General features: G+C 42.7%; 3 protein-coding genes and 1 long non-coding RNA gene across 9 annotated transcripts; 3 read left to right on the top strand and 1 right to left on the bottom strand.

The window, feature by feature from the left end:
* The first annotated feature begins 19,115 nt into the window (after window positions 1-19,115).
* On the top strand, window positions 19,116-48,539 carry MFSD6 (major facilitator superfamily domain containing 6). Of its 3 annotated transcripts, none has more exons than XM_082056049.1 (7): window positions 19,116-19,252; window positions 27,266-28,862; window positions 34,080-34,177; window positions 36,859-37,020; window positions 37,589-37,687; window positions 39,931-40,211; window positions 42,621-44,809. In XM_082056049.1, the coding sequence occupies exons 2-7, from the start codon at window positions 27,319-27,321 to the stop codon at window positions 42,801-42,803; spliced, it is 2,367 nt and encodes a 788-aa protein (XP_081912175.1). In that variant the 5' UTR covers window positions 19,116-19,252; window positions 27,266-27,318; the 3' UTR covers window positions 42,804-44,809. The 3 variants fall into 3 exon arrangements, with proteins under 3 accessions (XP_081912175.1, XP_081912176.1, XP_081912174.1); XM_082056050.1 differs by lacking the exons at window positions 19,116-19,252; window positions 42,621-44,809 and adding exons at window positions 19,393-19,549; window positions 48,100-48,539; XM_082056048.1 differs by lacking the exon at window positions 19,116-19,252 and adding an exon at window positions 19,393-19,549.
* On the bottom strand, window positions 46,661-58,791 carry NEMP2 (nuclear envelope integral membrane protein 2). The gene is made up of 9 exons (XM_082056051.1): window positions 58,572-58,791; window positions 56,365-56,480; window positions 54,761-54,989; window positions 54,514-54,586; window positions 53,549-53,642; window positions 52,739-52,853; window positions 51,861-52,086; window positions 49,437-49,613; window positions 46,661-47,414 (listed from the first exon to the last, which is right to left on the bottom strand). Exons 1-9 carry the CDS (start codon window positions 58,771-58,773, stop codon window positions 47,189-47,191), a joined length of 1,458 nt encoding a protein of 485 aa, XP_081912177.1. The 5' UTR covers window positions 58,774-58,791; the 3' UTR covers window positions 46,661-47,188.
* A 15,328-nt stretch (window positions 58,792-74,119) lies between these two features.
* On the top strand, window positions 74,120-79,613 carry LOC309441398. The gene is made up of 5 exons (XR_014184366.1): window positions 74,120-74,217; window positions 75,002-75,104; window positions 75,831-76,025; window positions 76,601-76,672; window positions 76,774-79,613. It is a non-coding gene; the product is annotated as an uncharacterized lncRNA (long non-coding RNA).
* Window positions 79,614-80,789: 1,176 nt separating this feature from the next.
* NAB1 (NGFI-A binding protein 1) lies at window positions 80,790-106,315 on the top strand. Of its 4 annotated transcripts, none has more exons than XM_082055404.1 (8): window positions 80,790-81,083; window positions 86,313-87,146; window positions 92,314-92,447; window positions 93,447-93,498; window positions 98,637-98,747; window positions 101,077-101,218; window positions 102,364-102,513; window positions 103,648-106,315. In XM_082055404.1, the coding sequence occupies exons 2-8, from the start codon at window positions 86,328-86,330 to the stop codon at window positions 103,737-103,739; spliced, it is 1,500 nt and encodes a 499-aa protein (XP_081911530.1). In that variant the 5' UTR covers window positions 80,790-81,083; window positions 86,313-86,327; the 3' UTR covers window positions 103,740-106,315. The 4 variants fall into 4 exon arrangements, with proteins under 4 accessions (XP_081911530.1, XP_081911529.1, XP_081911527.1 ...); XM_082055403.1 differs by lacking the exon at window positions 80,790-81,083 and adding an exon at window positions 81,142-81,159; XM_082055401.1 differs by lacking the exon at window positions 80,790-81,083 and adding an exon at window positions 81,435-81,652.
* The last annotated feature ends 7,211 nt before the right edge of the window (window positions 106,316-113,526 follow it).

The raw sequence follows: 113,526 nt of genomic DNA, 5'->3' as shown, positions 1-113,526 counted from the left end.
TGACAAGATCCAGACCGAAGGGGTGCTGCTCCCCACCTTGGATCAGGGCAGGGAGATGAGAACATGAGGCTGAAGCAAATAACACGGTATGTAGCAATAACATAAACCACCGTGATTGATGGCCAGGGTGGAGAAAGCCACGTTGCCAAATTACCTTCAGAGCTGAACTTCATGGACTGAAACTGCGTTTCGATGATTCCTTGTTTTCAGCAGTAAAGCCGGTTTTTTTTAATTTCTGAATTATTCGTTTTTCTTCATCCTTCACACCTCTGGCCACATCTGTGCTGCCTTCTGAGCTACCGACACACAGATCAGTGAGCGAGGAGCTGCTCTGAGGTAACATCCCGCCAAGTCTGGTTATCCTGGAAGGTAGATACAGGGGTTAAGCAGCCATTTACCTACAGACACAAGTGTGAGCTCCAGCACAGCACGTGTTCAGCATAAAGAGACTCAGAAACTGCAACTGGGAAATTCTCTATCAAAAAAAAAAAAAGTACGGCCATCACACTAAGAGTCTATAGAACTAAACTTCCTTTTATTTCAGTAACTAGGACCATTAAATTAATTTTTTAGGGTGACACATACCAGCATGCCATTGATACTGAAAAGTGTGATGAACCATTGAGTAAATGACAATACAGTGCATTAAGTAGAAATGTAGCTTCATCATCTCTCCATGTAGCAAGTTCTTAGCACTGGCTGTCTTGATTCATATTCATATAAAAAAAAAAATTAAAAACTTGTAGCAAAATTATTTTGCTGGATTAAAAAAAAACCCAGCTCTTGGAAGCACTTTTAGAGAAGTCCCCAGAGGGCAACCTTGCTCTTCATTCCAAGAAATGATTCTGCCCAGGCTCATAGCAGCATCATCTGTGTTGGCATTTCTGTTGCAGTAACTCTCAGGGTTAATTAAATTTGGTTGTAAAAATCTTAAACTAAATGGGCACAAAAAAAGACACAGAATATTTCCATATTACACAGTTTCATTCTTATATGCTGTGAACAAAAAGTAACTGATAACAGGACATGAGGTGCTTTTGCAGGCATTGGGAGATTGCCTACTGTGGACTAATTAATTGCAGAATTCATTAGGCAACACAGACTAGTCAAATTTTTACCTACAGATTATAGGATCATCAAAGATGCAGCCTATTAGTGTCGAGTATACGCAGCCCAATATGCTGTTTTACATCAAGTACCATGCAATTAAATTTAAACCAGTCTAAATGACATGAAATTATCACAGTTACCAAATCTGAACCCTTATTGAGAGCCAGGCATAACCAGATTATGGGGAGTTTCATAAGTAGATAACACTTTCGTATTCTGTATTGTATGCCTGCAAGCCTATACATGTCATAGACAAATATGAACAGAGCCTTTCTGTAGGGTAATTTTTTGTCAGTGTCATTAAGAAAATAACTAAATCAGCCTGTGCAAGCTACCCTTGGGTAAGAGAAGGTGCAGGCTGTTTGAAGCCCCTGGAAATCTCAATAAATTCCACCTGTGCATTGTGCATATGGGTAAGGCTGTGATTGGGCCATGATTACATAAAATGTCTGGTTCTAGAGCCCAGAATAAAAATCAGTGGTCTGATTCATCTTTTAGTTATGCTGATTTTAATCTATTTTGCCTTCAGTATAAATAATGATGTAGACCTTTCTTTGTTGGCTTCCAGCTGTATGTTTGATTTAGAACAAGAGTGGGGCCTGCTCAGTTGTAAACACTGAAGAAACAGCAACCAGTACCTTACAATAGCTACTGATTTTTTTTTTTTCCACAGTGCTGACACTGAATTTCTGTGTAATATTTTCTTTATGTTATTTTTTTTTTTTTTTTTTTGGTGTTAATTTGGTTTCAAGAAGAAGGGATGGTAACAGAAGAGCCATCTTCCTCAAACTTAATGTTCTACTTTTATTTTAAAGCATGCTGATGCTGGCTTGAATTTACCCATGGCTTGGGGGGAGGAGGTTGGTAGGTGTTGGAAGATAATGATTTTGTCACAGAAAACCATTTAGTGACTGAAAGCCAGTCCAAAAGTAACTGGTTTTTACTAGTCCTCCTGCACACCCCATTTTCTACAGGATGGAATATCAAAGTGAAAATGTTTTCTTAAAGACTTCTGTAAGTAGAAATAGGCAAAAGAGTTAAAATAGTGGAGTTGCAAGAGAATATGCATAATGAGATTACTTTTAACCTGGGAATTATGGATGCTATTGCTATTAGGAGGGCTGCAGGAGACTGGATATACTATGGGTGAGCAGCACCCCTAAATAATCGAGCCAGAAACTCAGGGAGTGTAAGTGCGACAGGCAGGTTGTAATTCCTCCCCTTGGAGAAATTCCCTGGCAGTGTATTCAGCAGGTTTGGAAAGAGAAAACAAATTGCAGACTGTAGGAGGACGAGTTGAGCAGATGTTTTCGGGATTTGTTTCTGGGGTTTTTTTTGTTCGTTTCTTTTCCAGAAAAACATATCACTTCATGATGTGGGAGCTCTTGCTCCCAACGATTCCAAGAGCAGCTCAGCTGCATTCTGTGTGCAACCTATATAGACCTAATTAATTAATTAGTACCTCTCACTTGCCTCTGAGAGCTCCCAGTGTAGTTCACCAGGACCAAATAATAAATGGTATAATACTTCATCAAGTCCCGTGCTCCCGCAACCAGGCTTGCTGTAAATTTAATCTTTGCTGGTCTAACAGCATCTAATTTCTCTGTGTGTGGGCAGTAAGTGCATCCTCACAGTGTATGAAGGTAAGGAAAAATGTGTCTGTGAAGGCCTGAGGAACAGAATGGGAAATATCCAGTTAATCCCTGCTAACTGATTATTACTGCACTGACAAGCAATCCTCAGTTTGCTTTCTCTTAGTCCAGTCTCAGCTGACAATATTCTAAAACACCTCCACGCATGACACAGGTTCAAATTTCCTTGTGCCAACGTGGGCACCTAAAGGCTCAGGTCTGCAGTGGGGACTCTTCCTTTGACATCAGTGAGAAGAGAAGTAGAATTAAAACAAGTGGAAAACTAATCTCTTTCTCCAGTCTCCAACAATAGGCCAGCCTAGGGGAGGACTGAAACACAGAAATCGCAAAGGTAATACGTAGAAGCAAATTTTTGCTTTTGTCTGTAATGTGAGTAGTCCCATGGGAACAGTTTGCCTTTCTCAGAGACTTCAGATAATGCATCCATATAACATCTGAAGTCATAGATTTGGGATGAGGGCATGACTAATGACATACAGTAGTGAATTTCTCCTGTAACCAGAAAGTGTGTGAGAGGGGAAAGAAACAACCTTTTTTTTAAAAAAAAAAAAAAAAAAAAAAGTTAATTTGCATCTTATCAGTCGGGAACTAGAATTATTTGGAAAAGGATGAAAGCAAATCCATAATGAAACTGTGTGAGTGATTTCCATTTTCTTTTGGCCTCTGAGGGTGCCAGAGACACTGTGGGGGTGGCTGGGTGCTGCTGCAGGTGCTGCCATGTCGGTGAGGCTGGGGAGACACTCCAAGCAAGGTCCGTCCATCAGTGGGTTCCCCCCCTCCCACCATCCCGCCTTAGCCATCCGCCCTGCCAGTGCCCCCGAGGTTAGACGGGACCCTGGGCAACCACCCTCCCACGTCTTTCTTCCCTGCTGCCACACGCCATCTGTCACTCCTCCCTATGAACCACCCTCCACCTACGTAAGAAAACATAACTGTCAGGAACGCCCTCGTCCCTTCCCCCTTCCCTCCCTGTTCTTCTTCGTGGGTGAAAAATCTGGTCGCCCCTGAATTTGACTTAGAGACCCAAGCTGTTTGATACCTTTTTAGGAGCACAGCTTGGAAAGCTCTGCTTGCAGATCTATTGTGTTAGGTTTTCATTTGCATATAATTGCATGTGTGTGGGTGGGAAGGGGCTATTTGCTTCCCACTCACTTTGATGTGCTCCCTTCCTAAGAGGACCCGCTTCCTTTCCCTTCTGCTCTCGGCCTCCCACGCATCCAGCAATGAGAAATGCTGCAGAAAAGTGACCAGCTACCAGCCCGCCCACCTGAGGAGGAGGAGCACCAGCAGCAGCACATTTCTCTTTCAGCTTTTTAAACACAGTTAAAAAGAGCTGTAGCGTGGGCGGAAATAGCTGTAGGGAGTGTGTGTGTGGGAATGGGGCCAGAAGAAAGTGAATTTGCTGTTGGTAGGACGGTTAACTTCTAGTGGACGAGGAAAATCCCCCAAGGATATCTTACTGCTGAAAGTGTCTTTGGGTGTATCATTAGTTCTTAGGGTGGTTTCCCAGGTCTGGAAATAATCAAACTGAGTTTCTTTTTCCCTGGTAGTGCAAGTGGCAGCCAGCACTCCTCACTCAGGGAAGCTTGCCTACGAGACTTCAGGAGTCTGCTTAGCAAATTATATTTGTATTGCATCCCGTTGTGTCATCACGTCTCTTGTTCTGCTCAGGATGTACGTGTTTGATTCTGTGCGAGTCAGAGCTGCCTGTATGTAGGAAGAGAAAAAGGCATGTGGTTTTCACACAGTGTGGGTCTGTATTTCAAAATACCATTCCTGCCGGACCTCTTGAAATAGCATGATCCCAGAATATCAGTTAATTCAAGATTTACTCTAAATTTGTGCTTCTATAAGAAATTAAATTCAAGCTTATTTATGTTAACAGGATGTTATCTGAGGTGCTTTGCTTGTATTGCATGAAAATAGCAGTGAAACTAGTATAGGAAAACAGACCTTGTAGGAGTAGTGGTATAGAGCGCACAGTGGTACTGCTGTTTCTTGAGAAATTTCTCTGTCAGACTTCAAGAACCGATGGTACTGGACAGCTTTCAGGTTCTGAGTTGTTTTGATTTAGCTATCTGGAGTACAGGTTTTGCGGTATGTTATCCTAATCAAATTTGTCCTAACTTGATCTAGTTACATGCATTCTTCTCAATGCAAAACTCTACCCATAAATTTATTTTGACTAGATTTCTCACCAGCATCAGACTTTTCCATATATATTACTGATGCAGAATCTTATATCAGGATGTGGTCTGTAATGTTTCAAAGGGATGCAATAACAGCCAATGAATGAAACTTAGCTATTAAAGTATGGGAGATTTAAAAAAAAAAAATATTGCACAGGGCATGGCTAGTGAGTAGAAACCTCGCACTTGATATTTGAGTGGTTTTAACCCTGTAGAGTAACTTTCTTAATGGAAAATAAGTGCATACTGGAGTGCAAAATCCTGTCACAAGGCAACTTCCCTTCCAGTCAAGACAGCAGTTTGCCAGGTCCCTTTCACAGGCCAGGACCGCACAGACAACCCAGTATGGAACGGGGATTGCTGACTTTAGTGCCTCCCCCTGCTTCCAGCCTACTTTCTGTAGCTCCGGAGGTTTTACCCTAGAGTAGGAATGAAAAATGTAGGCATAATTCCTTACACTGCTCAGCTCAGAAACAAAGGAAGTTATGAATAAGGCTAATTAACACATTAGCATGTGACACAACAGAAAGATCAGCTGATAGACTCATGTTAGAAAGAGCTAGAGCAGTGCCAATAGAGATGTAACCTTAATGGAACTAATTATCCTGATGTTTTAAATGTCTTATTTCTGAATGGTGATTAATATTTTTAAAATATACTTATAACCTTCCGCTGAATCTTATGTAACTTATAATTATAATCTACTGGAATTACATAGCCACCCTAAGGAGGAACAATATTGCAAATAGCAAGTTCATGTCAGTTGACTGAATTACTTTAAAACATCACAGTCATTCCTTTGTCAGCAGTATTTCGAAGCACTATTGGCCTGCTTGTAATTCTACTGCGCATTTAGCTTTGGTTCAGTTAACTTTAAAGGTAGTGCTTTTCATACCTTTTATATCCATGAATGTATCTCAGATTTTAAATGCAGATTATATGCTTATCTTGCCAACTACTGTTAGCCTGAAATTTTCCTTATATGATCTATTGTGATGGAATGATATTATTCAAGAAGCAGTTAAAAAAAAATAATCAGAAGCATTCAATATCTTTTCTAGGAGCTCAGTCCTGTGTGTAACATCCCTGTTGGCTTTCCTGTTTTATCCCTTGTTCAGCTTGAACCATCTGGTACAAAACCTTTCCTTCTTAGGGGTCGTAGTGAACAGCTAGTTACATCGTTTCAGTCAAAATCACAGGGAACTAAGCACAAAAGCATTTGATGCTAATTAGTAGCTTTCTGACAGTCCAGGGATTTGATGAGTACAGAGAATACCTCAGATATTTATTTTAAGAATTTGATGCTCTAAATTAAAGTCAGGCTCTTCAGCAGGGCAGCGTGGCTGACTGCATGACAGTATCTTATTAAATGGATGTGTATGTATTCAAACCTTCCCATGCTACTCATCTAACATCTTGCACAGGTATTATTTTCAATTGCAAAGATCTACCTTTGACTTTAAAAGTAGATATTAAGAATATTTTTCTAAATGTCTATTTTATTTAATGCTGGAATACAACTAAAACTGTTCAGAAAATAATCCTTTGAATAACATTGCCCAGGGAAAAATGTCTCTCTCTCATTTACTGTCACAAACGATGCAAAGGACAGCAGAGCAGATTGGAGAACTTAAAAATGAGGAGAAAAAATAGGTTGGTAGGCTAAATAGAGGCTTTCAAGCTATTAAAAAATAAGCATATATAATTCCTTGCTGCAATTACATTCTGTTTGTAAATATGAGTTACCAGGCTCAAATATGGGGTAACTGTGAGCAAATGCTCTCACTTTATCAGCTCTGGATAGAATTATTAACCTGTTGGAAATGATGTGTAGCAAGTCAGAAGAGAAAGTGTGTGTTTGTTTTAAAAAAGAAATGTGGTCATCCTGAATCATAAACAAACTTGCAATGGAAGTGACAGGGACAGAGTACTTGGTTCCTGGTGCCCTTATTCAGTGGATACACTTCCCAAGGGATATGCTGCTCGGTGGAGAAGGCAGCGGCAGCCATGGCTGGGCACAATGGAGATCTAAGTTGTTCACAAGGAAATATTTGGTCTCTAATATCATTAGTTCCTCCCTGTAGTCATCTTCCATGTGCCCCATGGATTTCATGATGCCGCTCGTTCTCCTGTCTAGGCCTGGACAGTCTCTCTTTCTCTCTTGCTCTCTGCCTCTGCAATATCAGGTTAGAACGGAGGTTCATGCTGCTAAGAGCAGTATGTGGGAATATATAATTATTTCAGAAATAACATGCAACACAGTGTGATTTAGTCATACTTTGACACACCTCTGTCTGCCAAGAAAAATGCAGGCACTACCTTGTAGAGCTGTTGCTAAGAGCACTTCTTCAGGCTCTGGAAGTGAGAAGATGCTTTATTGTGTGGTTAACTGCAGGAGCTAACGGCAGGGTTTCAATCTGGGACCTGCCAAGATATTAAAGCACACAAATCTGTTGCTTGAATTAAAGACTGCACTTGTGTCTAGGAGACCTAGCACCGTATAGAATTAGCCTGGGACATTATTTCGTAAAATTAAGAAACTTTGAAAAGTTATTTTATTGACATTTGTAGCCTAAAAAAAATTCAAGAAGAGAGATAAAGTTCTGGCCAGCACCCTTTATGCTAAAGCTAAATAATTCTCTAAGACACCAGAGATTTTATGTTAAAAAAAAAAAAAAAAGGAAAAATTTCCTTTCAGTCTGAAATATTAAATGAATTCCCCCCCCACCCCCAATGACCAAGCAGGAGAATCATGAACCACATTTGGACTGTGCATTCCTTTTCCTGTGCCACCACAAGCATCCCTGTGGCTTTTATGAGTCTTTTGGAACATTCACCATCAACTAGTTTCTTCCTAGTAAGAGACTGCTGAATTTTACAGGTACAGGTGTCTGGCATCATAATTACAATAGCAACATACAATTTCCAACATTCTTTAAATAGTCAAAAGAAGCAGACATTGAGAAATAAGTTTGTAGCTTTTTCACTATTCTGCTTTAGTTTTCACTTCTGTAAAGTGAAGAAAGTAACTCTTAGCATCTCGTAGTATCAACATTTGCTTTATGGTTGGAACAGTAAGATGCTATATACTGGTGATAAATAGGATCTTGTCATTACACAAAAAATAGCTTCTATTATTGAGATAAAACATAAGTATAGTTTATATTTGCAGTGTGTATACCAGAAAATGCCACATAGCACAATGACCCAGGCTTATGGGATCCAGAGGAAGAGGATTCAGATACCACATTATTTGAATTTCTGTGTGTTGCTTTACAAATAGATACATGGAATATATTTTCTGCTTCTATGAAAAAGAAAAGCTGTTCTGTAGACTGTTATAAACAGACGTCCAGACAGGGTCTTGTATGCATGTTCTTTCTAACAAATAATCTGATCACTGTTTCACCTACAAGCCTGTAGTGCTGCCATCTATCAGTTGTTTCCCAGCTCTACAGCAGGAAACAAGGATTTTAAAAGTGTTTTGTTTTAGCACAGGACAAACAAATCCATGCTGTAATAAAATGCACTCACTCAGCCACACTCCTTTCCTCAGGAGTATTTCAGTTATCTTTTCTTCTGAGGAAATTTGCCACCAATCTGAGAATTTTCCACCTTCTTCACTTTTTAAGTGTTAGGTACTCCAGTATGCAGTTTCAGGAGGTTTGTAGGGTATTCGCACAAGCTGTCAGCTCTCCGTTTTACAATAATTTGTTTGCTTTTATTAGTTATTCACAATAAGCAGCCATAATGCTTGCAGGTAATAAAATTACTAACTACAAAATGACTGCAACAACGGATTGTGACTGGGAACAACCAGAACCAGATTTCTTGGGAATATATGGAGTTATTTCTAGAAGGTGAAGGAAAACATCCTACCCAGAAGATGTCACTTTATCTTAAATGCCTGGAAACTTTTTGCCAAAGATTTCAGTGACCCACGCTGTGTAACCTTCACCTTTCTTGGAACTGTTTGCAGATCCACATAAATCTTTCACACCTATCTAATATGTAGAATGTGGGCAGTATTTACCTATCTCATTGGAAACAATAGTCCAGTATGTTTTTAAAGTACTTCAGCTCAATAAATAGCTAAATGAAAGTTCAACACTATAGAGTTTTAACTGTAGTTTAGTTCACTTTCTGTCTCTATTTCCCAGATAGGCCTGAGTTAATTAGTAGCCAACCTTCCAACACCTGCTTCCTCCTTTTGAGCCTTTTGTGTATAAACCAGGTATATTTGTTCAGCCATTGTTGTTTCAAGGAGATCACCCCACCCAGCTCAGAGTCCAAAGGTTTAGCAGTTTTGTTTAGGTGGGTAAGATAAGACAGGTTTTGTAAACCAATTACTGCATTCCATTTTAGTGATACTGTATTGACTCAAAATTCGGTGGTGTTGTGTCAGAATTTAAAATATATTGCAGTTTGGGGTCTTTAAAATGCTCCTCCAGTATTATTATTTGAAATGGTAGATGCTTAAATTATTAATTTAGAAAGTAAGTGAGACATACAAGGTTGGCAACCTATGTGTCACAAACATTTATGTTCATAAGCATTTTCATTTTTGTCAAAGAAATTATAAATAACCCAGCTTACCGGAGAATTTTCATGATTGGAAGTCTTACTTCTGAGAGTGCTGTCTGAAGGGTTTTTAGGCATCAGGAGGGCTGGTTCGCAATTGTCCTCCAGAGGGTTTAGGGTAATGATTTAGCTTTTTATTCCACTGCAACCTGAATAGTAAAAAAAACTAAAGTTCAGAGCTAATGACATTTGCACTCTTTGTAGTGATACTATTCAACACACATGCTACGAAGGAAGAAAGAACTGAGACATTAGGCTTTCCTTAACATTCCTGCTATCCATGACCAAGGCTATGGAAGACACCAGGAACATTTGCCTACTGCTTTTCTCACTTATATATATAGAGAGACATATATAGATATGTCAACAAGGAGCCAGCTGCTGATAGCTTGCTCTGGCTTCTCCTTCTGTCACTCATGTACTGACAGACGTGCACTAGTAGGAAATGCAACTGTTTTAAGTATGTTAGAGTGGCTCTGCAGGATCATCAGTAGCCCAAAGGTGATCTGCAAAAACGGAAATAGTGTTTACTTGAAACATTTAATCATAAGAATGCCTGATATTTTGAAAAACTGAAGGGAAAATAAACCATCGTACAAAACGTTTGAGAGCTACTGATTTGTTGTTATTCTAATGTATTTTAATTGTTCCCCAGAGGATTACAGATCTTGGAAACAAAAATACATTAAAACAACCATGTGGAGTCAGCCTGAAGGATGGTCTAGCCCAGGACACCATCTCCCAAAAATGGCCCTGAGGGGCTGCATGGGGAAAAGTAAAAATAGGGCAAACATGGCTTATACTTTACTTTCAGCTTAGGAGTCTCCTGAGTTGGATGTGGTAGCATTTTTTTTCAGTCTAGTAACCTGGGGATTTCTCTTCCGTGCATTTGTCCAGCCTCCCCTGGAACTTGACAGACTTTTAGCATCCGCAGTATCTTTGCAGGCTTTGGCCATGTCTCCTACTAGCTTCATTTGGTGTACCATGTATGAGAAGAAAGAGTAAATTCATCTGTTTCCTCCAGTTCATGACTTTGTAAATCTGCTGTACCCCTGCTAAGTTACCCCTTTTCCTAACTGGTCAATACCAGGCTATTCAGCTGTTCCAGGCAGAGAAGTAATTTCAAACTTTTGAGCATCCTTGTCTGGACCTTTTCCAACACTAATATATTCTTTTTGAAATGAAGAGACCATACTGCTTTTTTCCTGTAATTCATATGGGATCCATGTCTGAATTTCTCTCTGTGTGAAAAAAAATCCATATATTATGCTAAAATAGAATTCTTTCTTACTTTGCAATTGGTTTTGCACTTAAAATATTCTTTTTTTTTTTCTCCCCTCATAAGTACTTTGACAGTTTTGAACCTTCTGGTAACAAACAGCAGCACACTATAGCAATATAAGAAATCTTCAGGGAGCTAGGCTGTACATCCTAAAAGCAGACAAAATTGTCCAAGACTGCAGGCAACAGACCTTTCCTCAACTATTAATAGAACAGGGGGAAGAGAGGGGAAAGAAGAAAAGGAATTAGTAAATGACTTAAAAACGAATAGGTACTTAGAATTCACAGTTGATGTGCTGATTTCGGAAGTAATGAGATCTGGCATAGAAAAAAAATGTAAGAAATGTTAATACTGTTACACAAAGACTTTTCGTTGTTGTTGTTTTTGTTTTGTCACCTTCCTGTGTTGTTTTTTTCTTTTCCCACCCATTTCAAAGGCATATCCTTACAATGACGCATCAATTTTCTGTCTGCTTGAGGTTTAGAAATAGCTGAGCTGGTATAAATAGATCACAATCTGCAGGACACAAAAAGAATGGAAATGTTGTAAAAGGTTAGCTGAAAAATTTAGATGTGGATTGAGATTTCAGATGTTTCCAAGAGTGGCAGTACTCCATTTGAAATGCTTTATTGACCTCAGCAGAGGAACCCGGCCAGGTGGAATCAGGTGGCACTTCTGGTCACGGTGCCAAGCAGAGAGTGACGTCCAGCCCCGTCTCCTGGAGCTCACAGCTCAGTGATGTGAGAAGAAGGCACTTTGCCCTGCTTCACTGTGAGGCAAAAACACGAGGCAACTACTCTTTTATAGACTGTAGAGCCACTAAATCAGAACGTGTAACTTTTACAGCGTAATTTTTCTGGTAGTACCCGTGTGCTCTGAATGGGAGCATTCATCAAGTTCGTTCCCTTTTTCCACTTTGCCTCCAAAACGCCTCACCTTTAGTGAAGTGTCATAGCATATGCTTGAAACCCTGTCCTTGTTCAACAAGGCAGTGGAAAAATCAAAACTGGGAAACAGTTTAATAGTCCTTTTTTGTTGTTGTTGGTTTTGTGTTTTGTTTTGTTTTGTTTTTTTCCTGAGTATGCCCTTTATAAGGTCATTTAGGTCCTGCTCACACTTCCAAACTGACTTTGAAAGATCCTGCACTGAAACCTGTTACCGGGGAATGGTATTATTCCTCCAGCAACATTAATGTAGCTGAGGTCCATGTTCTTCCGACTATATAATTCTGTTAGAGTCACTGTGAGAGAGATGATTTGGTGACTGTAGGTGAAATAAAACATTAAATGGAAGGTGCAAACTTTCTGTGCAATGTGTTTCTGTTTTGAAGGGAAGCTGCTTCCTAAAACCCAGCTGGGTTTCACAGCAGCTATATCATGGCAACTATTAATATATAATAGTTTGATGTAAGCTATATATTCTCAATCTTTACCAAATAAAGTGTCATACCACTAATGTAAGACCTGGTCTTTCCTTGAAGTGCATATCCTGCTGTCATTGATTTTAATAGAACTATGGGCCAATACACACTGCAGAATCGGGTTCTTCAAACATAAATTAACATTCTGTCGAAAGCTAAACATATGTTGTTGGTTTTTTTCACTGTCAACAATTTAGTTTCCAGGTTTGGAATAGAAACATTGCTGAGAAGGAATCCAATGCATTTATTAATGAGCTCAGTAACTATGGAACTATTAATATCTTCTGAGATTTTGTTTGTCTTATTTTTTATCTTCAACTTCAGACTCTAAAATAAACAGATGTTCAGAAGCTTTCCACTGAGAATACTACACTATGTTAAGTCCTACCTTAAATACATTGTGATTATCGAGATACTGTAGGAAATGAGTGAATAGCTGTGTACAATATTTCTGAAACAATTTGTACCATTACATGAAGTCTTTATCTCACATTGCACTAATTACTAAAAAGAAAATATCTGGAATGTTTCTTATATGTTAGTAATGATTTTTATTTCCAATCAGAAATCTGAATACAAAAATGGAAACATTTTTTTTCCTGTAGTGTTATCAGAGAACATTATATCTATGACTACTATTCCATGGGATGACTGACAACATAGTTTACTTGTCCTAAACATATTTTAAGTAGATGAGTGCTTTGTCTAAAATGGATCTATTTATTTCATAATCATTTTTGATCAGAGATACTGCTTTGAATCTCAGTGTAACTGAAGTCTATGGCACTCCTACTGACACTGAAGTCCTTTGTTCTTTATAGTGAGCAATATCATCTTGAGAATTTGAGGAGGGCATCAGTAAATTGCTCATTGTTTCCAAGCTTTGAGGAGGGGGGAGTGTTTGAAATTCACATTGAAACTACCTGTATCACTTGGCTTTTGTCATATAAGCCAAGAAGTTAAAACAGATTAACCAATCAGTTATGGTGGCGGTCCTGAGATGAAATAGGAAATAGAAAAGGTCAGTGTGCTTTCTGGAGAAAGAGATTAGTTGGCTTGGCTAACACTGTTACTCCCTTCTGCATGAAAAATGACATTTACTTCTCCTATTTATAATGAGGCAAAATTGGCCGTAGAAGGAGTTAGATGTGAGGCCTCTGAAGGCAGCTGTTGGTCTTAGCATGAATTTGGTGCAACATGTCCCTCAGCACAAAAGATTATTTCACTGCTTGCATGACTCAAGTAGTTTTCATCAAAAATTGCATTCGCATGTACTAAGTAAAAATGCCTGTCTTGGTCTTGGTTTAGGTTCACAAAGCTACATTGTAGAAGACCTGAATTTAAACAGGGAGATAAGATAACTCTGCCAGGGGAAATTTAGGCTGGATATTAGAAAGAAATTCTTTACAGAGAGAGTGGTCAGGCATTGGAATGGCCTGCCCAGGGAGGTGGTGGACTCGCCGTCCCTGGAGGTTTTTAAACTGAGATTGGACATGGCGCTTAGTGCCATGATCTAATAAACGGACTAGAGTTGGACCAAGGGTTGGACTTGATGATCTCTGAGGTCTTTTCCAACCCAGTCGATTCTGTGATTCTGTGATTCTGTGATATGACTGTGCATGTATCTGGTTCAAAAAAAACACAGTTCAGTTAAAAACTGCTTTGAGCTATCACGATTTTTTTAGCCATATAAATGGTGAGAGTAGTCCTTGGATTGAAGGAGAAGAATGCTGTGTAAAATCAGAAGTAAATTTCTTGAATAACCTTTCAATATGTAGAATACCGAATCTCAATTAAAATTTGTTTTGGTCAGGGAATATTTTGCTGTGCAGTGGTATTGCACTTTCTTTAAAGGCTGTTCTCAGAAACTTAATTTAGCCAAAAGCTGAGAACTTAAATTCCCATTGACCTCAAGTCACTGATTAGTAATTAGGAAAACAGAGCTATCTAACCCTATGTGTGTTGTGGTGGTTTGGTTTGATTTTTTATTTTTTTTTGGGAGGGTGGTGTATGTAAAGTTCAACGATAGAAAATAATTTCTAGATTGACTACCAGTATTTGCTCAACCCCTTGCTCTCAGAAGGGACAGAAGGAACTTCCTAGGGATCAGAGAGAACTGGTCAGTTTGCCACCCCTCAGTCATATGCGTGCAGTTATTAAAAACATCTTAGGCTCAATAGGTATGTAGCACACTCAGAATACAGCATAGAAGGCATCCATTTGTGTTATTGAAGCAAAGTGTGGAAGCAAGGACCCATCCTGCCAGAACACAGTGGGCAGAGGAGGTGGGTGTATATGTCATATTTTTAACTATTCTGTCTGCTGAAGTAATTTTGCATTTTTATTTTAACATTTCTAGTATTCATTTAGAAGAAATGTGTATGCATGCGGGGGCTCTTTCACTTTTAGAAGTTTGGTCTTTTCTGCAGATCCCATTATAAGAGAAGGTCTAAGCAGATCCATTTCAACACTCTGGCCAGTTAAGCTTCCCAGGCCAATGCAGAATTCAGGTTCTGTAGCTAAATTGCATCCATTGTCTCTAGTTCCTGCCTGGACTAGAGAGTCAGTGGGACTTTGTGCACTCCCCAGTCTGTACCAGTGGAGCTTATGACACAATCAAGGCCATCATGTTTTTACACATATTCAGTGGTGTCAATGTTAGTAGTAGTGGAGAGCAAAACTAAAGAAGCTTGATTTCCTATGGCAGGGGCATCAAACTCATTTTCACTGGGGGTCACATCAGCCCCACAGTTGCCTTCAAAGGGCTGAATGTAATTTTAGGACTATGTAAATATAACTACTTCTGCATTTATACAGTCCTAAAATTACATTCAGCCCATGTCCTATGGGTTTGTGTATCACACTTGTAGAATCCATTCCCTTTCCTCCACCACTTTAAAAGCCCCAGCTTTAAAAGCTTCTCATTCTTCCTATTGTTCCCTCCTCTGTTCCCTTACCGGACCCCCAGTTCTTCACATGGTAACTTAACTGTTGCTGGGGCACAAACAATGATTGATGGGCCAAATGGGAGCCCACTATGCCGTTGATGCCACAGGTTTCCTCCCTGCCTTTCTATCCTTCACCAGCCACTGGCGTTCACACAACCTTGCAGGAATTTAATATTTGTGAGACTGTCATGGCACAACAAATTTGATACCTGCCAGTGGGCTCAAAGGTTCTTGGGGTGAGGAAAGGTTGAGTACTGTATAAGCAGATACCATGCAAATGCAAATCTAATTTTGAGAGGAAAACATAGTCACAGTAAACACAATTTCTGTAAGTAGTGTTTGCTTTTGCACATTGCTGTGCCTTCTCTTTGCTAACGAATGTAATACTGCTAAAAGTGTTAACCTAAAAAGTGGAGGAAGTGAATCTTCTGTTTCCTGCCAAACCAGACAGAACACTGCAATGGCAGCTCTTGTCTTACCAGCTGTGAATATTTTCTCCTCTATTACCATTAACATTGCTTGCAGCTGCATATGATTTGCTGATTCACTGGATGACTTTCTTAGCTCCTCTGTTGGGATTTTTCTCTTACTGGTAAAACAGTTGCTCTTAGTCTTTGAAAAAGTAGGGAAAAGCCATTTTGTTCCTCATAATGACTTATCTTGTTCCCAGATTTACGCTGGGATATGTACAAACTGGTATATTATGAAGAGATTCCTAAAGAGGGATGTTTATGAAGTTGCCTCTCCTAGCAAAAGACTGATTAAAGTAGTTTTGTTCATGTTATGCAAAATATAGTTAAGTTCTGATGGAAATGAAAGCGTTTCTGTTGTCTTCATCATACTCTGGAGCAAGTCTTAGCAGCATAAATCTCAATTTCAATTTGTCATTCTAATCTGACTGATGTAAATTACATTTTTTTCTTTTTTTTGGCTCAGACTTAAAAGCTGCTACAGGACAGCAGAATACTTTGTGTCATCCAGAAATTCTTGCTTTCAAAGTACAGCTCTAGCTTATGAAAGAAACCAAGTCGGAAGTTTTTTTGTAGATTAAAATTTAAGCTCCTAGAAACCATTTCCATATGATACTTTACCTGTGCCATTACTGGAAAACGTCAGAAGCACAATATGGATCTATCATACATAAAACATACCAGAATGTTTTTCCATGAATGTTTTTTTGCATTATGTAATATTTGCTTTATTTTCCCTCTGTCCTAAGGAACAAGTCCCTAAGTCAGCTGACACCACTGAGTCATTTTCAAGCAAAACCAACTATGGTTAGTAATGTGCAGTTCCAGCAGGTATTTTAATGTCATTTTGTTTATTTTCCTTTTAAAAATAACTACTTTTCTTTAATTTTTGAGTTTATATGGGGCTTTCTTTTAGACATGAAAGTTTTTTGTTTGCTTGTTTTTTAAGCAATGAGGCATTTGTATATTTTTTTGGCAAGTATTCTCACCATGATACATGGTAAAGTGGTATAGGACATGTACCTTGAAATCTTCATAAAGTAACACATGCATTTAATCAAAAGCCCACAAAAATCCAGAGGTATTCTTTCCATCTCATGGATAAGTTTAACCCAGGTGTGGGTGTATAGTACAAAGTTTATTATATGGCATGCATATGACATAATTATATTTATTTTATAAAGTATTATTTCTGAATATACTAATGTCCAGTGGTCAGGTACATATTTATAAGCGTCACTGTATCTATTAGCTAAGAGAAACAGATTGCTGTTTGCTAGTTTCTCCATATATCACATTTTACTGTGATTCAGAGCTTGATCCAGAGCTCTTTGAAAGAAAAAATAGATCTTTCAATTAATTTCAATGGATTTTACACCTGACTCAGCTTTTTAGTTTCTGTGATGTTTTATACCAGCAACTGTTTTACTAGAAAACTTGGTACTTTAAGTAGCTTAGAACTATCTTTTTCCTTTTCTCTGAAAAATGCTTTGGCTGGAAATATGTGATAAAAATACATTAGGACAGTTTGTGTGCACTGCAGCAGTTTCTCCATTTTTGCTAATCCTCATTTTCACAGCTGAAAGAACCAAGAAAGAACTCTCTGAGCAAGTGTAATAATTTCTAACAGGCTGTAATCCAGATCTTTACACAGAGCCTCGCGGAAATAAGGAACCATGCAGAGCCCTATTATGCTCCGTTCTGCTCATGCCGGAGTCGCTTGTCAGGGCGGAATAATTCTGTTTGGTGCCGCAGCTTTTCGCAATGCTTACCAGTCTGAGGTCTGTGACCAAACTCAGTCAATACTGGATTTGGCTTCTAAATTAAATAAGAAACCATTTATATGGCTCATATATACATATATATATGAAGAAAGCATTGTAAATGACTCTGTATTGGTCATATTCTGTTTTCTGGTCATCAGCTGTAACTTCTTGTTCACGCATCAGGTGATGCAACAGCCTGCAAAGAAATGTTACACATTTTGTCTTAATTCCTCTATTCTGAGGGCAATTTTTTGAGGGGGGAAAATACCCTTGGCACTTCAGAAACCAAGCAGAAGGAAGGGGGATGATCAGGGTATAACTCCTCAGAAACGCAGCTCCAAGAAACAGTAGTAAAAGGACGGCGACGTTGAGTTATCGGAGTTTAGGGAAAAATGGCTTTTGTGGCTCCAGTAAATGTAGCCTGTGACTACAAAGATCAGCTTTTTTCTTTTCAGTTCACAGTGACTGGAAATAATTTGAAATACCCGTTCTCCCTAAAAGCATTTGTAGTAACTTGCCAACATGTCTCCATCAAGATTAAGTAATTTCAGTTGGAGCTGACATGTGGTTTATTACAGTAACATTTTGTAATAAAAACCCCACTGTACAAGTGGATAATTGTCTGTCTCAGAGTTCTGCAAGATTGTAGGAGGCCTGTACTCCTGGTCTCCTCAGACATGCTTTCTCTGTGGTTAATTAGCCAAGGTGGCAAGTGTAAAGATGAAGAGACAGATGATAAACAAGCCTTATACTACACCAGGTTATCATCCTACAAAATTCAGCTTTTGTCTCCTGTCCAATTCAGGAGAGGCCTGTACTGTAAAGGTAAAGCTTTTAATTGGATGGTGTCCTGAATGGCCTTTGTATCTGTGTGCAAAGATCGCACCCCATCCCTACACTAGCTTGGCAGGGGAGTGACCCTGAGAGAGCATTTCCTTCTGGGGACTGGTGTCCCTTGCCCTCCAGTGAGGGCTCCAATTAAATGGGTTGAACAGCCGTGGTGCCGCCATTCCTCTCTGTCTGCCTCGATTACACAAACTTGTCATGTTCTCTCAGTTTCTTCCCTTGGTCAAAATAATGTGTGGGTTTGTTGTTTTTTTTTTTTTTTTCTCCCTTGAGGAAAGGTGGATCCTCCCTCAGAAAGTACAAAGGAGAAGATGCCAGTAAGTACTATATTTGCCCTGTGATAGCCTGGTTAGCATCTGCACTCTGGTTGCTGTCCTGGGCAGAAGCTGCCCATACTGTGATGCTGGAGGGATGAGCACTGGAGCCTGCTGGCTTTATCGGCTCTGCTTGGAGCTCTTGTCACACCATCCCTTGAGCTTAATCCTCAAACAACTTCACTACCTCCTGTTGAGTTCAGGGCTGATAAACACCCCAAATCTCCAACTGGCCTTTTCACTTTCTGTCCTGGTTATTGCCCTTCTTTAGCTTAACAGTGCTGACCTTTTGATAGTGCAACACGGCTCAGCTGTTACTTGGGAAGTTTTCCTCCCTTCCTGTGCTTTTCTGCTGCAATAATTACTGGAGAGGGGATGGGGTGGCAGTTTACGTTGTTGTTGTTTTAAGCATTTACGTAATTTTATTTGTATGTAATTCTAGAAGTGGCGTTACTGAAGGGATGATGCCAGTGGCTGCGGAAGGCACTACAGGTAATAATTTGATTCCTTATGCTGTCATACGTGTTTGGAACTTCAGAGGAGCAGGAAGCACTATGAATGTTATGTCGTTGTTCAGGGCCCACGAACGCTCCCCAAACACCATTTTTAAAGCAAACGTCCATCCCGTGGCCCAGCGCAGGTACAGACCCACCAACCGCGGCCCAACAGCGCCGGTAAGTACAGCAGCTCCCCAACTCCCTTCCTCCCTCCACGGCCGGCCGGGCCGGCGGCCCCGGGGCGCGGAGGCGGCGCCGGGCGGGCGGGTGCGCGGCCCCCCCGCGGCGGGGGGCGGCTCCGTCCCTCCCGCAGCGCCCCTGCGCGGCTGCGGCGCGGCGCGGCCCGGCTAGGGGGGCGGGCGAGGGTTCGCGGAGCCGCCGCCCGCAGCAGCCGCGGCGGCTGGAGGAGGAGGCGGCGGTAGGGGGCTGCGATGCTCCCGGCTGAGCGCCCCCCCGGAGCCGCCCCCGGGCGAGGTGAGTCAGCGCGGTGTGCGGGGGCCCGGGCCGGCAGGCAGGCAGGCCCGCGGCAGGGCCGCCCGACTGGGGGCCGCCGCTCCCCCTGCCTGCGCTCCGCGGGGCGCCGACAGCGGGCGGGCCCGGCCGGCGGGGACCGAGCCGGGGGCTGCCGGCGAGCGAGGCGGCCGGCGCGCCGGTTGTGGTGCATCGAGCCGGGCCGGTGAGGCCGTTCCCCCGATCTGTGACCTGGCACCGGCTCCAGCTCCCTCCCCATCGGGGACGATGGGCCTTGTCCTCGCAGCCGCCCAGGATGCTGCCGTTGGGCCCGTGCCTCAGCCGCTTCCTTCCCTCCTTAGCGGCTGCTCGCTCAGCTCCGTTCCCGGAGGTGGTGCCTGCCCGCGCCGCGCTGGAGCCGATCAGCTGCTCCTCAGCTGAGCGGATGGTCCCTGTGCGTTGGCTGCGTTCGTCTTGAGGTCCCCTGGCGTTAGTTGTGGCTGAGCGGTGACCCCGTTAGGATGCTCATCTCCAGAAGCTCAGCATTGTGGTTGAAGTGTAACCCCCGTGCGCGGGACAGAGCCACCCAACGCCACATGCCCCGTGCCCTCCCGCGAGACCACGGGTGACAGTGTCGGCATCCCCGGAGGTGGCCACTGCGTGGGCCGTGTCCCGTGGGAACTCATGCACAGCTGTCCCAGTGTGTGTCCCTGCAGCCAGGCACGGTGGTCTGTGTAGCTGTCGTTTCGTTTCTGAACCGTTCAGTCCTTAAAATACCGTGATTTTTAATAAGCAGGTTGTCAGTTTTTCCTGCATTTGTTAAAACAAGCACAGGAATAGATGCTTGCCTAACAAGTTGGTGCTAGAGGTACCATAGGTGTTACAGATGCCTGTTACATCCTAGATTAGAGGGAGTTAAAAGCCCATGTTTGCTCAGCAGTTATAAAGTTTCAACAGCGGTCTCTTAAAATGTTGTGTTCGTGGAAAAAGTGGTGTCAAAGAGTGATAAACTTGGAATTTAGGGAGAGGAGATGGGCTGTCTTAACACTGAAGTATTTTAGTAAAAACTGCCCAAAACATTATTACATTACTAAGATATATAGGGCCTAGTTATCCACTGTATTGGGTAATATCCAAAGAAAAAGACTGTAAAATGTTAGTTTTCTAGCTGCTTGTTTGTTTTTTTTTGTTGTTTGTTTGTTTGTGGTTTTGTGTGTGTTTTGTTTTTTGTGTGTGTTTGTTTCCCTGGATATAAATAGCAGACAAAGGCAACATTTATTTTGTTGTTTGTATTTTCTGAAGACCCACTGGGAGCAGGGGAGAAGAAAACAATCTTTTTAAGGATGGTGTTTGTGATAGCAGTCATAAACCCAGTAAAAATCCTAAGCAGGTTTAAAAACAGAAAAAACACCACCAAGTAATTCAAACAGGTGGAGTGAGACTATGAGAGCAAAAGCTGATGATATGAGGAAGCTGTGGTTGATTACTAATGTGGCTGGTGCTACAGCACAACTTAAATGCAACCTAAAGTTCATCTTAATCTTCAGCTGTGACACAATGGGCCTGAGCTAAAATAGCATGAACTGGCCTGTCCCGGTCCCCAGTGGGAGACAGAGCTGTGTTCTGGGTGCTGCAGCTCTGATGCTGGGCCCTTGCCTGCTCCATATTTGAAGGCAGGTTTGTTATTTGCTGTCCTTACTGAAGCATAAACCTTGGCAGTATAGATATGTAGTTGGTAATTAAAAACTGGTTAAAAAATTAGAGTCTAATACTGACTAAAAATAAACTGGTTAAAAAATAGTCAGCTAGGACACCTTAATTTGCACATATTAAATGGAAAACATGATTGGAAAGCAGGAGTCTTAAGATGTGAATTTAATGTTTTTTCTTTAATAGATGAGGACCTAATAGTGTTCTTGTCTTTAATGTTAATACTAGCAGTGTTGTATCAACTTAGCAACTTCAGACCTATTATGAAGTGCATTAAACCTATTATAAACCCGATCTTGACATACTTCAGACATCCTGTAGTTTCACAATCTAATTGACTAACTGTGTCAAAGTATGTGGGGTTTTATAGCCATATTGAATGAAGGAGCAAAACTTATAGAGCAACACATTAAGTAAGTGCATGCCAAGCAACACAAAATAAAGCAATTTTAAGAGTTAAGTGTTTTAGAACGAGGTAGTTCACTTCATGGAAACCCTAATTATGGTGGTTAATGTTACAGCACTTAGGTCTCGCTTCAGACTTGAAACAAATGTTATTTCCAAGCACTGAGTTAATTCACTAAATGCAATTGATTCCTGATTTGATAAATTCTGAGTGAGGTGTCCGTGCTAGTCCCCCCAGGAGGACTGCGTACCTTCGGAGGGCGGGGAGGCTGGTGTGGGGCTGTGTGGCTTGGCAGGGACAGCCCGTCCGAGGGCTGCACCTGGCCTGCCTGGCAGAGCTCTGGGAACGTGATGCAAGAGTATGTGAAGTTGGTGCCCTTTGCTGTCATGATGCAAGTTGTTTGCATAACGTTCTTCTCCTTTTTGACACGGATGCAGGCAACAGCACCAGGCTGCTCCTTAGGGGCGAAACTTGCTTGGAAATGGAAAACATGGTCTATTATTCATGTTTCTTACAGCAATGCCTTGTAGGCCTGCTGGATGCGGGGCTTAATTCTGAGAGACGCTGCACAGATACTATGGTAGAAAGTCTTTGATTCAAAGGTTTAGTAGTTGAGATCAATGGGAGAAGAGGGGCTGAGTGGGAGATGTGTGCATGAGCAGTGGGCGAGGTGAGCTTGCTTTGGAAAATGGAGAATTTTTACATCTGCTTCTTTAGCACAGACCTGTTCTGAATTAATAATTAGTGACTTTGGAAAAATGTGTACTCAAGAAACATGTTTTCTATTAGCAGATTTAAAAATGTTCGTATGAAAACTTCATGTGGAATTTAATGTGTTTGCCACAAGGTCAGGTTGCTAGTCAGTGAAAGTCTGGAAGGGGCAAAATAAGATGTGATGCCATGTTGGCTGGCTTTGGTTTATCCACACAAAGCAAACAGCAAGCCAGCCTGCTTAGTTCTTACAGCTGCATGTTGCTCGAGAGATTAATTAATTATTCCTGTTTAGAATTATTGAAATTCTACTCTTAGAGTATGTTTTCTGAGACTGTAATTTTGCTAGATACTTAACAGGCTAAGCTGCTCTTGGTCATTTGCACTGTGTTGTGATCAACTGTCCTTTTTTGTTGTTTGTTTGGTATTTTGTTTGGTTTTGTTTTGGGTGGGTTGTTTTTGTTGGTTGGTTGGTTTTGGTTTGTTGTTTTGGGGTTTTTTGTTTGGTTTTTTTTTGTTTTGTTTTGTTTTGTTTGTGTGTGTTTGTTTTGCATTCAGTGCAGGTCCAAACCCTGATGTTGAGGCTCTGCTTTGTGAGTCTTATTTGTGCTTTAATTCTCAAAGCCTAGCAAATGGAATATTTATGCTGAGTTAAACTTTATTTAAAAACAGCAGCACTCGTTAACCCCAAATCTGACTTTCTGTTGGTTTGCAAGTGTAGTTTTAATGCCTTGTCCTGTAAGTGCCATGGTATTTTTGCTGAGAGGTTCAGGTATTTGCTACCCCAGTCTGATCTATTGACTGGCTTTTTTTTTTTTTTTTTTTCCTTTGGAACACAATGCAAAGCAGGTGTTTTAGGTTTTTTTTCAAAGGTTTTGGGAAGAGCGACTCCAAGGGGAGAGCTGAGTTTTTAGTATAATATTTTATATTACTATTTTCCTTACAATTTTCCTTTGTTTTATAGGAAACTTCTTGTAATGTCAGGTTGTATTGAATAGATTAACTTTTTATCCTTTCAGATCTTGAAATTGTCTTAATGATTAGGAGAGCCAGAGTAAATAAGGATCGATTTAAGAAATAAAAATGGCAAGAATGCCAAGAAGATACTTAATTAAATCTAGAATATCTGTATTTGCCTCTTTCCACCTACCCACCAAAGAGCCTCGTTACAGTCATTGAAATGACCATCACAGAATGCATTGGGACAAATGGTTTTTCCTCTGTTCCTCAGATAGTTGTTCAAAAGTACAAGTCTGTAGGAAAGATGCTGTAGCTGTTTGCAGAAGATGACAGGACGAAAGATGTCATAGATCTGAGGGTTTGAAAGTGGCTTTTTACTTGCTGGAGAAACAGACACAAACCAGGCAGCAGCAATTGGCGTCAGGAAACTTGGAGAAAATGTTAGCTTTGCAGAAGTTTTTTTTCCAATTTGCATGTTAGGGCTTTGTTGTGTGTTAGTGCACTTACCTAAGTTTAGGGAAGATGGCTTCAAAACTGTTACTCCTGTTTTTTCAGAGTGATGTTACCACTCTGCATCGTCTCTGGTCCACTTGTCCTGGCTGCACTGATGATATTCAGCAGGCCTCAATCAAAACTTTGTGCTCTGTTCAGCCTCAAATGAGTTAAAATTAACACTGGAATCAGTTCTGTTCACTCTCTGAACCATTCTTCCTTACTCCTGTTCTTTGTTGTTCTTTAAAAACTTGCTGATAGTGCTGTCTTCTATCCTCCTACTGTCTTGTGGATCAGAAAAAGTTTTTGCAAAGTGAAGGTATAGTACTTGAAGTCTATGGTTAGGATACACAGGAGATAACTAGTCTCTTCTCACTTAAAAGTATGTTGTTTTTCCATCTCTTTGATTTACTGTACATTCAATCCCTGACTGGCATGGGGTTTTTGTCAGTAGAAGGAAAGCCTTGTAGATTATTAAGTCTTCTGTAGATTTTTCAGTAACCATAACACTTTGTTGGTTTTCTCATTTACAGTCCTTTATTTTTAGAATTTAAAAAACTGCTAAATAAAATCACTTTCAAAACCATGACTGCTAAACAAACTAGTGATCAAAACATGGAAGAATGCCATATGGCTCCTACCAGTCTTGATGCTGTTATATTTCTGAAGAGTATACTCTGTGTTATTAATAATATTCAATGAAACACTCTCAGAGCGGGAAAATATTTACTGAAATTATTATGAAATATACTTTTCACAGCATTCTTACGCAAGATGCTCTAGTCAAAATACTAGGAGTGGATCTTTTGGATGAATCCTTGCACACACAGGTTAGAAGATGGATGCTGGGGCAGATAGAAGTTGTGGAGGGGGGAAGAAGATGCAGCAACTGAAGTATTTAAAGATTAGCTGTGTAACAGTTTTTAATATACCTGCTATTCACCAATGTACAAAATTGAAGTCCCATTCCAATAGAAAAGGGAAACTGAATTTTAAAAGGTTGAACAGTAATTGCTCTAAAAGCCTTTGGTTCAGAGCTCATATATAGGGATGAGGAATATGGCCCTGTCCTTAAATCAGGAGAATTTCGGTTCTTAGTTGTACAGAAGTTGTCTTCATATCTGAGTGGATGAAATGTGAGTTCTGTCTTGCCATGTCATGGTGATGGAGGAGGAGATTTATTCTTCAAAATTAAATGCTGTAAAGCTTCAATAGAGCTAGTAAGCAAGTTGCTGTACATCGATGAGCATAATCTGGTTGTGGTGGGACACAGGAACAACAGTGAAACCTCAGTTATGTCTCCTTGACATAATCGGGGCCCTGTACAAGTTCTGGAGTCTTGTCAGAGAAAGGAATAAAGCAAATAAAGCACAGATGATGACTGATCTGATTTACTCGTTACAAAGCCTTGGTTTACGGATATAGAAGCCAAAAATGAACAAATATATAAACAGAAAGCCCATGGACCTTCCAGCTGTCAGGTAGAAGTGGACAACTGAACCAAAAATCGCAGGAGCTGACTAGACAGCTGCTGGGTTTGGGTTCATGTGGCTTTTGATTGCAGGAGGTAAGAACAAGAAAATGTATTTTCACATTTGACTGTTCTAACAACTTAATTAGGACTTTTTCTAATCTTTTGACACTTTTTTTTTTTTTTTTTAATCGGATTGTCTCTGAAGGCACTGGAGAAAAAAACAGTCTATGTGTATGGGCTGGCATCATTTTGATTAACTTCTGACCTTGTCTTCACGAATATTGAAGGTTCCAAGATTTTTATGCAACCTTTTCTCCCAAAGTGAAACCAGAGATCCTTGCAGATAGTATCACATAAAAATGACATTTAAAAGCGAAAAACACACACAAACCTCATGAGTGTTAGGGATTTTAATGATGGTATTTTTAGACTGAACTGTGTAAGTTCTAGATTAATTGACTATTGTTTTTAGAAGGGTCTGTGGCTTGTTCTGTCAGCTGTTGATGTGTATGTTGGATCAGGAAGAAACAGCTAATTCAACATACTTGTGAATGTTAGAGTCTCTTTTCTGTTACTAGCATTGTATCAGTTTGCAAATCTGTTGTTAGTATTTAAATAAATTCTGAATTACAATTAAATAATTGAAAGGCACTGGCCGTATCAATGCATGACTAATTTTAGGGGGACGATACTGTGCTCTCAGTTGAGTTTTGAAAGACTGCAGTTTCATTGGAGCTCTTCTAGTGGGAATTAAATGCAGACCTACCAAAAAATAGTTCAGATTCCTAGAGAAGTTATTCCCTATCATAAATTGAGTGCTCTTAGAGAAATTTCAGGTTCTTCTGGAATAAAATTCTTTTTTCAAATATTGGTCCTGTGTGATAGTTACATTAATCTAAAAAGCAAAGCAATTACAAAACTTTCTCATAATGAGCATGAGCTAATCTTCCTAGGTTAAATTTACAGATATTAATATAGGAAAAAAAATATAATATAGCTCAATAAAATTATTTTGAGCTGATCACCTGCTGGCAGGGCTTTTTTTACCATTTGAAAGAATCTGTTAGCTAGCCTAGCTTCTTAGTAGACTGGTTTGTTGTTTTTAAATGTGCAAGCTGGTTGGTGAAATCAAAGTCTTAAGTAGTGGTGAATGTATTTTTAAGTGTCACTTGTCAGTTTTGCAATATTTTGCTTCTGTGGAGGATTAAGTGTGGCGAGCTGCAGTACAGTTACCTCCCAATGCACATTTCTCCAATTGCACAATTGAAGAGACCATTGTAGGGCCTGTACTTTTTATCTGTTCCTGTGCTTCTTTGCTCCCAGGTCTTTGCATTTGTGGTTGTCATCCTAATTTTGAGGGTCCCTTGGTTTAATCATGAAGCCCCATCCTAATTCCCACCTCTCTTCCCATTCAGCCTAGAAGTTCAAGCCTCCCACCAATTTCTGCTGTGGTTGTGGAGTGCTTAGAAAACCACATTTCAAGAGGAGATTGATTAATCTTTTGAAGGCCATCATGAGACTTCAGATAGAATTTGTTTTTATAATTAAAAAACCAGTTATATATTCAGTTGCATTATTTAATTATGAAATCATGGCTATCTTTTGGTATAGTAGGGAATACTGGAAATAAAGCAGCTTTGGGGGAGAAAAGGCAACTTGAAAGAAAAGACTTGTAAATGGTAATACTTAATTGCCACAGTGGTTTTAAATATATAAATTATTCTCTGTCCTAAACAGTAAAGGTGTTTCGTTGCACAATATTAAAGCTGCTCTTGGGAGAACTTCACAGAATTGGTCATAAACCACATTTTTATTGATGCTACCATGTACCAGTGGTCTAGACAAATGGCCTTCCCCACCCTGATATTGCATTTATTGCTCAGGAATGTCACAAATGAAAAATAAGCTGTCTTTGTCCTTCATGACTGGCATTGCAGGTCTGTTCCCATGTGGTACCTTAACCATGTTGTGTTTTATTTGTTCACAGGAGAGCTCTAGTTCCTTGACAGTGCACCAGATATTGGATGCTTGTGGTAAACCATGGCAGCTGATGATAAGGTTGCAATTTTAACCGATGATGAAGAAGAACAGAAGCGAAAGTATGTGCTTGCTGATCCTTTCAATGGCATTTCCAAGGATCAAGACTTGCCCCCCCCTAACGAATCACCTTCAACGGAGACAACCACCGTCCCAGATGAAGAGCTGGATTGGTTAGAAAAGCACTGTGTCAAAATAAACAATGATCTTCTGATCTCGAAGGTCTTCTATTTTTTCTTCTATTCTGCATATGGCTCTCTCTACCCGTTGCTGCCTGTGTATTACAAGCAACTGGGTATGTCACCCAGTCAGAGTGGACTTCTGGTGGGCATCAGGTACTTCATTGAGTTCTGCAGTGCTCCCTTCTGGGGAGTGGTGGCAGATCGCTTCAAGAAAGGGAAGGTCGTCCTCCTCTTTTCGCTTTTATGCTGGGTTTTATTTAACCTGGGAATTGGATTTGTTAGACCAGCCACTTTACGATGCGTACCGAAGGGCCTTCCCCCAGCACATCCCACCAACGCAAGCAGCCTTTTAACCACGTTTTCACAAAATGCCTCCATGCCTTCTCTGCTAACCACAGTGACTGCTGCATCCCCAAAAGTTCGCAGGAGGAGAGACCTGCTCACTTCCAGTCCAGTCGCTTTGGAAACAACAGGGACAGCTAATCCTGAAGTAACATCCTTTTTACCTACGCAGAGCAGTGATGTTGATTTTCTCTTGGAAAACAGTACCCATTTTACATCAAAAACCACCACCACGAGCCCAGTCTCACCAGGGAACATGACTCCAAGTCCCACCCCAGCTGCCATCACCACAAAGCCGCTGCCTTCTGACCAAGCTGTGCTTGTTTATGATCAACAAGAAGTAGAAGCCATCTTCCTACTCATTCTGCTGGTTGTCATAATCGGAGAATTTTTCAGTGCTTCCTCTGTTACGATTGTAGATACGGTAACTCTGCAGTACCTCGGCAAACACAGGGACCGGTACGGATTGCAGCGTATGTGGGGGTCTCTGGGCTGGGGGCTGGCCATGCTCTCCGTGGGAATTGGCATCGACTATACTCATACAGAAGTTGTCATTGAAGGTCAAGGATGTAAGGCTCCTGAGTACAAGAACTACAGGATAGTTTTCATCGTTTTTGGTGTTCTGATGACAATGGCGTTAATCGTGGCCACCCAGTTTCGATTTCATTACACGCACTTCAAGCAAGACGAAAATAAGAGAAAAGAGGTAGAAATCTCACAGGTGGACAGAAATGCCTCCAATGAATCCTCCGATAATACTCCTACCAGTATGAGCCAGTCGCAGTCTTTCAGTTTTTGGGACCTCATAAAACTGCTGTGTAGTATCCAGTACGGCTCTGTGCTCTTCGTGGCGTGGTTTATGGGATTTGGATATGGCTTTGTCTTCACCTTTCTTTACTGGCACCTGGAAGACCTGAATGGCACCACCACTCTCTTTGGAGTTTGTTCTGTGCTCAGCCACGTGTCTGAGCTGACCGCCTACTTCTTCAGCCACAAACTGATTGAATTGGTTGGTCACATCAGGTAAGATGTTAGTGATCATTCAAGAGCTGTACAAAAACTGTTGAAGAAACTTGTTGAACACAACGCTTAGCCTTGTGTCACAAAGTGAAATTCAAGCTGAGCCTTTTATTTGAAAATTCTAAATACTGCTCAGTTATGTAGCTTGCCTAATAGAGATTTTAGTATTATTTTAGGAGTTGAAAATGCTCTGAAACGCTTCCTTTGTGTTTGAGTTGCATGTTAGTACGTGCATTATGCCTGGCACCGTAACCTTCTGCAGGTGGTTCCAGAAGGCATCCTGCTTCACTGATGCAAAACTCTGCGAGTGATCTTTACAAATCACCACCCACTCAAGGATTGTCTGCTTTGACATACAAATACCATTAATTTTACAAGTTGTTTTTTTTTTTTTTTCATATGAGTAGCAGTGTTCTGGAAACCTGCTTTAGGCTGCTTCCCTTTGCGGGGCAGTTCTTTGCCCCCACGGTAGCCTGGAAAGGCATTGCTTCCAACGCTGAGAGGGGAGGAGGATGAGGTGAAGAAGCGAGATGAGCACCTCATGTGTCTGTGCCCTTGTAATGAGACTGGGGGTGTTGGCAGAATGAGGTTACAGCCTGGCAGAGCCGTTTTCCAGGTCAGCGCTTTGCTCCCTTCCTTTCAGTCCAACTGTGTGTGTCAGCTGCTGCACTGAGATAGTTTTTACTTTGTAAAGTGAAACTCGCTACTTCAAGCATGTTAGTGAATGTCGTTTTCCACTAAATTCACGACTGACTTAATTTCCACATGTTCTAAACCCCTTCGCTACTTTTTAAAAAGAGCTCAGGAGGAAAGATGGGGGAATCTGAGTTAATGAACTCGTAAAGGTTTTATATTTACTCAGATACTCTGCAACTGAATGCAGAGCAATCAGTACGATTAGCATCACATTCTCTGCAAATGCCCTGTATATGATTGTGCAGTCATTGAGATGATGCAAGTATTTTTTGAAGCTGTCTGCACTGTTCTTTTTGTGCATTCTGTTGTGTGGTTTTGCTCTTTGTTTTCTTGTTTTGCTTTTATTGGGCTGAATTTTTTGATTTGACCTAGTAAAAGTGTTTGAGCTCCTTAGCACAGTAATTTGAGAGATTGCTTAAAATATTTTTTTGTCTTCCTTTAAACTGAGGAGGATCTCTTTACTTTGAGTCAGTCTTTGGATCTGGCAGTAATTAGTGTGAGAAAATGTGACACCTTGCATGCAAAGACTGGAGGAAAGATATGATGATGGAGGAGTAGTGAGAACAGATCAGAGTCTCGATAGCTAAAGATAGCTTGGGTATGCTCTTTCAATGTATATTGTTATAGTAAAAATTCAGGCTTAGGCTGCAACTAAAGGAAGACTGAAAAAGAGAAGAATGTTAGGCTTGTGAATAAGATTAAATAGAAGGGGTTAGGAGCAATGGCCAGTAAAAAAAAAAAAAGATTATGTACAGGATTAAATCCTCTTTCTTTTATTTTTGTCTTTGCACTATTAAGCCAAGATTGGATTAAGTTGTTTAAACACCGGCTCCTATTTGCGATGAAACATTATTTACACCCTACACCTGGGAAATGCACATTAGTCATAGTTTAATGTTATCTAATGCTTACTTGTATTTAGTCATCACAGTTTATGAGATGTCTCCTTCTGGTTGCCTCTCTTGTACTTTTTGAACTTTGTATAATGCATGGTTTGTTCAAGAGGAGGCTAACTTTTTTTTTTTTTAATAAGGATGTATAGGGGTTCATAGCTCTTACTCTTTTGATAGTTCGGTCAATGTCTGTCTTATAGTACAGATACTCATTCTCCCATTAGTAAGAATCAAAAGCCTCCAACTATATGGCCTTCTTGGAACCATCTTAGCCAGAAGCGTTTGGGATAAATTATATATATATATATATATATATATATATATATATATATATATATATATATAAAAATATATAATTTTAATAGCTCAGAATTCCTCATTTGCCATTTTGGCATAAAAGTAGTTACATGTTTATAAGGTCTTGTATGAAATAAGCTGGAAGTCCCTCTTAATATACAGCTAGCTGTGAATATTTCATAGGGTATTTATTTACAGTTAGAGGGAAGATGACTTGACACCTCTTTTTGGTAAGATGCCTTCAGTGCTGAGGTTGTCTTACCTTCCATTGACTTGTCACTAATGTTTAAAAAATAAATAAAAAGGATATTTGCACTCTTCTGGGTTGTTAGACTCCTAGATGTCCAGTCTTTCTGCAGTATTTATTTGAACATTATCATTCAATCTTTTCTTCCTCTCCTAGTTTGAAGACAGGCATGAGTACCAGAATTTACAGGATTTACAGGCTTGACACCCTTGTCAGATAGAAGCTCAGTTTTCCTTTTCTAGCCTTGTGAAGCTTTCTGTTTCTTCCATTGTATGTGTTTGGTATATAAGATCCTTACAATGTCTTGAAACCTATGCTATTTTCACAGGGTTTTTTTTTTTTTGACTAATACTCAGATTATATTGTCCAAACATTTTAAGCATGACCATTCTAAACATGTGATGATGATTATGGTCAGTTTCTGGCTGGGTTAGCTTTACTGTTCATATACATGTGCACTGCACGCGTGCAGATGTTACACATGCTGCTAGCGCTTGTAACATTATATGTTAGCAGGTCGGTGGATAAATCTGGAGTAATGACAGCGATGTGTTCAGCTAGAAAGCTGTTCTGTGATTGCACAGATTTATGAGGGGCGGGAATATTGCAGATGTTAGAAGGGCATTTTTTGCCTTGCTTCCTCCATCCACCTTCTGAGAGATGACAGAGTGGATTTTCATTTAAAAGTAAACTGAAGAGTTAACAAGGAAATAAGTCCTCAGCAAGTGTGGTGGAGGGCACAAGTTCTTTGAGAGGATATTGTGACGGAAAAGTGTACAAAACTGGCTATCAAATATTTAGACAGCATTGTTGAATGGTGTCCTGTGTAGAAGCACTCACAACTGCCAGGGAGTTTAGGAACATGATGTTAATCTCTGAAAATAACCTTGTCCTTGAGGTGAAGCTTGAATGTGTTTGTCTGACAACAATTCCACTGTGTGAGTTTTTATACGAAGCAGAGGTTGGTAGTCATGGCTGTAAACAGCTCAGTCTCCCTAACATAAATATTGAGTCAGGGCTTTGAATGTTTAACCTGTAAATTGAATAGGGTGGCTCTGTGGATACTACATGTAGGGTTCATAGAGAACATCTGTTCACATTATTGATTTAGGTCTGATAAAGAGCCTATAAGTGATTGTTACAAATACATTTTTGAAAAGGCTCTGTAAATGGACAAAAATTCTCAAGTGATGTACCCATCCAAAAGCATAAATATGGAAATCTTCATAAACTGTAATTTACCTAAAACTCTGTACATATCCTAACAAATTAAAAGGTAGAACCTGACTTCTGGCTTCTCTTAAACTCTGAATCCAAATCTTTCAGCAAGTGTAACACAGTGGAAAGGCACAAGTAGCTGAGCGTGTTAGTGGTGATGGAAGGACTTTGCAGCAGGAGGCAACCTCTTCATGTTTCTGGTCTGGCTGTGACAGGAAACAGCTGAGATGGGAAGAAAGTTGTTGGTGCACAGTCCAAGTTTTTGCTAGGCAAAAGTGAAATGAAGCTGGCGAGAACTGTCCTGAAACAGAGAGCTGGGCACATCTGTACTGCTGACGGGGAAAACCAAGTATATGTTGAGGCGATTCCTTTGTGTCCCCAAGAGTGTACATCACCTTGGGCCTTACTGTCATGATGCATGGCACAAAGAGCAAGTTTGTTCTCCTTATTGTAGAATACCAAACTTTTTCATGGCTTTCCATGTTTTATTCAGTGAATGCTTGAGCTTGGCATTGTTTAAAGGCAGCGTAAATTAGCTATTCATAGACCTTACGTGCATCTGGAAGCAACACAGCTTGGTCTGGTGTGTGATTTGGGGGTGGGGGGAACTTCTTGCAAGCTTACCCAACTTGTTGAAAGTAAAATAGATTTTCTTCTGTAAATCCATGTTGTGAAACACACAGACCTATATTTATAATTTAGAAGGGTTTTTGCTGTCACTGGCATGATGAAAATTATGGTACTGGTATTTTAGCTGTTAACATGTATCATGTATTTGGAAACTTCAAATGTTAACAAGATGCTGCATTTTTATGATTGCATCTCACTCTAGACTTTTCAGTGGCTATGTACCATTTGATTAAATCTCAATGTGCTTTTGTAGAATAACTAACTAAAATAGCAGCACAGAGAATAATGAGCCCTTTCACAGTGCCTGTGTTTACACCTTAATTATCAATTGCATTTATTTCGCTTGTGCCAAACCAGGGGTCAACCAAGAAGCTGTGTTTGGACAATAAGTAATCCTTGTCTCTGAAAAAAATCTTTACAGGTTGCAACAGCATCTTTCCTCAAGCTAAACATGCTTTTTTAAATTAAGTCTTGGTTTCCTAAGATCCATCAAAAAATAAGAGAAAGATGGCTGGATGAATAAGCACCCTGGAGGTGTAAGCTAAGCTAAATATGAAAACTGGAAAGGAAAAGTCATCAGGTTAAATGCCATGGGAAATGCACTGCACAAATAGTCGTTGTGTTTCATTGTTTAAAAACTGTTATATGAGCTCTTTTTCTCCGAGTTCTGAGATGCAGCATCTGCTGCTTTTCAGTTTTATCCTGAGGCATGTTGTTATAAACCATATTGCTTCTGTGGGATGTGTTTTTAGAGCAGTTCTGAGCAATTTGCAGATACTGGGACTATAAACTTATATTAATTAGGGTAAAATTAATTCATCTAATACAAACCTGCACCAGGCTTACATTACAATGGAAGAATGAATCTCTGAATGATTAGAAGGTTGTTTGGAAGGGATGTCAAATGTGCTTAGAAATGGTCTCTCTGAAATACACTGTGTGGAGCATGTCATGGAACTACAGAGCTTAGTTTAAAGCTTAGTGGATCTGCTGTCCACTTCCTATTTTTTTTTTTTTTAATCAGGATTTTGAAGAGAATCTTAACTTCAGCCAGGGTTTGAATATTTGTGTGGAGTGGGCAAGAAGAGAGTTTATGGTTGGGCATAGGATGTAATTTGTGTTGAGCAAATGCTTTAGGCTGGCAAACTGTTTGTACATGTGCAGGTAATTTCTGAAACAGTAAGGTATATTATACCAAAAAAATGCAAACTGTCCTGACATCTCTTTTCCTTACTTTAGAGTGCTTTATATTGGTCTTGCCTGTAATACAGCTCGATACATTTACATCTCTTATCTGGAAAACGCCTGGACTGTTCTTCCGATGGAAGTACTTCAAGGTAAGACAATGCAGTCGTGCCCTTCCAGTATAACATCAGGTGCTTGTATTTATATTGTTTTCAAGTGAACTGTCATTATGTAAAAATCTGGTATTTCTTGCTTTTTTTTTTTTTTAAACTATAAATATCTCAGAAGACCCAGGTTCATAAAACATTCCTCTTTATCTTGGGAAATATTTGACGTCTGAAGGGCGGGTTTGCATTTGATTGTGCACAGTTCTGTGTTTATTCAAACAGAACTGAGTGAGACCAGCACACCCTTTAACTAAACAAAGGGGCAGAAGCATGAGCTGGATACACACCTACTGCAGATCCTGTTTGGTGGTAAATCTGAACTTCATTTAATACGAGAGGTCGTGGTTCTTAAAATGATGCTATAAAAAAAAAAGTCTGGGTCATTATGACTCTGTTAAAATATTTTGTAGTTTTTTCAGTGGTATTGTTGAATCAATACCTTTAGACTACTTATTTTTTTTTAATGGGTAGAGAGGAATTTCTTTCAATAGCTTTGTCTGTGATAACAGAGCTTCTTTAAGGAAGTCTATAAAACCTTCATTGCAATGTTAAATTTTTCTAACTTAGATTTTAAAACATTTTTTCATGTCTTTGTAGCAGGAACCACTTCTCGAAACCAAGAAAAGTCTAAACTGTTTTACTTTCTCTTTCTTCAGTATTTGAAGAATACTGAAGTATTTGGGTTTGTGAGAGAATGGTTTAAATGCAGAAATGTTTCCCTGCCTTCAAAAATAATTGGAGCAAAAAGCTTGGGTCTAACAGGCAATAATTAGGATATAAATCTTTCTTGAAATAAATTTGATGTCCCAAATCTTCAGTATTTGGTTTATATGTAAATTATCCTAAATTTGCTAAACATTATTATTATTCTAAGCTTAACACTAGGGTTGTTCCACTTGTTGGAACCGTAGTACCCACAGTGAAATGGTGGTTAGTGTGCTTAGCAAATAATGTCACTATATATATATTGTGAGCAACTTATTTTTAAGAACTGAGGTTAGCAGTAATCCAGACCAGACTTCTTATAAAAAATGTTGTAAAAACTGTTCCAAATAGTCACTGTCATATAAATAATTATAGCTAAAAACACATTAGTAATGTACAGTTACAAAAAAAAAAAAAAAAAAGACTGTACCTTTAAAGGCAAGTGCAAAAAGCTGGTTTAAAGGTATGGACTTGTTTTCAGAGGAGCTGAGAACACTCTGTTCTTTCTGGATTTCCTAGGAAAGGTGGAAACATCCAAGAACCTGTTGGTTAAGTTATGGCCTTTTGTTTTCAAACAAATACAGTGGTATTGTGCTTCACGGTTCAAATAATTTCTGATGTGTTTTTGATTTGCCTGGCTTTAAAACTTTAAAACTTGACTTACTCTTTAATAGCTGATAAAACTAAGAGTTTTACATTAATTGATGTCTTACCTAAAACAAAAACACATTTATCTATATTATATTAGCCTTGCTTTGTCATTGGGCCAGTTCTTTGTTGCTATTTTCAATGCATGTGTGGGTCTGCATTTAAAAAAGTGGATTTTTAGTGAGTTTTAAAACACATTTTGCATGCAAAATATGTGAGTATTGAAGTCCTGAACTGTAAATGGTAAGGTGAAATATACTTAACCTCATTGAAGCTTTTTATTTTTCAACAAGGCAATGTCCTGTTACCAAAACCAGCTCTGCAATGTGTAAAGGTGGTCCTTAGAAACCCAAAGCTTGAGAAAATTTTATTTAGAATTGGAATGAAATTGAAGTGTTCAACCCCATGGACATCTAATGTGTCTATACCTGAACTGTTTCAGTTCCATACAGTGCTATTTATCACTTTACAACTAAGCAAAATGCAAGTTATACTGTATGTTACAAAATTATGAGTTTTCTTCTGAGTCTTCAGCTTAAATGCCCAAGTACTCACTGAGTGTCCAGCTGTTCATTAGTAAGTCAAATGTAGAGGACAGAGGCATGTTCACTGAATCATCATCTGTGCCCACATTTGTTTAAAACTGAGGCAGTAGTGCTCAGCCATTGGTAACCTGGGATGACTATTTTTAATACCACTCAAATAAGAAAAAAACCATTCCCACTCAGTCTGAGGGTGGCAAAATAGTTCAGGCTTATTCAGCATGTAACAAGTTACAAAACTGTTTTGTTTTTCCAGCTTCACCACTGTGCCTCTTCCTGTGTTGTTCTTGCCTCTGAAATGACATGGATATCTCTGATACTGTTTGGGTTTAAGACCTTTGCACTTCCTGCCTGCATTGTGGCAGCAAGGAAACTGCTGAGGGGCATTAATTTCCTGCAGCTTATGAAATCAGGACTGTATTTCAAAGGCCCTGGGTCATTCTCGAAGGGGCAAGGAATTTGGCAGAGAGACTTCTAAGGTGCTTTATTTAGTCTTCCTAGGGACTGTATCTCAAGAAGAGAAGTGAGGACATCTTAGAGGGAGAAAGAGCTATTGATGGACTCTGCAGAAGAAGAGATCATCACATTTCCCTATGGCTTGGTTGCCAGCATCACGTTACTAAAGGCTGATTTGTACTTCACAGACATTTCTCAGTGGAGGGTTTTTGTAGTTTTCCTCCAAGGCATGCCCCAGCCCCTGAGTGCAGTTGCTCTCGTGTTGTGTCAGTAGGCTCTGGACCCCATACTCTTCACCATGTTTCATCTCTCCAGGTGTGACGCATGCGGCTATCTGGGCAGCTTGTATTTCGTACCTTAGCGCGGCCGTGCCTCCGGAACTGAGAACATCAGCCCAGGGAATCCTGCAAGGTCTCCACTTGGGCCTGGGCAGAGGATGTGGGGCTATGGTTGGAGGCGTTTTGGTCAATTATTTCGGTAAGCACAAACTGAAGATTTATATTTTATTTATTGACATTCTGGTTTTCCTGAACTATCAGCTTTAAACATATTTATGCTTAAGGTATTATTATGTTTTAAAGAGTAATACACTTTGAATAAAGCATGGAATCATAGAACTGCTCAGGCTGGGATCTCTAGTCCAAGCCCCTGATCGAAGCAAGGTCAGCACTCAGTTTGGACCAGGTTGCTTATGGCTTTACCCTGTCAGCATTACAGGTAGATTAAATATGTTATGCCTAGATATTTTTAGTGTTGTGTGAGCAAATCTCCAATCTAATCAGTAAGTAAAATGAATGAATCCTTTGTGAGAGAAGAGGTTGATACTATGCAGCCTCTTGATGAACAAATGAGAATCTAATTACTTGGTTAAAAATCCTTTGCAAAGCCTCTTGAAGAAGTGTTGGGGGAGGCAAATGTAATAAAACAAGCTAGTAAGAGTCTATATGGGGCAATACATACCCAAGGAGTCCATAATGCTAACTCATATTACTTTTATTACGTAAGTAGATTATTGGTTAAAAAAAAAATAAAAATCTCATTACAGGTCCTGCTGCCACATTCAGAGGAATAGGGATGGCTTGTTTAGTGATTCTTCTTCTGTTTGCACTGATCCAGTGGCTGTTGGTTCCTGATGAAGAAGAAGGTAAATATTCATGTCACCGACACACTACAAAATTAGAACTAGTGAAAAAAGGTATTTCTGAAGCTGCTCTCTGCAGCATTAATTTTGTATGTTTGGTGTCTTGACTCAGATTTTGACAAAACAGTTCGTTTTCAAGTGAGGAGTTTTTTCTTGAGCAGTGATAGATATTGAGGTGGTGTGTTCCTGCTGTAAGAAGGGCAGCGTTGGGTTCTTGAGTGCGGATAGGAGGAAGGCATAACATGTTTTACTACCTGTATGTCCTCTCAGTTCTGGGAATCCCTTAGGTTAGTTTTAAAAGCTACAGTGAGTCATTTCAGTTGTGTCAGTTCTTTAGGGTCTCCTGGACCACTAGACACTCTCATCTTCTACCGGTCTGAGCCGCCTCTGCCAGAAATTTTAGAGATGGCTCCAGAGGACACAGACTTGTATAGCTGCCTCAGTTCTGTTCTGGCAGCTGAGAAATCTCCCCTCAGGTGGAACCTGACTTTTTCATCTCCACCTTTATTAATGTAAAGGCTAAGCAGAAAAGGAATACTTGGTGCAAAGTTACAGATTTAGCATAAATCTTATTCTTAGAAAATCAAAACTGTGGTGAATTCTGAAAAGTCACAAATTTTTGAGCTGCCTTTTACCTGAATGTTACTTTCCCATATGAACTTTGAGTATGAAATGAAAGTTTGTTTTCTTTAGCTGGAATATTAGATGAATTGTCCTTCACTAGTTATCAAGTTGCCTGTACTGAAGTGTTCAAATATTTGTTTTGCTAGAATTTTCTTCACCTCTGTTCAAATGATAATGGCAAAATAAATTGTCCTTCACTAGTTATCAAGTTGCCTGTACTGAAGTGTTCAAATATTTGTTTTGCTAGTATTTTCTTCACCTCTGTTCAAATGATAATGGCAAAATACCGAAAGGTGAAGAGCATGTTTGCTACTTCAGTTTCACATCAACTTTTAGTTAATTACACGTGAACCTACAAAATAATAGTTTGTTCTTGGTGGCCTTATTCTATTTAGTTTGTTTCAGAGTTTGGTTTTCACTAAATATACACTGCCCATCTTAAAAGTCTGGATCTTAATTTTAAGCACGGCAGTAATGAGGTTGCTTTGAACAAGACCAGTTGGGTGAGTGAAATTAAGCGTGCAGCCAAGTGTGCAGGATTAGTCTCTTCATTTCTTCACTACTAGAGAACATCCAGCCAGTGCTTAAAATATCCAGTGCTAAGAGTCTGTAAACAAAATATGATTTTATAATAAAAAAAAAAGTCTTTTTAATCAGTAAAATATTTCTACTCCGAAAAAATGTTTTCTCAAAATTTACAGAATGTGTTATTTACAGGCTCGTAGAGAACATACAGTTTTTACTTAAAATATCCAATGGTTTCTAACAATCTGTTTGATTACTTTTCATATATAAATACTCTGGCTCTTCAAGATTGTAAGGCATGTTGTGTTGGGTCATGACAGTCGTTCTGTGGGTGACATTTTAAGACAGTTTGAAAACTATTTCAGATTATCGAAGGACCTTAGATGTAAAGGTCTGTTGGAAGGATTTCTTTCTTTACCTGAACCTCTGTGACAGATATTTTGTCTCCTCCAGTGTCACTCTAACCTTGTTCTTTTCTCACCAACTGCATAACTCCATACTAACTATGGAGGGATTGTTTGTTTCTTAAATAAAAAAGTGGTGAAGATGTAGAACAAATTCTTTAGGTCATATTGTAGTCAGATTTAGAAATTTTAAGATCAGAAACAGCTGTTTTGGTGATGTAGGCTATGGGACTCCACTGAATTGTTCCTGTTTGAAATTAGTATTTAGGGATGAGTATGAGTTATAAGCTACAGGCTTTATGCAGGGAAAGAAGTTTGCTGCAAGTCTTAAAGACTTATTTTCAATTTGCATATAACATGAAAATGACTTCTTTTAAATTTCCATGTATTAATAACATGAAAATACGTATTTCTATTAGCCAACTAGGAACCAGTGGGCCGCTTCATACTCATTAGTCCCTATGGTTTATGCACACTTCTAAAATCCCTCTCTGCTGTTGCACAACATTGATGTCGCATTCCCCTAACGAGATGGTGGCCCGTCTGGATCTTGGCTGTTTGTGCCAGTGCGCTGCCTTCTGTACAGCGATAACCATATTACAAAAGCCAGAAGCACCTACTGTTCATTGTCTGCTTCACATTCCTTTTTAAGCTTGTTGGCTTTGCTGGTAATTATGTTGTTTTAAACTTCAGAAAAGACAATGCTGGCGGAAAGGATCCCAGTGCCTTCCAGTCCTGTTCCCATAGCAACTATTGACCTTGTCCAGCAGCAGTCAGAAGATGTCATGCCTCGGACTGAGCCCAGGCTCCCTCTAAAGAAAACTAAACACCAAGAAGAGCAGGAGGATGTGAACAAGCCTGCCTGGGGCATCAGCTCTTCTCCTTGGGTCACCTTAGCTTATGCTGTCTACCAGATAAAAGAGATGGTTAAACTATCCAAAACCAGTCCAACCCCTGAGAATCAGCCTTTGCAGGTAATCTTCTAATGTACAGGGTGTTCTGTGTTTGTTAGATGCTTGAAAACCTCTATAGCTGTGTAAATCTGTTCATACCTGGCAGGTATTCTCTGTCAGCTTGTAATAAATTTGGAGATGTGACACAGTAGTTGAAATACTGCATGAAATAGAGTTGTTTCCTATGTGTAGTACAGCAGGAATAACTTTTTTTTTGGCAAGTGTTGTCTTCCTGAAGATGGGAAGAGAGGGAGAGACCTAGAAAGAGACTCTTTCATGGGCTTGGATATACTTGAATTCCCCTTAAGTTTACATTGGTTTTCATATTAGTTGGAATGTGCGGGTTATGCATTTTGAAAAATTTAGTGGGTGATGATTGAAAATGCACAGCTGCTTAACAGAGTGTAAAATGGTTTTTATTTAGTTTTGCTTCCCTGGGTGACCCTGTCAAACATCTACATGGTTGTGAAAATCAGTGTTCCAGACACCTACCGATGGGACACAGAGACTTCTGTTCAAATAATCTCTTTTTTTTTATTTGGAGTTACACCAGAAAAGAGCCATTCTGTGACTTAAAATGTTTGATTGCTCGTGTTTGCTTTACACCATTTCCCTTCTGTCCAGTATCCTCCCAAAAAAACCTTTTAATACCTTTATCAGTGGTTGGATGGGCTTGGATCTTGAGCTTTCTTCTAATGCTTCGGACATGGCTTTCAGAATGGAGCTGAAGCACACTGCTTAAGCAAAGTAGGGAAATGCTGTCAACGCAAGTTTTAGGAGAGGATGGTTAATGTTAAAACGGCTGTGTTTACCTGTCTGGACGGAGGGGGTGAGGTTCCTTTTTATGCACCCGGTAGGTGAAAACACAGAAATGCTTTTTCCACAAGGGCGGTCTTTAGAAAAGGGTAATTTGGGATGTGTGTGTGAATCAGCAGGGCGTGTAGGATTTTCACCTGGTCAGCAATCTCCTGCCTTTCTTATGTCTTTATTATTGAAAATGTATTACAGGCATGTCTGCTTTAGGTTGGTTGGGTATTTTGTTAATCTTTTCGGAGTCAAAGAATGTGGGGTTTTTTATAGTGACATTGAAGATATCACAGGGTCTTTGACATCAAAGCAATTTGTCCAGACAAACTGCTGTTTCCTATTGGTAAATGTCCTCAGGGTCTTGGTTAGTGTAAGCTTTCCCCTTTTAAATTGGAGAAAAGCAGCTGCGCAGAACTTGGGCCATGAACATGGCAGGAAAATAATGTTTAGCAAGGTGTCAGAGAGCGACTTGTCCAGTGCTGCTCGACACAACCCAGCTGCTTCACTGAGAATTGTGAAGAGGCCAGAAAGGCTTTTGTGCCTGTTCTCTATAACACATGGTCTCTTCATTATTCTTTTCTTCCTGGAAAAATACAGCACTGACATAAAAGTAGTTCTTGTTAATGTGCTCAAATACAGTGCACCCCATTGCAGTATTTTCTTCTTCATCTGCATTCTCCAAAATCTCTTATCCCTGTTTCAGTGTCCCAAAAGGACAAACCTGCTCCAAAGCATTTAAGGTTTTGTGCTCAGTCATTTATTTTAGGCTGGTGATATTAAAATACTGAAGCTAGAAAAAGGCTGCCCAACTCTCTTACTTAATTTGTTAAATAGTATAGCCTTCTTCAAATGAAAATAGATAATTTGGAAGGAGGGTCAGTGCACAGAAAATTGAATTAGTGACAAAAATTATTCCTTCTTATTAAAATTTTTGCTTGATTTTGCTACTGCTTGCTTATACTCCTTCAAGCAACGGACATACTTGCAATATTCTCTGTTCTTCAATGAAAACAAAGAGTCCTAGGGAGTGTGTCATCTTCTGATGGGGGATATATTAGTGTGAAGGTTTGCTGTTTCAGCCTTGGGAATGGAACTGGTGTTTACATGTGCTCTTATGTTCCTTAGTAAGGCCTGTTTGAGAAGATGGGATGGAATCACACATCAGTACTGCAGAAGTTCTGCCATTCAGGAAGTCTGAGCAGTATCTTGGGGAGGGAGGGAACTTTTGAGGAAAGCTATATTTAAGGAGCATGAAAAAAAAATGTTATAGAATTGTTTGGTCAAAAGAATGATCATGCCTGAACTCTTTGAAGTCCAGTTAATCGTGTGGTTTTTTTTCCCTTGAAACACAACAAGTTTGTTTTTTGCATGCTTCTTGGGAAAGTGCAGTTAGGAAAAGAGATGGAAGGTAAGCTCCTGTCTGCTTGCTCTTAGTGTCATCTGGATTTAAATGTACTACTTTTGCTTTGCTTGTTTAAGCTTGATTTGTTATGTTGCGGGCATTCCAACTAAGTGCTTTGTGAATTTCCAGAAGTGCCTGAATGCATCTGGGGGTAACTCTGGGGACAGAGTCCTGAGTGTTTGTACTTACGTTTTGCATGCAAACCTTTCCCCTCTCTTTAGAAAATCAATGAGGATTGCAGTGCTTCATCAGCCAGCTCAGCCACACAGCCCCAAAATCCGACCGATTCTGGGCAGTCCAGAAATTGTTCAGCACCAACACCTACAGCACCATCAGATTCCCAAGCAGGTGGTGACCGCGTTGTGTCGGATCATGCTGCTCAGCCTGCTGCTGCCGGGCCCTGAGATGCGCTCATCTTATCAAATCCAGTGCATGGAATTCTGCTTCTCACCTGGGAAACACTGGACTAGGAGCTCAAAAGTAGGACTGCCTTCATCTTTAACGATCATAATGTGCAAGCTTTTAACTATATAGAGAATATTCATATGACTACACAGAGCAACATGAGCAGGGAAGCCAGAAGTTCGCAATTCTTGAGGGAAGTGATGGATCTAACGGCAGGAAGAATTCTTGGCTGCTTCGCTAAAGCTGAGTCAAGTGCTGTGAGATTTCTCTGCAATCTGTAGAAAAGGGGAGTTCACTCCTTACTTGTTGAGGCACAGAGTGTCTGACTTGATTGGATCATCTTCCTTGAATTTGTTCCCAAGACAAAATGAAAAGACTTTTTAGGAGAGAAGCTGAGTTTCCCTGCATAGCCTATTAGAAAATATCGGATTCAATAAATATAGGAAGAGCATGAAACTGTCTCTGTAAGATTTCTCAGAAACGGAGTAGCTTTAGGAAGCGTATCTTCATATTATGGTGATGGATTAAGTAAAACACACACGTATTCAAAGAATATGTTTTCGAAGCTAATGTTATCTTGTTTGAGATAAAGGTTTAGTTCTGCAAAACAAAGGTTTTTGAACTGGCGTTTTAATGAAACAAAAAAGCTGCAGGAAGGCTTCTGAAGAACTTACACCTCTGTGCTTGCAGCCCTTCAGTTGGGCAAAGGTTGCGTGCGTTTGGGTCATTTTAGGCTTGATGTTGTGTTGAGACAAGAATCTTTGATCGAGATTGCACGACCTGAGATTGATCAGGGGTTTCAATGGACACACTGTCTTTTTTTATTTCATCATCTATACAATGTTTTATTTAATGCAGTGTAGTTACTGTGGTTATTTATTAAGAAAACAGTAAGCTTTAAGTGCCTAGGGACGGTGGGGGGTAGGGAGGAATTGCCTAAAAATGATTTGGATTATATGGGGCAAAGTTTTTGATGCAGAAATTAAATAGAGTGAGAAATTCTCAGGAGGAAGCAAATGTAAAACTAAATTGCAGTATGTTTAGGAAATTACTTTGCCCAATATCAAGACACTGGAAGACTTTGGATTGTTGTGTTATGCTTTTCAATATTAACTGTAGCCAGCTCGCTGGCTGGTGTGTAGTGAAAATTGCTGCTGGAGGGAAATCCTTGGGCTCAGGGAGGAGTTGGCGGGGTTTAGTCAGGACAGTGTTTTGGCCCATTTGCTGATACTAACAGCTTGTTCCTGCGAGGTTCTGAGCGCTCGGCTTCTGCAGGACTGAGTCGCTATAGCTCAGCCCTCCTTGAAATCCGATGTCCACGACGTGTCAGGCCTTTGGGGACGGTGCGTGCTGTGGGACTCTGTGGTGATCCAGGGGCACAACTAACAGAAACGCAGGGTTGGGGAGAGGAAGATGGAGCTAAGGAGGGAAGGGGATGCGCAGTGTTACCCCCTTGGACATCCAGTCAGCTTGACGAAGGGCTGTCCGGTAGCTGTGCTTTAGCTGTGCTTTTAGAACAACCTGTGTCCTGGGGGTGTCTGGGACCAACACCATAGACAAGAAAAAGAAACATTGAAGACTAGCCACTAGTTACTTTTTTTGCACTTGAACTTAAATGTACTGTACTCACGTAAATCCTCATGACTTGTCTAAGTGTCCTTTAAAATCAGAAAAGTATTTATTGTCTGTTTGTATAACTCGGGGGAGAACTAAAGATGGAACAGGTGATGGGACGGTAGGATGCTAAAAACCATCTTTAGGCAAACTGATAATTTGTTGAGTTCATGCTGTACAGTGTTACCTCTGCTGCTGCCGCATAGCACCTGGATTGTGAGGCGAAGAGCTTGTACACTCTGTTTACACTTCAGAATTGTGTATTTCAAATGCCTGCTCTTTTGGGAATTGTATAGTCATTCTATGTTGCAAAAGGAACATGTACACCTGGGGTTTGATATTTGTGAAACTGTAAAAACTGTGGTAAGAAATATAAAATATCCATAATGTATTTAATAGTATCAGTCTGAACTTTTATTACATTTGCTCATATTGTGGTGCCAGCAGTGAACATCGTGACCTAAACTGAAAATAATTCTGTGATAATGACCTTTGCTAGGTTTGCTGGAGGACAGTCAACCTAGAACCCAGGAACTACTCTTGCACAGCATTAACATCCGTTTTGTGATAAAATCTGTCTGCAGGCACAAACTCCCGTCTGTGTGATGAGGGAATGGAAGGGATGCACACCGATGTGTGTCACGTACAGGGTGACACAGAAGTGTGCAGGACATGGTGAGTGACACTCACAATGGGGTGGTTTGTCCCCTAGCAGTTTTGAGATACAGGCTGCTAAGTGCAGGTCATGGCAGCTTGTGTGATGAAGGAAATACATTTGCACTATTGCAGCTGCCCTATACAGTGGCACATTTGGCTGGAATTTATCTTTGATGTACGACAGTTTAATTTCTATTTCAGCTGTTTAACTTGTTTACATACAAAAGTGATGACAGGGAGGGATCTATAGCTTTGGTTTGTTGTTTGTGTGTACCTGCCAGATCTCACTGGTCACCTTCAGAAGTTGGCTTTGTGGTGGTTTGGATCTGTCACGTGTGGAGAATGGGCATAGCACGTTCCTTCAGGGAGACGCATTTGAGGTAGAGAGGACATTCCATTTTGGAGCAACCACAGCTAATACACAGTTACTGTTGCTTAAATCTGCAACAAGGGAGAAAACCTGGGGACATAAACACACTCAATTTGCTTGGCTCCTCCTTGTCATACATCCTGCTGTTCTGAAGCCAGTACATGCAGAACGGAGGAGAACCACATAGCTGAAAAATACTTTTATTTTAAAAAACTGTGGAAGTACAAGACAGAATACAAAAATAGTACAAAATTCTAACTTATTTTTAAACCCCACGAAACAGAAGATAAATGTAACTCATCCTTTGTGAAGGAAGAAAGGCTTTTATAGTGGTTAAGGCAATGGATTGACATTCAGATTCTTTTCCAAGATTTTCTGGCTGGACAGGACTTGACACTTGTGTTTCAGTAAACCTATGTACTCTCCATATATCACAGGAATGCTGTGCAAGTAAACGCAGTGTTGGCAACGGGCTCAAATGACAGGAGTTGGTTTTGGTGGGTTTTGTTGATGAAATGCTTCTGATGTTGGAACTGGTTGGGGAGGATTTTTAAGGTCAGTGTCAGCTGTCCATTGAAGTAGTCGTCATCTTTCTCATGTGTTGCTGCACTTCTGTCTTTGGATGTACTGAGTAGTTACCTGCTCTACTTTGGATAGTATTTACCCATCCCTGGCAAATGATGGACTTCCCAACTACACAAAATGTGGGTTGATTTTTTTTTTTTTTTTGTTTTGTTTTGTGGGAGTAGGTGCACCTCGTATTGTTAAAAATAATTTTAAAAAAAGGAACAGTGTCTTAAAAATATAATGGCCTGGTTTGCGGTGGCTTTTCCATTTAACATACCAGCCTTTTTTGCCTTCTCTGGGCTGTTGAGAGGCCTGAAAGGGACAGCAGCACCCATCTGAGGTAAGGTGACAGCAACATTGAAAGCAAGACTAAAAATACATTTGAGGATGGAAATCCTCTCCTAAATCATCTGCAGTGGTCCAAGGTGGAGAAGCAGAGGGTGAAGAAAAGTTCAGCAGAGGGACCTGTACAAGAGGGAAGAAAAGTATGTGAAGAAACAAAGATACAGAAAGAACAAAGTGCAGCATAACTAGAGCAGAGCCCAAAAGCAGAATACAAGCAGAGGGTGAAAAGTCAGGCAGGGTTCTGAAGAGTAAGAGGAGCTTAAAACAAATGTGAAGCTAAGATACAGCACGCCTAGCCAGAAGAGAAAATAAACCTTGTTCAACTGTATTAACTCTCTATTGATCTTTAGCACTGAAAAGTCTCACAAACAATAACAGTTTTATCAGCACACTCACAGCATCATTAAAATTGTTGACACATGGGGTTCTTGCTAAAACTAGAGTATTAATAATGGCTTCTCCTCCTCTAGTGCTCAGCATAGGGCTTGACAATTAAAAGGGCTAAAACAGATTCTCTGTTCTCTAGAGGTAGTATCCCTGGAAAAACAAGGCATCCTGGTGGGACAGGCTGCTGCCACTACTTGCTTTGGAAAAAAGCAACCTTTACTTCCAAAGTACCAATAGTATGGGAATCCTCTTCACTTTAACAGCCCCTACGGTTTCCTTCTGTTCTCTAGTCAGGCAACATCAGTGATATAGGAAACAGTTTTTTCAAAAATCCTTGTTTGTCCACACAAGAAATCACCAAGCATGAGTTCTCAGTCCTTCCTTTCTAGGATGAATGTGCTTTTCCTTCTCTCCTTTGTTTTTTTCTGGGATATTTCCCAAAGCTCAGAGCAACTCAGTAGCATATGGAAATGAAATTTGATTATGTACTTCATCTTCATCCTCCTCATCTTCTTCATGGATGGAATTGGCTGAATCATCTTGCTCAGATTCTGTCCTTGTCTCAAAGAGCTGCTCTTCCAGGAAGAAGCTCCCGATGCCATATTCCTCATCATGCGCCCTTATTTCTGCAGCTGAGATGTGCGGAGATCCCAGGACAAAACCTGCAAACCTGCCAGATTTTTAAAGGGAAAAGCTGATCAACTGAGAATGAAAAAATACTGTGAATACAGGGGATACTGCCAATTAAGCTGGGATGTTGTAAAAACAAACCCACAGGCAGTGCAGAGGAGGGGAAACTGCAGCACAAAACAGGGAGTCCTGAACGACAGAGTATTGCAATGGATGGCAACAACCTGAAAATTTGCTTTCCTGCCTTGTCACCTTTTCAGTCTTTTCTATATAACCTCTGCTCTCCTGGAGGTCATCTGCAAGGTCTTGTGACTAAGCAAGAAAGATTTGTTTTCACATCTTGTCAGTACTTATGGGGCAATCCAGAGTAAGCATTTGTAGAGCTGGATAGATGGTACTTTAGCTTCTAAAAATAAGGCTGTAGCATATTTATGACAAAGGCTGTAAGACTCAGGTAAGTTGATGTTACCAATAAAAGGAATAAATGGTGAGAACTTTGCATTCCTGCATTGCTGTGCTATCACCTTGCTGCTGGTGCTGCATGCACGCTCTGGGCAAGCTGAGCCAAAGTCTTACCAAAGAATTCCTGCTTTGGGTGAACCTGGAGCTGCACAGTGGGAATTCTGTAGCTGCTCCAAGTAAATGCCAAACCAGAGGTCTGGCAGAACAAAGCATGAACGTAGCACTGTCCCTACTTTTCAATTTGCCACAAATCTTACTTTCAGCGGGCAACTACGTTGAAGAGAGAGAACAGAGCTGGAGCTTTCTGGCAAGTGTGTGGCAACAGATGGCAGTTCTGACACCTGGGTAAGTGTCGACAGCATCAGAAGAATGTAAGAGAAAGGAAATGCAGCTACATTCTGGAGTTCTGGTAAACTGATCAATAATTTACATTTTAGACTTACCGTGTCTGTAAAATGAACATTGTCACCTCGCTCTTCTTGGAAGAACTGTTAGTTTAAATGGGGAACTGCTTTGGACTGGCTGCGTTTTACGGGTTTGACTCATGTTGAAATATCTTAATGGAAGCTTGAAGGGGAACTCAACTTTAAATCAGCATTCTGTTGGTTCTCCTTTTTTTTGTGGTTTTATAGTCAACAGTTTATAAGAACCATATTAACGAAGTGACAGCTAGAAAATACACGTGTCTTGTTTGTTCTGTGTACTTAGCAGTATTTTGGTTTACAAAACTGCAGCGAATTTTCACTTTTTGTGTCTTTCAATCATGCGACCGAACGAAAGTAGCTTAGAAAATATGACAGCTGTCAGAGAGGGTGGCTGTGCGCCCATCTAAGGACGATGAAGGTTCTGAAACTAGTTTTAACTTTGTATTGATTAAATTCTAAGCTGACTGGGGCTCCTCTGAAATGGTGACACTTGGTTCTGTGGAAAGGGCCAAGTCTTTGTGGCTGGCCAGTACGTGGAACTCTGCTATCTTGAAGTTTTGGTTTTGATGGAAATGCACTGCTTTTATGATTAATTTTATATTCTGCAAGATTTTCTGGCTGCATTTACGTGACCCTTCCCAACCGGTATTTGTCCTAAGTTTATATATTAAGCTGTATCTGCAGCAGCTCTTTTATCTGTTACACTTCCCAGGGGCAGGCATTGATTTCTTTCTCTATATTCTTAGTCTTAGGTGTTGGTTGATACTTCAAGTAATGGGATTCCTTGACTGTGCAGGAATCTTCAGGCTGAGCGTGTGTCTTCAGCCTGCCCCAGTTTTACACAACACAAAAATATAATGCTCTAAAAACTGAAGAAAGGGGCATTTCACTGGTTAGATGGCCACCTGGGTCACTGTGGAGGAATTTGGAGGCATTGTAGAAAGCACCTGCAAACTCTCAGAGTAATTTATTGTCAGGGAGGAACAAATGGGGTTTAATACCCCCAGCAAGTAACATCCTTGAGAGGTGTGGCTGTGATCTTTAGCAGGATTACTCAAAAAGATGAAGCTACCCCCCACCTGACTGCATGCAAAATAAAACACACAACGGTGCCTGAAACAGCAGTGGGGTCTGTACAATGTGGTTTTTGCTTTAGAGAAACCAGGTTTTCTTACCGATGTGGGGACTGGAGTTTGTATACAGCCAACCAGGATGGAAAGTTGGGGTTCCTGCAGAATGAGCGTAGCTCCTCCAGAGCTCTGATAGTTTCTCTTTCACCTTGTTCTCGATATTCCTCTTCAGTAAGCCACTTAAACACTAACTGTTTTGATTTAAAGTGATTCTTCATTTTTCTAGAATGAAAGGAAAACTATTAGTATTTCTGAAGTCTTCTAGCACATAATTATTGTCTGTCCTTTTCCTCTAGTACCTGCTATTAGCATGCATTAATCACTTTTATCCTTGAGGACAAGCTACTTTCTTGCATTAAAATTTTAAGACATCTAATGTTTGCTAGCCTGTTTACCCTAGGTCTTAACTGAAGTTGTAGAATTCCACAGAACGGTATCTGTTAAGCTTCAAATGAGCTTTGGATTGGGTCCTTATTGTGTATGCATGGACTCAAATCTCAGAGAATTAAATAGATGGCTGCTTCCTCAGCCATTTTTAAGTGCAATATGCAAAATGTGTCTGTGCAGAGACATGGGCTGAATCAAAACCCAGTCTGCATATGTAACTTTGGAGATAATCAATGCTTTAAGTCTGTTATGAGTTGTTCATGTTGTTTACTAGATCGCTTCTCTTAAATCTTGCTTTAAATCACAAAACTGAGTAGTCTGAGGCCAAAATGTTTACAATCTGATGTTTTTTTAGCTGCTGCGTAGTGATGTATAATATAATTAGATATCAATTAGAAAGTGTGCCATGTTCTGTTCCCTTCTGTCGACTGCTTTCAATTTAAATGTTGTGATGAGTTAAGATAAGCAAGGGCTGGATGCCCATAAAACCTTCAGCTCTGTATAAAAACACCTGCACCAACCAGCAGCATTCAGCTTGCCTCCTTATTTCCCTGTGCAGCAAGAATGAACTGTACCCCTTGTTCAGGTCAGATAGTAAAGGTCTTGCTGGCTCAGTGGCATCAGTACTGATGTTAACCTCAAATAATTCAAGATTCTTAGTTGTTTTGATACATCTGCTGCTCTGAACCGTGAATCTGGCATTGTGGCCTCACGGTTTGGTGCTACTGCTTAGTGTTTTGAAACAGGAAAAAAAAAACCAAGTCCTTATCATTCTCCTAAGACAGCTTTGCAGAGCTGGATTTCAGTGCTTGTTTGTTTTACAGAAGCATCAGTTCATGAAAAACAAAAAGAGATACACATGGAAAACAAACTGCAGTGTTTCAGGGTAAAACGTGTGTTCTGACTTCTGTAGTCAAATCTTACTGATTTCAGAGTGAGCTGAACCTGCTTACATCAGGTAAGTGTAGATCCTGTATGTTGCTTTTGAAACAGCTGGTGCTTCTCAGCTGCAGGCAAAAAATCAATCTTCAACAAATGATAAATTCTACCTAAGATTAAAAAAAGCTTCAACCCAGTCCGCACTTCAACATCTAAAAAGAGCACAAGAGCAAAGCAGTATGTTCTTCAAAACTAAACAATGTGTAAAGGACTAAAAATGAAATTCTTTGTTTGTTATTCTTTCGGTGATGCCAGTTCTAGCCTTTGCCTACTCCTGGTTCTCTGTGATTCAGAAGTGCACAGCTATGGAACCGTCTGCACTAAAGATTCGTAATCTGGATGCCATCACTGAAGGTAAAAACAGATGCAAATTGGCAGGGCTTTTTAGAATCTCAAGTGTTGTATTTGTGCTAAAACATGCTTCAAATTTGAGGGTGAACAGACATGTTGTTCCCGTATTGTTAATGAAAATACTTAGCGAATGAAGGTCTACATATCAAAAGCAGTTTTCCTTCCAAACACTAAGATGTAACATGGGCTCTGGGAATACAGGCGGAATGTCCCCACAGTGACAACAGGTTGTTTCCACAAAACAAAGGTAGACACATCTAGAATAACCTTGGGAAAAGAAGATCAATGGAAACCATTATTTTTACGGACATGGGTTTTCAGTCTCTGAGCTCTACATTATCTAACCTACATGGACTGTCACTTTTAAACATCTGCTTCCTCAGTGATAGTACATTGTTTTATCCCGTAAGGTTTAGTACAATACCTGCAGATTCTCTCACTACACACGAAACCAAGGCAGTATTGGTGCTGTCTAATCAATTAACCAAACAGAAATGATTTGGTCGCCATATGCTGCAGACTAGAAGGTTCTACATTTGTACTTAAGAGCAGAGTCACATTTCTCCATTCTCCATAGATCAAAAGTCATGTTTAAAACTGCCAAATGGAAAATAATTAAATTCCCATATCTCATGAATTTATACTTTTTCTATTGCGGATTTACATTTAGTAAAAATATGAACTAGTACTAGAAATTAATAAATCATTATTGAAGCGTAAGGGTTTTTCATTATCAGCCTCTGATATTTCCTGGTGCCACAGGGACCTGGACATTCCCAAGCAGCTACAAACCTGCCTATGTGGCAAGCAGCGCCAAGGGGGTAGCAGAGCCCTTTTGAGCAGAGGCTGATGGCTATGACTGCATACGCAACCTGAGGTATGGTGACACCACAGTAAATCAAGACGAAGGCTGTTAACTGCAGCGTCCACGTGAACAAGGTTATGCTCAGTTCAGTAGTAAGCGGCCCGTGCTGATAGGAAGCGGCAAAGCTGGTCATTCCAACAGCCAGAAGATATCCTGTAGAAACAGACAAGAGCATGGAGAAAAAGAGGCAAAAACTACCCATATAAACTTTATCAGTTTGGTTCACAAAGCTTGCACCTGCTGTAAAATACAGGCTGCTGTTTCTTGTGTTTTCATACAGCTACCTGCATTATGTTGTAAGTGCTTGATATTTCAAAACGTGCAAAGAGTTCAGGAGGTGACCTGTGAACAGGCTTCAGCTAACGCTACGAGCTAAACATGAATCTCACCATGCACGACTGTCAGGGCAGGTGCCACATCCAGAGATGCGTCAGCCCCTGCAGCCACATCCCGGTGACAATTTATGCATCCAGTTCCCCCATCCAGCAAAATACAAACCAGCATAGCTGCCCCTTTGCTGTTACAGGGAAAGTGCATAATGGCAAATCAATGAATGGATAACAGAGGCAAAATCTGCTCTTAAAGATGCTACTGACCCACTATATCAAACTCCTTATTTAATGATACAAGTAAATGCTCCTTTGAGTGGATTAGGAACCCTTGGAATATTCCACCACCTATGGCTTAGGAGAAAAAAATATTCTATAAATGAGTCACTTTTTTTTTTTTTTTTTTATGGGCAGGTATTCATCTAACCACCAAATTAAAACAGAATCCACAGCATGTTTTTTGATAATTTTCTTACCCAGCAAGTAGTTTCTGTGCTCAGACCACAACCACTGCATATTCTCTTTGAAACAGTAAATAAAATAGAGAGAGGACATCCAGCAGCCACCCATTAAGATCCAGAAGGTACTATGCTGGAAAGAAAAGAAAAACAATACTAAAAAATCTTCAAACTATTTCAAGTCAGAACCAGGACCATTGTGTGCACGGGACCTCCCAGGCAAAGCCAGATGTGATATCTGGGAGACCTACAGGGCTTACAGTCTGTGTTAGACTTCCACTGTACAGGGCTCTGCATGCTTCAAGTAAACAGTATCAATTCTAACTGGAGCAACTGCCTCTCTGTGTATCATGTCCTAATGTCATGGGACAGGCCTATTGCGGTGTATTCCCAATTAATGTATCCAGCAATACTGTGGGAATGCACAGAATTTGTAAAAGTGAAGGAAAAATTCACATCTGCCTTGCAATTAATTGTATCTGGTGAATGGAAGAGAATCTGTCCCACTTACTGCTAAACCAACATTTTTACTTAGATTGATTCATACATGCAAAAGTAAGGTTCGCTCCAGTCCAACAAAAATAACTTCTGCTTTAGAATAAACTCTTCTTATATATCAACAATCTCCTGTTTAGTTTAAACTCAGGAGCGAGCAAACTAGAACTTGATTCTGACCTAACGATACTTATTTGACACAAGCAATCCTGCAGTCACTTCAGCACAGTTACCTGGCCACAAAAACAGAGCAAGGTCAGAATCTGGCTCTGTACTCTTCATTTTCTATATTATGATGTTGATTATTATTTTGTTTTATAAATGTAGATTTACCCTTGGAATAAACCTTTTAAGGGTCAACAGAACAAAGACTAGCAGAGCAAGAACACCCAGTATTACTCCAGAAAGGTAAAAGAACGTGGTGCTCCTGTAAGAGAACAAGAGAGAATATGGTGAGAAGTATCATTTGTACTTGGTTAAGATGCCAACATTTGTAAAAACAGCAGTGATCTTCAAGAAGAACTTGATAGAGCTATAAGGTAGAGTTGTAGTGACATGGTTAACAGACCCAGTTTAGATATTAAATCGGTGTAAGGAAAATTCCCAACAGATACTTAAGCTCACTGAAGTTGTAAAAGGCTAAGAGATGGTGTTGGATTTTTTTTAAAGCTCGCACTATTTTCTATTTCATTTACTTTCTAGTTTCTAGTAATTTCATTTTCTTCTATGTATTGATATGGTTCTGTACTGCAAGAAAAATGTTACTTTTTAAATGGAAAATGTAAAAAAACCTCCACAAACCAGTAAGTTTTTTTCCTAAGCTTTATGCATTTGTAATTCCTGACTCTAATTCAGAGTTAACTCTATAAAACCTGTTGCTGCTCTGCTTGTTTTAGAGGTGCCTCCTGACAATTAATTTATGACTCATTTTGCTTTGAAGTCATGGGCCACATATTTTGCTATAACAACTGAGTAACCTCCATTTATTTAGCATTCGGCCAACCTCCCTGGTCTACAAAAGGGAGAGAGAATTTGTCTGCCTTGCTCACTGAGGCTTATCTTGGTGTCAACCCTGCAGGACACTTGGATACAAGAACCCTGACACAGCTCAGTGATTAATAGACTACAGCACTCCAAGACAGGTTACAATCTGTCCAAACACAAATGGCGTAAGTTTTAAATATGCATTCAGTTTCCTTATTTCACTTTCCCAAAGACCTGCCTCTTCAGCTAAGAAAACAGACCAAAGATACACAGACTTTGGGAAAGAAGGCGAAAACCCAGCAGCTAGTACTCACCTGCTAAGGCTGTTTGCAAAATGGTACAGAAAAATTCCAGCTACAAACAAAAACAAGAGCTTTCCATCTAGCACTAAAAAAGGGGGGAAAAAATAGAAATGGACTTTAGACTAATTCAATCTGAAATGCTGATTATATAAAATTATCAATAGAAAAGTCTGAAGCTTCTTACAGATGAGATGGTACGTTCAGTAACACTGGCAATACCAATCTATCTGTAATCTATATGGAAAGCTTTTTTACTTACTTTCTCGTTTGACACTCACAGTATATGGCTCAGTTTCAAGGGGCTGTATTTTGAAACAAATATCCTCTCCATATTGTTTTATCCTTATGAAAGTTTCTGTAGATGTTTCTGGTTTCCAGAAGGTCTGGACAGCACATGCAGCAAACTCAAAAACAGTTTCTGCATTACGACAGTTGCTTTTTTCTGAAATAGGCTCAAACCTGAACATTTCTCTGCTGTTAACTTTTACCTAAAAACAGACAACAGAATACAGAGAGAAGCAGCTTAGAATCATTGGGGGTTTTTGTTTTTCTGAACGCCATACTTGAGATAATGAAAATCAGTATAGGGAGCTCAAGAATAAAATGCTAGTGCAATTCTCAGTAGTTTAATATTGGCTAGTAATATTATGCAAAGATTGTTTAGGCCTTACAAGGTGATTCAGAGAACACAACATCAGCAAAGTTCTATGAAGGAGCCTCAATCCATCCCAAAGCTCAATGGGTTTGGTTTTACCATGACACTTGCTCACACACAGATTTCTAACAAAACCAGTAATATCTGACTGACCACAGTTTCTTTTGTGGATGTTCATATGCTTCTCCATTCTCCCCTGAACCATAAGAAATTGGACTTGCTTTTCTTGTAATTAATAATGCAATCTTCATGTTAGGGACAGAAATGAGGAAAATGAAAGATACCACAACCAGACATTTCAATATAAGCATGTTCCTGTTGGATGTTTTGGCATTTCTTGCTAGTTCTGAGCACCCTCTCCCACCAAAATGGTAAAAAGATCTTGTCCATTGTCTGAGATGGAATGGTTTTCCTGGAGACTGTGATTCATTGTGAGCTCTCCATCAGGGCCTATTAGACAACAAAGACCTGTCTGCAAAAAAGTGATGCAACAGGTAATAAAACAGGCTTCTATGGGGAGAAAGACAACACATCAGCAAGCAATTTGTTGTGGGGAAAAAAAAATCTTAACTTCCTGCTTTTAAACATCTATTCCAGGAAAGCTTGTGTGACTGCTGGAGGGTTTTGCTACCTGAAGTCTGCTACCATTCATAAAAACATCTGCAGAACATTCCTGAGGAAAGTCCTGGGAACAAAGAAAGAGATGTTCCACTTCCTTATAGATGTGTGAGAGAGAGAGGAAAATTTTGTGGGAGGAAAATTTTTGCTCCAAGAGCAAATTCTTCCAACAGAGGTGAAGTGAAACTGTTTCCCTCCCTTGTCTTCCCAGGAAAAAAAAAGGAACCACACAGATCATCAGTTTGTTCCTTCAGCTGTTATTGCTTCCACTAAGAGATTTTTATATTGCTTCGAGCTAATCTCTAAACATGTTTCTTGTAAGATGACCCTCTTATTCAGAAAAACAGAAATGCAGGGCTGCTGCTGTTTTTTCATTAGTCACAATCTAATACACCCTTGGTTCCTATACTGTAGCCCAGTACACTGCAGCAAGTGAGTCACTGAACTGCGTTGTGTCCTCAAATTTAAAAGTTTTACACAGGTGAGGATGATAAACAAAACCAGTTGTTACAGAGGTTAACAGTGGTCCATCAGCAGAGGAGGTGTGCAACAAAATAATACATAACACTAACGTTTATGTAGCCTCTTACCTGCACAGTTGACCAGATGTACTGTAAGTGAATGGTTCTGTTTTGCACATAGCAATAACAGTTTTCGTCGTGTTTCTGTATTACATCCATTTCCTGCAGAAAGCTACAGTTTCTACCTGGGAGGGGGGCAGAAAAGTTAATGTTAAGGATGTATCAAATATAAATGTATACTTTTTCCCCATTTCATTGTTCTGTATGCTGAGGGAATCACATGCAATTTGCAGATAATCAAACATAAAAACTACGCTGCAGGGCATCACATTCAACATGATTTAGATGAAAATTCAAATTAGACTTCAAGTCAGAGTAAATCGCAACACCTTTGAAAAAAAAATATTAATCTAGGGTGATATTTCTAAAAAATGTAATCCATAAAACCTTGGCTTCGGTATCAGTGTTTTGATGGCACTGGAATAGGCCCCCTGGGCCAAATCCACTGCCGGCACGAGTGGGAGTAACTCTGCCGGAGTGGATGCTTATAGCAGTGGGGAATGCAACTGTGGGAGTCTGAGCAGGTAAACAGGCTTACGTACAAAAATAGTCACTCAGCACATGACATGGCTGCTGATCGCAGAAATCATACCCCTCTGATGTTAAATAGCACAACTCTTTAAAACAAAATTTCCTGAGACGGTCCAGCTGCGACATGTCATCGCACAACTGCACTGACAGCTTTGCCATTAAGTCATTTATCTGATTAGGGGTGCTAACTGGTCTAACTCCCCTGAAATGCTAGTGACCCCCTATGATCTTCAGAATTAGACTGCACTTCTGAGCAGAAATGCACCTAAAAGATTTATGAAGCAAACTCCGAAGAATAACAAACATTCCAATCTATATACACGTGTAAAATATACCCTGCAGTGCATTTCCACAGTGTTCCAGGAACATAATTAAAGAGAAGAATAAAGGAAATAATTGCAGATCTGAACAGAGGGGATCATCTGGCTCACTGAATAGAAAATGTAGGTCTAAGCCAAGCTCAGTAATAACTGCTAAAAACACTGTCATACACTCAGGACAGCAAAATGAGTATGTGCAAAACAGACTAAATCCAGACAGGAGATGCTGTTTGCAGGTAAAAACCTGCTCTGTCTCTATAAGGAAGCTGAGCTTAGGCTAAATTATTTTTTAACCGATTTAATTAAGCCAATGAAAAATATGCATGTATGTTATTATTTATTAAGTCATTCCAGAATTAAGGTGTCAACAGATGATCTTGCTAAAGTAAATTGGATTAAATTTAAAATTTTGGAATTTTACTGTGAAAAATTAACCGTCTTATTAATTTTCATCCACAGCACGGAGGGAGCACAACCTTGCAGATGAGGACTGGCTGTGCTGCTTAACCAAAACAAAACAAAAAGCCATCGGATGAAGTCACAACAGGATTCGTTTGTCTCTGAGAAGTGCTGCTGACTGACACAGAGAGCAGGTGAGGTTGGGCACTACCCAGGGCTCTAAACCAAGATGATCTGGTGATGGGAACGGCAATGCCCCAGCAGGACCAAAACGTGGCCCTGAGTGCCCTCACCTTCCTGCTGGTGCATTGGGATTTTAAGGCATTTTCTTTAGAAACATTATTTGCTTCAAGCATGACATCGGCTCCATAAAGTGCAACAATCACGTTCCAAAAGGAAAAGATGCTTTTGAGCAGGTTAACTGTGAGGTGCAGGCAGATTTTAATGACCCTGAGGGCAAGTCCTAGGCTCTGAGGTAGCGAGCAGCGGGAGAACCAGCAGCTGCTGCGGGCTGCGGAGGGTGCCCGGGACGCGGGAACGCCAGGACACGGGGGAAGCGCTTTCCTGGGTTACGTATTACTGCAAATAAGAATAACCTTTAGGGAAGTACGCAGACGGCTCTGGTGGAAACCGAACTGCGATGGGACAAGCAGGAAAAAACAGCAAAGCGCCTCGGGGACGCGTCTGGCTCCTGAAACGCGCCGGCGCCGGGCCGAGGAGGCCGCGGCCGCTCCGCAGGGCAGCGCCATGTTGGGCGGGGGCGGAGGCGGCAGCCGGTGCAGTCGATGGAGGGACACGGCGCGGAGCAGAGCGCGTCCCGCTCCCTGGCCTCAGGGGGACGGGGGTGAGGACCCCCCCAGGCCTGCGACCGCCCGGGCAGAGGAAAGCGACCCCCTACCCCGGCCAAGCCCACCGCTGCTCTCCCGGCCCCGCACAGCCCCTCAGGGCCGGAGGGGAAGCCAGTACCTGCTGCCGGCGGCTCCCCGCTGCCCCCGGCCGCCCCGCACAGCGCCAGCAGGAGCAGCCCCAGCCGGGCCCGGGGCGGCCGCGCCGGCCTCATGGAGGGGCCGCCAGCTCCGGCCTCGCCCCTACCGGTAGCGGCGAGGGCGGGCCCCGGCGCGGGGAGGGGGCGGTGCGGCCCCGGCGCCTGGCTGCCCCCGCTGGGCATCGGGCCGGGCCGCCCCGGGCGGGTCTCGCCCCGCCTTACCCGGAGCCTCGGCCGCGGGCAGCGCTGCCGTGTGTCACAGCCTGCGCTTGGCCTCTCTCTCGTGTTTAGGGCTTCTGCGAGGCTAAGAGTGTGCGCTTGGAAAGCGAAATAAAATATGAATGTAACAGCTCAGCAAAAGCGTTACTTGGGGCTGTGGAGCTGTCTCTGCCTGGCTGACCAAAACCACCGACCGCCCGTGTCAGCCAAGGTATAAGCTGGTCCAAAAAACACTCATGGGAGCAGTTTGTGACACTTCCCAAACCTCAGGCAAGGCTCCACCCCAACGGGTCAGAAGAGGGTTCATATTCATCTCCTTAGGCACCCTGTTCCCAAGCCCCTCTGCCCACGGCCTGAGGGAAAGGCCCAGCAGCTCCCAGCGGCATTTGGCTTGGCCACCGACTGACACACATTCTGCAGACCTGCACACCCAGATGAGCTCCGCGGATGACGTGTTACTGCATGATGGAGGTGAACGTCCCCAGCTTGTCTGTGTTTCTCAGGCAGCCTCAGCAGAGCCTGGAGCAGGACGCCCCGTTCTCCGTCAGCGCTGCGAAGACACGAGCTGGGTCAGCTCAGCGCGGTCTCCGCTTGCTCATCGCCATCCTTTTAGATCACTGGTGAGTCACAGGCAGGGGTGGAAAGGGCTGGAGCTTTTTTCCCATTCTATGAAAATCAACAGACATGATTTTGCCAAGGAGCTCTGGCATCACCAGCCTCTATTTTTACACCAAGCATTACATTTGGCCTTACCTTGCTACAATGCATTCCCTTCCCTGTTCTGAAAACTATGCTGTTTCGCTGCATGAAGGTTGATTTTGGGCTTATTTTGGATTGTATAGGGCTGGATCCAGTTCCCGGGGATCACAGGATAAGCTTTTTTAAAGGGGCTGCCCACTGCCTCACACTTATATCTGCAGGGAGTGGGCCGTGTGGGGCTGCAGCTCCTCCTCCTCTTCTCCTTCTCTTCTTTCTTCCTCTTCTTTCTTCCTCTTCCTCCTCTTTTCTTTCTCTCTCCTCTTCTCCTCCTCACTCCTACACCCGCTCAGTGCTGGCTGGGCTCGCTGACTTGAACTGTGGATTATTCCTCTTGAGTCCTGAGGAAGTGGAGAACAAGAGCAAAAACAGTTGGGATTTGATGGCATGTGTAACACCTCACAAACTTCAGTCTCCAGAGGAAGCAGTGATTGATTTAGATCTTTGTCTTTATGTAATTTGGGTGTTGTCTTTGTATAACTTTTTGGGCTCTTCCTCTAACAAATGTGGTGAAGAAATAAATGCTGGATTTTGTGTTTACTGGCTTACCTATTAAACCCTTAGAAATACGTTACTGCTCAGTTGTGTGTCTAAACAGCAATCATAGCCAAGTTATTAGCAGAATCCCTTTCACATTTTCAATTTACAATATTTTTTTCTGTTACATTAACCTTCTTGACAATATTTTTCCTGGGAAAGCACACACTCCCATGTTCAGTTCTCACTTGTATTTTCCTTCCTAGAGCTCTTTGCACTTCACTGCTAATTAACTTTCAATAACTGTCATAGGGTTACAGTCAGTCAGCATGAATCAGAGCGAAAATGTAGCTTTAGGGGACCACACTCTGTCAAAAACGATTAGAAACCTTTGCTTCATTTCCAAGGAGAACGTACTCGCTCAAGCAGGATACAGCAGCTATTACGCAGCGTTCTACCACAGTAAGAAATCCTTAATAACAGAGACTCGGTGCTTTTGCTACAGCCCTCCTTCCAGGGCGGCTCTGAGTAATTATGCGGCGTTTTCTTCCTGTTTGCTTGTTTGACTTCCTGAATGGTGCTGTTGCTTAGGCCAAAGCTTGGGTTCTGAGCTTAAAGGTGGTATTTTTAACTGTTTGCTCACAAATATGATGCCAAATGAGGAGGTTGTTCACAGATGCAGCTCAGCTCACAGAAGCTCCGCCCTTCCCAGGTCTGAGGAGCTGGGGAATTGTTGAACAAGACCAGCTTTTGGCTAGGAGAGCTCGGGGAAGAGCTGGCTGTGGCAGGCAGCGATGCTGGCGGTACTGGGAACGGGTCACATTCCTGGGGTGCAGTGTGTGGGGCTCTCAAGCTCTGTGCTCTCCGCAAATTCCCACTTAAGGCGTTGGGAAGGCAGCAGGTGAGCAGCACAGAGCTGCTTCCCCAGCGTGTGCGTTCCCCTTGGGCTGGAGGACCTCTGGGTTATGCCACCCAATATGCACACACTGTTTATTATCATTGGCAATACCCTTATCTAGCTGCTTAAAGGCTGACTGTGATGTCAGGTGTCATACCAAACACGCTGCCGAGTCCTTTTTCTTCCACAAAGAGAGCAGTTGCTCACTGCTGATGATTTATTTGGCCTGTGCAACCACAGGAATAGGCTCCAGTTGTACAAGGTGCTGGTGGGGAAGGTCCTCTGCTCCTCCACATCTCACCTGCCATGGGCCCTGGTGCTGCTGGAGACAGCTTTGAATTCCCATGTGTACCATTAAAATCTCAGCGTGTGCTCTGGATGACTAAGGATGCTTCCTCTGATTTATTGAATTTTATTTTTTTTCCCCCTTTGCTCTCCCTTCTTCCTCCTTACGTCAGCAACGGGTGTAATTTGTTTGCAGAGTTACAGGGGTTTTTATCTTTCTTTGACCAGCCCCAAGTGGACGGGGGTTTGTTGAAGCAATGGCGTTCTTGCTTTCTTAGAGCTGGTGTGTGGGTGTTGGATTGTGTCATTCGTGGGAGGTAAACGTCAAAGGAAGTGGGATCGACTGCTGGAGGAGGTTTGTAAGCCAGGTACTTAATATTTGGTTCCCTGGAAAAGCAAGAAAAAAAATAGCAAAACAGGCAGGCTTTGTGTGTTTAGTTTTCCCATGTAATCAGAATAACACAATACCTGTGCGTGCTTAAGCACAGGTGGTGGGGGTTTTGTTGTTGTTGTTTTCCTTTTTTTTTCTTTGGTTTATTCAGGATGGGGAGCTACTGTATTTCCCTTTAAATAGTTTCAGGTGTTTTGGTGGATTCTGTTGAATGTTTATTCCAGTAATACAAATAATTCGTGTTCTGCAAGTGCCCTCGTGAATAATGCAATTTATTATCAGGTACATTATGTTGTCTTTTTATTTGATGTAAAATGGTCTCTTAGAGTTAAAATTAGACAGAAGAGCCATTTGAGACTATTTTGTTCATCTTCAGCTGGTTTTTCAGGAGTGCATTAGCCTGAAGTATTTCAACGGGCAAAATCCTGAGTTATTTCTGGGGGAGAAAAATGATCTACAAAAGAAAAGTATAGCTACTTATTTTTACAGTACTTTTATTGTAATTGCTATTTTATTTGACATGTATAGATACCGCTCTACTATACTTCTTTCTCCTAAACTAGTCTAGGTACTCTTCTGCAATCCTTGTTCGGGCTAAGCTTAAAAATGAACAAGGGAAATGATTTTTGAAAGGTTACCTGTGTCCTGTCTTATTGATTAGGCAAAAGGGACCATATTTTTCCATTATGCTGTTTTTTCTTCAACCTTTGCCTATTTAATCTAAGTGCAAGACGCCTATTGTAGCTCTCCATGCTTTTGAAAATCAATGTGCTCTGAGACAGTTTTTCCCATTGTAGTACTGGTGGGGTCAGGCATGTCTGAGATGGGCTCCATGGGAATGTTTTTAGAGAAACCCCTTGGGTAAAGCAGCTTTTCCTTCTTGTAGGGCTTCTGATTTATGCAGCTTTTTTGGCATTTTAACCCTATTTTCATTTTCTCATTGGTAGCAAAGGGACCTGTGGGTCGGGAGGAAGGAAAGCTCAGTCAGCCGACGGGAAAATATTCACAGGAGCACTTGTCTGCAATTTTGGGAGACACAAACCCTCCCTCTGACTTCAGCAAAGTATTTTGGTGTAAATTCATTGAGCTCATCACTATTATTCCTGATAAGCAGCAAGTAAGTAAGCACAACAGTAAGTGAAGGAGCAGTGGGCCTTAAATATTTGGTTTATTTTTAGCATGTTAGTTGTAGCTATTTTTATCACAAGAAAGCAGTGATACAAATCTGACTGGATTCCTCCTTCACTTTGAATCTGCAGGAGAGAGGCAGTATTTTCTTTGACTGTGAGCTCTTATTATGTTAAATTTACTCTGATTAATGTTATAGAGTTCATTTTTCAAGGGCCTCACCTCTCACTTTAGAGCATAAGGGATCTCGTTAAAGGAGCATTGATGCATCTTGTGAGATTGCCTTGGGGTGCTGTGCAGGATCTAATACCTTACATGGATTTATCCATGGGGAAAGGTCCCAAAATTGTGAGGACGCTCCACGGCAGAGCAAACAATTTGAAAGGAGCCGGTACTCTCTAATCACATCTAGTATGGCAAAAAGAAAATGCACATTTATGGTTGGTTATTTGCCTACTACTAACATCCTAGAATAAAATATATCTTCCTGTGAGAGGTTTTGCTGGATGTAGGAGCGGTGGATGGTGCATGGAGATGCTGGAAAACAACGTGAGGTTGTACGTGCTAGCTCAGAAACTGTCACTTTTGGCTCTTAGGCTCTTTGTATGTGGCTCAGCTTAGTGGTTACTGACATCTATTGCTTTCTTTTGGTTACAGATGGTCTGTGGTGAATAGGTTGGTGATCCCACCCTGGTGTTTCATTGGCAAATGACCACATCACAAAAGTTGAGACCTTCTGCTAATGTTGGTTGTCACCTTGCAGGAAAAGTTGTCCTGCTGCATCTGTCCTGCTGACAAAAAGAGGACTTGCCTGCTGCTGCGGACTTTAAAACACCGTTTCAAATCACTGTGTTTGATTTAAAAACAAATGCTGAGAGCCAGGGAAGGAAAGAGAACTAGTGCATGGAGTCAACTTCTGTGTCTGCTATGAGAAGCCACGGGAGGTGGCACAGTTTTGTAAAGAGGCCATGGGAACCAAGTCTTGTTTATGGCTGAGTATGTGTCTGTCTCGTGCCTTCAGATTCACCTTCATATTAACTGTTGTTGCTTGTTACTACATCTATGCAGTAGCCTCTAGTAATTGTTCTGGGATTTGACAAAAAACTCTTGGAAAAATGAATTGTTAGTAGTGTTAAACAAACGGGAAAAGAATTTCCAACAGTTCTTGAAATGCAGTTTTAGCCCTGATGTGCTCAACTATCTTCATGATTAATCTCTGTATTGTCAGAGGAGCCTGTCAAGCTCTTTTAGACCAGGGGATGCTGTTTTGTATTACGAAGATTCTGATAATATCTTCCAATGACTTTTGCATGAACGCAGTTGCTGGTGTGCCATTGCAGTGGCCAGGAAAAACTGAGGAGTTTTGATCAGCCATGTGCATGTTTGGTAGACACCTCTTCCAAACTGGGTCCATCCACAAACCAGTGACAGAGTTGAGCTGTCTCAAAACCTAGTCCTCGTTCGTGCTCTGAGCTTGAGTAATTGGCTAACAGCTAGTTGTTTTGTGGAAACCTTTTTGTGAGGCTATTTTTTTTTGGTGGGGGGGGCATGTCTCACTGCTTCCTGTTTTCTTTTAGGTGCTGGTCCACCTCAGCCTGGCTGTTGTTCACATGCCCATAACCAGCCTACTTCCAAACTACCTAAAACTTTTCTCCTTGCTCTCTCAGAGAGAGAGAGACAGGCTCTCTCTGGCCAGGCTGGGTTGTTGATGGTTTCTTTTCACAGCTTGTCATTGCTTACCTGTGCACTGCTGTACCCCTTCACCCAACACCAACCTCACACCCAATGCTGTGCAGCTCCTCTCACTGGAGCTGGCATTTATCTCTTCACTTCCCAGTAAGCTTGATGTTTTTAAATTTCTGCTTTTCCTGCTTTCAGACACAGTCCTTCTTCATTATAAAGTTTATATGGATCTCCAGTCAGGCTGCTTAATGACTTTGTCAACTCAGGTTTTCTTTTTGACTGCTGCATTTTTTCCTATCTCAATGTAAACATGGGAGAGACTGATAAATAAGTGCTATCTAATAATTAGGTAGTGATATGTGAGTGGCTTTGCTTGATTGATGGATTTACATTGTATGTTACTCATACCCATCCAGTGTCTTTCCCTAAAAGACGATAATTTGCTTAAAGGGCTATCTTTTGTAAAACACTGGTGAGCAAGAGATACTTGGTACATGGTGTGAATGTCTAGGTAGGGTGAGCCAGGATGTACAGTCATTTAGCCCCCGCTAGTCACCGCCGCTCCTGCAGGCCCTTGAGGAATGCAGGATGTGCCCCAAATAGGTCTTTACAAATACTCCCCCCTGCAGCCATCTCAGCCTTTCCCAGCATTCATATCAGCTCTTGCTGACAACAATAGGATCTTCCTGACAGTGACTTGCCGCAGAGTACAAATGCTTTTTTCCCTCTTTTATGCCACCCAGAAAGTGAAGGAAAAGAGTTGTTACACTGACTCAGATGAAAGGTTGAACAAGCCCGGGCTTCTTTCTCTAGCAGTAGCCAGAGAAGCTTCAGGAGAGTCAAAACCAAAGCGAGCATAAAGTAATACTTTTCCCTGCTCCATCCTCCTGGCAAAGTGAGTGTTTCCAGCTCTGGCATATATTCTGACAGGATAAGAAATAATAACTTAAAGAAACAGGGTGGCGAGGCAAGAAGAGAGCCGTTCTCTTCAAAGTACTAGCAGAGTTTAGTTTTCGGATCTGCTGCCAAACACAATGAAGGTACTTGCCAAACATCCTTGTGATAGGCTTGTCCTGGGGCTTTACAGCCTTGCACCTTGCTGTGTGCGGCTGCTCTGCTGCTGCTGGCCTCAGAGGCGTTCCTGCCGTCTACTCATGACCAACCTTGTATCATACTCCCGTTTCCTTGGCATGAGGAGCCACATTCAGTCTGGTTATAAATGTGCTAAAGGTTGTGGCGTCAGTACCAGGCTCCTCTGAGGTGCTGGCGCCTGGACAGTCTCACCTCACGATTAGATCTGCCGGACCATGTGTGTGTTTAGCGCAGGAAATGCACGAGATGGAGGCACAAGCGTGACTCTGGGTTGAAAGCCAAAACTCTGCTCCCATGAGATGCCAGCTTTTTTAACTGCACAGCGCTCTTCTGGCCTTTCCAGCTGTATAACATGGGCATTAAAGCAAAGAGATATTTTATATGTCTGTCTGTCCATTTTAATGTCAAAGGGTTAAAGTTAGCTGGAGAGTGAACTTCTGACTTAGACGTTTTCTTTCATCCCTGGAAAAAAAAAAAGCTTTTTAAGCTTTTAATCTCAAAAGCAGCATAGTCTGAAAGCATCAGCCTTCCTTCTGTGTCATTAAACCTCAAATCTGAATTTCCAGAACTCTTTTTTTTCCAGAGGAGAGCATCCATAAGTATTATTTGCTAGCCAATTTGGACCTTTGGCAGTTCTTAGCTCCAAGCAAGCTTCCTTGGCATGGAGACGCACCGCAGAACTGGTAAGCTGGCAAACACCTTTTTCTGCTTCAAAGAAGTTATGAGTACCAAACACATCAGGGGACCCTGCCAGCTCCATGAGCCAAGCAGACTGCAGCCTAAGGAGGTCAGAAACAACTTAGTCACACCTGGAAACAATCCTAAAGGACTTGAGCCTCGTCAACGTTGCTCAAGGTGTCCAGCAGCTTTGCAAACATTCAAGCGATGTCTGAGCCAGACAGGTGTGGTTTTGGCAGCTTGGATGCCCAAAGAAACTCAGTGGGCTAAAATCACACAGGTAATGTGTATGTGCTTCTATAGCCCTTAAGTAGGGAGAGAAGATCCTGGCTTATCAAGGTACTGGGGTGCAGAAAAAGCAGGAATAAAAGCACCTGTGGTTGTGTTCAAAGAGGCGGGAGAAGCAGTGCCTGCTGACATTGGGCTGGGAGAGGCTCAGAAATGTCCTGCTCCATGGGGGGTGACTGCTGCCGGTGGCACAGCTCTGCTGCCGTCCTCCCTGTCCACCCTGCCCACCACTGGAACAGCATCTTCCAGCCCCAAATGCCCGTATTTTCTGAACCGATCCTGTGTGGCTGTGTGGTGCCTCTAGAAGAATGTTAATTTTAGTACTGCCACTTATTGAGAACTGGACACTTCTAAAAAGTCTCTAAGTGACCAAAACTTGCAGTGCTCAAAATCATTGGTACTTTTTGTTGCTGCAGGTTATCAGCCTTGTACCTGAAATGAAATGGTGCTCGTTACAAAGCCAAACAAAGCACCTTTTGAGGCCCTCAGTCCTGTCAGCAGCACTGCTGGAAGAGGCATTAGAGCATGTCAAAGAGCTGTCTGGACAGAGGAGAGGTGCTGGCAGAATGAGGCGAGGCAATGCAGTACCACCGTGGACAGGATCTGAGTGAGCTGGGCCTAAGGAGTCTTGGTTTGCTGCCGGTGCTTTCAAGTGAGGCTTGGCTACAAAATCATAAACCTCACAGCTAGAAGCTGTGATTTCTTGCTTAAAACTGGTATATTTCTTTCCACAGAAACTGCATTAACTCCTTTGGTAACAGTCTGTAGCACAAATCCTGGCTGTTTAATTGGATTTATCATGGTTATTGGGAGCATAAATGTGTTTACAGATTTGTTGTGAAAGCTTTGTTGTGTGTTTTTCTCATAGCAAGTCAACTTCCATGTGGTGCAATTATGTTCAAGATGTTCCCTGTAGCACTGGAACAATGTCAGATTATTCTGTGTGTGCATGTTGTTCTTCAAAGGGATTTTATCTGAGACACAGTACACCATGTCAGAAGGAGAAGGGAGCTTAGCCTTTTATTAAGAAAGGCAGGCAAAGCTTAAAACACAATAAATTCTGTCAAATCCTATTGTCTTATAGAGAAATGCTTATCTCTGTCTATTGAAATGCGAAACTTTTTCTCCATTAACTTCCTTCTTGCTCCATCCAACTTCACCAGAACCAAGTCTGTCCATCTGCAGCTTGCTGCTTGTGTGCTGCAGCCTGAAAGGTTGAAGAAAACACAGTGGGAGGTTTCAGAGACAAGAAATGGCGGGGGGGGGGGGGAAAGCAACATTAAAAAAAAAAATAACTTTAATTTGGTTTAGGAAGTTTCTTAGTTTTCATTTGTTTTGTCATCTTGTGTAGTTTGTCCTAGAAACTTGCAGCGTGTTTGATGCTGTTGTACAGAAACCCTGTGTGAATCCTGCTTCCCGCCGAGGGGATGCCATGGTACGGGAACTGCCATCGGATGTCAGGGGCTCCGGAAAACAGGGATGAAGCTGGTTGCTAGTTCTCACTGTCAAACTTGTAGGTTTTGTGGGGTTTTTTATATTAACTTGGGTAACAATGCAATTTAACAATGCAATTTCCTGTCTGATGGCAGCTCAAATATTATATGTCACATCTGCTGAATACTTTCATTCTTAGCTATGACAAGTTTTCCCAGTGCTTCTAAGAGACAGTCGTGATATGTTTCATTCCCTGCTGAATGACAGTCAGAAACACAAATTTCTTCTGTAACCCATTATCGGTATTACTAAGTGTTGTTATTAGCAAGCCTTGTAGAGGAGTTACCCGGCACAGCAGCACAACGATTTTCCCTGCCATGTGAAAGGTCAGGATTTTCAGGTGACACCATTTGCAGCCTGTGACCTGTCACTCTCGTAGGAAGCGAACATAAGATGGGCTCAGTGCCTGCGATGCACAGAGCATCGCTGTTGCAATAGGCAGAGTACCTGTGCTGCAAAAACACGTGTACAAAGCAGGAGGACCTTGCAGCTGCAGGAGGTCCTGGCAATTACCCGCCGTTCTGCCTAAGTGCTAATGAGGGAAGGGAGCAGGAGAAACGACACGAGCAGATCAAAGCTAAGCAGAAGGGAAAATCCATATGGCAACTGCTCGCTGATAATAACGGTGAGGTATTGCTGGCAATCGGATTTCTGGTGGCCCTACGCACATTCACAGCAGCTGAGAGTCTGAGTGGGGCTCAGCTGAGAGCAGAGTAGCCGTGCATGCAAGCTTCAGGTAATAGTAATATTTCTTATTGGCTTAGTAAACCCAAATCTGCAGATCTACTTTCCCGATTTAAAATTTGGCCATGATTAAAAAAAAAAAGGCCTGAAGCTCTCTGCAGGTATCTAAGAATGTACCCAAGAATGTAGAAACACGACTTTGTGGGCTTCATCAGGTAGATATTTGCCAAATTTTCCAGAACAGTTTGTACATTCGGAAGAAAATCACCATTAAAAAGCACAAGGTATACTTTACAGAAGCTCAGTGCCCAGGCCATTTTACGGAATTCAGGTTTTTAATCTGCTTCAAGCTGGTTAAAAAGCCTGAAGGATTTCACAACACTTCGTGAGTCATGCAAAAATCCTATTGCATTTTTCCCTCTGGTTGAAATCACAGAAGTTACAAATAGTAGAAGAGCTATTAAATCACAGATAAAGAATGCTGCATGATGGGTTGGTAATAATAAATAAATTCATTTTAAAAACTAATTTTTCTTCTAGTTTATAATTCCCTGGGAATTAATTCAACAGGTAAGAGCGAGGTATTGCAGCTCACCCCCAAAAAGGAGTGGCACGCAGCTGCATCCCTCGCAGAGTCGCTATTCCTTCTCTGGCTTTCCTTACCGCTCCAGGCAAATGGATATTTTAATACCGCTCCTTTACCTAGCACAGGTAATTTCCCCACCCTGTACCAGCTCAGCTTCTCTGGCAGGTATGTTGGGGGATGGTGGACCCAAGCTTTCATCTTCTCCCAAGTCTCCTGCTAACAAAATTGCCTGTTTGGGATCCCACAGAACCTGCTCTGCGCCTGGAGCTGCTACTTCTGCAGTGTTAGGAGACCTGTGTCCCTAGATTTATTTATTATTATTATTAATATGCTTATTACTAGAGTAAATTCTGCCTAGAACTACTGCTGTGATCTGTGGGTAAGAATTGGTCTGGCATTTTAACATGTTTTTTTCCCCCCCCTGTATTCTTACGCCACTGTAATTGTTGAAATCCTTCTCCTTTTAGCTTCTTTCCCAAGAAGCACTGCGGTCAGACTTCCCAGATGTTGTGTTTGTTAGCCAGGAGTTTCTAGAGACTAAGGAGGAACTGAAGGTAAGCACTAGGCAGGGGGTCTTATGTCGCCATAACCCATAATCAGAGGGAAAGTCTCACTATTTATTTCAGTCACTGTTTTTGGAGCACATATTGGAGGTCAGAAACTACTTTTAGCACAAATAAAAGTAAATTCCAATAACAGGGAAAACATTTTTGCCAGTATTTTGTGACAAAATTGAGGGGAAACCATTATTTTTTTATTGCTTACATGGTTGAAATCTGTATGATTAAACTGTTTTTTAGCTGAGGGAAAATAGCATAGTTCAGCAACTTGGCTTGTGGCTCAGGGAGAAACAGTTGTGCTTCTCAACAAATCTGAAATGTCGTCACTATTAAATAGATTTCTAATGACTTCTCCTTGCTCCTTTCTTCAGGTTCCCATTTTCACACTTTTTTTTTTATTTCCCACAGTCACTTCATCCTGTCTGTAACCAGTTCCTGCTGGAGAAAAAAAAGAATGGAAAAAAAGAAACCCAGATCGTGTAAGTCACAAAGTTAGAATTGCAGACAATGTTTTTGATGACATTCCTCAGAGCCAGATCATTGCCACCAGCCATGTGATGAACAGGGATCCCCAGGTCCTCAAAAAAAAGTCTCAATGTAGAGAAGGCATATGGCATGAGCAAAAATGTGCATTCCCACAAAAATTTCTTCTGTTGCCAGAAACATCTGATCATCTCTAGCTCTCTGTTTCTTGTGGAGTAACACCAGACCTACTTACCCCACTCCTACATGTAGTAGGGTCTGGTGGGGGATAGTTATGTCTTATATAGCAAGGATATTGATACAAGACTTCAGAAAACAAGTGCAAAGAAGTATTGATTTTAAGAAATCAACTCAAGGTAAATATCTGGCATGGAAAACTCTAATCCAAATGTTTAAAGTTTAGCCAAGATCAAAGCTTCTGAAAACAAGGTTTCATTACAGGAAATGTTAGGCAAGAGACAAAGCTCTCAGCCCAGCCTGTAATCAGCACTTGAAGATGGATCAGCCACCTTGAGAAGATCCTGTATTGTTTTGTCTTGAAAAGCTGGTGGCTATTTTTGAAAACAAAAAGGCCTCTATGGTGATTACTGGGGTGAACCATGCAGCTATCCACATATTACTCAACAGTAACTGTGTCTTTTCTGCTTTGTTTCTCAGCAAACCCCTTGGATGAGGTTCTGCATGTGTTTTTGCTGTATCAAATCTGTGCAGAGGAAAGCAACCGTGGGCTTTGCTTGTGTCTGTTGCTAAAGGCTAGCTCTCACCTGTCTGTGTTGGCCACCAGCTGCTTTCCACAAGACTGGTCTTTGTTCAGTTCATCCAGTTGTCCCTGGTGCTCTCTGAGGCACCACCACCTGGGTCATATAGCAGGAGAAAACCCATTTTGCTGTTCTACCTCAAGGAACCTAGAAGAAGAAAAGGGTGGGACACCTTACTTGAAGTCCAGTGAAGGCAACCAAGAGACTGGTCACAGTTGTCGGAGCTGGTGATGCTGTGACGAATGCATCCAGTTGTCTCAGAGGGGTTTGCTTTGACGTGAGGACATGAGGTGACCAAATGTCTTTATGAAGAAAAGTTGTGGTTGGCTTTTGTGTTGGTGGCACCAGGATATCCCAAGCATGGGTCAGAACGCCATTGTGCTGGATCCCATTGAGAAGACAACCCTGGTTTTCTAAGATGGGAGTACCCTGTATGGATTCAGTAGGTACAGATGGCGGGGACCAATTTGATGAAAAAACACAGAGTTTAGCAGAAGAAATAAAATCTTCGTTTCCTAACAAGAGTAGCTTGTAGGCATTCTGGCAGGACTGCCTTAAAATAGAGCAAGATACTTGCTTTATACCTTTGGACAGATGTTTTGCCATGTGAAGAGCACTCTCTCTCAAGTGCAAAGCGCATGTTTCTTGGTTATTGTGCTGTGGGTTTTCCCTGTGCTGGCTTGTCACCATGGCACTGGGCTGGGAAAGCAGCAGATCAAAAGCTTTATGGAGCTGTACAGCTGAAATGATTCTGCTTTCATTGTCCATTAAAAAAAAAAAAATATCCAAATTGAAGATGAGAACCTGCCCGCTTTGGATTCAGATGCAAGTAATTACAGGACCAGGCAACAGCAAGGTACTTTCTCAAAGATGTGTACATGGTTGGGCCTCTTCAGGAAATTAGCAGCAAACAGGTGATTCAAAAGTAACTTTTTGAAGCTATGAAAAGTGGGTAAAAAGAAATGGCTAATGAAACGCTGATGAAAGGAAGTGTTTTATCTGATATCAGAAACTGTTGGCTTTCATTCTGATCCTGTTGGTTTTTTATGTAGATAGCTTTTAGAGTGCCTTTAAGTCTTCTCAAAAGGTTATTACTTTTACAGTGGCATTAGAAGGGCTGAAATGATATTTGCAATGAGTGTAAGTGACTCTCTTGAGGTTTTGGCACCCACAGCTCCAGATAAACCGGAAATGCAGGCCTTTAGTAAATCTGAAAATCAGTGCCTCTTGGCCCTGCATGCTCCAGAAAAGCCAACCTAAGTTTTGTGAGTAGGACCAGAACAGAAACACAGTATATGCCACAATGGACATACATCTGGAAAAATTAAGCCACCCAGAATGAATGCCAGCTCATAAGGTGGTGGCCTCTGTTCTTTTTGTCTCATCTTTGGAAGTCATGGAAGCCCTGCTGTCGGTTGCATCGATGGGAACAGCAAGACTTCTCTTTCTGGTGTTAGTTTTGGCTGGCCAGAGATGTAATTCTTACCAATTTCTGTACTTTAAAATGACCTCGGGTTTCCAGTTCCCAAAGTAGAAGAGCTCCTTTCAAGGTCTAGAGTTGATTAAAGCAGTGACTACTAATCCAGACCTGGTTCTTGAGATGCTCTGAGTCACCCACGACAAGGTGAAAGGCCAGGGAGGACCTGGCAATCAAAAACCAGCACAGGGGACAAAAGGAGGTATACCCATGAGATATGTGTCTATACATACACCCATATATACAGCTGTATCTCGGTTATAGAGAATGTTCCCTGCCTCACCAGCAGTTACCAACTCGCAGTTTTCATTCCAGAAAGAAAATCCGTGACAGACTTGAAGTGATGAGTAACTATCCACTTTCTTCCATTCCAGCTGCCACACAGGCACGTACATTGGTCCCTTGCTGGCCCAGCAAATTTGAACATCTTAAATGTTCCTTGTTGTCCCACGTCTGCCCTGTCACTAATTGGTTGCTCGCTGTTGCAGTGTGTGCACTCTTCAGCTGGGTATGGCAGGGTCTTCTCTTGGTTGTTACAGTGATTATTTTTACAAGAAGAAAGAAAATATCCTACTGGTAAACAGTGGTACATGTCTAGGGAAAATGTCAGCACTTAAACCCGAGTCTTGCTTTTCCCTCTGAGTTGTCATCGCTGGATCCTCTGCCCTTCCTTCCAAGTGGGTTTGAGGAGGTGGTTGTTTTGGCTGGAATTGGAGAGGCACAGGTGGTACCACCAGCTGTAAACTGGAGGAGGCACTTCCTGACCATGACCACTGCCTACACGCAGATCATTGCCAAGAGAGGAGCTGGAAGGCACAGAAGCCTTCTCCTTACTTGGAAAAAGGGCCTGGAGGATAATCATCACTCCCCTCTCCCGTGGGCTTTCACCTCTAGGCTTCAGGCTTCTCTGCAAGTGCTTGGCTTCCCAAAATGCTGCGGCATGAATAACCCCCAGCTGTCATTGAAAGGTGGATAAAATGAGGCATTGAGTATTTAAACTCATGCACCTGATATTTAGGCACTGGGATCTGCATAAAGGCATCGAGAGCTCGGGAGAGGCAAGTGCATGGGTGCATTTGTAAGCCAGACTTCAGTGTGGATTCAGATGTTTGCCTAACTACCGCTAAGTAATTGGTGAATGAGTAGGTCCTTGATCTCTGCAAGGTCAAGGTTTTGCCCTCTGGCTTTAAATGCTTGTGGTGAGAGGCTTGTCCCAAGCTGCAGATTCAGCACATGCTGGGGTCTTCTGGGCACAGTTTGGGGTGTTGCTCTTGCAGGTTTGTTTTTGGAGGACGATGCTGGCCATGTGCATAAGCAGGACCATCCTGGTCTCAACTGCCAGCACACACCCCCATTTGCAGTTATGTATTTTTATTGCCAGATTATATATGTTTTGAATGATTGTCTGGTGCTCATGTCTCCATCTTGACATAATGAAGGCTTCTGCTTCTGGCCCTGACTTGCCTTGTCTTCAGGAAATTTGGGGTGCCATGTCTCCTTGTTTGCTGAAAGCCCTTTCCCTGGTCCCTTCAGCCCATTGCTGTCTTGGTTTCCATCTTTTCGGGTTCCCTGCACAGCGAGCAGCCGGCACAGCAGAGGCGTCGGCAGATCAGCCCACCACCGCGTGCTCCTCGCCCACACGCAAGCTGAAAGATTAAAGTTACAAACCAAAATCCCCCTTGGGCAACTGGTAGAGATCTGAGTGGCTGGCGGCAAAGCCAAACACCCACTTGGGAGGTGCGGGCTGTCGCTCCTGCCGGAGCCACCAGCTCCCGCCATCCCTTCCTATTTTTACAGACTGAGAATTAAATAATAAACCTGAAGGAAGGTCCTGGGGGATGGCTCAGCAGTACCCGGCAGCTCGGCGCACTCCTGAGGGTCACAAGCCCTTTGGTGGTTTCCTGTCCCCCCAGTGAGGTCTCACACAAGGTTCACCCTATTGAACCTACCACTAGATGTGCCCACAGCTTTATATTCCTTTCTGCTGCTTGTTTGTGTAATTTCTCACTTTTTTTCCCCACCCACCCTGTATCTTCTGTAGGACTGGGCAAAGAATGGCCTTTTTGGTTTTATGGCTGGAAGGCACAGAAGTAAAACTGCGTCCCAAACCACAGTATTATTTCTGTGTCTGTAGGTATGGTACAAAATGAAATGAAATTATTTTTGTTTGACCAAAGGAGTGAGTCTGAGCCAAGATGATGATTCCATTTAATACTTGATACGGAGCTCTCAAAAGTAATTTTTCCCCTTTTTTTTATTGCTATTGTTTTTAAGTTTTGGGGTGACTTTATCAGAAACAGGCCATTTCAAAGCAAAAAGTTCAGCTCTGCTATTTTGAAAATGTTGAAATGGTATATTTTGGCATCTCAGAAGTTCCTCCTCCTCACTGTACTTTTCAGCCCTTTGTCAGACACAGACTGAAGCTGTGAAGATGTTCAGTTCTCCAGGGCTCCACGTTTCATCGTGTTTTCCAGCCATCGGATATTTTTCCCAGCTCTTCCCAAGCACTTGGGTGACACCAGAGCGGAGTGAGCACCGGGACCTTGTCACCCTTGCAAGAAATGGTGTAATTTCCAGGTTCATGCCTGTTTTGCTGAAAACTAAATGAGAAGTTTTAGTAAAGTTTTGTTTTATGAACTGTATGCTTGCACAGGTCTTTGTCAGTGATGAATCTGTAGCTTTCAACTGATTATAATTAGCACACTATTTTATTTACATAGGATTTATCTAATTCAGATGACTAGATTAAATTATTTGATCTTCAGGGTACAAGAGGTGAGACTGTGATGACTTTAAGCAGTTGCTCCTGGCCATAAAATCTATTCATTTGAAAATCAATAGGAAGATACCACTTGCAGCGTTGATGAGATAATTTCCTCTGCTACTCAGCCCTGATCCTGTTCTCCTGGTTTTCACCCTCCTGTCAAGTTTAAATGTCTTTTTTTTTTTTTTTCTGGAAGCTCTGCCCCAGCCTATCCTGCACAGCTTTGTGTGTGTGTACACACTGTCCTTTTCATCTGAAACCACTTTCTGATTTACGTGCATCTAGCATGCACTCTTCTTCAAATTGTTTTCCCAACCATGCATTCAGTCAGGTGTTGTAGTTGCCAAAAATACATCTCATTGCATATTTGTTCTGCATTGCGCTGAATGGATTTATAGGTAGTATTTTAGAGACTGTAAACTTTCTGGGATGTGGTCACTAACAAGTGAGGTTGTCTGTTCATCGAGTCGTCCCCATTGCACAATGGTATGAATATTTATGGTGCTAAATAATAAGAATAATCCTTGCCTCTGACCCAGGACTCTTCTTCAGCATATCTAGAATTGCGCCATCGAGGAAGCAGTCAGATCATTATCCAAATTTCCAGATGGGGAAACTGAGGTGCTGGAGGATGAAATAACTTGTCCGATGTTGGCAGAGGAGAGCTAAAAGGGGGAGTGCAGCCGTCTTTGGCCACAGCTATATGGTCCAGGCAGCCTGCAGCATCCTCAATGGCAAGTAACAAAATTCGTGTTTCTGCACTGCATTTTTGCCATCTCTACTAGCAGTGAACAATTGGAGTGTTTTCTTCCCAGGCATTAATAGCTTCCCTGAGAAATATGTTTCAGCCTGCATTTTCAGCAGTACTTCTGCATGTGTTAGGACCAGCTAGCAGCTGTGCCCCGCTAGAAGGTGGCAGAGTGAGGTGAGGGGGAGAGGTGGTGGCACCCACGTTCCTGCACTCTGCTGCTGCTCCTCCTTGGGTGGCAGTTGGGGAGGCTGGGGACCGACCACGGGGACATTCTGCGGGGAGCTCCCTGAGGAGCTGTACCAGCTGCTGTGTTGGCAGCCTTGGAGCTGCCTCTGGGTCTGACTTGCCATCTTGTCTCCTTCAATATAATTGCTCGCTGCTGAATTATTTTTTTTTCCTTTCTCTTTGATTCTGTGACACTTGCATCCTCATCAATCTTGCAATCTGGGGATTCTGAGGAAATGGAGAACTGATCATCTGCAGATTTCTTCGGTATATTATGAAAATGTCCCTCTGCCATGTGTGATTCCAGTCTTTTTTTTGTTGTTGTTTAATCAGATGGACCATCAAGGAGTCAGGCTGTACCGGTGAGGTCTGTGCACTGAGCTGCTTCTGCAGAGATGCTCCCGGGTGACAGCACATCTATTGCTTCCCCCTTTCTGACCCTGTGCTTTACCTCCCCATACCCCACACTGCTCAGCCTTGCAAATTTTCTCTTTCCTCTCTTGCAGAGCCTGCTGGGGCAGGACTGCTTGAAAAATGCTGGCTGTGGAGATTCCTTGAGGAGTGGCAGAGCATGTCTGCCTGCAGATCTGCTGTGCACGAGCCCCTTTCTCATTCTTCGGAAGTCCTGAGGAACCAAGCTGCTTCATGGTAGTGGCCAGAATTCTGAGAAGAGGCTTTTTTCTCTCTCCTGTGTGTAAATGAGACCCACCCAGGTACCTTAGCACAGAGGTATCATAGAAAAAGCATGTGTAGAATGTCGGGTGGGTTTATTTGAGTTGCAAGGGTGTGTGTGCTCTGCGCATCACACCGAATGTTCATCACAAACTTTTCAGCGCTCTGTAGGGCTTGTGTCATGGAGCAGATCAGACTAGATAGTCCTCACGCTAGGTAAGGGTCTTAAAATTGTACATTTATTCCCCAGGTTGCAAGCATTTTAGGGAAGAAAGGAGATCTGAAATAGAGGTTGTCTTCTGAGCTGAAGTTCTGCTATCTCCATCACTGGGTCCACCCGATTTATTTACGTTCTTTGCATTAGAATTTCTTGCTTTCACCTACCTACTCTCAGTACACTACAACTGTTTCACAATCAAAATATAACAGCGTGAAAACAGCTAAAAAATTACTGGAACGCTTTCCATCCCTCCATTCCCATTTGTGTAGGGAAGGCATCGTCTGAAGGAGACCGTTACCTCCAGATGTCAGGACATCTGGGAGAGGGGTCAGGCTTGGAGCTGGTTTGTCCTCTGTGGGATGTAAGCAGAAGCAGTACCTGGCCAGGAAAGTATTTGAATTTTAGTGGTAGGTCAGTGCTAAAAAATACCGTAAAAACATTTCCTTGCTTTTTTTTTCATTGGGGGAGTCTCTATTTGTCTCATCAGCTGCCTCTGGCTTTTTGCCCAGCATTCTCGGATCTCCTGGTAAAGGGAGACAGCAGAGCATGTTTGTCCTATTCCTCTTCCCCTTGTGCGAGATGCCAGACTGGAGCAGATAAAGGCACTGCTCCTGGTCTAAGCACACACCGCAGGGGAGGCTCCAGTCTGTTCAGCCCACTCCTACATCTGCCCTGACACATCCAGTGGCCCAGGACAGGGCTGAGTTACCCGTGTTTGCTGGCAGCCCTCAGGAGCACACCTCAGTGCTGTTGGCATCCCTGCAAACCTTTGTGAGCACTCCTGAAACAGGGTGATGGTCTCTCTAGGACAGGCACACACAGTTCCAGGTGTGCAGGATCACACTGGGTGGACTTCAGTTCCTGGGAACTTCTTGCAGTTGAAAGGATTTGCATTGAGTGTTCCTGGTGAAAATTTGACTTCCCATCTCAATGTGCACCATCCGTGCTCGTTTTCTCTGTAGGAATGGCTGTATTTCTGTTGCACTGGATGCATGGTATATAAAGCATTTAGGACGAAAAAGTCTGTAGAAGCGTGATACTAATAATATTTTACAGTTTTAATTACCATGATTGTAGTGCCTTGAGGCGTATGCAAAAACATTTTGAGTGGGAGGAGAGAAGGCAGCGCTGTGAACATTTTTGTGGTTTTGCTGGGCAATGTGTAATTGAGTTTTCTCATGGGAACCACAGCGTGCCAGGGAGCAAAGCTGCCCCTGCCTCCTCCCCTGCTCCGCCAGGATCCCGGACCCAACCCCAAAGTCAAGGAGATATAACCACAGTTACTCCAGTTTCAGGCAGAAGCTGGGCTGATGGTGCCTCCGCTTTGCAGAGGGGCTTCCAGTGCAGGTGCTGCCTGTTTCTGCAGGCAACAGGTTGTTTTTCCTCAGGCAACATCTCTTCTGTAAAATCAGTGGCAGTTTCGCCTGCGGGATGATTTTAGGATTGGGCAATGGCTGATTTGTGGCAGGGATTTGCTGGCAGCCTCGAGGGCAGCGTTGCCTGTTTCTCGGTCAGGGCACGCAATGTAGCCGCCCACCCGTCCAAGCCGTGCCTGCGTGGGCAGGGCAGGCGAGGGGACAGACAGAGGGACCTTGTGTGGCTGGGCGAGCCTCCGGCACCCGCCTCGGCACCTTCCAGCACCCTTCCTGCGGGAGCCTGCAGGGCAGCAGCAACAGGCCTAATGCAAAGTGGTCACCACTAATTTAAAGGTAGGAAAATAGCCCATGCAGGAAGGGAAAGTTCTTAGATCTAGGTGTAAGAAATAAAAATGATGTGGAATAAGGATGCTTGCATTTTCCTAGCTACAGTATATAGTCCTGCATCTTTAGAAAACCTTTTTTAAACTTTGTCCCTAGACCATATTCATTTTCAGACATATTTATGTAGTTTCTGACAGTGATTTGCCATAGGTTCATAATTAGGATGCTACGAAGGCAGTAGCCCTTTATTTGAAAAACTGCAAGAGGGTATATTTAGGTTAGATAGAAGAAGTTCTTCCCCGTGAGGGTGGGGAGGCCCTGGAACAGGCTGCACAGAGCAGCTGTGGATGCGCCATCCCTGGGAACGCTCAAGGGCAGGCTGGATGGGCTCTGAGTAACCTGGTCTAGTGGAAGGTGTCCCTGCTCATTGCAGGGAGTTGGAAGCAGATGATCTTTAAGGTCCCTTCCAACCCAAACCATTCCATGATTCTATGAAATTCAGTTTTATCTGGTTACCAGAGTCAGTCCGTGACTCAACAGTTACAACGATGCCTTTGACAGCCATGGGATTGACCGGAGGGCAACAGAATCTAAAAGGAAACCCTGGTATTGCCAGCTAAGAGAAGAGTTGGACGTTGCCTACAAGACAAGTGCATTTTACTGAGGCTGTTTTTCCCCACACTCTATTTTCCCCTTCCCCCATTCCATACTTTTCTATTGTTATCTGCATTAAATATGATTTACGCTATTGAAAACTCAGATTTTAATCAACTCTCCATCAATTAAATACATGGTATTGTTTTTCCTCACTTGATTTGACATTTGGTATTTCTTACAGATTTTTGTGCATCTTTATTGTGTAGAGATTTAAAAACCTAAAATAAGAAATTCTCATGAAATCACAGTATCTTAAAAAAGGGATCGAGTTTTGACCCCAGTGTCACCAAGGCTCCTGTGAGGAGCAAGAATGCGATCTCCCATCGTTGCATTACGTGTTGTGCACCAAGTTTTTACAAAGGTTAAAAATCTACTACCAGGTAATTGAACAGCTAACGGGGATGAGCTCGTGAAGCTGTAGAATGAAATCCTCAGCACTGCCGTCGGCTGGTGTCCCTGGGAGAACGAAAGGCAGGCAGAAAGGAAGATGGACTTTTCCCTTCTGCTTGGTATTTGAGCTCTGCCACTTGCAATGTTACCCAGAGGCATCTCAGGGGCTGGGGGTACCATCACCTCGCGTACCAGCTGTGGGCGTCCTTCTCCTGAGGGAACTTGCCACACTGCTGGTGGGGACCCTGGACCAGGGGTGGGCACCTCTCCAGGTGTGATGGCCAGGACCATCAGGTGCTCACACCAGAGGCGCCTTACACTCCATTAACCAGTGGAGCAGTTCCCAGTGCTGGTGCATTTGGGGTGCACGGGGGAGGAGGAAGGGGAAGGTGCTGTTCACCCCGGAGAGATGATGCTCGGTGTCCGGCAACCCGGGAGATGGGGGACTCAGCCCGGTGAGTCTTCTCCTGTGGAGGCCGGTCCGGGGCAGCGGTGTCGCTGGGGGGCCCCGCGGGAAGGGGTTTATCTCCAGACCCTACCCCGGGCCGGTCCGCGCCGCAGGGCTGTCACGGAGCACCGTGTGCCTGCCCCCCGCCCGGCACGCACCCCGCAGCGACACCAGCGCCGGTGCGAGCGGGAAGTTCGAAGCCGCCTTTTCCGGCGGGGTCCCGAACCCCGGCCCCGGGCGCGGAGCGGAGCGGGTCCGGCCGCGGCGGGGCGCGCGCCTCCGGGGTGCGGGTGCCGCTCCCGCCCCCGCGCGGCGGAGGCCCCGCCAGGCGCTGCGTCACGCGGCGGCCGCGCGTGGGCGGGCGGCGGAGCGCGCGCGGGATCTCCCCATGTGACCGCGCGGAGGGGGCGGCGGGGGCCGGCGGCGGGGCCGGAGGACGTAGGCCGCTCCCTCCTGCCCGCGCGCTCGGCCTCCGCGCTCGGCAGGCGCGGCCGCGGCGAGGCGAGCTGCGCGGGGCGGCCGCACGGCCCCCCCGGCGGCGGCAGCAGCAGCGAGGCGGTGGCGGGGACCGGCTCGCCCACCCGCCCCGTCGATGGGAAAGGAGGAGCCTGGGCCGGCGGCGCGCAGGCGGGGGGGGCGCTGGCAGGAACTTCGGCGGGGCTGAGTCTGCGGCGCCGGGACGGCATCGAGGGAAGCCCCGGGCGGCCGGCGGCGGCAGCCTACTGCAGAGTACGTGCGGGAACCGGGGCGCCGGGGCAGCGCGGGGCCGGCCCCGCGGCGGGCGGCCGGAAGGAGCGGGCGGCTGGTGCGTGGGAGATTCCCGGAGCAATCTGGCGCGGGGGGGGTCGGGGGAGCGGGCGGAAAGTAGAGAAACGTCCCCGCCGGGGCTGCTGCGCGGGGGGGCGGCGGCGCGGGGGCGGCGGGGCGGGCCGGGCCGGACGGGACAGCGGGGGCGGTGCCCCGGCGGCGGGGACTGGTACCGGGGGGGGCGGTGCTGTGGTACCGGCCGCCCCTCCGCCCCAGGCAGTGCGGTGCCGTGCCCCTCCGCGGCCTCTCCCCCCCGCGGTGCTTCACCCCCTCCTCCCGCCCCGCGGCCGCTGCCGGGACGTGCCGGGCTGCCGGGCCCGGTGGCTGCGGGAGGGCCGGGCCGGCACCCGCGCCCCTCGGCGGAGCCTTCACGGAGAAACGACCTGCAGAGTTGGTGGCGGCGGCGTGTCGGGACCCCAGCCCCCGCGGTGCCCGTGGTTCCCTCGCCTCCGTTCCCGTCCGGGGCCGGTCCCCGCTGACATGCCGGGGCGGTAGGTACCGCGCCCCGCGCCGCGCTCGGGTGGGACGATCGCAGCGAGCGGGTGGGAATCGGGAAGTATTTGGGTTCTTGTTCTTTTTAATCCTTAACGCGATTTTTTTTTTTTTTTAACGTTTGAAGTTTCTTATTAGTTGGGGCGAGATACCCATCTGTATTTGAATGCGAAACTCACTTATTAGGTTGTATTTTGGCACATCTCAGAGCTAGACAAGACTGTTTAATTTGCTAAGTCTCGCTTCTGCAGCTACATGTAATTTTCTTCTGCTAAAAGTCCTCTGGAAACGCTGCAAAAATGTAATGAATATGCAAAGCAGCCAGCTCTCACATCCAAATCCAGTTCGTCTTCAGAGACTTCTCAAAACGCCCAAAGTGATCAAGATGTATTATGAAATAATCACTTTTGCCTAAAATACAGCAATGTGATGTTTCGCACTTACTCCTTGTGCGCGTTCCTAATTTAATTGGTGACAGCCCAAATAGAATTCACCTGAAATAAAAATCTCTGAGAATCAGTTAGGGTTGCTCGGTAGCTTTTACATCTAGTGCAGCCTTAAAAAGCAGGAAAACTGCTGGTGTAGCCCTTGCCGTGAGCCTGTGTCCCACAACTCCCGAGTTTTCCTTCTCCCGGTACTTCACCCACCGCCACCACCTGCTCCCTGCAGCCGCATGTCTTCCTGAAACCTCCGGGAATTGTGCAGCTTTGAACTGGGACTAGGAGAACGGGAAGAAACGGGAGTTTTCCCTGGTTAAAGATGTGGAGCTGGGCTGCTTCTGGTTTGTCTTGGTAAGAGGGGGCCGGTTGCAGGAATAGGTTGTGATTCCTGTGCTGATTGTTTACAAATATTTAGTAGTGCTGTGTGGTTTTTGTTTTCCTTTTTCCTAGGAGTTGTGGTTGTGGTCAGAGTTCAGGTGACATCCAGCGTTTGGAGGGGAGGGCACGGCGTGTGGGGCGATAGGTAATGTGGGATGAGTTACAGTTGGACTTGATGATCTTAACTGTCTTTTCCAACCGAAGTGATTCTGTGAGAATGCATGGTTGTGGGTTGCAAAGGCTGAGTGAAAATCTAACCAGTGATTTCCTGGTTCTTCTGTGGCTGTAAGAGTATATAGCCTTGCATGTGTTTTAAACAGCTTTTTGTGTTATGGGGAATTTCCTTGCTGCTTTGTTTGTTCTATATGTGAAAAATGTATAAGGCAGCTGCTCTTGCCTGTGTGTTCCCACACATGGACGATAAGCGAAGAAGGGGAAGAAGCAGCAGCTCAGCTGCCATTGCCACATTCATTTATTCCTGCAGACCTTCCCATGTGTTCCTGGCTTTTGCCCCCAAAGGTTTTGCAGTTGACGGTACTTTTGAAGATCTATTTGCTGGCTCCTGAGGCAGCAGATGGTTCTGGTTTAGCTTCTTGGGGTTTGCCAGAGGACACGATTACCAGGCTGTCGTTCTGAACCGGGTTTGGTTGGGGTGGCAGGTTAGAAAGCCTCAGACTCCGGGAGGAGGCTGTGGAAGAGGGGGAACGTGCGCGGTGCCCCAGGGTCTTACCCGAGGTGAGGAGTACACACATCTCCTGGCTGTGAGCTCGTCCCGTGTCTTCTCGTTGTGTAACCTCCTCTGGTGCTCACCCTTTGCCCCGAAAGCACAGTTTCTGCTGCACAGAGAAAGGAGAACAGCGGTGGTGGAAAGCAGCACTTTAGGTCTCTTAGGTGCGGTTTAAAGGCCGCCTGAAGGATGTGTGGTGGTGCTGAGACCTGAGGGGCCGCGCTTGGGCTTTGCGTGGCAGGATCAGTGAGCAGAGCCAGGCGGGAAGAGCGATGCCGTGTGTCCTTTGGGTTAACATCTCCTCTGGTTCCAGCAGTGCTTTCTCAGCAAACCTCGCTTGGTGCTTGTCCTCCTCCTAAGCCTTGTCTTATCGTCCAGGTCAACTAGCTTATCTGTTCTGTAGGCTGAGCTGAGCAGAGCCTGGAAAAGCAGCCCAGCTGCCTGGGAGAGAGGAGGGAGCCTTCCCCTTGTACAAGTTTAGAAAGACTTGGGCTGTCGTTGAGGTGCGTGCAGAAGGAGCTCAGTTTAGTGAGAGGAGAAAAGAGGTCAAAAAGGAGGAGTGTTTGAAAATGTGTTCTCTGCAGAAATCGGTAACAATCTCAAATGGAAAATTCGTGTGGCCCTCTCGCAGGAGTTACTGTACTAAATTTGGAAAGCAGAATTGGTCTTCAAAGTACAAAACAAAAGGATTTCAGTCTTGCTTTAAATGCAAATCTCCATGCAGCCTGAACTGTGGACTTGCTACCGACGCCTCCATAGTACATATTAATCCAGTTTTATCTGTCATGAGGAGATTTGTTGATTAGAAGCCTCCAGGTGCAGGCTGCTCATGGACTGTTGCTGCTCTTCCAGCCCGTGGGCAGGAAAAATGAGCGGCGTGCTCCTGGAGCTGCGGGGCTGTGTAATTGCACTGACACCATCCTCCAGAGTCACTTTAGCTCTCTGCACAAAGTCCATTTATACAGATTTATGTAGATTTTATGCTAAGATGGATGACTTTCTGGGCAGACGGCTATTCTTGTAACAGTTCTGTTAGTTAATTTGTGGCATTGTTGGTAGAAAGTCAACATCATTTGAAATAGGAAGGTAGAAACAGTTACTGAAATGCCGCTAAACAAGATGCTGTTAGTTTTGTTTGTTTTGTCAAAGTTTGTATGGAATGGGAGGATTTTTCTAGGAACCTCCATGAAGTGATGACAATTTAAAAAATACTGAATTATGTACCATTTAAAGGATTACCTTCAGTGGTTTTCCTCATTTTCCTTGTTGCTGTAGACACTACTTAGCTGGTTTTGTGCAATTAACTATTATTTTTGAAAGCTAAACTGTATTTCTAGAATATGTAGCTCTTCAATGTTTCCAGTTTCACCCTTAGTTCCAGAGTGTTCTGTTTATTGGCTCTTGAGCTCACCAGCAGCTCCTTGAGGTGGCTGCTCAGATCTAAACAGCTATTGCTGTCCCTTCTTATTTACAAATACTAGCGTACAAAGAATTATATGAACAGCTGCTTGTTTGGGGGTTTTGTGGGTTTGTTTGTTTATTTTCTTTTCCCCAGGCTTTTCTTCCTGAAGAGGTTGTTTGTAGATATTCTGTTCCTGCCATGTACGTTTTTCTAGAGTTTCTGTTGCCTTCCTAATTTTATTTTTCTCTAGTAGGGTTTAATCAAAGTTTTGTAGCAAAAGCCTGATCTTTCAGATGTTTCCTGAGTAGAAGTTGAGTTCCATTTGTTGTATCTGTACATTTATATTGAGTTAATGAAGAAAAAATGCATATTGTAAAAAAAAAAACCAATATGCTGAAGTGCATACTTTAAAAATAATTTCTGCCTTAGTTTTACGTTTGATTACCAGTCTCCCAGTGCCCCTAAACATACGTATATTCTTGCATCGGAGTTTCTAGGGGAGGGCGGCTACGTGTTATTAAAATGCTTTCCCCCCAGTGTGTGCAAATAATTCTCTGTGTGCCCATTTTTAGGTTACTACTGTGTGTTTCTTAAACTGCAATGTGATAGTAAAGCCAGAGAAATGTTAGCAGACCAACTCCATATTTTAGTCCTGTTACTTTCCCAACCAACTATAAATTACATGCTTTAGATCTTATTGATTGGTGGTTTAGCTTAATACAGTAATACTGGAAATTATGCACTCGTGGTTGCGAAAGCCATCGTGGAGTGAAGATGTGTACGTGTGAGATCTTAGAATTCTCTGAAGAGTTTATGATTTGAGGGATAACTGTGGATAACGGGTTTTATGAAGTCAAAACTTGTGCAAATGGTTTTTCCGCAGCCATAAAGGTAAAATACTGCTGCAGTTTGTCTGCTGGGAGCCCTTGGAGCGCAGTTGCTGTGTTGCTGAACAGTATTTCATGTCGAAAGTGTCAATGACATACAGGCCTGTTAGCAGATGCAATGGGCAGGTGAATTTAAAATAAATTTTTTAATTGTATGTGCTGGAACCCATCAGTATTTTTGCTTCATCTGCAGACATGGCTGCCCTAATTAAGATCAGCAGAGGCATTAGATAATTTTTTACATGAAATGGGGAAAACTGTAGAAATACTTTGTTCTGTACACCCTTTTACTGATCCAGCTTCGTTAATCCTCAGGTTCTGTGAAGTGCTTCTTTCTTTGCTTTCCTTTTACAGTCCTCCACATTGCTATGAGGGAAATGATTTGAGAATTAAGGCAAATCTAAACTGATGAGTTTTATTTTCTTCAGGGGACCTAGTATTCAGTAATTCTTTGGAGTGTTTTGTGATCATTTTGATTTGAAGATATAAAAGAGAGCAAAGTAGAAGCAGTGAGCAATATTGAATGACATTCTTGGGAACAAACATGAAGTGGGAATGCTTAAAACAAACTGGCTTCATGTTTGAATCATCTTTTTTGTAGGTGCTTTGCAACTATCTGCCTATTTGTTTTTTCACAAATGTTTCCATTAAGTTAACCTGTCAAAAAATAGAGCTATCGCCCCTTTTTTCGTTTCCATACATGTTCTTATAATGAAAGAAAAAAATCCTATCTGCTGAGTTGAGAATCTTCTGGAAGGGTGGGTGTTGGGGCACTGCTTCTGGATGTTCTGGTGCTCACCTTCTCTCTGTGGTTACTGTTCGCAGGTTCTGTCGTCCGTGATGGCGTCAGCTCTACCCAGAACCCTTGGGGAATTGCAGCTGTATCGAATACTACAAAAAGCGAATCTCTTATTCTACTTCGATGCCTTCATTCAGCAGGGTGGCGACGATGTCCAGCAGCTCTGTGAAGCAGGGGAGGAGGAGTTTTTGGAGATAATGGCTCTCGTAGGCATGGCTAGCAAGCCGCTTCACGTCCGAAGGCTGCAGAAGGCTTTGAGGGACTGGGTCACAAACCCCGGGCTTTTTAACCAGCCTCTCACCTCCTTACCGGTCAGCAGCATTCCAATATACAAGCTGCCGGAAGGGTCTCCTGCGTGGCTGGGGATCTCCTGCAGCAGCTACGAAAGGAACAGCAGCACCCGGGAGCCTCACCTGAAGATTCCGAAATGCGCTGCCACGACGTGCGTGCAGAGTGTGGGTGCGAGCAAATCTGACGTGGTGGGGAGCTTATCGCTGCAGAGCGGCAGCGAACCGAGACTCTGGCAAGGACACCACACCACCGAGAGCGAGCATAGCCTTTCCCCGGCTGACCTGGGCTCTCCAGCTTCACCAAAGGAAAACAGCGAGACCCTGGATGCTGCTGCTGCTCTATCAGTTGCTGAGTGTGTAGAACGCATGGTCCCCTCCCTGCCCAAAAGTGACTCGAATGAAGTCAAGGAGTTACTGAAAACAAATAAGAAACTGGCAAAGATGATTGGTCACATCTTTGAGATGAGTGATGATGACCCTCACAAAGAGGAGGAGATCAGGAAGTACAGTGCAATATATGGCAGATTTGACTCGAAAAGAAAGGACGGCAAGCATCTCACCCTCCATGAGGTAAAACCCCATGAGTGACAGTGGCCTTTTTCCCCTATTCCTACACTTTCCATGAGCTGCTCACGGTGTGTGCTTTTTGTAGGGGCCATTCTCACCAGGTGACAGGAGTTGTGTGTCGTACAGGAGCTGCAGGGAGTCCCGTCTTGGGACGGACATCTTGGGTGCAGCAGAACCCTTTTGTGGGTGGCTGTGTGCACACATGCACTGGTGACTTGGTGTCATCAGACTGCTCGGTCGCTGACCCCCTGTCAGACACGGGGCTTAAACAGTTTGGCACTGAAATAGCAAACCAGGACTGCACCGAGTATGGCCCTTGGGATTCCAAGCGTTTGGCATATTTTTAAAGCAGTTCTGTTTTGATATTCCTTTGCCTCTTTGAGAGCAGGCTGGTTGGTTGGAAGATGAGTAACTAAAATTGCTTGTGTCTAGTGACAGGATCACCTGGCTTGGTTACAGCCTTCTGCCCCCTTCCCTCACCTCGAGAGCCTGCTCTGTAGCTTGTGCCCTCCAGGTAAAAAGGATTCTGCTGATGAGGTCTCTAAACCCAGTGGAGGTGGGATTGTTTGCATTTGAATTGTGGTGAAGCTTAATTATCCAACCTGTGGGGCTTTTTGGGCATGGTGATCTTAAGGGGTCAAGTGGAAGGGAAAGGACCATCTCCAGTGTTGATGAGTGGCTGTAATTTGAAGGTTTGTGCTTTAATACTTGTGTAGCATCTCTTCCCTCTGGTCCTTAGAAGTCCACGTGAGCCTCCTTTGCTTCTCTGCTGGTGTTCTTGAGGCTCGCACTGCGTGTGTTGTAACGCAATAGGTGTGTCTGTGTGGGGAACAGTGCCAAAGTACAGTACATGAGGAGAACAAACATTAACTCAAGGCGGTGCCAGAACTCTGATACGAATGCTGCATCAGCGTTTTCACAGTTAACAGTGATTGCAAAATTTCAGTTGGATTTAAGATTTGGCATGTGAGGCTTAGCTCCCAAAAGGAAAGGCAATGTTTATGTTACAGGAGTGCCAAAAAACTGTACTGGCTTTAGCCTTTTCTCGCTTCAAGGAGACGTTTTGTAGGTGTGTGATCCATAGCATAAGACTGGGTTCTCTTTATGCTTCTGAATAGAAGGGCAGAAGGAAACAAGGCGCATTTCTTTACATTTTTGTTTAGGTATTTGCATTTATAAGGCAACTGCACATCACCAGCAGTGACTTCACTAGAGCTTTTACTGCAGACTGGGGAGATGCTTCCAAGGGAACTTGTCTGTAGTCAACCGCATTTCTACCACACGGTTTTAGTTATGCAGGTTTGCTTATGTGCTTTGTGGCTTTATGTTGAACACTTACAACATATGAATTCACCCAGTGTGCAAGAACAGATCTCTTCTTACTCCCCTGACCTTGCGGAAGCCTCTCCCAGAGCAGAACAAGTTGTGTGTGAGATGGAGGCAAGATTTGAAAGGATGAATTGTGTAGGTGCTCTGTGTACATCGCTGCAGAGTCAGGATTTGAAGAAAGGGGGTTCTCCCCACCTGAGGATCGAGGAGTGAATAGTGGGGTGTTAGTTCCAAGGAGCAGGGTTGCAAAGAACTGGAAGAAAGGATGAGGGCTCTGCCTTGTTAATCTTTATTTTTTTTTTAGTACTGCACTACAGATCTTCTCTACATCATTGTAAAACCATGTTTAAAAATGGAATGAGAGCATGGTTTGGCTTTAGGAAATATTTCTATCGCTATTATGATTAAGGGCACAGGATCAAAGGAGTATGTGGTTGACTTATGCCTTACTTATGCATGTGGGGCCTCACTGAACTCGATGGGAACCGCACACATGCAAGCAAGAAGAATTTGCTCATAATTGGTTTACTGTTTGCTTAAAGAGGCTGGATTTCCCAAAGTTTTGTCTTGAACAGTTTTCTCTCCACTTCCCATTTTAAAGGAGAAAACACACAAATAGTAGCAGCGTGACCTTTTTTTTTGTTTCAAATCTGCTAAACCAGAGTTTGCCTTCTGTAAACTCAACTTCAATGGATTTTATTATTTTTTTTTTGATGGCTTAAACAATTTGCTGCTCAGAAGGCAGGACCTTGAACAACCAGGGAGGTAAGTTTCTGCTTGTCCAGGGACTGTGTTTCTGCACGTGTTAATACATTCCAAGGCTGTCATCCTGCCTCACAGTTCAAGGTTTCTCCTTGCAGCTGGCAACAAACAGCTGAATAAACCTCGCTGTGAATTTAAAAGGATGAAGTAGTGGTTAGCTTCTGGATGTAAAGATCAGGATACCTCCGGCTTCTCAAGCAGTGTGGAGTTGCGTGCAAATTAAACACAAACTTGATGGAATTATCAGTGGTGAATTAGTGAGAATATTCTCTGTTTCACTGTGAACACTGGAGTGTCTCAGGAGGTTTGAGCAGCCGGCAGAGGCTGGTGGGAGCTGTAGACACTGAGCTGGTTTGGAAGCGTGTGCTCTTGGTAGGATTATCCGCATAAGATAATGCTCTGCCGTGAAATCTGATGCAGAATCTTTGAAAGATCTTCAAAACTAGTAAACATACTGTGCTTAATCCATCCATTGTCTCAGTATTACATGGCTTTTCGAGCACAGAGAGCACTTTATGTTTGAAGCTGGACTGGAGGAGGGATGAACTCAGTGACCCATGTGTGTTTGAGTCAGGTTTGTAATTTGCATGTTAGTATTTCAGTACTTGTCTAGGTACCTGTAAAACCAAGAAAAAAATCCCATTTAATAGTGTGGGAAACAGGAGTAAGAAATGCATGTAATAAATTTTGTCTAGCTTGATCTCTTCCTTTTGCTGACTTGGTTTTTAATTATGTGGGTTTTTTAGTGGAGAAATCTATGAACCCCATCAGATGGGAATATACCCATTCCTCTCCATAGAGCCTCTATGGTTATGTGCTGCTCCATATCATTAAGGCTTCCAGCAAACAGAATCTTTATTTTTAGGCATGCAGTTTTATGCCTCCTGAAAAGGCAGGAAGCCATGATGCACTTCAATTCAGTAAGTCTGGATGTGACCTGAAAGAAGAAACCAGGAAAAACAAACAAACAAACATTTGGCTTTTCTCATATATCAGGATAAACAGCATTTGCCTACAACTATCCAAAGCATGTTCAGTCACTTCAGCTCTTTGCAACCTTTCAGCACTTTATTGAGGGATAAAAACCATGCTTTGTAAGCATTAGCCATATTATTTATCCTCTGAAAAGTAATAGCTATCACTCTTACAGAAATTAATGCCTGCTTTGGGTGGTAGTTCTTCTCATCAGCGTTGTATTAATCTTTTGTTTCTGTGCTTTTTTTTCCTTGTGTTTTTTTCTGGAAAGACAGACATTGTAGAACAATTTTCTGGTCTAAGGGGTAATGGTTTGTTGTTCTAGTACATTGTATTGTAGGAACATAGTAACCTAGAGATGTTTCACAGATTAAAACCTAAACTTCCCAGCCTTGTGCATCTGATCTCTGTGAGATATTTTTTTTCCCACTGTACAGAGGCTGAAGGATTAGGCAACATATCTGGTTCACCTGTTAAAGACGTGCTTACACTCTGATTAACATTCAGGTTTCCCAGGAAATGCCCTACTCAAATCAGAGGTTTTTATACTAAATACAGGAAAAAATGCCTGTGATAGATTAGGAGCAGCAATTTTGTGAGAGGTTTTCCTAGACAAAGCATATGGGCACAGGCCGCTGAGAGAATCTCAGCTCTTCTAATACGTTTTTGTTTTTTTCAGCCTCCCTGGAGAACAAGTCTTCCGTTAGGAAAAATATATTTTCTGTGGGATACAGTGGGGTGAGGGAGCGAGTTCGTCGCCCTCCTGCCCAGAGACACCACTTCACTGCAGACCTCTCTCCTCAGCCTCACCTTCCTCTCCTTGCACAAGCAGCAGTGTTGGTGTCCGAGCTCACACCCATGTGGTCCCGCTGTGCTGGGGCAAGTACTCCCGTGCTGTGCACGGCCACATCGAGGGCTGGGGATGGCACATTGCACTCCCTCATCAATATACCTGCCGTGCTGTGCAAAACTGGGCTGCTTGGTAATATTCACCAGCCTGAGATGGGTACAGAACGTACTGTTGACAGCAGCAGCAAAGCTTAGGCTGGGCTCATTTGTGAGAAGCCAAACCCATTCTGAGCGGCTTCGTTTCCCCAAATTAAGAAAAAATAGCTGTATGATTCTATTGGCCTCTTGCTGTTACACCTCATTACAAGTGCTGGCTGTTCCTCAGCTGAGGAAGGGGTGAAAACGTCTCTTCAGCCCTGATTACTGCGGAAGGAGCAGGGAATCTCCAGCGTCTCTGTTTTGATGTCTGTCCTTGAATTAATAATTACGTTGTTTGTCCGTGCTGTTGATTGTAGGCTTTTCTGACAGCAGTATTGTTAAGCTCGTATAATTTATGACAGTGTCACCACTTTCTATAGGCTTCTGAAGAGCACTACAAAACCACTTTGAGACTTAAGGCTTTTTTTGTTGTTGTCCCCCTCTTTATGAAACTATTGCCAGTAGCAGAGGCACTAGAAGTGTGTCCCAGCAGGCTCAGGAAAACATCCTTCAAACCAGTTACATTTGATTCATGTCTGAAGATAGTCTTCACAAACATGAGGGTGAGAAACATAGCTAAAAACAGTTTAATCGTTTCTTAAACCATCACCTTCTGCAGAATGTGTGCTGTATTCACCAGGGAAAGCCATCTGTACCCACACTGTCAGGGTGGTGGTGGTGGTGGTTTTTTTTGTTGTTTTTTGTTTTGTTTTTTGCAACTCCTGGGCATATTGCATTTATAAAAATAGTATTCCCTGTAAACTAGGCTTTGGGAGCCAAACACTGTGAATGTTCAGAGCTACTGTCTTAAACTGAGATTTAATTAATGCTGGGATGAGGCACAAACGGCGCACATTGAGAGTCTTACAATTATGTTTTGCTTTAAAGGACAGTAAATGCACCAACCATGTTTATATCTTTTCCTTCCCAGAGGCTTACCTGGCTTAGTAAGGGTATAGATAAATTGAAGAAACCCTCCAGGGCTTAGTATACAATTATAGGTAATTTTACTTGCAACTGAAATTTTTTATTCTTTCAGAAGAACAGGTACTTTTACAAGCACGATGGGTGGAAGTATGCAAAATCATGAATCCCTGGTGTTGTGTTTAATTTCCAGCTAACAGTTAACGAAGCAGCCGCTCAGCTGTGTGTAAAAGATAACGCGTTGTTGACCAGGAGAGACGAACTCTTCGCACTAGCTCGGCAAATCTCTCGAGAAGTTACGTACAAGTACACGTACAGGACTACCAAGTAAGGTTTTAATTAACTCAAAGGACTATACTTGCAGGGAACTAATCTGATAGAATTTCTTCTGAAGCACTAGAGACACTTTCTTCTTGCTCTTTAGCTAGCAAAGTGTTCTTCTGAGGAGGGCAGGAAAATGCTGTTTAAATCCTGAAGCTTTCACACTGCTACAATTTAGCTGTCTTGAATTACCCTGTCAATGGCTCTCTAGTTTTCCAGATTTTGGGATGATAGTGCTTGTTTCAAGGCATCCGAGAGGTTGGCATTGAAGTATTTGATGCATTTGTGTATTTCAAGGTTAATATCAGTTGGCAGAGTAGCCAAAGCTGTTCAATGTATAAATTTTTTTTTCATGTACGGATTTGGTGTTTTAGTGTCCAGGAAGTGGAAGAGATAAGGTTGTAAGGAGCGGCTTACAGTCTTGTTTTAAAGGAACTGAAGCTCACTCCTAATTTCAGTTGTTACCGTTCTGTTAACTGCTGTTACGAAACAGTAATGGAGGTGTAACAGCTTTTAAATGTAAGTAAAACTATAGAATTAATAAATACAGTTTAAAATCTTGATACTTTCTATATATTGTTTTAAATGTTAACTCCCTCATATGTAATTCAATATTCTTTCAAAATGCATTTTCCTACACTCTACACTTCTAGGAGTTTTTTAAGGTTCTCCTTTGCTCCCTTTCTTCCATAGTGATTAATGTAAATATGCACCCATTCTGAGTAAGCAGTGCCAAAGGCATTTCTGTAATTCTCTGTGCTCAGGTAGCTTTCCCTTCTGTTCAGAAGAGTGCATGAGTCTCTTGACACTTACAAAAACAGCACAAGGTGCTTCTATTCCTCTATACTTGAGTGACATTTACTGCCAAGTCCAAGTGAATTGGAGGCTTTTTCTGTGCACCTCACTTGTTCTGGTATTTTTTCCTTGACTCTGTTTTTCGTGATTATTTCTGATGGTCAGGGTTAACGTGCTGTTCGCTGATTGCGTATGTGTTTTCTCTTCTAGATCTAAATGCGGAGAAAGGGATGAGCTGTCACCAAAGAGAATCAAGATAGAGGTACAGTATTGTGACTCCTGTATTCTGACCTATGCATGCTAAAATTCGCTGTGGTTTTGAAGGGATCTCTTAAGGGAAGTTTGTCAGAAAAACATTTGACAGACAGTTGATGGGTGTGAGAGAAAGAAAACATCACCACTGTCTCTGCAAATGGAAGTGCTTGTTGGAGAAGCCTGTGGGAGCAGGGGCAAAGAGTAGGATTTGCTGAATGGTAGAGTTACTCTCAGTGTTTTGCCCTCTGAGTAGGAGGAGGAGGAATGGGACTGACTGACATCCTGGGGTGGAATAAGCTCAAGTTCTAAAGAAAATGTCGTCTTATAAGGCCTCATGTGTTTAAGTCAGTGCGAGGTGCAGTTTTCTTAATTTGCTCGAGTCAACTTTTCATCATGTCTAGAATCCAAAATTCTGGGTACAAATTGGTGGCAGAATACTAGCCATCTCTGGCTATGCTATAAATTATAAAACTAATAATACAGGAAAGTCAAAAGTTAACTAGAAACTATGTATGTCAACACAAATGGTTGTGCCTGTACATGTTAATTTACGCTGTTCTGTAGTTAGTTTTATATAAAAAACGTGTATACATGGCTAATGTATACACCTGCACAAGATGTTGCTTAGTGACATGCTGGGAGTTTCTTGTTAGGAGTGCAGGAGCAAGGTATATGTAGTTTACCTTTTTCTTCAGTTACCACTACTGGAAAATAAATCTGACGCCTTTTAAAAAATCACTTAAAAAAAAAAAAATTCAAAAGTGTGGATACCTATATACCTCATAACAATAGCAGATCTTCCTTTTTAATTTCTTTTTTAAAACTAATTACTGTTTCACTGTTACTGGGTATCTAATTCATCCTTAGCATTGTGGGTTTTTTAAATTTGTCCTGTCTACTCCAAAAGATGTAGGCTAAATGTGCATTAGAATGTAAGCTAGATTTGTGTGACGCAGATATGTGATATATTCTTTAACCACAGAGGAAAGTTTCAAGATATTGTGGAATGCATTTCTCATATGCAACTCAGTCTGTGATAAATGATGCACCAAATGTGAGGCTTTAATTTTTTCAGTAGTGGTATAGAGGAGTTAATATTTCTTATTTATTTTGTAAGTTCCGTAAGTCTGTGTTCAGTTGTAGTCTGAGCTTATATAATACAAAATATGTATGTGTGTTGAGGATTTACTGGTAGCTTTGATAAGTCAGGAATGTCATTTAGATGTGTTGGGATTTGCTTTGACCTATGCTTGTACTTCAGAAAAACAGGGTGGAGAGAAGCTGTGTTAAATGGTTTTATCCACCTTCACCATTGTCTGCCTTGACCGACACATTGCAGGATGGTTGCTTGAGTCTCCCCACTTTTGTTCAGTCTGGTCCTAATTTGTAAGAGCCGGTGGGGACCTGCTGCTTCTTTGCCTGAAATAGTATTTCACTGTTAGATTTCAGCATTAGTAAGTTTTTCCTTGCTTCACTAATAACTGATGATGAGCATGACACACTGCAAAGGAGGTGCTTTTTTTTGAAAGGATCTTCATTGAAAGAAAAAAATAAAATTAAAATATTGAAAAATATAGGCTGAAACTTCAGGATTTTTGGAGAGCAGGAAATCTGTGCGTTCTCTTATTTTCTGCGTGCTGAAATCTCAAGACTCTGGAAGGCCTGCTTTCTGAGAAAGGATGCTTACTTGGTTGTTGTTTTGTCTAAAATTACTAGTCATATTTTAAAATGTGTGTGAAAATTTCATGTCCTAGTGGTGCAAATTACTATTTCAGAGATAGGACATTTTTTTTCCAAAATAAGAAACTTTAAGTTGAACTAAATAATCTTTCAGTTGATAGCATACCATTAATAATTATGAAATGACCAGTGTTGTCTCTTTCCTTGCAAGTTTGGGAGTCTTCTAAGGAGTAAACCATTACTTCAGTGCATCACAAGTCTGAGTTACACTGGAGATCGTTTAGTTTTCTTCAAAGAAATTTTAAAAAGATGCAGAATTACAGTCGATCACCTTTACGTGTGGTGTTTCAGTTCTTGCGGCTTGCATCTTTGAAAGAAAAAGAATAATGCTTTTTTAGCAGTATGTTTGGGGATTCTGTGGTGTTTTTTTCATTTGTTTTTAGAAAGCTAGAGGTAAAAATGAAAATAATAGCAAATGCTGCAGATTTTTCCTTTTGTTCTGGATGAGAGGTCTCTATCTTGTTTTTAAAATCGCGATGCTTCATTGTGGCTTGATTACCTCTCTGTCATGCTAGTATCATACAGAGGATCTGAACATGAGTGATGTTGTCGTTGTTCTAAGTAGCTCTGTCTTTTTTGTGTGTGTGTGGTAAAGGTCGTTTTGCCCCTTTCCGTTTTAAGGCTGAACTCTGTGTTTTGATTCACCATTCCTTTACCCATTAGTCATTAACGTTTCCTCAAAGCATGGTCTATAAAATACTGATGTTAGAATTCGGAAAGACTTCACACCCTGTTTGCGTAGTGTTGAAGATTACTTAAAAAAAAAAAAAAAAAAATGATGAGTTAATTTCCTGAGATATAATAACACTTTAAAAAACCTCCGGAGAGCCTCTGAAGGTCATCCTAGAGCAGAGCTGTGTGTGCAAGCTGCAGCCTTTCAGCCACCACTATCAATTTATCCTTTTCAGGAATATGAAACGCTCCCAAGCATCACAAAGAAACAATATGCCATGAATTACATCAAATTACCTGTAAAAAGCGTTTCTCTCCCCCTGCGAGCTCTCCCCCGCGTATTCGTCGAGTGGGTGGGCGAGCTGTGGGAGTGAAGTGCGGAGAAGGAGGAGGGAAAAATTCCAGGCGAATGACAGACTAAAGGTGCTGAGGGAGTGAGAAAGGGAATGAGGCGAGCTGAGATTTGGGAGCAGATTGTAAAAAAAGGAGGTTGTGGTTCCTAAATCTGCTCCGGAGAAAGAGCAGGAGAGGGAAATAGGGATGGAAACAGCACATCTTGTGCAGTGAGAGGCTACTCATCACTGCTTGGGAGATTATGGGGTTCCCCTTCCAGAGACAGCGTGAACAGCCAAGAGAGCAAAGAAAAGAGAGTTTTTAAAAATGTGGTATACAGGAGTTGCTCTGCGTGTCAGCATCTCCGTTCAGCTGAAGGGGAGGAGTGAGGAGGGCTTGCAAAAGCAAATTTGACACAGCTCTGTGGGAGTGGGGGGAGACAGGTGGGAAGACATGAGCAGAGGCTGCAAGGAAACGTCTTCTCTTGGTGCCGGTGCGGGTAGAGGGAGAGGGGAGAAAGGGCCCCGCTCCGCCCTCACCGAGAAGGTTAAAAAGAAAACCAGTCCACATGTGGGATTTGCGTTTGTCACAAAACCAGCAAAAGCAGTAGAAGCTACTGTTTGCATAGGAAAAATGTCATTAGAGGGAGCGAAAAAGCACATGTGGGACTGAGAACATCTGCTGCGCAAAGCCACTTGAAAAACAGCCGCGTGGCAAAACAAGAAGGAGCGGGAGGAACCTGGGCCAACCTGCTCCTCCTCAGCCCTCCCCGGTGGGAAGGGGTGCAGAGCGGCATCGGCACCCCAGAGTTATATGACCGACAGGTGACAGTCACGGCAGCAGTGGGCAGTTGGCCCCGCTTCTAGGAAACAGCCTTTGGTTTTGTATCAGCGAGTGATCACAGATACATTATGAAGAGCCGTGTGACCTGTTTTGTTGCAAAAATAGGATCCTGAGTGTTAGGTTTTTGTGTATTCGGTTTCTCATCCTCCTACACATAATCGTTCTCTCCCAAACAAATTCAGGTCTAACTACAAAAATGGTCAGTGCTCATGGAAATGCACTGCAAAGCCTTTGTTTCTAGAGGATTAGGTTTTGTAGCAATTTACCTAGTTATGAAGTTTTGCATACCTATCGTGTTTATTTTTCCCCTGAGGGACTATGTTGGGTGGATAAAAGCTATGTGCAGTGTTCAGACAGATTTTTGTTTTCTGTTTTTCCGGAGCATAAAGAGTAGCTTTATTGGCATTACGTTGCATGGAGGGTCTGGTCGCTGCTCTGCAGGTCAGTGAGCAGCTTGTGGCAGCATGGACCTTGTAGTCCTTCCACTGGGGTATTTTGAAAAATCGCTTTTCTTTTTCTTGATCTGAAACACGTTTGTCCAGCTGTTGTCAGAAATATTGTTTACATGCATGTGCTTTCAGAATGCACAAGAAAAATATAACTAATTTGGTGTACTTTTGATACCTGGATCTATGGATGCTCAATGACAGATGTTGTTTTCAGATTTGGGTCTGCCTTAAGATCTCTGGCTTCCTCTCACATTTTTACAGTCACCTATATTGGGCTTTTGTAAACATTTCTGGACGTTCTTCTGTTTTACATGTGCTTTCCTTTTATAATGCCAAGCAGGATAAATTTCTCATCTTTAACCTTTGCTTCGATGATTAATGTGTTTTAATGGAGTCTGGCAGGCTTTCACAGAGACTTTATTTGCTTGATTGGTACATATGCAAGCTGCAAAAGAGATTTGCATGTCATAAGGATTTGAGACTGAAAAAAATACTGAATTGTGTCAAAAGCATTTGAGACTGAAAGAATTATTGGATCAGGTCTTTGCTACCCTGCTTTTCAAATGGTCATGTTTCATGTTGTGATACTAATACCAGTTCTATGTGAAATAATGTTGAATTCTGGGAGGCTTTGCTCAGTTTCTCAAAGTCAGTATATGCAGCTACTGTGCCTTATTTTCAACTACATATAGACTTGGTATGTTAAGAATCTCCAAAACGGCTGTATGTAACGAGTGACAGAAACCATGGGCCTGAATCTGCCTGGCAAGATTGAATGTAAACTGGCTTGATGTAGTCTGGATTAACCTGAAACTGCCAGAGATGAGATATGATTGTCTGTGTATGCCGTTTTAGATATACCACTGTTGTTGTAGAGGGGCTGTGTGTGTTTTTTGCACAAATTTAAATGAAGTAAATGGCACAAATATGGAAATTGCAGTCCAGAATTTTCACAGAGGTTCAGGAATGTGTTTGTTTGTGGTTTTTTGTTTGGTTTGTTTGTTTTTGTTTTCTGTCGTTGTTGTTTTCCTTTGAGTATACAAGGAGAGTGAAGAAAAACTGATAACATGCCCTTCTTGCTGTTTGTTTTTTTTCTTACGCTCAATAGGATGGTTACCCTGATTTCCCGGACACAGTCCAGACGCTTTATCAGCAAGACAAAATGCCACTTGCTTTGGCTAAAGGGAAGAGTGAAGACTCAGCAACTCTTAATTCCCAGGTAAATCAACCACACTACACTGTGAATAGTATGGGCCATGTCTTTGTGCATTAATTTTGACGTATTTTTCTGGTGACTAAAGTAATTACTTTCAATTTTCAAAGGCTACCTAGCTTAGCTGAGGTTGCATCACTCTTAATTTGAGTTTACCTTCTGAAACTGTTCTAACACTGTGCTACAGCTTTACCCTCGTTAGTTCCAAGGAGGTAGAATCTAGCGTAGTAGGTTTGAAAATATGTGATTGCATATTGGAAGCAAGTAGGGTGCTGTGTAGGGTACTATTGGTACAGTATGTGCTGTGTTACTGGTGCTATTAGCTATGAATAGAAAGTTCAGGTTGCTGAGTCTAGAGGAATAGAGTAGGCGATCTTGGAGTCCTCAGTTCTGACACTTCTTGTAAGAAGAAGGGCCAATATATTTAGGAAATAGTGAACCTCTGGATCCGAGAGGATAAATTGACGTTCTAAATAACATCTAGCCTGGTGGAAGTGCAGTGTTTTTCAGTATCCGGAAAGCTTTTTATAAATGAAGATGGGTTTCCAACTCTTTCTTTGTCTTTTCTCTAGTGTATCCCAGCCCAGAGGCAAAATACACATCTCCTACTGCCAGTTGTTGCCAAGAAGGGATTTCATGTTAAGTTGCAACAAATTTATTTTGTGTAGCTGATTTGGGCAAATGCAATCACCAAATTTTCACAGGAGATTACATTCAGGAGTTAACGCTCCTGTTTTCTGAGACTAGGTGTGTTACCCTGTCTTTTACCTTCTTCTATTGCAAAATAGTGTACAGTCATACAGATCTCTTCATCGTGATACACCGAAAAGCAATTAATGCTGCATGTTCTGATGTCACATATTGATTAAATGAACTTGATTGTTTGCAAGCTCATTTTCATCTTGTATATGCTTTGAAGTTTTCATTGGTCACTGCTACATAACAATGGACTAGAGATTTATTTTAAGTTTAAATGTATGCGCAACTCCACAAGTTTTCCTATGGTGATCAGAAGCATCATTGCAGTCTAAAATTCTGCTTTCATACCAATTAAACAACAAAGATGGCATGAGTGAGAAAATTTTTTATTGTTTTAAAAAATGTTTTACAGTTCAAAAGCTGTAACAGGAGTGACAGAATATCAAAGTCAAAGCACACTTGAAAGTAAACTATTTGAAAATAGTTTCTTTTTTACTTACCTCCCAAGACCAAGCTTGAGGTTGGTGTTTTTCTGCAGCCTCGATCATGTCATGACCCGGCTGTCAGGGTCGTTGCTGTGCTGGCGGAGCTCAGGCTTTGCTGGTCTGTTGTACTGTCCTTGTATTTGTAAAGTGTCAAACTGTGCTGAGTAAGCAGACTTTTGTGGGAAGTCAGGGCTTTCATCATCTCCCATGAGAAGTTCAGTACTCTGCAATTAATAGACCTCTGTACTAGCGGAAACAATGGTGGCATTGCTTGAAAGAGAAATGAATTTTTTCCTGTTGATCATAGATGCTATGTTTATACACTTTCTGTTCTTATGTTCATTGTGGCTCTTCTAAATCAACTTTCTTGACTTGTGATTTTCTTCTTATTTTTGCAAGATGCTTTTTTACATTCTCAAGAGCAACTTGATTATATGGAAAGTTAGAATTCTCTTGGCATTCAAGTCACCGACAAACATTCAGACACCATTTCCTCCCACATTGCGCTGCATTGTTTAGCTTCACTCTCTAGAGGTGTATAGGTCTTGTTCTTCTTCTAGACAGACATTTCACACCTTTATCCCCCACAAACATACTGTCATCCTACACTTTCAGAATGGCAGATTTTGAAGCTTGTGTAGTGCTGTTTCCTAAAATAAAGACTCCAAGATGTCTGGTGAAATCTTGGCACAAGTTGTTAGCAGATGTTGCCATTGCTCTTGGAATACTTTGTGAAGACATATATTTGAACAGAGCTAACTGGATAATTAAGACCTTATTTTTTTTATTTTCTTGAGATTCTTTTCACGTAACCTGCAGTCCTATAGTGCAGAAAGTGATTTTTGTGTGTTTTCGAAGAACAGAATTTAATGTTGCTTTTCCACATGGATGAACTACAGCAGCTTACATTTTAAGTATTCTCAAGTGACTCAGATCTACAGTATGAAAATCTTCATGGGTGCAAAAATATTTTGTTTGCTTGGTAGTTTTGAGGAAACTGTAAAGCACACATCTGTACATATGAGTCAACAAAAACCTATATCTAGGCTGTTAGGCTTATCGTTTGATATTGGTTTTTTCCCCTGTGTTTTGACTTGCTAAATGTATAGACAAATTTTATTTTATTTTATTTTATTTTGCTTTATTTGCAGTCGGAAAAGGTGATGGCAAAACAGATGGAGTTTCTTTGCAACCAGGCTGCGTTAGAGAGACGTCTTTCCACAGGGTGTTACCGGCAAAACTCGGAAGAGCACAGCCCCAATGGCATGTCATTAGATAACGCTGATGGACAAGGTACGCTGGCTTCCAGGCACATACATCTGATATGATGCAACTGTTGTCAGTGGCATTATTTACCTTCTACAGAACAATGAGCACTGAATGGACAAGACAAGATCTCTGCAGTGCTCACAGTCTAAATAATGCAATGAGATGTATAGGCAGATTCTGCTCTGTCACTCTGATGTATCTGGGCAAATGGCTTTCCCTATGGATAAAGGAAGGAAGGAAGAAAGGAGGGTGCACTGCTGGTATTGAAGGGTGGAACTTGGCTTTAGCTTCATCCTCAGTATTGAAAACAGAGCAGAACGTTGCATTTAATTAGTGTTCTTGCTTTGTGGGAACTGAAAGTAAAGCAGGTAATGTAGTCGTACCTCTTTTTGTTTACCTGTTTGTGCAGTCTAGGAACAAAACCTGAGGAGCTGGCTATGTAAATGAGAACTAAGCAGATTCTAATGATGTTTTTAGTAGCTTATTATTCTTCAAAAAGCTTACAGTTTTGTGGTTATCTCTGTGATTTACCAACTGGCTATTCCTTAGCTTGAATTAATTTTAGGAGTGTTTGTTTTGTTCAAGCGCTTGCTGTTTAGATTTCTTTTTTTACTGTTGTGAAATGAGACAAAATGTTACAAACACAAGAAATACAACCAGAAGTTTTTGTATTTGTTTTTTAAGAGCTTGTTTGTTTAAGGAGAGGGAAGAGAAGCAGTAAGGGGAGAAACTAAGGGAATCAGTGTACGTACGTGTTAAAACATAGGTTTTCATTTGTGTGTATTGGTCAAGCAATGCGGTACACAAGTATACAAGAAGAATTGGTTGTGTGGATCCAGCTCTTCTTGGTAGTGCCAGTTTCTTTACACCATGTATCCCTTGTGCAGTGGAAGTGGGAATTTTTAGGATCTCAAAGGGTTATTTGGGCAGAATAAGAGAGATGATTTTTTTATCTTTTTTTTCCCCTGTATGGCTGAGTGTCCCATTCTAGCAGTGCCTGTGCAGCAGCATATTTACGTAAGCCTTGTTTGGCTAGAAATCTTCCCTGGGCAGCTGGAATTCAGGGTGCACTTTTTGCTGATAGAATTACTATGTCTTTAAGTCTCTACCTGTCTTTTAATATTGCTTTGCTTTTAATGCGTCAGTGTTTCACTGTGAACAACTTCCAGGTGAGAGGCCGCTGAATCTCCGCATGTCAAACCTGCCGAGTAGACAGTTGCAGCACATTTCACTCGATGGAGAGCAGCACGTTGGAAAACCTCTGTGCGGAGATTTGATCCGGCTTTACCCTAGCAGCGAGGCAAAGTCCCAGTCCTCAGGTTAGTGCTACCACTTGTAAATTGCTCACTGCTTCTTACAAAGCCTGGGATGAACTTACTGATACGTCATGTCTCGGAGTGAAGGAGTGAGTAGCTCAGCCTGGCGTGCTTTGTGTGTAACCCTTTAATCAAGGCTCTGCACAGAAATTCAAGAGGGGTGTTACTTGTTAGTCCAGAACCAGATTGAATATGATTTGGGAAAAGCTTAGAAGATGCAGTAACTAGGTTCACATAAGCAGGTTCTGGAGCGTGTCTGTCCTTAGTGAGCGGTATTGACCTAAACTACTCCTGTTACATACTTGTGTTGCTGTCATTGTAATGCAGTCGGATCATAACGTGTCTTCACTCTGTATAAAGCAATCCAGCTTTTTATAGAAAGACATTTTATTCAGGATTGTAAGGACCTGGCGCTGTTTCCCTACGATGAACTAAATCATGCAGTATGTCTTTGGAACTGGGTTTCCTGTTCATTGACTTCTGCTTGCTGATGATCTTGTCATTTGTCTCTGGCACTGGGAGAAACTCATTTTGAGTCTGACAGAAGACAGCAAGAATCCTTTGTGAAATCTATATGGGTGGTTCCAGTTTAATACTCAGCACACTGAAATAAAGCCAGGAATTCTGCAGACTCGCAACTTTAGGAATAATAATAAAATTCCATCTGAGTTTGGAAGATGCAACGGGAAAGAAGTTATTTGTGAAACAAGATGCAAAAGTAGTTGTTTTGAAGACTGGGCAGAATCTTGCATCTTCCGCTTTGGTATATCACAATCGTCACTCACCTTTTTTGCGGTGCGATAATTTTTGCCAGTGATAATTCACTTAGTGAAATTGGCAGTTGGGGATTTTTCCCAGTTCCCTTTCAAAATGCAAGTGAAGAGTGTGTCTCCACTGAGCCCTGCTCCTGCAGAGATCTGAAGTAAATCTGTGGTGACGACTCTGTCATTGCCACAGTGTAACTGAGGTGCTGCTCACCCAGCTGGGTTAAAGCCCAGTAGGAGGAGGCAGAATTTATTGCTTCAACTGCTGGTATCCATATGGTTCATGGATTTCTTTTTTTCCCTTGAATTAAGAACAAAATATATTTGTTTCCAAGCAGTGTTGTTTAACTTTTCTTTTTCTTTCTTAATGCAGAAGGCCTTGGTATTTTAAAGGATTTTCCTCATTCGGCTTTTAACAACATAGAAAGGAAGGTCATAAAAACAGAACCTGAAGACACAAGATAGTCATTCAGCTCTGGAAAACAGCGTCATAATAAAGAATGAAACTTCACAAGAGAAAAAAACCAGCCTTAATAACCAGCGTTGCCTCATTCAAATAAGAGATTTCAATAGCCAAAGCCTAAGAACTGGTACAGTAATCTGTGGAAACAGGAAAGCAAGAGACACTGCAAACTAAAACAGTGATACAGGCAGATAAACATTCCTGTAAAAGTGGTTTTATAACATGGGGAGATTCACAAATTAATATTGTGGGTCTTCATTATTTAAGAATGTATTATGTATTTGTATAACTTATCAGAGTAAATCTAGATGTTGGGACGTGTATTGAGTCCAGTAGATGTGGCTACAGTTCATTTTACTTGAAATTTCAATGTCTACTTTAAGTGTACCTAGCGTAGATATGGTTGTTAAACATTTGAATTTAAAAAATCCTTGGAGAATTAGGAATGCAAACCTCGTGACACAATTAACAGCAACTTTGCAACAATATTTGTAGAAAACAGGAAAATGCATAAAATATTTCATGGTTTAAAATGTTACGTGGATATAGCATTTGATAGACCTAGACCCTGATTCTGTATTATAGCAGACGTACTTGACACTTAACTAGCGTGACATCACTTTAATGGTTTCAGCAGCCTTTGTGTAACACACTTACAGCGTAATTCCTACCTGCAGTTTGGGAGGGTAGGAAATGCCAGGTAGAGTATGGAAGAGTCCATATGATCGGCTCCCATTTTGTTGCGGAAAACTAAGGTTCGATATACTGTACAATTACTAAAATCTCATTTGGTAGGAAACCCAAGAGACCAAGTAGCATGGACAGGGCTGCAAGAATTGTGATTCAGACCATTGTAACCTTTTGGACTTTTGTGTGGATCTTTAAGAAAACAAAACAAAATGCATCCCAGGTGTGGCAAAGATGAAATACAATGCAGGATTTATGCATTGGTGTAAAAGGTTGCACTTGATATCCAGAAACCATAAGATCTTTTGGAGGAGAGAGACAAGGAGTTATGTCTTCAGCATGTGACTCCTTATTAAGTGCTGTCCAGCCCACATGATTCTATGAATATACCGTATACTGCATACAGTATGCCAATACGTTTCTTTATATATGTGTTTAATTAACATCTGTATTCTTTATTTATTTGACAGTTTTTATTTTTTGTACATTTTCACTTTTGTCATTTTGACTAAGGAGAGATAGTTGGCATATAACTTTGGAATTTACCATGGTGTGTTTGCGTGCATCCATTTTTCCTCTGCACAGCTCCCTCAGTAAGAGTTGCTTTCCCACAGTCAAACTAGTTATATGCCTTAGTTTCTGAATACAGTTTTTGCCTACGACATGTTGGGGAGGGGAAAAGGAGGGCTGAAGAGAGTAAGTTGCCATGCCAGTGGGTAAACTTCCATGTTCAGGTGCGCACTTCATGTCTGCAGTTCGCTCTGTGTCATAGATGTGTATTAATGGTTCAGTCACAGTCTGTGTTGTGCTGAAACAATCAGCAAAATGTGAGCTGAAATGTCTACACTGCAGTCTCTTATCACTGTAAACATATCTAATTATTTTATCACTTTTGATTTGTGGAACAAAGCTTTATAGTAGAAACACCAGTAAACAACTTTTTATACTATTAAAATGTTTGTTTTTTTAAAAAAAAAAATTCTTGAACTGTATGGTACTGTTTCACTTACCGGAGTATCTTATTTTAAGCAATGGAGTTTGCAGCTTTGCTGTTAGAAATAAGGGATTGAATGTGTAGTTATATTTCCTCATTCCTGTTGTGTGAGCTAGTAGTACAGATAAGGTATTTCTCCAGTTTGTAACGTTTAGCCAGTGCCCTGGTTAGTATCTGAGTAGCTTTCATGAGACGTGTTTGGAACTTGCTAAAGGATGCGGCTTCAGGTTTGAACTGTACAGCTCGAGTGGTAGATGGTACCAAGCAACGAGGCTTTAGAGATGCAGGAAATGCTGGTTTTTTTTCAACATCTGGCACGGTCAAAAGTTGCGTGTGGATCACAGAAGCTCTTAGCTTGCTGGTCTCTTCGCTTGAAGTTAGAGGAAGGAAGAAGAACTTGTTAAGCAGCACGCTGTTTCAGTTGAGTCCAGAATTTATTTTGTAAACACTAATGTATTAAATTTGCTATAAATTAAAGTATATAACAGTTATATTTTTGAGTTGTAAATACAGTACTTTGTGTCACGGCCAGGTGGTTATCTCTAGAATGATATTTCAGTTTATAGTCCAACAGGCCATTTCAGTCTCAATAAGCTGGAAGCAATTTTTTTACTGGTTTGCAGCTGTATGGTTTTTAATTTTTTTTAACCTGGAGGGGGAGGTGGGAGATACATTCCAAGATTGCACATACGTTTGGTAACAGCAAAGAATTCAAGCATTGGTCTTTCCATGACAGAGGCCTGGGTGGACTGCGACCTGGGCAGCCTCTGGAGCTGCAGGTGAAGGCTTGTCCGCATCTGCTCTTGGAGGGTTCCTAGGCCAGCCCTGCCAACCATGCCTGTTCTTATTCACATGTTTATGTTGTTGCTTACAAAATAAAATTCACCGTGAGAACTCCTTAGTTTCCCCAGGGTTTTTCCTTTTTCTTTTTTTAATTGTGTTTTCCAAAAGGAGATGTTAATTTTCTGGGCACAGGGGAGGAGGGAGTAGCTTAAACTGCAGCTCTCACTGGATAAATCCTCTTCCTACTCTTGAGGTTGCTCCTCGTTTATGGGGGCTTTGGTGGGCCAAGGCGAAGAGGGGGGAACTATCACCCAGAAAAGGGCTGCAGCATGGTGGTCTGAACGCCCTCTCTACCTCCTGTGCTCTTGTGTGTGCTTCTATTTGCACAAGAATGCAAACACAAAGGGGAAGAGAAACAGACTGCAGAGAAAAATATCAAAGAGAAGGAGTGGGGGGAAACCCCACCAAACAACTTCCAAAAGGTGCAGGTTGCTGAGGTGGCACAGAATGGGGAAGAGTCCCCTCAGCCCAAGGGGGCAGAGGAGGGTGCAGTCCCCCTGCCTTACCCCAGCCCAGAGGAGATGGAAGGTGGGAAATCAGAACCAATGGCTTCATGTTACTGTTTTTTTCACATGTCCAGTGCGATCTTGCCCTGTTCTGGGAGCAGAAATAGGAGAAAGAAGGAAGGAGCTTGTTACTGATGCCTCAAAGGTGCAAGGGTGGAACAGAATATATGCCACAAATGATTGATCTTCAAGACTGCAGACATGTATAATTGGAAAACCTTTATATATATATATATATGTATATATATATATTTTAAACTTGACCTGGGCAGAGCAGTGACTGAAGTTCAATAAAAGCACCGTGATGTCGGACTGTCACGGTCCTCCTGGGACCCACCACAGGCTTGCATCAGGCCCACCAGATCCAGTGCCTTGTCGAGGTGGCCTGAAGGTGGGTGCTGTGAGGTCCTGGCTTGGAGAGCACTGTTGGATCAGACAGCTGTTACAGAAGGGTTCTTAATGTTAGTTTGAAACCTCAGGAGGTGCCTGTTTCTCATGCAGCCAAAAACCTCATCATTTCAAAGTTGGCTGCCTGTCTAAAATTCCTGGGTCTTTTTCTCGATAAGCAATTTATGAGGGTCAGCAGGGAAAGCATCTGTGCAAGGCCATGCCAATGGCTTTGCCCATGACAACACCTGGGCCCCAGCTATTAATAAAGCACAAATACCAGGTTCATACATGGCAATGAAACATCTTCCAGTGGGCCTCAGTTAAAGCACTAATGCTCGTTACTGTAGTAATTGAGATTTGGCAACCTTTTGGCTTGGTTTTGGGGTGCCAGCTGGCAGGAGGGGTGTCTGCTCCCCGAGATGTGCCACTGCCAGGGCTAGGGGGCTTGTGCTGCTCCCCATCCTCGAGCTGGGGTACAGCCAGGCTTGCTGGCTGGCTCCTTCAGTAGGAAAACAAGGAGAAATGCCATGAGTCCCTTTTCTGCATGTACAGAAGGGTTGAAAAGATGTTATGCTGCAGTGATTCAGTGGGGAAAGGATAAATCCCTCACATACACCTACGCACCACCACGAGAAAGAACTCTGTGGGCGGAGAAGGAGCAGAACATGAAATATGAATTTCCTCGAGCTGTTCAGGAGGGAGGGCTCTCCAAAGCCCTTCGTTTTGTAGCTCAGAGCTCCCCATCACCTGCACCTGCAGTCCTCCTTAAAGGTAAGACGCCTTCCCTCGTGGTTTTGGGCAGTTCCCACCCAAGGAGATGGGTTGAGCCTGGCAGCTCCAACAGCCCTAGGGCTGAGGGAGGAGGTGGTAGAAATGGTTCCTGCTGTGGAAAAGCTTGGGAAGCCCTCATGTAAGCTACTGCTAAATCCTCAGATTATCAGATGGTGCCCCAGACTACTGCTTACCCCAAAACCACTCCCCCCAGCCAAATATCTGATGCTCACGATTCTCTGTTCTTTGGATATGTCCACAAAGAATCCTGCTCTTGGGTGGGAGGCTGCAGTTGGAGGTGCTGAGAGCGTCGACAAATGCTTTCTCCCATTTAACAAGAGCGCTTTTGCCTGTTTAGCAAAATACTTGGAGATCTTTAAAGCGTGTTCATCTGAGATGTGTGCCACCTGCGATGGTGTCTGGTGGAGCAGGGGCTGTGCAGGGCCTGGTGCACATGTGGAGACCCTCAAAGGTATTGCAGTGAAGGTGGGTGCTGCTGGTTTGGGTGGATTTCATTTACATCACAAGGGGTTTATTCAATTTTGTTTGGTTTCCTAAGTATTTTATATTACTTCCCAGTAAAACTGAATTCCTCCTATGTCTTTAGAGCGCATGTGTATGCAGTTAATTTCCCATTACCTTGGGGATTTTAGTCAGCTTCATTCTCAGAGCTATTTAGAAAATTATTTAATCACCTTGGAAAATCCTGTGTAGCCAAAAAATCTTGTGTTTACTTATTACTCGGTTGTAAATTGGTGGTACAAAACATAGCAGTACTGGGTTGTAAAACTGCACAGAAGCCTCCACTCAAATCCAGTGCCAAAATTAAAAAAAAATAATAATTAACTCTTTGCACGCAGTGACACAAATGCAAATGAATTTCTTCATCAGAAGGTTGGGCAGGAATTTCCGAGGTTTCTGCAGAGCCGGTGAACCCCACAGATTCAGGGTAGCTCAGCAGTGACACACTGAATTAGGATGTGATCACATTTACGCATTTTGAAACCCCGTAATGACTCATCCACATGCCCTGAAAGTTTGCGTTTGGTAAATGTGTGTTTGGCTGCTGAAAAGGGGCCCTGTTGAACGCCCACAGGATCTGGGGAAGGCGGCAGCCCTTCCTCCCTGCCTCCCTCCTGCCCCTGCCCAGGCTGGGGATGCTGTGGGGCGGTGGGACCTTGGACCTCCTCCTGCCTGTCCCCAAGCAAGGACTGGCACAGACACTGTGTCACCATGTCACCCCATACACAAAATGGAGCTCCTTGGGTGTCTGGTGAGCCCCCGACTGAGCCTGGAGGAGACACAGTCCCAGTCCGGGGGCGATGTGGCCAAGGTTTGGCAGAGCGGTGTCAGCGTCGTGCTCACAGAGAGCACCCTTCGGATCCACCTCAGGCTCATTCAGCAGCTCCCGTGTTGCTGCCGCGCACGGCTGAGCTCAGCAGCATCATCCATCCCGCCAGCATCTCCCCTCCCTGGCTCCCTTCCAGCCTCTCCCGCAGGCATCCAGTTATTACTTTATTACTGTTGCATCCAGTGTGGTTTACTTCATATTCATCTCTTTTGCACATACTGGCCCGCTCACATATTAGATCTGAATTTTTTTTTTTTTTTGCTTGTTGCTCGACAAAGCAGTGAGGCACGACACGCAGGTGTTGTGACACATCCTGACAGGTCTCGGCGGCACAGCATGGCACAGAGCAGCTCTCCCTGCTGTGCCCGGCTGCCTCTCTGGCTGCACCCACCAGCCCTGGGCAGCAGCTTGACTTTGGGGAAGCGGAGGAGAGCATTGGATGCTGTGGATGGTGGTGTCACCAAAGTTGTCTTGACTTCTGATATATACCTCTTAGTACATGGCATGGAAAATCGCAGCTGTTTGATGTGCCCAAAGCCTTGCTACTGTCTTTTATAATGTTTTGGCTTTTCTTTCTCACGGGCATTGGTGGTCATGTTAGCCGAAGGTGACTCTGGGGAGACCTGATTGCGACCTTTCCGTACTTAAAAGGGGCCGATAAGAAAGATGGGGACAGGCTTTTTAGCAGGGCCTGTTGCAATAGGACAAGGGGTGATGGTTTCAAACTAAAAGAGGTGAGATTCAGACTAGATATGAGGAAGAAATTTTCTATGATGAGAGTGGTTGAAACCCTGGCTCAGACTGCCCAGAAAGGTGGCGGATGCCCCATTGCCTGGAGACATCCCAGGCCAGGCTGGACGGGGCTCTGAGCAACCTGGTCTGGGTGAAGATGTCCCTGCTCATGGCAGGCGTGGCACTGGATGAGCTTGGAAGGTCCCTTCAGCCCAGACTGTTCTGTGATTCTATGACTCCATAGGGCAGGTTGGGGGTGCGTAGGATTCCCTGCTGTATCGCTAGCATTGCACGGTGAAATACCAGAAATACCGTGAACACAGTTTTCAAAGGATTTTGGTCTGTTAAGCACGTGGCCAGCTTTAAAGGGCTACCACTGTGCTTCTCGGGAAGACAAAGCTTTTAAATCTCGACAGGAACAGTGAATTACACATGGGAGGGAGAGTGGATTGTATCTTCTTGCAGAGGAGCTGCCACGAGTGGCTGGGGAAGGCAGCACGGGTGCATGGTTGCAGCAGGGCTGGCAGCTCTGCATCTGGATTTTTCCCTTTTTTACATCTTCCGAAAACTCGATTTTCTAGTTGCTGATTTTCCTCTGCTGGAGTGACCTACTCAAAAGGCTAAATAGTACTTTTGCTGGCTGGTGGAGTCTGGGTTTTATTTAAATTTGCAGAGTAAAAAGTTGGAACGATATTCAAAGTAGCCATTTTAAAGTATGCACCCATTGCAGGAGATCTCTGATGTAACTGTAGATGTTTTAGTTATGAGATAGAGAAGAATTCATGTCAGTGCTTGAAACCAAGTTCAAATCTCATCCTCATGCAAACCACTTTCTCTTGCTGTCCGAGATGATCCCCTGGGTGCCAACAGAGCCAGGTCCCACATCATTTCCCAAATTTCTTCCCTCAAATAGAGATTTGCAGGCTTGAAGATGAGTGGACACCATGCAAATCTCCTTGCTGGCCCCCTGCATACCTGGAGCCATTTAATGTCACACTTTGCTGTACCCATCACTGGGTGGATGGTGCTGGGTCTCCGGGTGAACACTTGTTGGGGTGGCTTTGGTTTTTGTCTGGGCCATTTTCATGCATTTGGGGGCAATCGAAGCGGTTTGATGTCAGCTCCATGGCCGAGATGGAGCAGGTGAAGCAGGTGGCAAACCTGTGTTGGGTGCAGAGAGGCAAAAAAAACCCCAACCCTGCAAACCAAACTGAAAGGCTTTTAATTAAAACAAAAGATTAGATCAACGAAGTATTACAACAGGTGGTTACATCCTGCGGCTAAACAGCCCGTGCTTTGTTCTCTGAGTCTGATGCATGAAGAGACACTTTCTACAGGGCGAACAAGGGATCCTGAATACATGGCATTAAAAGCTTATTACTGGTAGCACAGCAAAGTTGGCACCCGCATTTCTCAGGGAGAAAGCAGAGACATGTAAATGCACGGCATGCATCGCCAGGGCCTCTCAAACGATGTCAAAAGTTTGCATTCCCATGGGATGGAAAGAGGCTGATCTGGTTTGCTCCAAGCTGCTGGCACAGTGTGTGTGCCCAGAGGGTGTGCTGCTGGCTGGGGACACTGGGTGACACAGGTCCCTTGTGGCCTGTCCCTGGCTGGGCGCAGCCATCCACCCTCCGCTGTATACCCTGTTTGTTCAATCAATAGGAAGGATTTTGCTCCTCACAGGCTGTATATTTGTGAAGTGCTTTGAAACACTCGTTGTTGGCACGGGCAGCTCTGCAACCATGCTGAGGAAGAGGCTGGATGCTTCACCCTGCTCCCGGCCCCACAAGGTGCTGCCAAACTGCTCGCCAGAGCTGCCTGGTTCTTTGTGGATGAGCTACGCTTTGATTTTCAGAAATGCTGAGCAATGTTTTGGCCTCTTGATCTCAGATGCTTAACCTCATCTACCTAGAGAGAGCCTGAGGACAAGAGGCTGGGCACACCTGATGACGTAGCATCCCACCCCCAACATCCATGCAGGCATCCCTTCCACCTTGTTGCTTTTTAATGATCGAGATGAGGAGTCTCCAGGGCTGTGCTGAGCAGCATGGTGTCCATGACAGGAGACACCCAGGCCACCAGCATGCTTCCACTTGATCGTGCCAGTAGGTTGGCACCCTCCCAAAGGACCTGTCCAGATGGTGTGCTCCCCATGCTGGAGCTGATGCAGGCCACCTCCATGGCTCAGGGCACTGGTACCCACCACGGCAAGTGCAGGCAGGGCAAGGGCAGGTGATGGCAACGCCGCGGGATGGAGTCGGTGCCGTAGGGACGTGTCCTTGCCGCAGCTGAGCAGCATAGACAAGCCTGAGGGTGTTCCCAGCATCTCTTGTGTGTCTTCCTCCACTGGCGCCTGAGCATCAGGACTCAGGAAAATGGGGAAATGTTGTGTCTGCTAACCACAAATGATACCAGGAAAAAAGAATTCCAGATCAGAATTGTTAAAATTTTTCTTTGAATCAAACCTGGATGGAGGGGGAAAAAAAAGAAAACAAAGAAACCCACCACCAAACTGCTTTGTTTGGTTGCTTTGCTGTGCAGTCTGCATTCAACAGAATTTGGGGAAATGTCCATTTTCCTGAAAGACAGCCTTTCATCAGACAAAAACCCAGCCCAAACCCCTTTTTAAAATGCTCCGGAGGGAAGAATTGGACTAGCTATGGCAGAAAAAAAAAAACAAACAGAGCTATCACCCGATGTTTTTAAAGCATTTTAGAAGGCAGGTGAGTCTGGCAGGTCCCAAGGGCGGGATGCAGGGCCTGGCAGGCACAGCCAGAGCAGGAATCCTGGGAAGCAATGCCATGCCAAGGCTCGGTGCTGTACCACAGCTCAGTGCCGCCTGCTATTTTTCATGGGATGAGGAAAACGCTCTCGCCTGACCCAAGGGCTTCTTCCCCCCAGGAGAGGACAGATGGTCTCCCGGTGAAGGCGTGGGACTGGGAATCGGGAGCTCTGGATGCCTTTCCCGGCTACATCAGAAACTTGCTATGTGGCACCACCTACTTCTGCGCCCACGTTTCCTCCTCCTCCTTCCCTCTCGCTCGCCGCTTTTTCCAGACCTTTCACCTCACTGCTCGAATGTTTTTTTTTCCTTTCGCAGAGTGCTTTTTGCAGCACTCCCAGCACGCTGTTGCCAGTACCTGGACCAGACGCCCACTCCTGCCCAGGCTTCTTCCAGCTCCTGGCTCTTCCCATCAATCTCATCCTTCCCCTTGCAGAGCTGCTAGAGCTCGATGGCTCCTCCAAACACTGCTTGTGGCCAAAACTTCTCCTCGCTCTGCTTCTGGAGGCACCACTATTAGTTTTGCTGCAGGATGTGCACTCGGAGGCTTGGGGGATTCAGATGCTGAGGGCAGAGCCAGCACCGGGGGGCAGTCGGCAGCAGGCAGGGTTTAGCTCCCACTCAGGAATATCGTGATATTGGTAGCTGTGACTCACAGCAGAGCAGCCTGACTCAGCTGATGGGTTTTCTGCTCTGGACTGAACAAAACTCATCCTTTCGGCTGCATTTG

The sequence above is a fragment of the Streptopelia decaocto genome (assembly GCF_964273445.1).
Source record: "Streptopelia decaocto genome assembly, chromosome: 6".
Classification (NCBI taxonomy): domain Eukaryota; kingdom Metazoa; phylum Chordata; class Aves; order Columbiformes; family Columbidae; genus Streptopelia; species Streptopelia decaocto.
This window is presented reverse-complemented; position numbering and strand designations above follow the sequence as displayed.

What these genes read in the sequence shown, in the direction of transcription:
- MFSD6 (XM_082056049.1), top strand. Translation starts at nt 27,319, where the DNA reads ATGGCAGCTGATGATAAGGTTGCAATTTTAACCGATGATGAAGAAGAA. An exon ending in GAATTGGTTGGTCACATCAG is followed by an intron (nt 28,863 to 34,079) that starts GTAAGATGTTAG and finishes TCCTTACTTTAG; the next exon opens with AGTGCTTTATATTGGTCTTG. An exon ending in GGTTCCTGATGAAGAAGAAG is followed by an intron (nt 37,688 to 39,930) that starts GTAAATATTCAT and finishes TTTAAACTTCAG; the next exon opens with AAAAGACAATGCTGGCGGAA.
- NEMP2 (XM_082056051.1), bottom strand. Translation starts at nt 58,773, where the DNA reads ATGCCCAGCGGGGGCAGCCAGGCGCCGGGGCCGCACCGCCCCCTCCCC. An exon ending in TTTGCAAACAGCCTTAGCAG is followed by an intron (nt 53,643 to 54,513) that starts GTGAGTACTAGC and finishes GTTCTCTTACAG; the next exon opens with GAGCACCACGTTCTTTTACC. An exon ending in AAACTCCAGTCCCCACATCG is followed by an intron (nt 47,415 to 49,436) that starts GTAAGAAAACCT and finishes AAAATCTGGCAG; the next exon opens with GTTTGCAGGTTTTGTCCTGG.
- NAB1 (XM_082055404.1), top strand. Translation starts at nt 86,328, where the DNA reads ATGGCGTCAGCTCTACCCAGAACCCTTGGGGAATTGCAGCTGTATCGA. An exon ending in TACACGTACAGGACTACCAA is followed by an intron (nt 92,448 to 93,446) that starts GTAAGGTTTTAA and finishes TTTCTCTTCTAG; the next exon opens with ATCTAAATGCGGAGAAAGGG. An exon ending in CAGCAACTCTTAATTCCCAG is followed by an intron (nt 98,748 to 101,076) that starts GTAAATCAACCA and finishes CTTTATTTGCAG; the next exon opens with TCGGAAAAGGTGATGGCAAA.